General features: G+C 43.7%; 2 protein-coding genes across 3 annotated transcripts; one reads left to right on the forward strand and one right to left on the reverse strand.

Annotated features, from left to right (window-relative positions):
* Positions 1-22,030: 22,030 nt before the first annotated feature.
* Positions 22,031-60,051, forward strand: LOC122926196 (high affinity cGMP-specific 3',5'-cyclic phosphodiesterase 9A-like). The gene is made up of 15 exons (XM_044277577.1): positions 22,031-22,284; positions 28,543-28,613; positions 28,670-28,724; positions 35,000-35,149; positions 37,528-37,612; positions 39,198-39,272; positions 45,890-45,976; positions 46,602-46,706; positions 46,967-47,049; positions 47,198-47,354; positions 48,701-48,814; positions 50,065-50,169; positions 54,258-54,386; positions 54,583-54,678; positions 59,015-60,051. Exons 1-15 carry the CDS (start codon positions 22,031-22,033, stop codon positions 59,081-59,083), a joined length of 1,635 nt encoding a protein of 544 aa, XP_044133512.1. The 3' UTR covers positions 59,084-60,051.
* A 26,823-nt stretch (positions 60,052-86,874) lies between these two features.
* Positions 86,875-98,414, reverse strand: TMEM218 (transmembrane protein 218). Of its 2 annotated transcripts, none has more exons than XM_044278302.1 (4): positions 98,387-98,414; positions 94,921-95,031; positions 93,727-93,829; positions 86,875-87,112 (listed from the first exon to the last, which is right to left on the reverse strand). In XM_044278302.1, the coding sequence occupies exons 2-4, from the start codon at positions 95,028-95,030 to the stop codon at positions 86,978-86,980; spliced, it is 348 nt and encodes a 115-aa protein (XP_044134237.1). In that variant the 5' UTR covers position 95,031; positions 98,387-98,414; the 3' UTR covers positions 86,875-86,977. The 2 variants fall into 2 exon arrangements, with proteins under 2 accessions (XP_044134237.1, XP_044134238.1); XM_044278303.1 differs by lacking the exon at positions 98,387-98,414 and adding an exon at positions 98,269-98,366.
* Between the last annotated feature and the right edge of the window lie 45,765 nt (positions 98,415-144,179).

A 144,179-nucleotide genomic window follows, 5' to 3' on the forward strand; every position in this document is an offset into this window, starting at 1 on the left:
AAAAGTGAAAAAAATAAAATAAATTCGACATCTTAGGTATCGCTGTGTCCGTAACAACCAGGTCTATTAAAATATCACATGACCTAACACCTCAGATGAACACCATACAAAAAAATTAAATTAAATAAAAAGGGTGTCAAAAAGCAATTTTTTGTCACTTTACATCACAAAAAGTGTAATACCAAGCGATCAAAAAGTCATACGAACGCCAAAATAGTTCCAATCAAACCATCATCTCATAGCGAAAAAAATTTGCCTCTACATAAGTCACCCAAAAAATAAAAATAAATATGGCTTTCATAATATGGAGAAACTAAAAATCTTTAAAAAAAAAAATGTTTTATTATGTAAAACTGAAACAAACAACCAAAAAAAGTATTCATATTTGGTATTATAGCGTCTGTAACAACCTGCTCTATAAGAATCGCACATAATCTAACCTTTCAGATGAACATTGTAAAAAACAAAAAATAAAAACGGTGCCAAAAACAGCTATTTTCTGTTACCTTACCTCACAAAAAGTGTAATATAGAGCAACTAAAAATCACATGTACTCTAAAATAGTACCAACAAAACTGCCACCTTATCCCGTAGTTTCCAAAATGGGGTAACTTTTTGGAGTTTCTACTTTAGGGGTGCATGAGGGGGTCAAATGTGACATGGCAACAATTATCCCAGTGAAATCTGCTGTCCAAAAACCATATGGCGTTCCTTTCCTTCTGCGCCCTGCCATGTGCCCGTACAGCAGTTTACGACCACATATGGGGTGTTTCTGTAAACTACAGAATCAGGGTAATAATTATTGAGTTTTGTTTGGCTGTTAACTCTTGCTTTGTTACTGGAAAATAATTGATTAAAATGGAAAATCTACAAAAAAAGTGAAATTCTGAAATTTCATCTACATTTTCCTTTAAATCTTGTGGAACATCTAAAGGGTTAACAAAGTTTGCAAAATCAGTTTTGAATACCTTAAGGCATGTATTTTCTAAAATGGGGCCATTTATGGGTGGTTTCTGTTATGTAAGCCCCAACAAAGTGACTTCAGACCTGAACTGGTCCTTAAAAATTGGGTTTTGGAAATTTTCGTAAAAATTTTAAGATTTGCTTCTATACTTCTAAGCCTTCTAACGTCCCCAAAAAAGAAAATGTAAATTACAAAATGATCCAAAAATGAAGTAGACATATGGGAAATGTAAAGTAATAACTATTTTAGGAGGTATCACTATCTGTTATAAAAGCAGAGAAATAAAAATGTTGAAAATTGCAAATTTTTCAAGCTTTTGGTAAATTTGGTCTTTTTTTATAAATAAAAATGAAATATTTTGACTCAAATTTACCACTGTCATGAAGTACAATATGTGACGAGAAAACAATCTCAGAATGGCTTGAATAAGTAAAAGCGTTTTAAAGCTATCACCACATAAAGTGACACATGTCAGATTTGCATAAAATGGCCTGGGCAGAAAGGTGAAAAAATTGCAAGGTCCTGAATGGGTTAAAACTGATAATTTATTCATTTAAATTCCTGCTTTCTATGCTTAGGAGTCATGTGGGCGGTCCTATCAGTGACTGACAGGTAACTTGTCATGACTGAGCATACAAGGAGAGCTGTCAATAAGTGAGTAGTACCGCCCACATGACTCCCAAATGCAAGTATTTATATAATTACAGAGCAGAGACTTTAATGGGCACCTGTCAGCAGATTTTTACCTCTGAAAGTGGCTGACCTGTGTCATGTACGCTTGGCAGCTGAAGACACCTGTGTTGGTCCCATGTTTATATGTGCTTGTGTTGCTGAAAAAAATGAAGTTTTAATATATGCAAATGAGCCTCTAGGAGCAACAAGGGCGTTGCCATTAAATCTAGAGGCTCAGCTCTCTCTGCAACTGCCGAGCCCCCTGCACTTTGATTGACAGGGCCAGGTAGTGAAACGATTATCATGCCTGGTCCTTTCAATCAAAGTGCAGAGGGCGGGGCAGTTGCAGAGAGCAGAGACTCTAGGTGTAACGGCAACGCCCCCATTGCTCTTAGAGGCTCTTAATTTTTCTCAGCAATGCAGACACATATCAACAGAAGACCAACATAGATGCCTTTTAATGCATAAAATACAAATTATACTGAATAATTTACCACAAAAATATATATCAATCTGCTCAGCTCCTCCTGCTCTATAACACGCTGTCTGCAGATTGCATTGCACTACATGGTGACAGGTTCTCTTTAGACAGGTGGTTTCTCCTATGAATGTAGTATCATCCTCACTGTTACTGCATTTACTGTTATAATGGGAAGTTATTGCCTTTTCCAGATCGTTTTCAGTCAGCAGAGCAGCAGCAAGGACATCAAGCAGATTCTGTGCACATCGGCCGGACTCCCCTGGTAATGGACATTTACATAACTGCTAATAGATTTAGTGTACCAGTCACATGGATACAGGTCTGTATATATGCTCACATATAGCAATCATACATTGATATATATTTACCACCAGGCAGACGTCTATTATCCTTGTGGACGGAAGCGGCACCTTGATTGCCACTGACCCCACCATTCCAGCCAACTGCAAGAAGTAGGTCCTAATATATAATGTATATGCATAGATAATATAAGATACACATTGATATCAGCAGAACTGTATAAAGCTACAATGTTAAAGGGGTTTTCCCGGACTTCAATATTGATGAGCTATATGCAGTGATGGTTAACCTCCGGCACTCCAGCCAGGGGTGCACCTAGCCTTTCTGCTGCCTGAGGTGAAAACTGAAACGGCGCCCCCCCTCAATGCCAATTTCTTAACATAACCCTTTTGCCACAATGAAAGCGCTTATTGCCCATGGCGCTTTTGATGCCCCCCTTCTTGCCCCTTCCTGGTGCTGCCTGAGGCAATCGTCTCACCTGGCCTCATTGGTGGTGCACTCCTGACTCAAACTGTGCTGAAACTACAACTTCCAGCATGCTCCGTTCATTTCTATGGAGTTCTGAGAACAGCCAAGCAAGGGGGCATCTTGGAAGTCGTAGTTTTACCACAGCTGGAGTGCCGGAGGTTAGCCATCACAGAGCTATATTATAGGTCAGCTTCCATATACCATGTTAGTTCCAGTGGCTGCAGCTCCCAGGTGTCAGACCCCACAGATCTGATATTGATGACATATCCTATCAAAGTTCTGGAAAACCCCTCTTAAGGGCCTTTCAAACAGGGAGATAATCGTAAGTTAGAGCTGTCATTCTCTATCATTGGTCAGTGTAATATGGGTAGCGATAATTTGCTCATTTGATGTCACAGAAGTCATCAAGTGCTGCAGTACGTCCACCCATATAAACAGGCACTTGTTGTTTATAATGCAATGGGTATGAGAGGGGGAAAGATCATGGGGCGCCATTTGTTCACAGTACATTTTGTGACACAAAATGCATTTTATAGCTTCTAGATGGGACAAACCCAGCATATATCTTTATTGAAATCGATAAAACAAATAAATAGATGCATAAATTGGCAAAGACAAAGAACCACATGGAGAGTGCACAAAACACGTCGGGACATCCAGTTATAGCATTGCGAATAGTGGAAAAGGTGGGATGAGGAAACAAGTATAAATAAATACAAAATCAAACCATGTGGCTCCCCGACTGAGATAAAAAAAAACATGTTTCACAACATATACACAATACAGACCCAGCTAGTGGCACCCCCTAGAGACCCCGACATCAGCTTCCTGAGCAAGTATTGGCGCTGTAAGCCACACCTCCTGAATGACATGCTTCCGCTCTTCTCCAGCTAGAACAGCGCTGTGTGCACTGCAGGCAGGTTCTATGTTTGCCTCACAGTGAAAACGTTTTAGGCCTCATGCACACGGCCGTGCCGTTTTTTTGCAGTCCGCAAACCGTGGATCCGCAGAAAAACGGAAGCCGTCCGTGTTTCCTTCCACAATTTGCGGAACGGAACAGGCGCCGGCAATATAAATGAAAAGCAAGGACAAGAATAGGACATGTTATATTTTTTTAGCGGGGCCGCGGAACGGAGCCACGGATGCGGATAGCACACGGAGTGCTGTCTGCATCTTTTGCGGACCCATTGAAGTGAATGGGTTTGCATCCGAGCCGCCAAAACGGCGGCTCGGATGCGGACCCAAAGAACGGTCGTGTGCATGAGGCCTTGTTGGCATGAATTTCCCTCTGCAGTATTGTCCAGAGCCCACCCTTTACCCTCCTCTCAGAGCCATGTTATTGGGGTGTCTGCGCTTCGAGATCATACTGTTTTGGGGTTACATAACAGGCAGGACTATAGTTATAATTAGCTTGAGTTTAGACAGCTCACGATCCGTGTGTTGCTCTGCGCAGGAAGGGGCGATCCCCACACTCAATGTCAAAGTAATCCCAGCAGGCGTGTTGCATTTGAGAAAGGCTGGACGGGCCGACACTCATGCCGTAAACCGTCTGAATCCCCCTCGGAGCCCATTATAGTCAGTGGGCTCTGGCGGTGCACTGCCCTATCCAGATATAGTGAACTTCAGTAGGCTGTTCCTCTGCCAGAACAGCCTACCGGATATCTTTACCACATATGTGAAAGTATCTTAACATGTCAAAGTTAGAGATAGGTGGAGGGTCCTTAAAAATGATTTTAGGGATTTAGGACACAAGCTTAGGGCAAGGACCTCAAAGGTAGTGTTTTCCGAAATACTGCCTGTACCACGAGCCACACAAGAAAGGCAGCGGGAGATTACTGAGATTAACAAGTGGCTCAAGAACTGGTGTAGGAAGGAGGGGTTTGGGTTCCTGGAAAACTGGGCCGACTTCTCTATCGTCTACAGGCTCTATCGTAGGGATGGGCTGCACCTCAATGGGGAAGGGGCAGCTGTTTTGGGGGAGAAGATGGCTAGAAGGTTGGAGGAGTGTTTAAACTAGGGACTGGGGGAGAGGGTAATTATGTTATAGGATGGGAAGATAGTGCAGATAGAGACCAGGGGCGAGGTAATGGAACTGGGGGAGGAATGGAGGGAGGGTATAGAATAGTTCATAAGAAAATGTGTAGGGTAAAAAATGTACATAAACCTCTTAATTGTATGAATACTAATGCCAGAAGCCTGACTATATAAAACTGGTGAACTGGAATTAGTGATATGTGAGGAGGTCTATGACATAGTGGGATTAACTGAGACATGGCTGGATGATAGCTATGACTGGGCAGTTAATGTACAGGGTTACAGTCTGTTTAGAAAGTATCATCAAAACCGGAGAGGGGGAGAGGTCTGCCTTTATGTAAAGTCCTGTCTAAAGCCCACTGTCATGCCCTGCTCTGACTATGTGCGGAGATCGGCCAGAATAGCAGCACGTGTTTAGTGTTTGTTTTGGAGTCGTGCTGGATCCGCCTCCCATCAGGTGCACTGGGTGGGGTCATTAGTTTAAATGGCTCTCAATTCCAGTGCTCCGAGCGGGTTATAGAAATCAGTCTGGCCTTGGAAGCAAGCAAGCAAGGAAGGAAGGTTGTCTGTTCCAGCTCAGAAAAGATAAGTGTGGTTTCAGTTTTTGTTGTTTGCTGTCTAGGTTGTGTTTGTGTCATCTCTCCCATCCAGGTTCTGTGTGAGCAGGCTGCTCCTATTTCCCCTTTTCACCATCTCAGGGAATCTAGGGTGTTTTAGCCCAGGCACGGGGACTCATCATTCCTACCACCAAGGTCTGAATGTGTGGGCTGAGCAGTGCAGGGAGAGAGGTCAGGGATTAGTTAGGAGGTGACCCTTCCCCTGCTTCTCGCCTAGAGCCTGGTTGTTGGTTGATCTGTGTGTCTGAGTGCTCGTCTGCCGTGACATCCACACTCAGGGAAGATATAAATGCGGGAAAGGAAAATGTGGACTCTCTGTGGGTAGAAATGCATGGAGGAAAAAACAATAATTAAATACTAATATGAGTTTATTATAAGCCACCTAATATACCAGAGTCCACAGAAAATCTACGAAATAGATGATGCGGCAAATCATAATGAGGCCATTATTATGGGGGACTTCAAATACCCAGCTATAGACTGGGATACTGAAACCTGTACATCTCATAAAGGAAACAGGTTTTTGGCAATAATCAAAGACAATTACCTTTGCCAACTGGTTCAGGACCCAACTTGAGGGACGACCATACTGGACTTAGTACTAACCAATAGACCTGATAAAACAACAGATGCGCAGGTTGGGGGACACCTGGGAAATAGTGACCATAAAGTATTAACCTTCCAATTGTCATTCAAAAGAGTGTTTCTTCAGGGAGGAACAAAAATATAAACTTAAAAAAAGCTAAATTTAGCCAACTAAAAAAGGCCATAGGCCTAACTAACTGGGACAAAGTTATCAAAAATAAAAATATGTTTTAAAGCATCCTAAAATCTAATTGTGAGAGGTATATACCTTATAGGAATAAAATGTTAAGGAACAAGAAAAAAACAATGTGGATAAATAGAAATGTAAAGAAAGCAATAAATGACAAAAGAAAGCATTTAAATCACTAGAACAGGAGGTTAGTGAGGAAGCATTAAACAACTATAAGGAAAAAAATAGAATACGTAAAAGACAAATAAAAGCAAACAAACTAGACATCAAGAGATTAATTGCCAAAGAGAGTAAAACTAACCCTAACATGTTCTTCAATTTTATAAATGGTAAAAAGTATAAATCTCAAGGGGTCGGCCCTTTACAGAGTAATGAGGGAGGAGTTGCAGAGCGATGAGGAGAAAGCAAAGCTATTAAATATTTTTTTCTCCACTGTATTCACTAAAGAAAATAAACTGTCAGATGAGATGCAGAATGTAAAAGTAAATTCCCAATTAAAAGTGCCCTGTCTGACCCAGGAAGAAGTACATCGGCATCTTAAAAAGATTAAAATAGATAAATCGCCGGGACCAGATGGCAAACACCCTCATATCCTAAGAAAATTAAGTAATGTCATAGACAGACCCTTATTTCTGATATTTAAGGACTATATACTGACAAGGAGTGTTCCACAGGATTGGTGCATAGCAAATGTGGTGCCAATATTCAAAAAGGGTCCAAAAACATCGCCCGGAAATTATAAGCCTTGGGGAAAATGTATGTGGGTAAGTAGCTAGCTCAGTGATAGAAAACAGAGGGTGGTTATTAATGGTGCACACTTAGATTGGGTCACTGTCACTAGTGGTGTACCACAGGGGTCAGTATTGGGCTATTCTCTTCAATATATGTATTAATGATCTTGTAGAAGGCTTGCACAGTAAAATATAAATTTTTGCAGATGACACTAAACTGTGTAAAGTAATTAACACGGAAGAGGACAGTATACTGCTACAGATGGATCTGGAAAGATTGGAGGCTTGGCCAGAGAAGTGGCAGATGAGGTTTAACACTGACAAATGTAAGGTTATGCACATGGGAATTGGGAAGGAATAATGCAAGTCACCAGTCCATACAAAATAGTAAAACACTGGGTAACACTGACATGGAAAAGGACTTAGGAATTTTAGGGAACAGCAAACTAAGCTGTAGAAACCAGTGTCAGGCAGAAGCTGCCAAGACCAATAAGATAATGGGTTGCATCAAAAGGGGCATAGATGCCCGTAATGAGAACATAGTCCTGCCATTTTACAAATCACTAGTCAGACCACACATAGAGTACTGTGTAAAGTTCTGGGATCCTGTGAACAAGGCAGACATAGCAGGGCTGGAGAGGATTCAGAGGAGGGCAACTAAAGTAATAACTGGAATGGGTGGACTACAGTACCCTGGAAGATTATCAAAATTAGGGTTATTCATTTTAGAAAAAAGATGACTCAGGGGAGATCTAATAACCATGTATAAATATATCAGGGGTCAGTACAGAGATCCTTCCCATCATCTATTTATCCCCAGGACTGTGACTGTGACAAGGGGACATCCTCTGTGTCTGGAGGAAAGAAGGTTTGTACACAAACATAGAAGAGTATTCTTTACGGTAAGAGCAGTGAGACTATGGAACTCTCTGCCTGACAAGGTCGTGATGGTGAATTCACTAAAAGAGTTCAAGAGGGGCCTGGATGTATTTCTGGAGTGTAATAATATTATAGGTTATAGCTACTAGAGAGGGGTTGTTGATCCAGGGAGTTATCTGATTGCCTGATTGGAGTCGGGAAGGAATTTTCCCCCCCCTAAAATGGAGAAAATTGGCTTCTACAGTTTTTTTTTTTTTTTTTGCCTTCCTCTGGATCAACTTGCAGGATAACAGGCTGAACTGGATGGAGAGATGTCTTTTTTCAGCCTTATGTACTATGTTACTATGTTACAATGTAAGATGTAGCCAAGCAAGTCTAAATGACATGATAACATTGTAGATCCTAACCGTCTTGCCTTAATTTTAGATCTCCATACCGGATCATCTCTGAGAACACCTCTCTAAGATCAGGTAATGTTCATATGATTGGCTACAGGTCTAGACAGTAACAAATTCTTAGATTATAGATTTTCTCCATGTTTTTCCAGAAAAGGAAGACTGTTTCCAGACACTCTTAGCCCAAGTTGCAGAAGAATTTTCAAGGTGGGTGATCCAGACTGGTTGAGGTTGTTCATGTGTGACTTCTCTCAGTGTACAATACCAAATATAGACTTCATTCATGGCCAAAGAGAATATATAGAAGCTGTAACATAAATACACTATGTGGACAAAAGGTATTGGGACACCTACACATTACACCTACAGGAGCTTTTATAAACTCCCATTCTAAATCCAAGGGCATTAATATGGAGTTGGTCTCACCTGTGCAGATAAAACAGCTTCTGCTTTTCTAGAAAGGCTTTCTACATGATCTTAGAGTGTGTCTGTGGGAATTTTTACCCATTTACCCAAACAAACATTTATGAGGTCAGGCTGTGATGTTGGATGAGAGGACCTGGCTCACAATCTCCAGTCTAGTTTATACCAAAGGTGTTGAATGGGGTTGAGGTCTGGGCTTTGTGTGGCCAGTCAGCTTCTTCAATACCAAACTCACCTAACCCTACCTTTATGCACCTTGCTTTGTGAACAGGGGCACAGTCATGTTGGAACAGAAAAGGGCCTCCTCCAAACTGTTTCTACAAAGGTGGAAGCCTCAAATTGTCCAAAATGTCTTAGTATGTTGAAGCATTAAGATCCCCCCTCACTGGAACTAAGGAAACTAAGCCAACCCCTAAAAAAACAACCCCACAGCATTAGGATTCAGCCGCCTAGAGATCTTGGTCATTCAACAGGTGTTGTACTCAAGTGCTAGCGATTACGGTGCTAGCATGAAATGAATAGGATCGCAGTGCGACTAGCACGTGTGCCGAAGCTGTGACCCCAGAAACGCAAAAAATCCTGCAGTGTTGGATTTTTACAATTCTGGGGTTTGCGGTCGTGAAACACATGCGACTCCCGCAAAGACCCCATTCATTTCTAAGGTAGTACTGCTACACTGCATGCTTGGGCACAACAGCTGTCACATGACCAAAATTCCTGTGTAGCTGCACCCTTATCCCTCGTCCACCAAACTTTACAGTAAGCACAATGCAGTCCCACAGATAACGTTCTGCTTTAACCCGATCACGACCAAGCACCGTACATGTAGTCTAGCAGGAGTAGTTCGGGTCCCCAACTGTCAGATCCTGAGGAGAAGACAAAAGCAGTTTATTGCCACATCTGCCTTCTCCTTTCTTCTGTAACATAGTTACAAATCAGTTCTATGCAGTGAATTAGAGGGCTTTCTCCATTGGACCCTGCGATTGACAGATGTCTTAGTCAGGGCAGAGCTTCCTGTTCTTAGCTGACCCTGATCAGCTCTTCCTGTGTACAGGGCTGTAACTGGGGCTCATCTGTATTCCCTGGTTACAGAGCAAAAGTGCAAAAAATAAATAAATAAATCAATGCCCCCCAGAGATCTTTTGATGAACTCTTGGCTGACATGTTATATGGCAAAAATATATTAAAAAATTAAGCAAAAAATATATAATGAGATGCAAATAAAAAAATAAAAATAACAAAGATACCCACGCCCAGTGGTAGCAACACTGGCTCTTGGGGCAAATACAGAGCAAAGAATCAGGAGAGAGGCCAAGGAGCTCACAATGACACATCACAGTCTGATAAACGTGGTGGGGAGGTTGAGGACTATGATGATAATTGTATGTTTTACAGGATTTGGAAGCCAAATCTGGGGGGTTGTGAGGAGGAGTGTGTTGGCAGTGGCAGCAATAAAGAGCACAGGCAATTTACAGCCAGAACCTCACAAAGAACTGCCAGGGCCAGATCTGCTCTGGGAATTGGTGATGGTGCTGATACTGTGGGAGCAGGCCCAAAACATGCCAGACCTAAGCCAAGCTCTGCAGCTACTAGCTCTGTGCAGAGTGTGCAAGTATCTAAAGTCTGGCAGTTTTTCTCCTCGCTGCCAGAAGACAAAAAAACATTGCCGTGTGCAAGATTTAAAGGATTTAAATAAGCCATGGACATTCAAACACAAACATAGGCAGCACGGTTTTATTCCAGCACTTGCAGCACCATCACCTGATCCAGCGGGAAAATAGAAGTGACTGCCAGCTAGCGCAACAAGAGTGTCCTCCTTCTCTCTGTCATTTTTGCAGCAGCCAGGCCACATCCACATACAGTACAGTCGTGGCCAAAAGTTTTGAGAATTACACAAATATTAGTGTTCACAAAGTTTGCTGCTAAACTGCTTTTAGATCTTTGTTTCAGTTGTTTCTGTGATGTAGTGAAATATAATTACACGCACTTCATACGTTTCAAAGGCTTTTATCGACAATTACATGACATTTATGCAAAGAGTCAGTATTTGCAGTGTTGGCCCTTCTTTTTCAGGACCTCTGCAATTCGACTGGGCATGCTCTCAATCAACTTCTGGGCCAAATCCTGACTGATAGCAACCCATTCTTTCATAATCACTTCTTGGAGTTTGTCAGAATTAGTGGGCTTTTGTTTGTCCACCCGCCTCTTGAGGATTGACCACAAGTTCTCAATGGGATTAAGATCTGGGGAGTTTCCAAGCCATGGACCCAAAATGTCAAAGTTTTGGTCCCCGAGCCACTTAGTTATCACTTTTGCCTTATGGCCCGGTGCTCCATCGTGCTGGAAAATGCATTGTTCTTCACCAAACTGTTGTTGGATTGTTGGAAGAAGTTGCTGTTGGAGGGTGTTTTGGTACCATTCTTTATTCATGGCTGTGTTTTTGGGCAAAATTGTGAGTGATCGCACTCCCTTGGATGAGAAGCAACCCCACACATGAATGGTCTCAGGATGCTTTACTGTTGGCATGACACAGGACTGATGGTAGCACTCACCTTTTCTTCTCCGGACAAGCCTTTTTCCTGATGCCCCAAACAATCGGAAAGAGGATTCATCGGAGAATATGACTTTGCCCCAGTCCTCAGCAGTCCAATCACCATATTTTTTGCAGAAGATCAATCTGTCCCTGATGTTTTTTTTTGAGAGAGAAGTGGCTTCTTTGCTGCCCTTCTTGACACCAGGCCATCTTCCAAAAGTCTTCGTCTCACTGTGCGTGCAGATGCGCTCACACCTGCCTGCTGCCATTCCTGAGCAAGCTCTGCACTGGTGGCACTCCAATCCCGCAGCTGAATCCTCTTTAGGAGACGATCCTGGCACTTGCTGGACTTTCTTGGACGCCCTGAAGCCTTCTTAACAAGAATTGAACCTCTTTCCTTGAAGTTCTTGATGATCCTATAAATTGTTGATTGAGGTGCAATCTTAGTAGCCACAATATCCTTGCCTGAAAAGCCATTTTTATGCAACGCAATGATGGCTGCACGCGTTTCTTTGTAGGTCACCATGGTTAACAATGGAAGAACAATGATTTCAAGCATCACCCTCCTTTTAACAGGTCAAGTCTGCCATTTTAACCCAATCTGCCTGACATAATGATCTCCAGCCTTGTGCTCGTCAACATTCTCACCTGAGTTAACAAGACGATTACTGAAATGATCTCAGCAGGTCCTTTAATGACAGCACTGAAATGCAGTGGAAAGGTTTTTGGGGATTAAGTTAATTTTCATGGCAAAGAAGGACTATGCAATTCATCTGATCACTCTTCATAACATTCTGGAGTATATGCAAATTGCTTTTATAAAAACTTAAGCAGCAACTTTTCCAATTTCCAATATTTATGTAATTCTCAAAACTTTTGGCCATGACTGTACAATGTCTTTGTCATACTCATCATCATGTATTGCTTCTCCCATTCAGACACCTCGGATCTGTCATTAACCATTGATAAAGGAATGTGTGGAAACAACTCTACGTGCCCAGCAATCCGCTGGTGCGCAGGCTTAACTCCCACCAGGCAAAGTTGCTGGTGGAACAGTTGCTACCATACCAGCATACCTAGCCAGCATTATTTTTCCAAAAAATCCACCCCTGGGCACCTGGAGCAGCTGTTATGGGCAGGGACAGTGCATGTCTTTCATAGCCTACTGGTATTTTGGGGCTAGGCAGCACCGCAGTAACAAGACCAGGTCCTAATGACTTTGTGTTGGGATGGTTCCCATACCAGCCACTTATCCGCCTCCTCTGCCTTGTCCTGCATAGACATCCTCCTATCCCAACAGCAGCAGGGCAGAGCATTACTCCCACTTCATGTGTAAAGTGAAGTGTTGCCATGCGGGGTTAGAGCTGAGCAACCTGGGTGAAACTAGCCACACAACTGATTACTTGCTAAACGGCATCAAGCAGCAAACATCACAATGGCTGTTTCCCTGCCAATTCCAACTGGGCAAGGTGGTCAGCGACAGCAGGGCCGTCATTACCAAGGGGCAAAAGGGGCAGCTGCCCCAGGCCCAGTTGCTCCTGGGGGGCCCAAGGCAGCTGCCTCTTGAGCCCTGCTAGCCACTGCCCCGGGTGTCAGGCTGTCAGCTACACAGGGGGCTGTCAGCCTGCCGGCACTGAGTCCAGGCATCGTACTGTTAGAGCTGTAAATGTGATCTAGGACCTTAGATGACATCATCACCATGTGACCAGTAACCTAGCAATATTACTGGTCACATGGCTATGAGGTCATCACAGGTCCTACCAGGAGTGTTGCTGTAGAAGTTTGGAGCTTTTTTTGTGAAGATTACATCAGAAAAAGGTGACAGGGGCTGTTATGCTAATATACTGTAAACTACTGTATAGTGGTGGCCTGTATACTGTGTGGGGGCTGTATACTGTGTGGGGGGCTGTATACTGTGTGGGGGTCGTATACTGTGTGGGGGCCGTATACTGTGTGGGGGCCTGTATACTGTGTGGGGGCCTGTATATTGTGTGGGGGCCTGTATACTGTGGGGGGCCTGTATACTGTGGGGGGCTGTATAATGAGTGGGGCCTGTATACTGTGGGGGGCCTGTATACTGTGGGGGGCTGTATACTGTGGGTGGGGGCTGTATACTGTGGGTGGGGGCTGTATACTGTGGGGGGCCTGTATACTGTGGGGGGGCTGTATACTGTGGGGGGGGCTGTATACTGGGGGGGCTGTATACTGGGGGGGGCCTGTATACTGTGGGGGGATGTATATTTTGGGGGGCTGTATACAGTGTGGGGTGCCTGTATACAGTGTAGGGGGCCTGTATAGTGTGGGGGGCCCGTATAGTGTGGGGGCTGTATACTGTATACTGTGGTTGCTGTATATTGTGGAGTGCTATACTGCTGTACTGTATACTGTGGGGGGCTGTATACTGTGGGTGCTGTATAGTGTGGAGTGCTATACTGCTGTACTGTATAGTGTGGGGGGCTGCATCGTGTATAGTTTGGGGTGCTATATACGGTGAGGTGCTTTACTGCTCTACTGTATACTGTGAGGTGTTGTATACTGTGGGGTGCTGTATACTGTGGGCTGCTATACTGCTCTACTATATACTGTGGGGTACTGTATAGTGTGGGGTGCTGTACTGCATACTGTGTGGTGCTGTATACTATAGGGTGCTATACTGCATACTGTGGGGTGCTGGGGTGGACTGTAACATTAGGGTGAGCCGAGCCCTGGTCTCCTTCCTGCAGAGCGGTGCCCACTTCCAGCCTGAGCCCAGAGCACTGATCCTGAGCCGCTGGAGTCTTCAGAACTGGAAGTATTTACAGTCATTCACTGTACTCTACCAGATGAGTGTATTTTTTGTGTGTGTGTTGTGGTGGAGGGCGTGATTGCCTGCTAAGGTGTGGGAAGGCGGGATCCAGGGGGCCCAAGTAAATTTTTGCCCAGGGTCCAATCAATATTAAAGACGGCCCTGAGCGACAGTGGCTGTAACATTGTGGCCACGCTGCATTTGGAGGAAATAACACATGGTCCCTGCATGGCGCACGTGAAAAACCTAATTGTTCAATGCTGGCATGGTGCTGGCAATGACCAGGACACTGTCCTTGCATTTCAGCCATTCTTATGTGGCAAGCCACTGTTAAGGCCTAATTTTTGGACACTTGGTCCAACTAATATTGTGTGTATTTATAGTGCCTTGCAAAAGTATTTCACCCCCCTTGACTTTTTTTGTATTTTGTTACATTACAGCCTTAAGTTCAATGTTTTTGTTGATCTGAATTTTATGTGATGGATCAGAACGCAATAGTCTAAGTTGGTGAAGATATAAATAAAAATACTGTTTAGAACTAGAAAAAAGAAAATTGTTATGTGCGTATGTATTCACCCCCTTTGTTGGGAAGCCCATAAAAAGCTTTGGTGCAACCAATTACCATCAGAAGTCACATAATTAGTGAAATTATGTCCACCTGTGTGCAATCTAAGTGTCACATGATCTGTCATTACATATACACACCTTTTTTGAGAGGCCCCAAAGGCTGCCACACCTAAGCAAGAGGCATCCCTAACCAAACACTGCCATGAAGACCAAGGAACTCTCCAAACAAGTAAGAGACAATGTTGTTGAGAAATAGAAGTCAGGGTTCGGTTATAAAAAAATATCCAAAACTTTGATGATCCCCAGGAGCATCATCAAATCTATCATAACCAAATGGTAGGAACATGGCACAACAGCAAACCTGCCAAGTGATGGCCGCCCACCAAAACTCATGTACCGGCCAAGGAGGACATTAATCAGAGAGGCAGCATACAGGATAACTCTGGAGGAGCTGCAGAGTTCCACAGCAGAGACTGGAGTATCTGTACATAGGACAACCCTGGGTGTAGCTATAGGCAGGGGTGTATCTATCACAAGGCAAACAAGGCATTTGCCTAGGGCGGCACTTGAAAAGGGGGCGGCAAAATGCCTTGTTTGCTTAGTGATAGTTATGCTAAATATATTTTTTGCCCCTTGTCCGATCCTTCATTATGCGAGCAGCATCGCCGGCGCCGCATAGTGAAGGAGTTAAAAAACGTACTTCCTCCCCCTCCTGACTTCCTCCCGACCTCCCCTGCCTTTTGCGTCCTCACGTTGCCGTTGTGACGTCACACGGAGGTGGAGTCACGGGCCGGCAACGCTAGGGTAAGCCTTATCTCCTCCAAATGCAGAGCGGATCCTGCACACGGTTACACCGTGAACACTGAGGTCAGGCCCCGGCCACCAATGCACTGAACCCTGAGCCTGCTGTCTTCAAAAACTGTAAGTACTTAAATTACAGTAATTCACAAAAAATCAATTAATTAGTTGTTTTATGGGGTAAGGGGGTTGGGACCCGTTGGGTGGTTAGGGGGGGGGGAGAATTAGGGCGGGATTAATACTGTACTAACTCTAGCTGCACATTGTTTTTTAACAAGGAAGGGATGGGTAAAATTTATATTAGGGGGGTGCCCGAGTTTAGTCTCGCCTAGGGCAGCACAAAACCAAGATACACCACTGGCTATAGGGGGTGCAGAGGTAGCAGTCGCTACCGGGCCCAGGAGCCTGAGGGGGCCCAAAGACCCTTGTGGTGCATAACAAGACACCGGTATAATAGAAAGTGCATGCTGGTCCAGTTACACCTCTGGCTGGAAGGAAGGGGTTAGGTCAAGAATTTCGCATTGGGGGGGTGAAGTTGAAATTTTTGCTTCAGGCAGCATGAAGCCTATGTGCTCCCCTGTCCCTGGCCACAAGGCACTGAGGGAACGGGGCTCAAGATGAACTCTTGCACCAGGGCCCATGAGCCTTTAGCTACGCCCCTGAGGACAACAATAAGCTGTACTCTCCATATAGTTGGGCTTTATGGCAGAGTGGCAAGAAGAAAGCCATTACTTTTAGCTAAAAACAAAAAGGCACATTGTGAGTTTGCGAAAAGGCATGTGGGAGACTCCCAAAATGTATGAAGGAAGGTGCTCTGGTCTGATGAGACTAAAATTGAACTTTTCGGTCATCAAAGAAAACGCTATCTCTGGCGCAAATCCAACATATCACATCACCCAAAGAACCCCATCCCCACAGTGAAACATGGTGGTGGCAGCATCATGCTTTGGGGATGTTTTTCAGCAGCCGGGACTGGGAAACTGGTCAGAGTTAAGCTAAAGATGGATGGTGCTAAATACAGGGATATTCTTGAGCAAAACCTGTACCACTCTGTGCGTGATTTGAGACTAGGACGGAGGTCCACCTTCCAGCAGGACAATGACCCCAAACACACTGCTGAAGCAACACTTGAGTGGTTTAAGGGGAAACATGTAAATGTGTTGTAATGGCCTAGTCAAAGCCCAGATCTCAATCCAATAGAAAATCTGTGGTTAGACTTAAAGATTGCTGTTCACAAGCGCAACCCATCCAACTTGAAGGAGCTGGAGCAGTTTTGCAAAGAGGAATGGGCAAAAATCCCAGTGGTAAGATGTGGCAAGCTCATAAAGACTTATCCAAAGCGACTTGGAGCTGTGATTGCCGCAAAAGGTGGCTCTACAAAGTACTGACTTTAAGGGGGTGAATAGTTATGCACATTGACTTTTTCTGTTATTTTGTTCTATTTGTTGTTTGCTTCACAATAATAATAATTTAAAAAAATCTTCAAAGTTGTGGGCATGTTCTGTAAATTAAATGATGCAAATCCTCAAACAATCCATATTAATTGCATGATTTTCCTATTTTATGACGTAAAGTCATGATTTTATGAAAGACACGTAGGCGAGTATTGCTTTCCCTTTCTTTACTGTCCACCAATAGCAGCAAAGAACAAAACGTAAAGAAAAAAGGTAACCATAGTAACAGGCCCCACCCTAATCCAGTATAATAATCCCAACGTCCTTAGGCTCTTCCTCTTTCTTTGGCGCAATGCCAGCAACTCAATGCTAGGAACTCCAGACATTCTTCATTATTCACTGAACTTTCAACTTCATGGAACTGGAAAACACTGCCTCAAACTGGCGAACTCGGTAACTGTAGCCATCCAACTCAGCAACTGTACCCAACTATTAGGGTCCTGACTGCCATGACGAATCACCCTGAAAAATAATTTGATTCGGGCGAACGTCCCTGTGGATGAAGATGCTTAATTAAATGAATTAATCAACACAAGGGACAAACAATATCTCTAAAACAAAGAGTCTAACAGGTAAAAATCTCTGACACAAAGAGCATAACAGGAAATAACACTGAGACAAAAAATAAACGGGTGGGCAAGGGCGGGGCAATGCTCGCCTCCGTGTCTTTCATAAAATCATGACTTTACGTCATAAAATAGGAAAATCATGCAATTTTATTTCAAGACACGGAGGCTCCTATTGCGAGTTCAAAGCTGTTCCATCACAGACGAGAAGGCGTGTTGAGGCGGACGAAAATAGAATTCCCTGAAGGTAGATACCCTGGACCAATCTGCCAACCTTATGACATCCTCCAGTTTCGCTCCCGCTACCACCATGGCGGTAGCGCCGCCCCTCTAGTGGAGTGAGCCGTGAATACCGCAGGGTCCACTCCTGCCAAGGAGAGGACCCACTTAACCCAATGAGCCAGCGTGGTGCTGGTGACGGGCATGAATGGACGACGGAAAGATAGAAAAAGTTGGGGAGAAGCTAGGGAGCGATGAGTCAAAATACGAGCCTCGTACTCTTTGAGGCAAGCCACCGGACAGAGCGTCGGGGATGAAGGGAACGTGGGATAATGTACCATCCTGATATGCGTCTTGGTACAACGAGTGATGTTGAAAGTGACGCCTTCTGGCGCGAAAGAACGGGCATCGTAATCCAGAGCTCTGACATCAGATACTCTCTTATAAGAAATGAGGCATAGAAGAGTAACAAGGTTGGCAGATAACTGACGCAGGGAGAGGTTTGAATTAGACGACTAGGTGGTGAAAAGGGACAGAACACAAGACACGTCCCAAGTAGTGGAGAACCAAGGACTTGGAGGCCGAGCAAGGCGGGACCCCCGAACAAGACGGCATACCAGGGGGTGTCGGCCAGCTGGACAGCCATCAAAACCCTGGTGAGCTGAAGAAATAGCCGACCTAAACAGATTAATCGTGCGGTATGCCTTGCCCGCTTCGAATAAAGACGACAGGAACTGTAGAATTTCCACTACAGGATCTGTAAAGGGATCCAAGTCCCGTGCCAAGCACCAGCTAGACCAAGCTCTCCAGGCTGCTCTATAAGATCTTCTTCTGGTGCCGGGAGCCCATGAGTCCTCCAAAAGGCGTCGAGTCGTCTCCGAAATTCCCTGGATTGTCCAAGGATCCCCGAGATCTTGCAAGCTAGGAGCCGTAGAGAGCCGTCCAGAATGAGGGGGTGTTCCAGTCCTAACGGTCCCAGCAGGAGACCTCTGAAGTATGGGAGGAGAAAAGGTGTGTCCACTGCCAGCTGTAGCAATTGGGGAAACCACAATTGGGTTTTCCAGAAGGGGACCACCACAACCAGGTTGGCCAATTGTTGGCGCACTTGGTTCAGGACCCGCGGGATCATGCCAAACGGTGGAAAGGCATACATCAGTAAACCCGACCAATCCTGTAGAATGGCGTTGACCGCCGCGGCGTCCGGGTCCGGGCGCCAGCTGAAGTAGTGAGGCAGTTGGGCGTTGAGGCGGGAAGCAAAGAGGTCGGTAGAGAAAGGACCCCAGTGAGATGAAATAGAATCGAACACCTGTTCATCCAACTTCCAATCGCTGCCGTCCCTGAGGTAGCAAGAGTTACAATCCGCGTAAGTGTTGTGGAGTCCTGGAAGGTATTCCACCAATACCACGATGTCTCTGGACAGACAAAACAACCAGAAATCTTTCGCCAGCTGAGACAACATAGCGGAGTGGGTGCCGCCCATAGAGTTGACATACCGGACTGCTGAGACGTTGTCCATGAGCAACCTGATGCATGCCTTGGCTAGTCCGTTTGCAAAGCTGCGAATCGCGAAGATCCCGCAAGAAGTTCCAGAATGTTGATATGTAGTCTGGTCTCGTCCTCCGACCAACGACCTCCGGTGGTCACGCCATCGCAGTGAGATCCCCAATCTCTGAGGCTGGCGTTCGATTCCACTGTAAAGTCTGTTAGGGGGTTGAAGATTGCCTTGCCGTTCCAGGCCGAAAGATTGTGGATCCACCGCAACATCTCGTCCCTGGTCTCCACATCCAAAGAGATGAGGTCTGTGTACGAAGCTCCCGCGTGTAGGTGAGCAATCTTCATGCGCTATAGGGCTCGGTAATGCAGTGGAGCTGGAAAGACTGCTTGAATAGAGGAGGCCAGGAAATCTGTGGTACTGTTAAAGCGCGGCGTAACTCCCTGTGGATGGAGAGGATTTTCTCTTGAGGGAGACGAAGGGTAGCCATGGACGAATCCACGGTGAAACCCAGGAAGACCATGGTACGAGAGGGTACCAGCACCGATTTTTCCCGGTTGAGGAGAAACCCCAGACGTGACAAGAGATCCATAGCCCAGTTCAGATGTTTGAGGAGTATGGATCGATCCTGGGCCATGATGAGGATGTCGTCCAAGTAGATTATGAGATGCACCCCTCGACTGCGTAGACAAGCCATAGCTGGATGCATCAACTTGGTGAAGCACCAAGGAGCGGACAATAGGCCGAAGGGGAGACATGTGAACCGCCAAATGTTCCCGTTCCAAATGAAGCGCAGGAGGTCCCTGGAAGCTTCCGACACCGGGACCGTCAAATACAAGTTTTTGAGGTCGAGCTTCACCATCCAATTGTGTTGGAGAAGGAGGTCCCTGAGGAGATGAATCCCTTCCATCTTGAAATGGCGGTATTGCACAAACTCGTTTAAGGCTCGGAGGTTGATTACTGGGCGCATTTGACCTCCTTTCTTCTCTACCAGGAAGATGTTGCTGATAACCCCCGACAGAAGGTCTGGAGCAGGTTCCACCGCTCCTTTCCGGTAGAGGTCTGACAGTTCCTGGTCTATCAGGGTTTGTGACTGATGGGAGGTAACCATTGGATGAGGGGAAGGAAGAGAGACAGGGGGGTTTACCAATTCTATATGGAATCCCTGAACTGTAGAGAGTACCCACGGGTCCGAGGTGAAGCTGGACCAGACATGAGAAAAAAGACTGAGTCTCCCCCCTACACAAACCTCCGAAGAAAGAAGAGGAAGAAGGGGAGGACTTACCGTAAGGTCTTCTTGAAACCGAGGAACCTCTGTAGCCCCTGAAGCGGCCTGGACCTCCACAAGAAGGGAAAAATGTAGTGGGTTCTCTCGCCTCTTGGTAGTTGGACCGTTGTGCAAAGGACCTCTGTGTGAAGGAGCCTCGACCCGAGCCCCGGGTCTGGAAGGATGACCGGCCGGACAGGCGGCCACTGGAACTGCCAGCCCTGGTAGAAACCCTACCTTGAAACACCCTCTTTATGGAGGACTGGGCTTTATCTAAAGCCGTGATGGCGCCAACAAAACGGCCCATATCCTTAATGAAAGAGTCCCCAAAGAGTAAGCCTTAGGCATCCTTAACTGCCTCTGTAAGGGCGAGGTTGGCCAATTTAGGCTCTATCTTAAAAAGAATGGCCTTGTGCCTCTCTATAGAGAGCGAGGCGTTGAAATTACCTGCCATGCAAATGGCTCTTTGAACCCAGCCTCTGGGTCAACATGGCCATTTTCCACCCTAGCGGCTTCCGCCAGTTCAAAAGTTCTGGCCAAAGGGCCAAAAATGTCCAGGAGCTTGTCCTGACATGCTTTTAAGGCTGATTCTAGACCCCTGCATGGGTTCCAGCCAGATTTGGCCAGGAATTGCACCATTTTAGGGTCCACCATTGGGGTTTCACAGACCTTATTGGGTATAATAGGTCTTGGGCATTCCGACCGAAGTTTGTTGTGGGCCTCTTTACTAAGGGGGCACCGCACCCTGGCTTCCAAGTATCTGGCCACGTGATCTACAGGGAGCCATTCCGCAGATCTGAGGTGGTGGAGGGCGTCTGGGTCAAACAGGGGTTCCCCTATTGGCTCCATAAGAATGGCCGAGGAACCAGTGGCGACCTCCGCTAAGGAGTCAGTGGCCGACATGGTAGAAGGGTTTCGGTCCACTGGTATATCCCCCAGGTCTTTGTCCGTATTGCCTAAAGCATCAGTCAAAGCCTCCTCATCTGAGACGAATTCAGAATCGGACTCTGTATCTAGTTGTGCTCTGGCACATTTCCAGGGGCGCGCTTTTTCTGCCAGGCGCGTACAGGCTCTTTCGCGCGACATAGGCACGCCATCTTGGGTGGCAAAAGACACACCGCTCAAAGTTTTTCTGGAGGCAGGTGGATCAGGTGCTGGTGGCTGGGTCTCAGACCTAGCTTGGGGAATCTGAACCCCAGCTTAGACATGTGGGCCATAAGGGCTTCAGAGATTGACCTGGTGAGTGTGGAGGAAATAGAGCCCATAGCTGCAATAATAGCGTCATAGCTGAGCGCTGGAGAGCCAGGGCCTGGGGATCAATTCTGGGAACAGAAGATTCCCTGGGAGATAAAGGCCCAGGGTTGTCAGAGGCCTCCCCCAGGTCAGGATTAGTGGGGGACGGGGGGGTTAAAGGCACTCTCTACCTGCACATTGTGCCGGCTGACAGGCTGTTTTACTATAAAATCGCAGGGCTTATAAAATCGCAGGGCTTATAAAATCGCAGGGCTTATAAAATCGCAGGGCAAGCAGGAGGGTAAATCGTACCAGGGCTGGAGCTAGAAGCAAGCCAAAGGAGACTCCCATTCTACTGCCGGCTGGAATGCGGAGCTATGGCGTCCGAAGTATCGCGAGACTTTGGACGCGCCATTTTGGGGTCGTGGCTGCGGCACAGAGCGCGCAAAGGCCGGGAGGTGAAGAGAGCGGAGGGGCGGAGTCTCAGGCTCCAGAAGACGGCGAAAATGGCCGTTCAGAGCGGCTGGAGAGAGAGGGGAAAGAAACAGCAGGGACAGAGGGAAGAACCTCCCGCCCTATACCCCCTCCCCTCTAGCTGGGGAGGAAAAACACCTGGTCGGGCGCAATATAGGTAAGAGGAACGGGTAGGATGGGAAGGAATATACAATTTAGGTAAACACCTAAGACAAGGGATAAGGTAAAATAAATCTAAGGGGAGAGAGCAGGTAAATGGGCAAGATAACAAACCCCCAATAAATCACCAAGAGTATTAAGCTACAATAAAAATAACCTATAAAATATAGGGTTAACAATAGAATAAGAAGAATTTATCTTTGGTGGCAGCAGCAAAGAAAGAGGAAGAGCCTAAGGACGTTGGGATTATTATACTGGATTAGGGTGGGGAGGGGCCTGTTACTATGGTTACCTTTTTTCTTTATGTTTTGTTCTTTGCTGCTATTGGTGGACAGTAAAGAAAGAGAAAGCAATAGGAGCCTCTGTGTCTTGAAATAAAATTCCAGGTTGTGAGGCACCGAAATACGAAAAAAAACTGGTGTGGGAAGCACTGCAGCTTCCACCTCTGGATATCCCTTTGTGGCTCCTGATCCAACAAGATGGCGATCCGTCTTCTCCTCTCCCTACTCTGTGGTCCACCGTCGGGAAACAGAGATATAGGAAGTCCAACAAGATGCCCCGAATGGACTCCTATGACTGAAAGTCATTTCGGTGCTCTCTAATACCTATATTGTTTTTCATATGTATCCTCCTGCTGTTTTGTTGGCGGCTGGGGTAAGGGTTAATCCCACCATATGTACACCTCTACAGTCGTGGCCAAAAGTTTTGAGAATGACGCAAATATTAGTTTTCACAAAGTTTGCTGCTAAACTGCTTTTAGATCTTTGTTTCAGTTGTTTCTGTGATGTAGTGAAATATAATTACACATACTTCATATGTTTCAAAGGCTTTTATCGACAATTACATGACATTTATGCAAAGAGTCAGTATTTGCAGTGTTGGCCCTTCTTTTTCAGGACCTCTGCAATTCGACTGGGCATGCTCTCAATCAACTTCTGGGCCAATTCCTGACTGATAGCAAGCCATTCTTTCATAATCACTTCTTGGAGTTTGTCAGAATTAGTGAGTTTTTGTTTGTCCACCCGCTTCTTGATGATTGACCACAAGTTCTCAATGGGATTAAGATCTGGGGAGTTTCCAGGCCATAGACCCAAAATGTCAATGTTTTGGTCCCTAAGCCACTTAGTTATCACTTTTGCCTTATGGCACGGTGCTCCATCATGCTGGAAAATGCATTGTTCTTCACCAAACTGTTGTTGGATTGTTGGAAGAAGTTGCTGTTGGAGGGTGTTTTGGTACCATTCTTTATTCATGGCTGTGTTTTTGGGCAAAATTGTGAGTGAGCCCACTCCCTTGGATGAGAAGCAACCCCACACATGAATGGTCTCAGGATGCTTTACTGTTGGCATGACACAGGACTGATGGTAGCGCTCACCTTTTCTTCTCCGGACAAGACTTTTTCCTGATGCCCCAAACAATCGGAAAGAGGCTTCATCGGAGAATATGACTTTGCCCCAGTCCTCAGCAGTCTATTCACCATATTTTCTGCAGAAGATCAATCTGTCCCTGATGTTTTTTGAGGAAAGAAGTGGCTTCTTTGCTGCCCTTCTTGACACCAGGCCATCTTCCAAAAGTCTTCGCCTCACTGTGCGTGCAGATGCGCTCACACCTGCCTGCTGCCATTCTTGAGCAAGCTCTGCACTGGTGGCACTCCGATCCCGCAGCTGAATCCTCTTTAGGAGACGATCTTGGCACTTGCTGGACTTTCTTGGACGCCCTGAAGCCTTCTTAACAAGAATTGAACCTCTTTCCTTGAAGTTCTTGATGATCCTTTAAATTGTTGCTTGAGGTCCAATCTTAGTAGCCACAATATCCTTGCCTCTGAAGCCATTTTTATGCAACACAATGATGGCTGCACGCGATTCTTTGTAGGTCACCATGGTTAACAATGGAAGAACAATGATTTCAAGCATCACCCTCCTTTTAACAGGTCAAGTCTACCATTTTAACCCAATCAGCCTGACATAATGATCTCCAGCCTTGTGCTCGTCAACATTCTCACCTGAGTTAACAAGACGATTACTGAAATGATCTCAGCAGGTCCTTTAATGACAGCAATGAAATGCAGTGGAAAGTTTTTGGGGGGATTAAGTAAATTTTCATGGCTTAAGCAGCAACTTTTCCAGTTTCCAATATTTATGTAATTATCAAAACTTTTGGCCACGACTGTACATGTTGGTCGTTAACCAGGTTAGCTGTTGTCTACCAGTTACTACTCTCCTTAGCAATTGTCTCCCCCCCACCACCAATCCCCAATCCCTCTTTTACCTACATTATCCTCCCCCCTCCCCTTTTTTCCTTCTCCCCCTCTCCCATGTACACCTACCTGTCGGGGTTTCCCTTGTCTAAACTAAGCTACAGCTTATTATTAGGCGGCTTGGGCAGATTGGGCTACACTGTCGCTTGTGTATTCCTTTCCCCAGCCTGCTCCTCTTGGAGCCTTAATGTGTGAAATTTTTATTGTTTTTACCATTTTTGTATTGGTTTTATGGTTTGTATGTTACGTCATGAGGCAAATATACAGTATAATTCCCACTCTCCTTGTTATTTTCAAAGATGGCCACCTTGAATCTTAATATAGCTTCGTTCAACGTCAATGGGTGTAATAACCCCGTTAAACGAAGTTGCATTTTTCAAATACTAAGGAGGGGTAACGCTGATATTGTATTGTTTCAGGAAACCCATTTTCGCACAGGCCGTATACCCTCTATGTCTCGCTCCTGCTTTAATAGGTGGCATCATTCCTGCCACTCCAGCTCATCCAGAGGGGTAAGCATTGGGATAATAAAAATGTGCCCTTCTCTGCCTCCTCTGTAGTGGCAGACCCTGAGGGTAGATACCTGTTCCTCTCGGGTAAGCTGGGGGGCTCGGATGTCACTTTTTGTAACTTATATGCTCCCAATAAGAACACAATTAGATGGCTGTAGAAGGTTCTCTCTGACATCTCTGCTATCTCTTCAGGCTTGTTACTAATTGGAGGGGACCTTAATCTTGTCCTCAATCCACTACTGGACGCCTCCTCTGGGAAGTCTGCAATTTCGTATAAAGCTCTTAGTGGGCTGCAGAGTGGCCTGAGAGATCTTTGCCTCAGTGATGTCTGGAGGTCCAAGCATGTCAATTTTAAAAGATTATACTTTTTATTCTAACCCGCATAGGTCATACCAAAGATTAGATTATTTCCTCATCCAAGACAGGCATTTACCCCTAGTTCAGAGTGCCGACATACACAGCATAACTGTTTCGGACCACGCTCCTGTCTTAATTTCCTTAGATTTCCCTGGAGTCATTAAAAGCGAGTGGACGTGGCGACTCAACCCTACGCTTTTAAACACCCCCTCTCAAATTTCTTCCCTATCTAAAATCCTAGAGGAATACTTTGAAATAAATTCCCCCTCTGAAGCCTCCCTTGCCTCCTTATGGGAAGCCCACAAATCAGTCATACGGGGTCAGTTAATAGCATTAGGCTCTCACCTGAAGAAACAACGCCTAGCCAGCATTAACAACCTCCTTTCAAAAATAGTTATAATTGAAAGCACACATAAAAAATCTATAGCCCTGAAGGACCACTCCGAGCTCTTGAAACTAAGGTGCGAACTGAAATCACTCTTGAATTACAAAGCTGCAAATGCTTACATCAAACTAAGACATAAACAATACACCCACGGCGACAAGGGTAATAAAATTATGTCAGCCCTAATTAAGAAAAGGTCGGAGCAGTCACATATTAAGCAAATGAAAACAACCAGTGGCTTTACTATCACAGCCACCGCTAATATAGCAGCAGCCTTTACCTCCTACTACCATTGGCTTTATAATATAAGAGAACATGAAACTCCTGTGGGCCTTTTTGAGCGCTTGGGCAACATTTCTAGTTTCCTCTCCTCCCTTAACCTTCCTGTTTTAACTTCACAGGAACAAGAAATGCTAACTTCCCCAATTACTCTTGAGGAAATCTGTCAGGTTTTATCTATCATTCCTCAAGGCAAGAGTCCGGGTCCCGACGGGCTACCTATATCTTACTATAAGAAATTCCTACCAATCCTAGGCCTTCAACTAACAATATATTTTAATACACTGTTATCTGGCTCTCTACCGATGAAAAAAGTTTTAGAGACCCATATTGTGGTAATCTCTAAAGAGGGCAAGGATCCCCTCTATCTACAGACCCATTTCCTTGCTAAATGCTGACATAAAACTGTGGGTGAAAATCCTAGCTCATAGGATTGCCCCTCTCCTAAACAATTTAATTTCGGAACTGGAACAGGCTGGTTTTGTGGGGGGGAAAGAGTGCAGGGATGTCACTTTCAGAGTACAACAAGCCATTTCGTATGCACTTAAGGAAAACTCCCCATTGACCCTTTTCAGCACAGACGCTGAGAAAGCGTTTGATCGAGTCGACTGGAAGTTCATGAAGGCCACTCTTCATAGATTTGGCTTCCCCTCTTTATTTGTTCTGGCAGTGTTGTCCCTGTACTCCTCGCCCCATGCAAAAATCTGAATAAATTGAGTTTTTTCCCATTTCCAACGCTACCCGTCAAGGTTGCCCCCTTTCAACCTCCCTCTTTATTCTCTGCCTGGAGACGCTGCTACAGGCCATCAGACAAAACGATAATATATGTGGCTTAAAAGTAAGACCAGTCCCACATAAAGTTGCTGCTTTCGCTGACGACCTACTTCTATTCCTGTCTGACCCTGTCTCTGGCTTCCCGGCCTTCCTAGGTCAATTGTCCAATTTCAAGATTAATCTTTCCAAATGTTTGGCGCTCCACTTTGGCTACTCACACTTCCATCAGATATGTCAAAAATATCTGCTCATTGCTGATAGGAACTTTCTTCCTTCTTGGTACGAAGTTCTTATTGACTCCCCTAGTCCACTAAAGAAACCCATCTCACTTTTTTACAACAAACTACTCACACTTAAGTGTCCTGCTAGGCCTCCTTTCATTCAGCACTGGGAAAGGGAGTTATGTCTTACACTATGGGACTATGAGATCTCCTTGATCCTTAGGAACTCTCACGGCTTCTTGAGGTGTATAAGGGTACAGGAGAACTCCTTTAAATTAACCACCAGGTGGTTTCGCACTCCAGATTTACTTCACAAGATGGACCCATTACTTCCCCCAGTCTGTTGGAGATGCCATGAGGAGAGAGGTCCGGCTCTACATGTTTGGTGGCACTGCAGGAAAATTTCTTCTTTCTGGTCCTCCCTATCTGCCATTATAGAACAAATATGCCCCTCCTCGTCCCCTCTCTCCCCCCTATTGGTTCTCCTAAATGTACCGAACCAACACTTCCCACTTCACAAACGCTCTTTACGGGCTTACCTTATAGCAGCAGCAAAACTCCTGGTCCCTCTACATTGGCTGTCCAAAGATCCTCCTACCATGGAAGAATGGACATTGAAAGTCCATGAGTTATGTAGATTTGAGGAGCTCTCCAGTTGGGAAAACTTTTCTCATGATGCTTTTCTAACCTTATGGGAGCCTTGGTTCAAATGGTATGCAAATTCTCATGCTACTCCTTAGTTATTAGCACCCTGTGCTCGGTATGCAACCCAGTAGCATTTTTTCACTCCATTTGTTTCAGTATTGCAGTGTGATTCCCTCTTGTCCTTGAGGCCATCTCATTTATTCTGTTCATTCACTCAATTTACTATGTAACAGTCTTATCTACTGTCAATGCAGTACTATTCGCCCATTGTGCCTTCATGTTATTGGGCTTGTTGCCCTCATTACTGCTTGTTGTTGTTCTCATCATTACAACAAAGTACAAATAAAGATTTTAAAAAAAATATATATATCCTAGGAGACTAAAGGTTGTTTATGTATCAAATTTCAGAGCAACTTCGAATCGTGTATAATTGATTCAGACACAAAACATTTTTTTTTCTAAAATTCAACATCTGCCATGAAATTAATTTCAAGAAATGTGTTCATCTCTAGTCTGGTCTTTAAGGCCTGGCCATTAAAGGGTTACATTATACAACTTTGGCTCTCTGCAGCCACCACTAAGGGGAGCTAATTAAAGACAAATATATTATTGGGGTTAATAAGAACTGTATACATTTGTATGCAGTGAGCTTACTATTGGATGGTGTCCACAGGCAGAAGGAGTGTAACTCTATGGTTGTGTGATGAAGCCAGAGGATATTGGAACTCCAACTCATATAAAGATATACTATAAATATATTTTATAATATATACTATACTATATATATAATATATTACTTTATAATATACTTTTTCTTTTCTCCCAGAGCATTCAGAATTAATGAGCTGAAGAGAGAAGTCTTTGAACGTCTCACAACCTTAGAGCAGAGGGTGGAAGGTAAGAAAATATTGACATGTAGATGGCATCTACGTGTCTGGCCCCTCTTTATTCAGTTGCTGATGTAACGTTATCTTGTATGAAGCCACCTATAAGTGAAATTGGGTCTAGGTATATAGCAACAGAATAAAAATATCAAAACCCTTATATAGTAAATTAAAAAAGTATTAAAAATGAGCAGAGCATAGGATAAGGCAGCATCACTGGGGTGACAAACACATAGAGGGCTCAATGTTCATAATGATAAATATATGTAACCAAAAGAACCGTGCCACATATATTATGGTATAATATAGATCATTAAAGTGCCCCAGTGCAAATTGCACAAACCACAAATGGAAGGACCCGACTTTGCAAGGGTATATTTAATCTATTTCATTTAATGTTTGTGTGTGTTGTCAAAAGATATCGATGGTATCCACTATAACAGTGACATCCACAGCGTCCTGCCCCTTAACACTAACATCTACAGGACTCTCCCCTTTAACAGTGACCTCCACAGTGGCCGCCCTATTATTAGTGACCTCCACAGTACCCTGTCTCGTTAACAGTGATTTCCACAATAACCCGCCCCCTTAACAGTGACCTCCACAGAGCTCCGTTCCCTTAAAATGTGACCTCCACAGCACCCTGCCCCCTTAACAGTGACCTCTATTGCACCCCACCCCTTAACACTGACCTCCATAGCGGACCGTCCCCTTAACTGTGACCTCCAATGTTCCCTGCCCCCTTAACAGAGACCTCCACAGTGCCTATCCCTTTAACAGTGACTTCCACAGCATCCCATCCCCTTAACAGTGACCTCCACAGCATCCCGTCCCCTTAACAGTGACCTCCACAGAATCCCGTCCCCTTAACAGTGACCTCCACAGCATCCCGCATCCTTAACAGTGACCTCCACAGTCGCCGCCCCTTCATTAGTGACCTCCACAGTACCCCATCTTCTTAACAGTGGCCTCTATAGCAATCTGCCCCTTAACCCCTCCATAGCGGACCGTCCCCTTAACGGTGACATCCACAGCAGCCTGCCCCTAGGGTGGCCAGAGGTCCAGTTTTAGGCCAGACAGTCCATCTTTCAGACTCCCAGTCTGGACGGACACAGGGATGTCCCTTTGAACAGCTCACTCTCAGACAGCAGCACTCTGCTGTCTGAGCGTCAGCTGCAGGGAGAAAGTCACCCTCCCTCCCACCCCTGCAGCTGACAGAAGTTGATTGTTACCTCCTTTTTTTAAAATATCCGTTGGCTGCGGAGTGGCCTAACCATGTCGGGGCGTGGCTTAGCAGGACCTGGGGGCAAAGTTTTTAAGTCCGTCTTTTTCCCCCTTAACTGTGACCTCCACAGCACTCCGCTCCCTTAACAGTGTCATGCACAGCGCCCTGCCCCTTTGAAGCTGACCTACAGCAGTGAGGAAAAATGGCTAGGTTGTTATGGAAACCTGGTGTAAAACTGTGTGTGTGTGGAGACTAAGGGCCTGCAAGCTTCTATTGGCTGATAAGGGTCATGTGACCAGGCTTCTATTGGCTAATGCATTTTGGGGGAATATCTCAGGAACGGTACATGCTAGTCTAAAACCTTCCTGAACACCTGATGTACCTGTGTACCAAATTCTTTGATTGTAAATGCGACGGTGCGGATTCCTTTAGCGTACATACATATTCACATACACTCAGCTTTATATATTAGATATATATTACATACCCCACCTCTATCTGTTTAGTTGTAATTATTAAGAGGTTGATTTCCTTGTTTTCTGTTTTTGCAAAAAGCTGCAAAACTGGCAATTTTGTCGGACAGGCGTGCATTAGGTATCACATTTGCAGCCAAGGCGGCGAATTAGCAAGCTGGCTGGCTGGTGCATGAAAGGCGTCCTGCTCTTACAGCCGAGGCAGTAACTATCTATCTGGATAGTGTACCCACAACAAGGCGTTCTACATGTAACCAAGGCAGTGACTCGTAATCTGGCTGGGGGTGCGCAGAAGGCGTCCAGTCAAAACAGCCAAGGAAGGAATATAGCTTCTAAAACGTATAATTAGTGAAGATACATATTTACTCTGCAAGTGAAAGGAAGCCAATTGACCCAGTGCTAGGAGGAAGTGTAAAGGCTTGCATTATAAATGATTTCCTAGAACTCACATAAAGTAACATACTATCAATATGTAATAGTAGCAAGTGGAGCCGGCTGCAGATACTCAATAGCTACCTTTTGCAAAGACAGATAAGGCTTCGTTCACATCACCGTTCAGCCATAAAAAAGAAAGGACGGATTCGGCACATAACTGAGCTGAACGGAGCCCACGGGCCCCATAGACTATAATGGGGTATGTTAGGTTTCTGCTCAGAAGAAGATTTTTGAAGCGGAGACAAAAGTCCTGCATGCACAACTTTTGTCTCCACTCCAAAATCTTCATCTGAGCGGAAACCTAACGGACCCCATTATAGTCTATAGGGCCCATGGGCTCCGTTCGGCTCAGTTATGTGCCGAATCCGTCCTTTCCGTTTTCCTGCCCCGTAAAGGCTGAACGGTGATGTGAACGAAGTCGAACTTAGGATAAACACCTCTTAATAATTACAATTAAACAGATAGAGCTGGGGTATGTGCTATAGATATTTTAATAATCGCGGGTTTCAAATTATTTTTTCTTTTAACCCAAGAACACTGCCTGTGAGGCAAGCGTCTAAACCAGCTAAAGGTTCAGATATACATTTTTAATAGTTATAATAAAAGCTAAGTATTGTAGGTCTACCATGGGACATGAACCTAGGGTAAATGGCTAAAGGCCATATATATTTTTTGTAAATTTGCTTTATCCTTAAAGGGGTTTTGTCACTTCAGCAAATAGCATTTATTAAGTAGAAAAAGTTAATACAAGGCACTTACTAATTTATTTTTATTTTTCAAGTAAAAATCCCAACATGCATCACAGCAAGCATCTTCAGAGGAGTGATCACTCCAAACAAAACAAATGTTTTTTTTCCTGCGGCACCTAAGGGGTTAATTGTGCGGATCACAGCCCCCTGTAAGAGATGGGATGCTGCCAGGCAGCAGGGGGCAGTTATTACACAGTTCTTAGTATATTCTAACTTGAAGCGTCCCCATCACCATGGGAACGCCTCTGTGTTAGAATATACTGTCGGATCTGAGTTTTCACGATGTACAGTACAGACCAAAAGTTTGGACACACCTTCTCATTCAAAGGGTTTTCTTTATTTTCATTAATATGAAAATTGTAGATTCACACTGAAGGCATCAAAACTATGAATTAACACATTTGGAATTATATACATAACAAAAAAGTGTGAAACAACAGAAAATATGTCATATTCTAGGTTCTTCAAAGTAGCACCTTTTGCTTTGATTACTGCTTTGCACACTCTTGGCATTCTCTTGAGCTTCTCTTGAGCTTTAAGAGGCAGTCACCTGAAATGGTTTTCACTTTACAGGTGTGCCCTGTCAGGTTTAATAAGTGGGATTTCTTGCCTTATAAATGGGGTTGGGACCATCAGTTGCGTTGTGGAGAAGTCAGGTGGATACACAGCTGATAGTCCTACTGAATAGACTGTTAGAATTTGTTTTATGGCAAGAAAAAAGCAGCTAAGTAAAGAAAAACGAGTGGCCATCATTACTTTAAGAAATGAAGGTCAGTCAGTCTGAAAAATTGGGAAAACTTTGAAAGTGTCCCCAAGTGCAGTCACAAAAACCATCAAGCACTACAAAGAAACTGGCTCACATGCGGACCGCCCCAGGAAAGGAAGACCAAGAGTCACCTCTGCTGCGGAGGATAAGTTCATCCGAGTCACCAGTCTCAGAAATCGCAGGTTAACAGCAGCTCAGATTAGAGACCAGGTCAATGCCACACAGAGTTCTAGCAGCAGACACATCTCTAGAACAACTGTTAAGAGGAGACTGTGTGAATCAGGCCTTCATGGTAGAATATCTGCTAGGAAACAACTGCTAAGGACAGGCAACAAGCAGAAGAGACTTGTTTGGGCTAAAGAACACAAGGAATGGACATTAGACCAGTGGAAATCTGTGCTTTGGTCTGATGAGTCCAAATTTGAGATCTTTGGTTCCAACCACCGTGTCTTTGTGCGACGCAGAAAAGGTGAACGGATGGACTCTACATGCCTAGTTCCCACCGTGAAGCATGGAGGAGGAGGTGTGATGGTGTGGGGGTGCTTTGCTGGTGACACTGTTGGGGATTTATTCAAAATTGAGGGCATACTGAACCAGCATGGCTACCACAGCATCTTGCAGCGGCATGCTACTCCATCCGGTTTGCCTTTAGTTGGACCATCATTTATTTTTCAACAGGACAATGACCCCAAACACACCTCCATGCTGTGTAAGGGCTATTTGACCATGAAGGAGAGTGATGGGGTGCTGCGCCAGATGACCTGGCCTCCACAGTCACCGGACCTGAACCCAATCAAGATGGTTTGGGGTGAGCTGGACCGCTTAGTGAAGGCAAAAGGGCCAACAAGTGCTAAGCATCTCTGGGAACTCCTTCAAGACTGTTGGAATACCATTTCAGGTGACTACCTCTTGAAGCTCATCAAGAGAATGCCAAGAGTGTGCAAAGCAGTAATCAAAGCAAAAGGTGGCTACTTTGAAGAACCTAGAATATGACATATTTTCAGTTGTTTCACACTTTTTTGTTATGTATATAATTCCACATGTGTTAATTCATAGTTTTGATGCCTTCAGTGTTAATCTACAAGATGTGAAGGTGTGTCCAAACTTTTGGTCTGTACTGTAACTCAAATCCGATGGTATATTCTAACATAGAGGCGTTCCCATGGTGATGGGGACGCTTCAAGTTAAAATATACCATCGGATTGGAGAAAACTCCGATAGGGACTCCTGACTTTACATTGAAAGTCAATGGGGGACGGATCCGTTTGCAATTGCACCATATTGTGTCAACGTCAAACGGATCCGTCCCCATTGACTTGCATTGTAAGTCAGGACGGATCCGTTTGGCTCCGCACGGCCAGGCGGACACCAAAACGACTTTTTTTTTTAACTTTCCTTCATGTCTGGTGATCCTCCAAAAATCACGGAAGACACACGAAAGAAAAAACGGACACGGATCACGGAACAACGGAACCTCGTTTTGCGGACCGTGAAAAAATATTGTCGTGTGCATGAGGCCTTACAGTGTAAAAGAAACCGTTGCAATCAACCCTCTTCACGCACATTTCATTCACAACATAGTGGACATGTGACATGAAACGTCTCGCCATTATACATTAGTAGGTAATCCAATTTGTAATAATTGTGACATTTAGGTCCAGGAACTATCGGTAACCTTTTTCTGGTAGTGTAAGAAGCACAGGATTATGCAGTCTACGCTGCAGGGCACACTTCATCCCTGTGTGGTGCTCATTTTAAATAGTTACATGAATTTAGGCCTCATGCACACAACCTTATTCGTTTTGGGGTCCACACAACGCGAATCCGCAAAATATGGATATCCTCTGTGTGCCATCCACATTTTTTGTGGACCCCTTGACCTCAATGGGTCTGTGGACCACATTTTGCAGGTGAGGTTGGGACACGTTCTATAATTTGCAGAATGACATCCGTGTGCTATCCGCACCTGTTTGTCCATTACGCAAATTATTGATCATGTCCTATTTTGTATTTTGTGAATCCACAGACTGTGGACCGCAAAACTGAAACAGTCATGTGAATGAGCTTTGCTATTTCACTTTTAATTATTGGTACATAGTTGGGTTGTGTGGCAGTACTGACTTTACCACTGTAATCATGTACTGGCAATCTGCCAGGGGCATATTGGGCATTTCTGGGGCCCCTAACAAGCTTATGTGTGAGGGGCCCTGTCGCTCTGCAAAGCTCTGTCCCATCACACTGCTAAACCCTGCTCGGGTGTGCTAAAAGCCACTCTTTGCTTAGCAGTGCAGGCTGGCCACTGGACTGCCACCCTGGACTGGCTGCACAGGCAGTATGACCACCTCTAGTAGTTTCTCTCAGACAACCACTTGTGGCTAGCAGGGTGCATATGCTTGGTTTGTGTGGTGCTAGAGTCTGCCCATGCACTCCGCTAACCTAATATTCCCCATATACACCAGCAGATATGAATCTACATTCCTTAGAATAATTTACACACTATAAAACATTATTGGGAATATAGAAATGTTTGTCTTGGATTCCAAAAATAAATAAATCATTGGTTGCATTGTTGAGTATTGGCCATCATGCGTGTCCATGCCAGTACCTGGAAAAGGCAGAGCAGAGCCAACAAGAGACAAAGTGATACTGTGGCACTGCCAAATTGTTCTAGCCAATGGCAGGTGCCACAGCAGCGAAACCCCTGCCAGTTTAAGACCGGGCAATGTAAGACAATAAATTCTTTATAAAAAGAAAAAGTGTAAAAGAACATAAGAAGCATCACTCTGTGCCTGATGTTTCCTCTGCTCATCTTCTAGCTGAAGGTCGTAAAGCTATTGACATTGACAAGTATAAGAATGAAGTGAAGAAGCTGCGGGATGAACTGGAGGAAAGAAGTAACAGGTCAGTCACCTGGTGCCCAAGTCAGAAATACATAAAGTTAGAGCCCCCAGAAAAACATATACCGCTAATTGAGTTAATGGAACACATGATTGACAGGTCTCAGTGTATGGAGCCCAGCTGTGTTACATGGTCATTACATGATTGCAGGTGTCACTATGTGGGGTACTGCTGTGTTACATGGTCATTACATGATTGCAGGTGTCACTATGTGGGATACTGCTGCTGTGTTACATGGTCATTACATGATTGCAGGTGTCACTATGTGGGGTACTGCTTTGTTACATGGTCATTACATGATTGCAGGTGTCACTATGTGGGGTACTGCTGTGTTACATGGTCATTACATGATTGCAGGTGTCACTATGTGGGGTACTGCTGTGTTACATGGTCATTACATGATTGCAGGTGTTACTATGTGGGGTACTGCTGTGTTACATGGTCATTACATGATTGCAGGTGTCACTATGTAGGGTACTGCTTTGTTACATGGTCATTACATGATTGCAGGTGTCACTGTGGGGTACTGCTGTGTTACATGGTCATTACATGATTGCAGGTGTCACTATGTGGGGTACTGCTGTGTTACATGGTCATTACATGATTGCAGGTGTCACTATGTGGGGTACTGCTGTGTTACATGGTCATTACATGATTGCAGGTGCCACTATGTGGGGTACTGCTGTGTTACATGGTCATTACATGATTGCAGGTGTCACTATGTAGGGTACTGCTTTGTTACATGGTCATTACATGATTGCAGGTGTCACTGTGGGGTACTGCTGTGTTACATGGTCATTACATGATTGCAGGTGTCACTATGTGGGGTACTGCTGTGTTACATGGTCATTACATGATTGCAGGTGTCACTATGTGGGGTACTGCTGCGTTACATGGTCATCACATGATTGCAGGTGTCACTATGTGGGGTACTGCTGTGTTACATGGTCATCACATGATTGCAGGTGTCACTATGTGGGGTACTGCTGTGCTATGTGAATATTACATGTGACAGGAGTTATTATATCGGTACTGCTATGTTAAATGGATATTACAAATGTCACTGTGTGGAACATGGCTGCGTTTAATGGACATGGATACATTGATAAAAGAGGTTGTCTGAGATTTTGATATTGATGGCCTACCCTCTGGATCAGTGGAGTAACTAGAAATTATAGGGCCCTACATCAACTTTTTGAAAGGGCCCCCTCCCCCCAGCAACTTCTTTGCATCCCTCTCCTCCTGTGCAACCTCCACTCCTGCAGCTAGAGCGATCTCAGTCCAGACCTGGCAGGTACTCTGTCCGTTTCCTATACATACTGTATGTCATGTCACTGTATATATTGTCATCATATATAATGTTGTTGTGTTATACTGTTGAGGGGGCCCTGACAAGAAAATCTTTTAGTCCTCCTTCTGGTTGGGGCCCTTCTGAGTTCGGGTCCCAAGTAGCCGTTCCCCTGCTTCCCTTATAGCTACGCCGCTGCTCAGGGTAGGTCATCAATATCAGATTGATGGGGGTCCGACTCCCAGCACCCCTGACGATCATCTGAAGAGACTGCAGCGCTTCGGTGGCTTCTCACTAGGCCAGTGATGTCATGTTTATCGGTCACATGGCCTAGGCGCAGCTCAGCCCATTTCAAGTTAATGGGGCTGAGGTGCAATAGCATACACAGCCACTAGGCAGTGTATGAATAATAGAAGAAATTCTGCTCAAGGCAAACTTGAGTTTCAAACTTCTTTTTTTTTTTTTTTTTTTTTTTATCAGATCATTTTTTTATTAACATCGCCAATAATCGCAATGATATAATCTTACAGCATAGTATAGCAATGACATGTTTTCTTAATATCACATACAGACTTGATCTGAACTCAGACCTTAGCATATAGAATAAGGCCCTATGTACTTTATGTGTATACTCATTTTTTTAACCCGAGGAAGGGGATCTTAATTCCCCGAAACGCGTTGTTTTTATTGCAAATCTATCTTATTGGAATAAAAAGAAGTTTGAACTGTTGTGACATGTTATTGGTAACATGTCAAGGCAACTATTTCTTCATCTGATACGACTACAATAGAGTTGTCCCTATCTTAGCACAACTTGTAAAGGTGAGCCTCTAATCACTAAGTATTTAATTCTGTCCTATCTAAGAGTTAGGAAGTACTACCCTATTGCGCGCTATTTTCTTGAGCCTTAGGCACGTCCACCCTGCATTGACTAGGCAGTGTATGGCACTGTGGTTGGTAAGCTCACAGGAACACAGCTGATTGGTTGGACCCCTGCCAATCTGATACTGATGACCTATCCTGAGGATAGGTCATAAATATTAAACACATGGACAACCCCTTATAAACCTCTTACACGTTCTGTCTTTTCCAGCAGACTGAGCTGTCCCTGTAAATATTCCCGCTCTGAAGACATCATCCGGATAGACCGCCGCAGAGATGTTCCCAATTATCCCAAGGTAAACCAGTGACTGCAAAATACATATACAAGTCAAGGTGACGCGAGGCACAGGCATTGACATCATCCAGCTTGTTACTCATCTACATGTATGAACAGTTGCGTAACTAGAAACTTCTTTGCAACCCTCTACTTTTGTACAACCCCCACGCCTGTGACTAATCAAGATTGCGCTCTCTCAGACCAGGCTCGCCAGCCGCTCTGTCTGTTTCCTACTAAAATATACTGTATATACTGTCATTGTATAATACTGTTGAGTGGACCATGACAAACCAGCCGCTTCCCCTATCGCTACGCCTCTGTGTATGAAGTTACACTGCCACACATTTACTAATGTGAGTACACCTAGATTTAGCTTTAAATTGAAGCAAAATGTGATGTAATTTGGAGAATCTAGGTTAAAAGAAATGATCTGCACCTAGTCTGACAAAGGGGTGTGCCCTGACAGGGGGCGTGGCTTAATATCCAACCCTTTGCATCAAAATGGTATCACCATTCTGGTGTAAAATGTCTCATCACAGTAAGCCAACCACTAGTTGGAGAGTCAGAGAAAAATGTCTGTCTCTGCAACACATTCATCCCCCAGCCTAAGCCCCTGTGATGAATCTGCTGCAGGTCTAGAAGACATCTATAGGATTAGTAAATGTGCCCCAATGTAGTTATTGTAGAATTTCCAGAATAGGCAATCAACTTCTACCGCTCTAATCCATGAAAATGTCTTATTGCCTGTTGTGATGTATGGACAAGTGAGCGATTCTTCACTGGATTCCAACTGAAATATTCTAGAAGTATTAGGAAGAAGGAGCACATCTAGCCATCTGTATATATTCCCAGATGGCCCCTTTAAGAGTCAGACATATGTATACTTACCAACGTTTAGGTTGGTACAATCGAGGGCATCCAAAACCCTGCCCCAAGAATGTCCCAACCCCACCCAGAAACACCCACTTATAGGTAAGGTTATCGCTAGCCCCGCCTATTATTGGCCTGGGACAGCCTGAATTTGCCTGGACTGTCTCAGCAAATCAGGGAAAGTTCCTGCTAATTTGGGACAGTTGGCAACTATGCATATTTGACCGGGCTCACAGTACATGTAGATAACCAATGTCCTGTGGACTGTAAAATTATAAAAGTAAAGGGGTTGTCTGAGATTTAGATATTGATGACCTATCCGCAGAACAGGTCATCAACGTCAGATCAGTGAAGGTCCAACTCACAACATCCACACCGTTCTTCTGTTTGAAGAGGCTGCGGCAATCTGGTGAGTGATGTGGCCTCTTTCTAGGCCAGTGACGTCACATTGGTCACATGGCCTGGGCGCAGCTCAGTCCTATTCAAGTGAACGGGCCTGAGCTGTGATACCAAGCACAGTGCTATCCAATGGACGATGCTGTGCAAAGAGGCTGTGGCACTCGCCAGCTCCTCAAACAGCTGATCAGCAAGGTGTCGGGAGTCGGAAACCCGCCAATCCTGAGGATAGGGCATCAATATTTAAATCTCAGAAACCCCTCTAACCACAGTTTTTTATAGGAGTGAAATGCTGTATGTGATACACAGGTGATATTGAGGTATCTTTGGTTCCACAGTATACGTTGTCTTCTGAAACCATCGAGACCTTGAAGAAACCCACCTTTGACGTCTGGCACTGGGAATACAATGAGGTTTGTTTGGAAATAATAAGCGCTCTTTCACTCTTGTGTTCTTTTCTTCCGGCATAGAGTTCCGTCGTCGGGGCTCTATGCCGGAAGAATCCTGATCAGGATTATCCCCATGCATTCTGTTTGAAATCTCTTTTTATTAGATAAGCGAGTAAACAATCATCATGTCGCATGTAGCGCAGTACAGCGACCGTCACATCACAATGAAATCTAGGCATGAATCAGCGAAGGTAGAACCTGACAGTACAGGCTAGGGTGTGACAACCACTTTTCTGGGGCTAAGGGCCCCTGAAATGATTGATCTTACAATGCTTCTGGATACATTCAACACATAACACATCAATAGGGAGGGAGAAAGGGAGTAACAAACCCAACAGTGTGTCGACCCAAGGATGGAGTTTATAATCTGCTCAGACATATCCATAAAGGTACTATTGTTTACAGATATCCATAGAGGTAATATTGTTTACTATATCAAAGGCATGGTATAGCATATCCGAACTATATCGCCATCAATGGACAAATTAGAGAGGAAAGAGAGAAGAGGGAAGCGGAAATGGAAGGGGTGTTGACCATCTATTGTGAAAGGTGACCATCCACCAGCAATGCTAGTCAGATTCCCGCAGTCGGGAATTGAGAAGGTTTGATCTATAGTCAAGCCATGGTTGCCAAACCTGCAGAAATCAATTTCTATTGTGATAAGCCCAACCTATCAGCTCCTCCATCTGACATATTTGATGGACCCTGTCACGCCACATCCTCAGCGTTGGTAGATCAACTGTTCTCCATTTAACTGGAATCAAAAGCTTTGCAGCCATAAGTAAGTGAGTAGCTAAATTATTTTTTCCGGGTTGGAAATCGGAGGTGGGCATCCAAAGAAGTACTAGCGGAGCAGAGAGCTTCAAGGTCATTGTACAAATCAAGTTAATGGCAGATTCTACATCCGCCCAGAAAGATTTGATGGCAGGACAGGACCACCAGATATGAGACATGGAACCAGTGGCAGCATGACATCTCCAGCAGAGATCCGTGGATAGCAGACGGATTTTAAAGAGGTACTCAGGGGTTCTATACCATCGCATCGCTGTTTTGACAGAATTTTCTCGGATTTTAATGCATTTGGAAAAACCATGTGAGGATTTCAGCATCACTGAACACAAGTTGAAGCTCTCTTCCCCACTCAGCGACCCAAGGTGGTGTGTTAGAGTCTCTCGCTTTTAGAATCTGCCTATATATGAGTGTAGTGCATTTATGGGGTAGGTGAGGGAGCAACACAAAATTTTCTAACCATGACGGATCAGGCAATGGGATGTACTTAGATGACATAAATTGCTTACAAGCGTTCTCAAAGTCGTTAATTTGGATAAAGTCTGTACCAAGAGCAGGAGCACCCGAGAGGGCAGTATAGAAATCGCATGAGGTCTGTATCCTCTTCATGTCTCCTACTCTGTGATGTGACATTGATAACCAGATGTCTGATGGAGACTGAATACGTGGAAATATTAATGTGGGGATGACTGAGATAGGGGCTAGTGGGGAAATCTTGTCCTGAGTGGAAGTTAACCCCGAGAACCTATGGCAATATTGAAGCATCGCTTTGGTAAGTACGCTTACAATTTTGATTTCTTCTCCTGCTCTCTCGGGTGCCCATAGCCTATGAAACAGCTCCCTACCCAACAATGCTAATTCAAGGTCGATATGCATACAGTGTGTCTCTTGTCTGGCAAGCTTAAGCCATCTTTCCAGGCTAATGGCCTGTATGTAGGTCAATAGGTCAGGGAGGGAAATACCCCCATATTTCTTCCTTCGGGAAAGGAGACGGAAGGACATTCTGGGGCTCTTCTTGTCCCAAAGGTACCTGCTCATAATAGATTGTAGTTTATTGAGGAAGCTCATCGGTATTGAGATGGGCAAGGCTCTCAAGGTATAGAGAATCAACGGCAGGATATATGTGGTGAGTACATTTTTCCTGCCTAACCAGGTCAGGAAAGGAGAGCTGCTCCTAGAGAGAATTGAGGTAACTTTGGCTAGCAGCGGGGGGAAATTAAAACTGAAGAGCAACTTGGGGTTCGTCGGGATCATCACTCCCAAATATTTTATCGCATGTGCTGGCCACTTAAATGGTGCAAGGGCTTTGACTTTAGTACGCAGGGCAGTAGGAAGGGAAATGCCAAGGGCCTCCGACTTATCAAAGTTAATCTTAAAATTGGAGATGACCCCAAAGGACTCAAAAACCTGCATAACCTCCGGCAACGCCTGTTCCGGATTAGATAGAAAGAGCAGCAGGTCATCCGCAAAGGCGGCCATCTTGTGGACGAAGTTACCTAGTTTCACCCCTTTAATCGTGGAAGATTGGCGGAATTTAAGCAGAAGTGTCTCTAGAGTGAGGACAAATAAGGTGGGGGATAATGGACAACCTTGGCGGGTGCCATTTCTAATTTGGAAGGCGTTCGATAGGGTGCCGTTGACTAGTATTCTCGCTGATGGTGCAGAGTAAAGTGTAAAAATAGCACTGATAAAGTCCTCTGGGAAACCAAAAGCTTGTAATACTTTACCCATGTAGGTCCAGCTGACCCTATCGAACGCCTTTTCCGCATCAGTGCCTAAAAGCACAAGGGGAGAATTAGATTTGATGGAGTGGGTAATCGTATGTATAACTCTGCTGATGTTATGCCTGCCCTCTCTACCTGAAACAAATCCTACTTGTTCTTCGCCCACAAGCCCAGGAAGCAACACCGACATCCTGCTGTTAAGCAATTTAGCCCACCACTTCAGGTCAGTATTCAGGAGCGAGATTGGCCTGTAACTTCCACATGCCTCTTTATCCTTCCCGTCTTTATGTATAATCGTGATGTGTGCTTCCTGAGCCTGTGGGGTCAGAGAGCCACCCCTAAGGAGAAGATTACAAGCTGAAGCAAAGTGAGGCACCAATATGTCTTTATATTTTTTATAATAAGAAATTGGAAAGCCGTCAGGCCCAGGGCTCCTACCTGAGGGGATGGACATAAGTACTTTTTCCACCTCTTCTAATGTGAACGGCTGAAGTATCCTATGTATGTCCTCCACGGCTAACCTTGGGATGTTGATGGAGCTGAGAAACTCAGATGAACGAGCCTCAATTTGCTGGTCAGTGAGGGGTACCGGGAGGTTATATAAGTTCGAGTAAAAGGAGCAAAACTCCTGGGCTATCGCCGGGGTATTGATGAGTCGGAGGCCCGAAGCAGATTTGATGGCCTGAATAAAGGATTTGTTCCTTTGGTTTTTAATAAGGTTGGAGACTAATTTAGAACCTCTGTTTCCATGAAGATATTGTTTGAATCGTAACGTCTTCAAGGCCCTAGCCGCCCTAATGTTCAAAAGGTCAATAACCTTAAGCCTTAGACACTTAAGTGACACCAGGTCCTCTTCTCTTTTTGTTTTCTTGTGGAGGATTTCTAGTGTGGAGATCTGTTGAAGGAGGGAATCTAGTTGTTTCTGTCTCCGTTTCTTGGCACTAGAGCCTAGACTAATGAGCTCCCCTCTGATTACAACCTTATGAACCTCCCACAATGACGTCTCCCTAGTAAGTTCGCTAGTGTTCTCTAAGAAGTAATTAATGAGGCACTGTTCAATGGCCTTTTTATGGGATTCCTCCTCTAGGAGCGTCTCATTTAATCTCCAGACCCAGGTTCTCGGAGGCAGCTCATTGAATCTCACCCTCACACTCACCGGCGCATGGTCGGAAATGGTTATGTTACCAATCTTGGCCTCAGTAACCGAGGACAGTAGGTGATTTGCAAAGAAAATGTAATCTAAGCGCTGATATGAATTGTGCGTCAGTGAGTGTCCCCATGCATTCTGAATGGATAGAAATCCGTTCAGGATGCATCAGGATGTCTTCAGTTTCGGACCGGAACGTTTTTTGGCCGGAGAAAATACCGCAGCATGCTGCGCTTTTTGCTCCGGCCAAAAATTCTGAAGACTTGCCGCAAGGCCGGATCCGGAATTAATGCCCATTGAAAGGCATTGATCCGGATCCGGCCTTAAGCTAAACGTTGTTTCTGCGCATTGCCGGATCCGACGTTTAGCTTTTTCTCAATGGTTACCATGGCTGCCAGGACGCTAAAGTCCTGGCAGCCATGGTAAAGTGTAGTGGGGAGCGGGGGAGCAGCATACTTACCGTCCGTGCGGCTCCCGGGGCGCTCCAGAGTGACGTCAGGGCTCCCCGAGCGCATGGATCACGTGATCGCATGGCACGTCATCCATGCGCATGGGGCGCTCTGACGTCATTCTGGAGCGCCCCGGGAGCCGCACGGACTGTAAGTATACCGCTCCCCCGCTCCCCGCTCCTACTATGGCAACCAGGACTTTAATAGCGTCCTGGGTGCCATAGTAACACTGAAAGCATTTAGAAGACGGATCCGTCTTCAAATGCTTTCAGTACACTTGCGTTTTTCCGGATCCGGCGTGTAATTCCGGCAAGTGGAGTACACGCCGTCCCGGGACAATGCAAGTGTGAAAGAGGCCTAAGCCACAATCTGAGGAGGGGAATAAAGACGAAAGAGATGACTGAGTGTCACAGCAACATAGAATATTTTAGGAAAGGAGTGTTCTGATCTTGTGGGGGCAATGACCTGTCCTCTTGTGATGATGTTAGCGAGATGTACACTGGTGCCCACTGTGGTGCCTGTCCATTACTGGGACCAGTGGACACCAGGTTAAGACATGATGGGTGTTGTAGTTCTTAGAGGCTGCCTGTGTAAACTATATAAAACATTATCCCAGCCTCCAAGCCCTAAGGTTCACCATAGCAATGGGAGAGGGAATTCAGCAGGCAAAGGTTAATGGCTGACATATTGGGGGTCATTTATAATAGCGTTTAGAAATTTTCCTAATTTAGACACATTTTTGGGCCCATTTAATGAATGTGTCTATTTTGGAGGCATTTCCAGTCTTGGATTTGCAGTCTTGGATTAATTCTGGTGGCGTTTTTTATGGGGCCTATTTATGTAGTTGCGACTTTTTTACACATGAATTAGGCACAAAAACATTCTAAATTTTACTCCACTTCAGGGGCGAGTTTCTTTGTCTGCTTAGTGTTGGACTGTGAGAGAACTTTCTTTAAAAAAGTTGCACCTTCTGGTAGACATGCTCCTTTAAACAAACATAAAACATGTGTATATGGCTGCGACTTTTAAAAAATCTAATTTATGACCTAATTTATGAGCCGACCAATGAGTAGTCTAATTGCACACGATCCACCTGCGCCCTGATGAATACAGAGACGCATTGCATAAGGGTACTTTCACACTAGCGTTTTTCTTTTCCGGCACTGAGTTCCGTCAAAAGGGCTCAATACCGGAAAAGAACTGATCAGTTTTATCCCCATGCATTCTGAATGGAGAGTAATCCGTTCAGGATGCATCAGGATGTCTTCAGTTCAGTCGTTTTGACTGATCAGGCAAAAGATAAAACCGCAGCATGCTACGGTTTTATCTCCGGCCAAAAAAACTGAAGACTTGCCTGAATGCCGGATCCGGTGTTCTGTCAGAAAACCTTAAATCGTCAGATTCCCTTACCCCACGTGACTTCCGGGGGTGTTTTGGGGTGTGTGCGCCTCCACGCAAGCGCAGTATCATGGCACGGCACCTCCGCGAAAGAGCTGTACCAGAGCATGGGTAAGTTAAACTTACAGTGAGCGTTGACTCATGGACATGAGCACGCACACCGCGCGTGCACCCAACCGCACGTGCGCTCTCAGGGGTAAGGAGATCTGACTGTCTTTTGTCTTGTTAAATCTCCTTACCCTCACACTGCGCATGCGCGGATTGAAGCCAGCCATCAATGAATCTGAAGCACGCTGTGTAGTGAGGGTAAGGAGATTTTACAATCCACGCATGCGCAGTGTGAGGGTAAGGAGATTTAACAAGACAAAAGACCGTCAGATCTCCTTACCCCTGAGAGGACACGAGTGGTGTCCATGCGAGCCTCCATGAGTCAACACTCACTGTAATTTCAATTTACCCATGTCCTGGTACTGCGCTTGCGCGGAGGCGCCGGCCTGTGGTACTGCGCGGAGGCGCACACCCTCTGAAGTCACGTGGGGTAAGGGAATCTGACGATTTAAGGTTTTCTGACAGAACACTGGAATTTATTTCCATAGGAATGTATTAGAGCCGGAACCGGCATTCAAAATACCGGAATGCCGGATCCGTCCTAAAAATGTGAAAAAAAATTGAAACAGATCCGTTTGTTCGTATGACAAACGGACAGACGGATCCGTTCTTGCAATGCATTTTTAAGACGGATCAGGATCCTGTCAGTTGGCATACGTTTTGCCGGATCTGGCAGCAAGTTCCGGCGACGGAACTGCTTGCCGGATCACTCTGCTGCAAGTGGGAAAGTAGCCTTATTCATCACCTACTGTGCAACTCTTTATACTGTAAATACTATGCTTAATAGTGACAGGCTAATCTTCTACGCTGGTCTAATCGCACTCTAAAAAACAGACGAGCAAGGTAAATGACCTCCATAATGTCCAGGTAGCTGCACCCACCTCCCTGCACACAGTCTATAAGTGCAGTCATATATTGGGCAGGTGGTGACATACGGCTGCTCACATCTCCTTACTGTCTGCACAGATGCTGAGCTGTCTGGAGTTTATGTATCATGACCTTGGACTTGTTCTGGAATTCAACATGAACCCCATGACCCTGAAGCGCTGGCTGGTACGTACCCCGAAATAAGCCAAACCGGCTGCCAGGATCTGGAGTAGTGACATTGATGTATCAATACACCCACAGGGGACAGGTAGCGCTCTCGTGTTATTAATGGGGGCAGAGCTGATAAGACCGTGTTCACATTTGTGGTGGATGTTTCGTTAGAAGCCTCCATTGCATATTCATACAGAATAGTCCAGGATGCTGCACTGTAAAATGCAGGAACCCAAGAAGGAAACTTGATGGACCCTATTATAGTCAATGAGGTCCATTAGAAGTCATTGGTGTCGTCATTTGATAGACTCTTCCATCTTTTTAGTTGTTTCCTTATAACAGAGCAGAACAAAGTAAATGAGTAACAGCGAGCAGATGTGACCGAGCCCTAACCATGTCCTCATACCGGATAGGCCTCGTATGGATGATGCCGGATAGTGATATTTTTTAAAGCTTTTTCACCTCTGTCGGGTAAAATCTCAGCAACACATCCTGGGTGACGACAAATTTGGCCACCATTATAGCTCCTGATTGATAAGAGAGAGGTAGCCTCCTCATAGCATGGCGTAACTAGTTAGATTGCTGGGTGGCAGCATTGAATACAGATGTTATTCACTAATATTATGATTTGCCTTCACAGTTGTGCATCCAGGAAAATTACAGAACCAACCCGTTCCACAACTTCCGGCACTGCTTCTGTGTGACGCAGATGATGTATGGGATGATTCACCTCTGCAAGCTCCAGGTCTGGATAATATCTGATGCTGAAAGGCTGGGTGACTACCAATATGGCGGTCTTTAAAGCTCACTCATTTTTACTAGCGGAGCTGGGTGATGACCCTTGTGGCAGTTATACTGGTGGTCACCCAACTTTCCCAGAAACTGCAGGACTGGCATCTACAGGTTTAGCTTCTCCTACCTTTTATTATTTCACACCGATCCTGCAGCACAATGCTCTGTGTCCAACATGTACCATCCTCACATGTATTTTTCACCCCTATTCAGGGCCGGCTGTCGCTTGTGGAGTTGGGGGTTCTTATGACGGCCGCAGTGTGTCATGATCTTGACCACCCAGGATACAACAACACGTCAGTTTATCTCTACACAACCCATAAATCCCAGCCCAAGTCATTGCCATCTACTGCAATAAGCAAAAACATACTGTAGATGGCAATCTCTTGTGCCTAGCCTCTGGGAGTCTATGAACAGAAATTGATGACTACAATGTTGTTTCAGGTACCAGATCAACGCCCACACCGAGCTGGCGATTCGTTACAATGATATATCTCCTCTGGAGAACCATCACTGCGCAGTGGCATTCCAAATTCTGGCACAGCCAGAAAACAACATCTTCTCCAATATTTCCCCCGAGCATTTCAAGCAGATGCGTCAGGTCAGACACTGGGAACACTGGAATTTTATCTTATAGTCAGGGGAGGACTGGGAACTTAACGTGGAAAAAAAAACCTAAAAGAGGCCCCTTGCTGTAAGCAGGTTCAAATTGACAAAAGGCGGTGCGACACAAGTAGAAGGGACCAGCAATACAGTAGTGCAGCACAAAATACCGCCCCAGCAGAACCAAATACCACAGTGCAGAACAAAATACCGCCCCAGCAGAACAAAATACCACAGTGCAGAACAAAATACCACCCCAGCAGAACCAGATACCATAGTGCAGCACAAAATACTGCCCCAGCAGAACCAAATACCACAGTGCAGCACAAAATACCGCCCCAGCAGAACCAAATACCACAGTGCAGCACAAAATACCGCCCCAGCAGAACCAAATACCACAGTGCAGAACCAAATACCGCCCCAGCAGAACCAAATACCACAGTGCAGCACAAAATACCGCCCCAGCAGAACCAAATACCACAGTGCAGCACAAAATACCGCCCCAGCAGAACCAAATACCACAGTGCAGCACAAAACAGAACCGCCCGCAGTATTCAACTGTATCACAGTCCTGAGGACGGTGATACAGCTATATTCAGGAGGGCACCAGCCAAGTGCATTATTACCTGATGCTTCTAGTATTAATTACGGTAATACTAAGGGCATGGGATCATTATGTATCCAGCAACCAGCCTTGAGGAGAGCTTGAGCGCCCCCATTTACATCGGCCCACTGAAACATTTTTCTGTAGCATCTATGCCCAGTTCACCACTGCCAGGGGTGAACCTAGCTTTTCTGCTGGCTGAGGTGAAAACTGAAATGCTCGGCTCAGGCAGTGCGATAACGATGACACCGGCCTCTGATAGGCTACAAGAACTAGAACTAAAGACTATTAGAGGAAACGGTGGGCCAGGGAGACATTGCTCACATGCCCGTTGCAGCATTCAGCTGTATTGTATTGCTGTCCTGTGTACAGCAATGCAGTTGAATATGTAGAGATGAGCGTTTCCACAATGAAAGCGATCATTGCCCATGGCCCTTCTGCTGCCCCCCTCTTGCCCCTACCTGGTGCTGCCTGAAGCGATCGCCTCACCTGGCCTCATTGGTGGTGGACCCCCGACCCCTGCTTACAGTCCCAATATCATATTAAGTTGACTGGTACCAGCTTGTATTACGGACTCTATACACATGTAGAGAACAGCTCACACCACCATTCACTGATGTGTCTGTTGGGGTGGGGGTCTCACTTAATTTGGTGAGATGACTATGTCTGTAAATGTCACCTGTGATGTGTAAATGTGACAAGTTCTCATTTTGGGGTATTTTTGGGGACTTTTCCTACAGTCTATTATTCGCCTGATTTTAGCAACTGACATGGCTCGGCACGGCGACATCTTGGAATCCTTTAAACAGATTGTTTCCAATTTTGACTTCAGTAATGAGGAACATGTGAAAACCGTAAGTCCCTGAGTGGTCTCTGCGGAGCCTTGTAATATTCTGTATAGTCTGTGTGATTTGCTCCTCTTTTTTATAGCTTAGTAAATAAATCTACACAGTTATAGTCTCCTCTCACAACGCTTTTTTACTGTAAGGATTCATTCATATGTCGCAACTTTTGCAGCAATTTTTCCAAAACTGCGGCAAAGCACAATCTAAGTGTCACAAAGTGTAAAAACCTCCCTGCCCCCGTGATCACGCTGCATATCTTCAGAGAACCTTTAGACACATCCGTGCATATAAATCTAATCCCTTTTCTACACAGCCATCTACTCAAATTCTAGTAATGATACTGGAAGCTCTGGATGACCATAGCTTTAAAGGGAACCTGTCACCAGGATTTTGGCCATAGAGCTGGGGACATGGACTGCTAGATGGCCACTAGCACATCTGCAATACCCAGTCCCCATAGCTCTCTGTGCTTTTATTGTGTTAAAAAAACGTTTTGATCGATATGCAAATTAACCTGATATGTGTCCGGAGATGAGTCCAGCGGAAAGGAGCCCAGCACCGCCCGCGTCCTCCGAATCTCCTCCTTGCTGGCTGACGTCACAGAGCTGGAGCGCCGAAATCTAGCGATGCGCGAGCTAGCGCATGCGTAGTTCGTTCCCTGTGCTGATGCCAGCACAGGGAATGAACATGATGCCGACACTGCGCATGCGCTAGCTCGCGCATCGCGAGATTTCGGCGCTCCAGCTCTGTGACGTCAGCCAGCAAGGAGGAGATTCGGAGGACGGGGGGCGGTGCTGGGCTCCTTTCCGCTGGACTCATCTCCGGATACAGGACACATATGAGGTTCATTTGCATATGGATCAAAACTTTTTTTCACACAATAAAAGCACACAGAGCTATGGGGACTGGGTATTGCAGATGTGCTAGTGGCCATCTAGCAGCCCATGTCCTCAGCTCTATACACAAAATCCTGGTGACAGGCTCCCTTTAAGTCTAAATAGGACAGAGCAGTGCATGAAACAAAGATAGAGAATACAATATAAATGGTAAAGTGTGCCCATTGGATGCAACTTGTGGATTTTCATCATATACATAGAATGAGAAAAGTGTTCTCCATTGTCTCAGGTATTCGCTTTGTGACACTGCAGGAATATAGTGGATGTGTGGGTCATTTTTCCCTCCTAAAGCAATGCCCAGCAAGCCCCATGCTGGGGAGGTTCTCCTTGTACTGACCGGGGATGTTCCATTCTCTCTCTCAGCTGCAGATGTTGCTGATAAAATGCTGCGATATCTCCAATGAAGTGCGCCCCACAGAGGTGGCGGAGCCCTGGGTGGACTGTCTGCTTGAGGAGTATTTCATGCAGGTCTGTATGACCCATTATGTATGATGGTCTGGTAGTATGCACCAGACTCATCCTGTGCTGCAAGAGTGACACCTACAGGTGAAAACAGGTTACTGCTCATAGAAAAAAAATCACCATTCAACAAAAATACCTGCATGTTTATTATATAGAGATGGGTGGAAAAAGGAACATACAAATCACCTGAAACATGCCCAATAATTTTGAATATTAGAATATTTTCATGATCTCTGCCTCCTGCCAGTGAATGTTCTTGATGAAAGGGAACCATGCAGCAGACATTACCGAGTCTACCCAACGACAATGAATTATGTTTCTGCTGCAGTGTTAAGAGGAGCTGTCACCTCTCCTGACATGTCTGTTTAGTAACTACTTACATTCCCCATGTAATATTTTTTTTTTAGCAGCTTTTATATAACTCTACGTTGTTCCATTCCTCAGTTATTACTACTAGACGTTTATTAATAAATCTACAAATGGGTGTTACCAGTTGGGGGGGGGGGGGGGGTGTTCCTGCATCGTCTGACACTGGCAGCATTAATTGGATTAGGGTTGCATCGGGTATCAAATTATCAATACCCAATCAATACTTTTGTACCGGTATGAATTAGATATCGGGACTTGCCTTTTACCGATACTAGGCTGCGCAGTAGTGCAGCCTAGTATCAGAGAACACGGCACGTGCTGCTCTCAGTGCGCGCCATGTTCCCTCAGCAGCACAGGGGAGAAGGAGGCAGTCTCTATCTCCCCTGTGCTGCTGCTGCCACCAGTGGGAGGAGAGAGGGGCGGAGGAGGGGAGGGACTGTGACCACTGTGCCTCCAATGAAGATAACTGAGGAGTTGATCGCAGCTCCCTGTCATAGAGGTGGGGTGCCGGCTATGTGATTCTGCTGTCGGCACCCGCCTCCTCTATTTGTACTAAACATTAATTATCTTCATTGGTGGCGCAGTGCGCCCCCCCCCCCCCCCCGGTATTAATAACATTGGTGGCGCAGTGCACCCCCCCCAGTATTATAATCGTTGGTGGCAGTGGCCACAGGGTCCCTTCTCCCCCTCTTCATTGGTTGTGCAGTGGCAGTAGTGATCGGAGCCCCAGCAGTGTAATCCTGGGGCTCCGATCAGTTACCATGGCAGCCACTACTGAAGCCCTGGCTGCCATGGTAACCTCCCTGCTGCTGTGTGTACTATGCACAGGGCAGCAGGGAGAGTGTGAAGTCCTATTCACCCTGATAGAGCTCTATTACGGTGACTAGGACAAGGGATTAAAAGATCCCAGGTTGTAGCCCCTAAGGGGGAAAATAGTAAGTAAAAAAATATATCTACAGTACAGACCAAAAGTTTGGACACACCTTCTCATTTAAAGAGTTTTCTTTATTTTCATGACTATAAAAATTGTAGATTCACACTGAAGGCATCAAAACTATGAATTAACACATGTGGAATTATATACATAACACAAAAGTGTGAAACAACTGAAAATGTCATATTCTAGGCTCTTCAAAGTAGCCACCTTTTGCTTTGATTACTGCTTTGCACACTCTTGGCATTCTCTTGATGAGCTTCAAGAGGTAGTCACCTGAAATGGTCTTCCAACAGTCTTGAAGGAGTTCCCAGAGATGCTTAGCACTTGTTGGCCCTTTTGCCTTCACTCTGCGGTCCAGCTCACCCCAAACCATCTCGATTGGGTTCAGGTCCGGTGACTGTGGAGGCCAGGTCATCTGGCGCAGCACCCCATCACTCTCCTTCATGGTCAAATAGCCCTTACACAGCATGGAGGTGTGTTTAGGGGCATTGTCCTGTTGAAAAATAAATGATGATCCAACTAAACGCAAACCGGATGGAATAGCATGCCGCTGCAAGATGCTGTGGTAGCCATGCTGGTTCAGTATGCCTTCAATTTTGAATAAATCCCCAACAGTGTCACCAGCAAAGCACCCCCACACCATCACACCTCCTCCTCCATACTTCACGGTGGGAACCAGGCATGTAGAGTCCATCCGTTCACCTTTTCTGCGTCGCACAAAGACACGGTGGTTGGAACCAAAGATCTCAAATTTGGACTCATTAGACCAAAGCACAGATTTCCACTGGTCTAATGTCCATTCCTTGTGTTCTTTAGCCCAAACAAGTCTCTTCTGCTTGTTGCCTGTCCTTAGCAGTGGTTTCCTAGCAGATATTCTACCATGAAGGCCTGATTCACACCGTCTCCTCTTAACAGTTATTCTAGAGATGTGTCTGCTGCTAGAACTCTGTGTGACATTGACCTGGTCTCTAATCTGAGCTGCTGTTAACCTGCGATTTCTGAGGCTGGTGACTCGGATGAACTTATCCTCCGCAGCAGAGGTGACTCTTGGTCTTCCTTTCCTGGGGCGATCCGCATGTGAGCCAGTTTCTTTGTAGCGCTTGATGGTTTTTGTGACTGCACTTGGGGACACTTTCAAAGTTTTCCCAATTTTTCGGACTGACTGACCTTCATTTCTTAAAGTAATGATGGCCACTCATTTTTCTTTACTTAGCTGCTTTTTTCTTGCCATAATACAAATTCTAACAGTCTATTCAGTAGGACTATCAGCTGTGTATCCACCTGACTTCTCCACAACGCAACTGATGGTCCCAACCCCATTTATAAGGCAAGAAATCCCACTTATTAAACCTGACAGGGCACACCTGTGAAGTGAAAACCATTTCAGGTGACTACCTCTTGAAGCTCATCAAGAGAATGCCAGGAGTGTGCAAAGCAGTAATCAAAGCAAAAGGGGGCTACTTTGAAGAACCTAGAATATGACATATCTTTAGTTGTTTCACACTTTTTTGTTATGTATATAATTCCAAATGTGTTAATTCATAGTTTTGATGCCTTCAGTGTGAATCTACAATTTTCATAGTCATGAAAATAAAGAAAACTCTTTGAATGAGAAGATGTGTCCAAACTTTTGGTCTGTACTGTATATATATTTTTTTTAAAAACACCAAAATATTAAGTATAAATCCCCCCCTTTCCCAATTTTACATATAAAATATATAAGCAATAAATGTCCGAAAAGTACAAACTATTAAAATATTTTAAAAAAATCTCCTATGCAGTGAACGCCATAACAGAAAAAAATATATAAATGCGCGATTCACCATTTTTTTTTGTCACCTTTTCCCCCCAAAAAATAGGATAATTATATGCCGGATTATAGCCGGGCGTTCCATAAAATGCGGAATGCACACGGCTTTTTTGTTTTTTTTATTTTTTTTCGCTTGGTATCGAGTATCGCAATACTTTTTTATGGTACTGAAATTCAAAATTTTCGTGACAACCCTAGATTGGATAGTGTTAGGCCTCTTTCACATGACAGATTGGCTCCAGATGCGTTCAGGGTGCGCTCAGTGAAACTCGCACCATTTTGCAAGCAAGTTCAGTTGTTCATTTTTTTGCGTGCGGGTACAATGCGTTTTGATGAGTTTTTCATGCGCATGATAAAAAAAACTGAAGGTTTACAAACATTTCTTAGCAACCATCAGTGAAAAACGCATTGCATCCGCACTTGCTTCTGGATGCAATGCGTTTTTCACTGAAGCCCCATTCACTTCTATGGGGCCAAGGCTGCGTGACAAACGCAGAATATAGAACATGCTGCGTTTTTCACGCAACTCAGAACTGATGCGCAAAAAAAAATGTACACAGGATTCAGTGCGGGTGCTATGCGTTCAGGTCACACATTGCACCCGTGCAGAAAATTCGCTCGTGTTTAAGGGGCCTTAGAGTACGCAGGGCACACCCCAACTGGTAACACCCATTTGTAGATTTATTAATAAACTTCTAGTAGCAATAACTGAAGAATGGAACAACATAGAGTTATATAAACGCTCAAGAATTTTTACTGCATGAGGCAAAAATGATTCACTAAATCATGTGGAGAATTATGTGACACTGTGACCACACGACCAGTAGAAGATGTCACTGATCTTCCACTGCTGTGGGAATACTTGTAATATCCTCTAGAAGGACACGAGGCACATAGGGACCTCGAGTAGTCTACTCCGATTTCACATGGACGGATGACGCTATGTGAGCAGCTTAACGCTAATGTTTTCCTTTACAGAGCGATCGTGAAAAATCTGAGGGTCTCCCCGTGACCCCATTCATGGACCGTGATAAGGTCACAAAACCAAAGGCCCAGATTGGATTCATTAAATTCGTCTTGATTCCGATGTTTGAGACGGTCATGAAGGTATATGAGCTTATGATAATGTATGGGGGAAAAACAGGGGCAATAATCGACTGACAGGAGGGAAGACAACCGAATATAGGCTATGTCTCCAGACCAGAAGGAGCTGTCACGCTTTTATATTTGGGGATATTCCAGCATAATATATCATGTATTAATACTAGTGTTGTCCCACTGACCTATAATCACACTTTTCTAGCTTTTCCCACAAATAGAAGAGGTGATGGTGTGCCCCCTGCAGGAGGCGAGGGATCACTACGAGGAGCTCATGCAGCTGGAAGAGGCAATGGCAGAGGTGAGTGGATAACAGGATAACCATTCCAGCCACCTGCATCGTTCGGGTTAGAAAAGGCCCCATTCACACGACTCTTTTTCATCCCTGCCTGCGCTAAGCACACTTTTTAATGGGGTCATTTCTGTAGGGCTATTTCAAGATCCGTATGGTCGTTCCTCAAATTATAGAACATGTCCTATTCTAGTCCATACTGCAGATGAGAATAGCATTTTCTGTTGTTTGGAGGTATCCAGATGCGTTTTTTTACACACTGAAACATTGACACGGACGTGTGCATGAAGCTTTAGTCTACGAAATGAAGGTTTTGTAGCCTGCCGGTGCGCTTTTCTATCTGCCTGCAGATTCCGTACAGTATTATTCCGAAGTTTTGAACAAAGCAACTTCTGATGTAGCACCCAAAGCTCGCTCCGCTCATCACTAAGGCCCCTTTCACACGGGCGAGATTTCCGCGCGGGTGCAATGTGTGAGGTGAACGCATTGCACCCGCACTGAATCCGGACCCATTAATTTCTATGGGGCTGTGCACATGAGCGGTGATTTTCACGCATCACTTGTGCGTTGCGTGAAAATCGCAGCATGCTCCTCTTTGTGCGTTTTTCACGTAACGCAGGCCCCATAGAAATGAATGGGGTTGCGTGAAAATCGCAAGCAAGTGCGGATGCGGTGCGATTTTTCACGCACGGTTGCTAGGTGACGATCGGGATGGGGACCTGATCATTATTATTTCCCCTTATAACATAGTTAAAAGGGAAAATAATAGCATTCTGAATGCAGAATGCATAGTACAATAGGGCTGGAGGGGTTTAAAAAAAATAAAAAATATTTAACTTACCTTAATCCACTTGTTCGCGCAGCCGGCATCTCTTCTGTCTTCATCTGTGAGGAAAAGGACCTTTGATGACGTCACTACACTCATCACATGATCCATCACCATGGTGATGGATCATGTGAATGACCATGTGATGAGTGCAGTGACGTCATCAAAAGTCCTTTTCCTCACAGATGAAGACAGAAGAGAAGCCGGCTGCGCGAACAAGTGGATTAAGGTGAGTTAAAAAAAATATATATATTTTTTTTTAACCCCTCCAGCCCTATTGTACTATGCATTCTGTATTCAGAATGCTATTCTTTTCCCTTATAACAGGCATCCTCAAACTGCGGCCCTCCAGCTGTTGTAAAACTACAACTCCCACAATACCCTGCTGTGGGCTGATACCTGTAGGCTGTTCGGGCATGCTGGGAGTTGTAGTTTTGCAACAGCTGGAGGGCCGCAGTTTGAGGATGCCTGCCTTATAACCATGTTATAAGGGGAAATAATACAATCTACACAACCTTGAACCCAAACCTGAACTTCTGTGAAGAAGTTCGGGTCTGGGTACCACAGTCGGTTTTTTATCACACGCGTGCAAAACACATTGCACCCACGCGATAAAAACTGAACAACGGAACGCAATCGCAGTCAAAACTGACTGCAATTGGGTACCTACTCACACGGGTTTGCCGCAATGCACCGGGACGCATCCGGACCTATCCCGGACACGCTTCTCTGCAAGGGGCCTAATTGTGACCATAACTCTATGAAATAACAGGTATTGGTTCCAAAGCCCCAAAATATTATCCTGACCTAAGTGAAAATGAAGATTTCAGAAAAATAAACATTCAAGATAAATAAGCAGACAACCAAGCCACATAAAGTACGTCACATACATATAGCTGTAAATGACATTGCATGAGGAGGACAGCAGCTTCTTCAGGGTCTTTCCTGTACAGTACACAGTGTACCAGCCGCCCTCACCTAACATCAAAAGGGGCAGATCATCCTGGCACAGAGAAATGGCGGCACAGGGCATATAGTACTGCAGAGGTGCTGGTGTTTTACCAAAGAAATGGCCATGTTGAAACACTAGTTATAGCCAAGCTAGTGATTACCAGACAATGGAAGGACCATAGGGCTCCTACTATAGGGGAAGTAGTGTCTACCGTTTCTACTACATGTCTGTATGAGAAAGCCTTAAAGGGAACCTGTCATCAACTTTATGCTATCCATACTAACGGCAGCAATAAGGCAAGTTGATTTCAGCGGTCTGTCATTTATACGTTAAAAGTAAGTGGTTGCCGAGAACTAACATCACAATCATTGCAGACTGGGCCTGGAAAAGAGTCCCGGCCACCTGAGAAGAGTCATGGTTATTCATGAATCCCTGCTCTCCTGCCCACCTGCTGATGACTGACAGTCTTCTACCGAGTTTTCTCCCTTTCTGTCTAGGAGAGAACTGCCAATCATCAGCAGATGGGGAGAGCAGGAGATTATAATAACCAGGGCTCTTCTCAGGTAGATGTGACTCTTTTCAAGGCCTGGGCTGCAATGATTATGATGCTGGTTCTCTGCAACCACTTACATTTAGCTCATGAGTGACGACCGCTGACGTCAGCATTTCTGTCACTATTTTATGCTGCCCTCAGTGAGGTCACCATAAAGTTGATGACAGGTTCCCTTTAACGCCCTCTGTTAACCTTAACTCCTTCATATCTTTTAATAAGACCTGGTATTTGTGGAATGAAAGCAAATATGGCACTACTAGTTCACACCTCCAAATTGCTCCTATCTACATACTCCCATTGTTACACCTCTCACCATCTACCTCCAGATTTTCTTCATTTTTGAGCGTCATATGAACTCCTGGTGTCTGTTGTTGTATTTTGTTTCTGTTTATTTACTGTATATTTCTTAACTGTGACAAACCGCATGACACGCCTGAAATTATGGTGGGTCATATATTGTTATGCTTTAAAAAAAAAAACTAACTATAAATGGCCATGTTGATTGGTTGGATCTGAGTCTGAGGCATTGTTGATTCTGGTTTTAAGTTACAAAGGCCAAGGAAAGATGAATGTATGTTGAAAATATTGCATCTTGAGGCCATTCTGTCTTGAGGGATTACTTGTATAACAAGGTAAAAGATGCATGTGTACTTCCTCTGGACTACCACTAGATGGCACTATCTGCATTATTTTCACATCATCATACACAGACTGCTTCTACACCATCATACACAGACTGCTTCTACACTACATCTTTTGTTGTCTTTCGGTTTGCTTTTTTTCATAACAAAAAAAAAAGCATCAAAAACATCAACCTTGTGCTGTATATTTTTAGTAGCGCTTTTGCTTTTTTTTTTTGTACATTTTTTTCAGCCGGAAAGTATACATCCCCCTCTGATGTCAGTTCTTCTGTTTTTGAAAAAAGCTGTTGTAAAATAAAAAAAATTGCATAAAGCTTCATTTTCAATACTGTATGGAGCAAGCGCTCCGTACAATATTAGAATGTATTGGCTCTGATGAGCCAAAGTTATTACTTTGCAAAGTCTTGCAAGACTTTGCATAATAACTTCAGAAATTGATTTATACTGTAAAAAACTATTTCCCGAACTTGGGTTCGGTTCCAAGGTACCACAAGGTCTCACGAGAATTCGCAAAATAATTACTTCAGCTCATCAGAGCCAATACATTCTAATATTGTACTGAAAACTAAGCTTTATGCAAATCGACTTCGGATATTTCATCATAAGTCGATTCACTCATCCCTACTCCAGACCCATACATTGTTTTTTTTCCCTCTACAGAGCTGTGTGAGGGCTTGATTTTTTTCACTGGTATAATTTTTGGGGCACATAATTTGTATTTCTTATTTTTTTACCATTTTAGGGTCTATTCACACATCCGTATGTGTTTTGCGGATCTGCAAAACATGGACAACGGCAATGTGCATTCCGCATTTTGCAGACCGCACATCACCGGCACTCAATTGCGGACAAGAATAGGACATGTTCTATTTTTTGCGGAACGGAAGTGCGGATCTGTAAATGCGGATGCGGACAGCACATTCCGGACCCATTTTGCGGACGTGTGAATGGACCCTAAGGGCTGTTTCACATGAGCGAGTCCATTGCAGGAATCCGCTCCGTGTGCAAGTGTGATCCTCCGCTCTGGACTTGCAGGAGCGCACGGCATTATCATGATTTATAATGCTATGTGTCTCTGCTTGACCTTATTTCTACAGAATCATACTGACAGCTTTATGGGAAATCTGGGAAATCACCATAGATATCACACCAGTAGAGCATTTAGCGCTGCCATTAGTAACACCAGCAGGGGGCAGAATACTTGTTAAAGTACCTTCACGGCAAATAAGTTTTGAAATGGGCTCTGAAGGTTTGGCAGTGCATTATGGTGTTCTCCCTCTGTAATTTACCGTGAAAGCTTCTCAGCACAGAGTCCATTGGAAATTGTTTTCTGTGCACACAAAATAACGTACTTTTTCGTTCTTGCTCCACAGGTCCAGCAGAAGAAGGCAGAGATCCTGTCTGGCGGAGGCAAGGCGAAGCGGAACATAGAAACCTTGTAGCTGTGTATAATTTACTTTTCCATGTGCAATAAAATGTGTAAACCTGGCGGTGCGGCCCAGAGCCCCCGGTGTGATCAGTAGGAGCGAGGCGATGATTAATTTTACTCCGCTCTGACCTCTCCAGCAGTCCTGCATGTACTGGCGCGCGCGCTGTTTTCTTAAATACGTAATTGATGTGGCGTTCTAAGTCTCCTTTTCCTTGCCAGTTGTGCGCCTTTAAACAGCAGGGGTGCAGCTCTCTGCTTTTTGGACTCGGTATTTGGGGGAATATGTTGGGAGTCATTAAATAAGGATTAGCCCCATTCAATGCTCAGACGCCAGGTTAGAATAACAGATCTGGGCAGCCCCTCAGAGCTGATAGATCTCTGCATTTTCTGAATGGAAATGTGCCTTCTCCTGGAGACAGACTTTCGTCCGATGTTCACTCCACGTTCAGGAATTCTATACATTTCTAATATCTTTGTGGTTTTACAGGGTAGCAGGTTATGGGGTTATTCCAGGAGCTCCCATAGACTGCAGCCACGGGTTGAATTATAATAAAAAAATGTATTAATCTTCCATTCACAGTTCTGTACACAGCAGCATTATCCCATCTGTGAGGGCCTCATCCTGAGCTCTCTAGATCATGCATAGAATGTCCAAGTCACAGTACAGAATGGGTGAGAACAGGAAAAGCTGGGAAAATATATTTTCCCCCACTGTCGGCAGCCGCTAGGCTGGCAATTAAGAGAATTAGCAGCCAGCTGAGGAGCTCGGGTAAATGTGGGCTGAGCGCCTCAATCAGGGCTCCCAGTCTGGGGAAGGAGCAGTCTGCGGCCCTCTAACCCTGTGTGGGGTAAGCACGGTGCTGTGTTTTGGGGAGCTGGCTGGTAGACCCAGATCCCGATAGAGAGGGAGAACTACTGTATAGTCAGTGGCCAGACGGCCTAGGGATTTGTGTTTAGGATTTATGTTTGGTCTGCTGTTAAAGTGACAATAAAGCTGGTCGAGGCCAGTTTGCACCCAAATCTGCAGTGTTGGAGTGGCTTCTTGAGGTGTGCCAACCGTCTAAGCGGAGAAGACAGCAATCCTGGAGAGCTAAGTGACCCTGAGATGTCACTATATATATATATATATATATATATATATATATATATATATGGCATTCAGGTTAGAGGACAACCTTCTGTAATGCCGACCATTAGTAATAAGGGGGTGTTTTTTCAGTCATCCATTTGTTCTGCACCACAGATACTGTAGGTACATGTGGTTTGTGGCACAATCGGTGGTTGCGAGTTCAAAAGGTGCTATAGAAATCTGTGGACAATAATACCAACAGTAACAAACAGTGCCTTGGGAAAGTACTCACCCCTTGGTGCTTTTCCTATTTTGCTGCATTACAACCTGGAGTTACACTGTAGTTTTGGAGGGATTTGCACCATTTGATTTACACTACATGTCTACCACTAGTGATGAGCAAAGCAAGCTTTGGATGTTACATCTGTACAGTATTAGAATGTATGGGCTCCGATGAGCCGAAGTTAGTTATTCGCACATGATTTCATTGAATAACTTCGGTAACTGATCTTTAAAGTGGAAAACCACTTTAAAATTTGAAACCGAACTCGGCTTTGGTTCCAAGGTACCAGTCGCTTTGCTAATCTCTATCTACCACTTTGAAGGAGAAAAATATTTTAAACTGTGATAAACGCTAATAAAAAATAAATAAAATAAAAAAGCCTAAATGCACTGTACATCTGTATTCACCCCCTGCAAGTCAATCCTTTGGAGCCACCTTTTGCTGCAATTACAGATACAAATCTCTTGGGGTATGTCTCTATTACCTTTGCACATCTAGATTCTTTCAGGTAAAACTGCTTCAAGTCCTTGAAGAGTGATAGTTTACAATGGTGTACAGTAGGGATAAGCGAATTTCATATTTTGAAGTGCGGGTTTGTGTTGTGGTATTTACAGAATTGTGTTATGGATTCCGTTACCATGGACTATAACGCAATTCCATGACGGAATGCCTTTAGAGGCATTCCGTTGAAATAGAAGTCTGTGGCCTGCATAATGGAGTCCTCTCCATTATGCAGGCCACAGACCTATTATGACGGAATGAATAACGGAATACCTCTAAAGGCATTCCATCATGGAATTGCATTATGGTCCATGGTAACGGAATCCATAACGCAATTCTGTAAATACCACAACACAAACCTGCACACTAACTTCAAAATATGAAATTCGCTCATCCCTAGTGTACAGCAGTCTTCACGTCATGCCACAGATTATCATTTGGATTGAGGTCTGGGCTTTTACTATGCTATTCCAAGACATTTATATATTTCCCTTTAAATCATCACTCCATTGTAACTATAGGAGTATGTTTAGGGTCATTGTCCTTCTGGAATGTGATCCTCTGCCCCAGTCTCAAATCTCTGGCAGACTGAAACCAGTTTTTCTGCCATCTTTCCTTCAATCCTGACCAGTTTTCCAGTCCCTACATTATTATTAAAGGGGTTGTCCAAGATTTTGATATTGAACAGCTGTTTAAAGAGGCCACAACGGCCTGTTCCTAGGCCAGTGACATCATGTTCATCACTCACATGGCCTAGGCGCAGCTCAGTCTCATTCAAGTGAATGAGGCTGAGCTACAATACCAAGCACAGCTGCTATACAATAGACAGCACTGGAGTGCCATGGCTTCTTCAAACAGCTGATTGGCGGGGGTGATGGGATTTGGACCCCCACTGACCAGATATTGATAACCTATCCTGAGCATAGGCCATCAATATCAAAGTCTTGGACAACCCCTTTAAAGCGCCAATGATTCCAGGGCACCGTACATATAAAAATGGTGTAAATACATAAAGAAAAGCACAATAAGAACAATAAGCAAAGACAAAATGAGTAATAAACTGGTACAGGAGAGAGGACCCTGCCCAGGAGGGCTTACAATCTACAAGGTATCAGGAAAGAAGACAGTAGGTGAGGTTAGAAGCAGCTTGTACAGAGGTATAGTAGTAGCAGCGTTACTGTAGGTTGTAGACTTGTCTGAAGAGGTGGGTTTTCAGGTTTGTTTTGAAGGTTTCCATGGTAGGTAAGAGTCCGATGTGTTGAGGTAAAAAATTCTAGAGTATGGGGGATGCACAGGGGAAATCTTGGAGGCAATTGTGTGAGGAGCAGAGAAGGAGGTCTTGTGAGGATCGGAGATTGGAAGATATTGATAGATCAATTCACAGATGTAAGGAGGTGACAGGTTGTAGAGTTCTAGGACAGAGCCTTGAGGGACACCAACAGACAGAGGGTGAGATGAGGTGAAAATACTAAATGTTCGGTAAGGTATGAGGTGATCCGGGATATGGCCAAGTCTGTGATGCCAAGGGATAGGAGAGATTGTAACAGAAGGGAATAATCAACTGTGTCAAAGGCAGAGGGCACATTTAAAGGGGTTCTGCACCTTCATTTAACTGATGATCTATCCTCTGGAAAGATCATCAGCTTTTGATCGGCCGGGGTCCGACACCCGGGACCCCCGCCGATCAGCTGTTTGAGAAGGCAGCGGCGCTCCAGCAGCGCCGCTGCCTTCTCACTATTTACCGCCGGGCCGCCCGTCCACTGACGTCACGACTTGTATCAACTAGAGTGGGCGCGGCTAAGCTCTGTTCACTTGAATGGAGCTTAGCCGGGCCCACTCTAGTTGATACAAGTCGTGACGTCAGTGGGCGGGCGGCCCTGCGGTAAATAGTGAGAAGGCAGAGGCGCTGCTGGAGCGCCGCTGCCTTCTCAAACAGCTAATCGGCGGGGGTCCCGGGTGTCGGACCCCCGCCGATCAGAAGCTGATGATCTATCCAGAGGATAGATCATCAGTTAAATAAAGGTGCAGAACCCCTTTAAGGAGGGGTGTGAAGGCTGTGGGTTCAAAAGAGGAGGGGAAGAGATAGGTTATAGCTGGGTTGGGGATAACATGGGATGGAATCAGGTCAAGTGCACAGGTGGTGAGATGTCATCTGGAGAGTAGGGTGCAAGTTTTTCATGCCACCACCATGATTTACTGTGGGAATGGTGTTCTTGAGGGGACGGGACGTGTTGGGTTTGTGTGGCATGCCAAAACCGCAGGGGCGACACGTGAGGTGCACGGTGGGCCGATGAGGGGCCAGTAATAACACAGTTCATCGGTTTACTCACGGTTAGCAGAAAGCCTCCCAGCACAGTGATGAGGAAGACAGCACAAAATCCTCCGGGGCACACTCTGTGGTAGGGAAGCACCAGCCTAGATGGAGGTTGAGGTGCCCTTGATGACAGCGGTGTTTAGGGTGCTTGTGGCAGCTGGGTCCCTTGATGGTATTTGTCGTGACGCTAGTACCGTTTGTGGTGGTACAACCAGTTGTAGTAATATTGAAGAATAAGGTAGACAGTGGTAGCATACAACTCACAACTTTTACTGTAGCTGGTTTTAGTTGCAGCATATACATCCAGACAGAATACAGTCTCTTGATATTAAGAGGAATTCTGTTGATCCACTGTTAATAGGTTTGGCTAGGTTCTGACTCAGGCTGTGGTTCTGTAGTACTCTTTTCGGGTATGCTTAGTCCTATAATTTCTGTATCTTCCAAGCCCTTGAACAGGTAGCTAATCTGTCTTCTATAATTTATGGTGACGCTGCCTGTAGCTATATTGTCCTCCACCATGTGCAAAGGTGCCCATTAAGCCTGAGGTGGTGGCTGTTATCACTGATGTCTCTCTGCTTCGATTTCTTCCAGGGACGCAACTCTATCCTCTGGTCGTAGGATAAAAGGAACTAAGAGGATCACAGGAGGAAAACGCTCTCCTGCTTCTCATACCTTGGCACTACCTCATTGCTGCTTCTGACTTCACCCACTACTCTGTGATGTGTAGTCTTAGCTTAACAACTAACCCTACTCTCCTTATACTAGGCCTGGCTAAGGTATTTATATAAACTAAGTGCTATCCCCCTCTAGTGGTGGGATGTATAAAACACACCTAACCAGCCTATGAACAGGGATACAACAGGTGATGACATACAGAATGACAGTTATTTTGTAGTTCCCACGTGTCTTGAGTGGGACGTTGCATACCCCCATGGTAAAAGATAAGTCGCCCTCGAAGTTGGTAATATCTGAAGCTGTGGATCTCTAAGCTGATTCCTGTAATACACCAAATACACACCACCAAATATGGATATAGACATTGCAATGCATTATCATGACTCTTCGATAACCTCCTGTAAATAAAGAGTTATGCACAAAAAATACATTCTAGGCAAATATATAATATATCACATACACATTTTTTCTTTGGTTGATGCTTTACAGCCAAAAATGGTAATTAAGTAGCGATCTCACATAAGGGCAGTAAAGTCCTTGATATGGTTTTTTAAAGACAAAGTCCATACCTAAGTTAGGGTATAAAACATGTATAAAAACTTTTTAAAGTGCAACATTTTTGTAAAAAGGATGAACACAGAAAAGTCTTTCTGGGTAGTGTACTTTAAACGTTTCATCAACATAGTCCCTTAATAACTTGAAAATGGGGTAAAAAGGGGTTAAATAGCCCAAAACACACAAATAAAGTGCAACTGTGATTTTTTGGGGGGATTCAAGTGGAGTCCAATGATGGAGTCTTGGCTAATAAAACACAGAGAGGGGCTCAAAACAAAAACAAGAAGAGAAGTCCTCTCAAAACAACGGCAGCTCCTGCTCTATATAAATGCTTGGCATACGGCCTACTTAGATGTAGGATCTGGACTGGACGACACATCTGTAGGGATTGGACTTCCAGAATCCCATGAATCAGGGGAAGATCCTTCTGGTTTTCCCTCCATTATCCGCTGTTTAGGAGTGGATGGCAAATTCAACTTCTTTTTTAACTCTTCAAAAATAGGATATCCCTCCTTTTTAATGCTGTAATCCAGCCCAATTGCAGGGTCAATCCTGGCTACAGGTTTTGATTCCCCTGAAGGATTTCTCGTTAATAGTGGACTTTCTGATTCACCTCTGTAGGTTGGAATATTGAATTCCTGATGCTCTTGTACAGCCAGCTGTTGGAACAAAACTGCACAGTCCTCGGCAGATGCACTTAGGCCTTTTGGCTCTGGCCTCTTTCTCCTAACACGTTCCCTCTGGGGGTTTGGGATCACTTGCACGGTCTTTAGTAACGATGGCAGGTTGCCAGAGAATGTTAGTGCCTGCAAATCCAGTGGCATATTGATTTTGGGTGCTAGGCGGCACATATTTTGCAGCAGGCCGCACGTTATCCTCCTGCACAGACATGGTAACAGCAGGTGAATTATGGTTAGGCAAGTTAACTGTGGCTGTAGACACTTTTTTTTTTTCTTGCGCGGTGTTGCTATGGGCAACCGCTATCTTGCGGGTGTATGGCCCTTTAAGCAACTTGGTGCCGGCTGAATGCAGTGCTTGAGTAGCGCTAGTTTAAATCTTGAGCAGCGCTCCTGGCTATCGACGCTCCTTATAATTAGCAGGGGCAAATCGGAGCACTCACAGGTTGCGATTACTACTTGGTGGACGGCAAGCAATGCGATCCTTTCCTCTGCGTTAGTTCGCATGTGAAGTCTCGCGACTTTTGGGTATGCGCACGTCACACTCTCCTCCCGTGCGCGACGTTCCACTTTGATGTGGCTGCAAGCAGAGGAGGCGGCGCTGCGTTTGCATATAGGATCAGCCTCCCAGAATTGACACAGCAAAAGGTAGGAAGGGCTGGCCGGACAACTTTGCATAAATGGGCGGCACTAGATTTTCCCGCTCTTCAGGGGGTGTCACTATCTTATCCACAGTGATGGCGCAGTATTTTTTTTTCAAACAAGAAGGCCTCCGGTGGCCATTCTAAGTGCATAGAAACAGTCCATTCAATTACAGCAAGCCGTTTTAGTAACACACAAATATCAGATTTTCTTACTTTTGACACTGCGATTTTTATGCTGAAGACTGGTATAACACTTCCATGCAACTTCCAAACACTTTAAACAGTTCTGTGGCCCAACACAGCGTGCCATAAGTAAAAGTCTCTCAATGAAGCAAAGGGGATTATTCTCATGCTACAGTCTTTCAAATAAGGCGCAGGGGTTAATATCCTGTTCGTGACGCCAAAATTTAAAGATGTGGCATGCCAGAACCGCAGGGGCGACACGTGAGGTGCACGGTGGGCCGATGAGGGGCCAGTAATAATACAGTTTATCGGTTTATTCACGGTTAGCAGAAAGCCTCCCTGGGCCGGCAGCACAGTGATGAGGAAGACAGCACAAAATCCTCCGGGGCGCACTCTGTGGTAGGGAAGCACCAGCCTAGATGGAGGTTGAGGTGCCCTTGATGACGGTGGTGTTTAGGGTGCTTGTGGCGGCTGGGTCCCTTGATGGTATTTGTCGTGACGCCAGTACAGTTTTTGGTGGTACAACCAGTTGAAGTAGTAATGTTGAAGAATAAGGTAGACAGTGGTAGGATACAACTCACAACTTTTACTGTAGCTGGTTTTAGTTGCAGCATATACATCCAGAGAGAATACATTCTCTTGATATTTAGAGGAATTCTGTTGATCCACTGTTAATAGGTTTGGCTAGGTCCTGACTCAGGCTGTGGCTCAGACATGCAGAATGACATGCAACAGGGGTACATTTATTAAGACCGGCGATTTAGATGCCGGTCTTGGTCCCTCTGCGATGCTGGTGGATCCGCCAAAGTTATGTGAAGGCGCAGGCCTCTAGATAACTTTTGCGTGGCGCTTCCTCCAGCAGGCCGTGCAACATACTAAAATCTACACCAGCTCCCTTGTAGAAAATGATAAATGAGGTGGGCCTGCAAGTTTTCCTGCAAAAAACAATTGCAACAAAGTCTGACATTAATACGCCAAAAAGTGGGGTATAATCGATAATAAATGTCGACCATAGTATTTCCTATGATGGAGAGAAAGTAAAATTTTAGTCTTAAATGAGTTTACCACATGCTTTCTGGCAAACTCCAGTTTTACTATGTTGTTTAAGCATAGTAACATAGTACATAAGGCCGAAAAAGACATTTGTCCATCCAGTTCGGCCTGTTATCCTGCAAGTTGATCCAGAGGAAGGCAAAAAAAAAAACTGTGAGTAGAAGCCAATTTTCCCCACTTTAGGGGAATAAAAAATTCCTTCCCGACTCCAATCAGGCAATCAGAATAAATCCCTGGATTAACGACCCCTCTCTAGTAGCTATAGCCTGTAATATTATTACACTCCAGAAATACATCCAGGCCCCTCTTAAATTCCTTTATTGTACTCACCATCACCACCTCCTCCGGCAGAGAGTTCCATAGTCTCACTGCTTTTACCATAAAGAATCCTCTTCTATGTTTGTACACAAACCTTCTTTCCTCAAGACGCAGAGGATGTCCCCTCGTCACAGTCCTGGGGATAAATAGATGATGGGAGTGATCTCTGTACTGACCCCTGATATATTTATACATTGTAATTAGATCTACCCTCAGTCGTCTTTTTTCTAAAGTGAATAACCCTAATTTTGATAATCTTTCAGGGTACTGTAGTTTCCCCATTCCAGTTAATACTTTAGTTGCCCTCCTCTGGACCCTCTCCAGCTCTGCTCTGTCTGCCTTGTTCACAGGAGCCCAGAACTGTACACAGTACTCCATGTGTGGTCTGACTAGTGATTTGTAAAAGCAATGTTTTGTTTTTTTTCTGGCCTCTCTGCTGTAAAGTCCCACTCTGTGGACTATATGGCTTATAGCAGTCCTATGGACAGATACCGTACTTCCATCTCCACTCATTCAACGTTTGTCTTGGGTTTTTAGAGAAACTGAATTCCAAAAACAGCAAAATTTGCATCCATTTATTTAAACTGATCCAATTTTACCATTTTGACATGGAAACAAGGCAAATGACGTGGGATTGGTTATATTTTTGGACAAGGGGTTTGGGAGAACAGTCACGTTTCTTCAATTTATTTGATTTTTCCTTAGTCTCTATTATAGATTAGAAATGCCTATTTTTGTCAGCAAAATGGACAAGAACAGGACATGTTCTATAATTTGCAGGATGGCACACAGATGACATCCGTGTCCTGTCCACATTTTTTGCAACCCCATAGAAATGAATGGATCCACATCTGAACTGCAAAAAATCTGTATCAAATACAGATCAAATATATGGTCGTTCGCACAAGGTCTTAAACTGAAGAAAAACAGATGCTATTGCATGCCTTCAGTTTTATTTATTCATGCACACGGCCGTTCGCTGTCCGCATCCGTTGCTAACATGTCCTATTCTTGTCAGCGCTTTGTGGACAAAAACAGGCAGTTATATGAAAGGCTGTCCGTGCCGTTTAGCAAATTACGGAACGCACACGGACGCCATCCGTGTTTTGCGGATCCGCGATTTGCGGACCGCAAAACACACAACGGTCGTGTGCATGTAGCCTATTGCTTTCAATTTATTTATTTATTTATTTTTTGCCAAATTGCAACTGAAAGTGCCACATCAGGTTTTTTTTTTGCTGGATCGAAAGGCACAAGAATACAAAATGCTGCTTTTGGCATCAGTTCTTTTCCTATAGGTGCCTATGTATCATTTAAACTGATCAGTTTTTTTAGTAAAACCTGATTAGTTCAACTGAAAAAAAAAAAAAAAAACACAGTGTAAAAGAACCCTACTGTTGATTGTTGACTCTATGATTAATGCCCTACTTGACTCGGTCCATCAGTCTTGGTGAGCTGTCTTCTCTTGCCAAGCTTGTAGCTGTGCCATATTCCTTCCATTTTGGAATGATGGATTTAATGGTGCTCCTCTGAATGTTTAACGTTTGGGATATTTCTTATAACCTTATATGCGTATTTTATACTGAACGCATCCGCAGCGCATCCGGACTTAATACGCTCAGTGCACCATCCTTGTTTTTTCTTCCCCCTTCTTGATGACAACCCTGTGTTACATAGAAACATAGAATGTGTCGGCAGATAAGAACCATTTGGCCCATCTAGTCTGCCCAATATACTGAATACTATGGATAGCCCCTGGCCCTATCTTATATGAAGGACGGCCTTATGCCTATCCCATGCATGCTTAAACTCCTCCACTGTATTTGCAGCTGCCACTTTTGCAGGAAGGCTATTCCATGCATCCACTACTCTCTCAATAAAGTAATACTTCCTGATATCACTTTTAAACCTTTGCCCCTTTTTCTTCTTTTAAATATTCTCTCCTCTTTTACCTTGTTGATTCCCTTTATGTATTTAAAAGTTTCTATCATATCCCCTCTGTCTCGTCTTTCTTCCAAGCTATACATGTTAGGCCGAATGCACACGACCGTTGTGTGCATCCGCGTCTGTGGTTCCGTTTTCCGTTTTTTTTCACAGCTCCATTGACTTTCAATGGGTCCGTGGAAAAATCGGAAAATGCACCGTTTGGCAGCCGCATCCGTGATCCGTGTTTCCTGGCCGTGAAAAAAATATGACCTGTCCTATTTTTTTCACGGTCAACGGTTCGCGGACCCATTCAAGTCAATAGATCCGTGAAAAATCACTGATGCACACAAGATTGTCATCCGCGTCCGTGATCCGTGTCCGTTTTCCCTATCATTTTCAATGCAAACTTGACTTAGTTTTTTTTTTCACTTTTCATGTCCGTGGATCCTCCAAAAATCAAGGAAGACCCACGGATGAAAAAACGGTCACGGATCACGGACCAACGGAACCCCGTTTTGTGGACCGTGAAAAAATACTGTCGTGTGCATGAGGCCTTAAGGTCCCTTAATCTTTCCTGGTAAGTTTTATCCTGCAATCCATGTACCAGTTTAGTAGCTCTTCTCTGAACTCTCTCCAAAGTATCAATATCCTTCTGGAGATATGGTCTCCAGTACTGAGCACAATGCTCCAAATGAGGTCTCACTAGTGCTCTGTAGAGCGGCATGAGCACCTCCCTCCTTCTACTGGTAATTCCTCTCCCTATACACCCAAGCATTCTGCTAGCATTTCCTGCTGCTCTATGACATTGTCTGCCTACCTTTAAGTCTGCTGAAATAATGATCTCTAAATCCCTTTCCTCAGATACTGAGGTTAGGACTGTATCACTGATTTTATATTCTGCTCTTGGGTTTTTACGTCTCAGGTGCATTATCTTGCACTTATCAACATTAAATTTTAGTTGCCAGATTTTTGACCATTCCTCTAGTTTTCCTAAATCCTTTTCCATTTGGTGTATTCCTTCAGGAACATCAACCCTGTTACAAATCTTTGTGTCATCAGCAAAAAAGACACACCTTACCATCGAGGCCTTCTGCAATTTCACTGATAAAGATATTAAACAATATGGGTCCCAGAACAGATCCCTGAGGTACCCCACTGGTAACAAGACCTTGGTCTGAATATACTCCATTGACTACAACCCTCTGTTGTCTGTCCCTCAGCCACTGCCTAGTCCATTCAACAATATGAGAGTCCAAGCCCAATGACTGCACTTTATTGATAAGCCTTCTATGTGGGACAGTATCAAAAGCCTTACTAAAGTCTAGATAAGCGATGTCTACTGCACCTCCTCCATCTATTATTTTAGTCACCCAATCAAAAAAATCAATAAGATTAGTTTGACATGATCTCCCTGAAGTAAACCCATGCTGTTTTTCATCTTTCAATCCATGGGATTTTAGATGGTCCACAATCCTCTCCTTGAGTATGGTTTCCATTAATTTCCCTACTATTGATGTCAGGCTTACTGGCCTATAGTTGCCCGATTCCTCCCTACTACCTTTCTTGTGAATGGGCACAACATTTGCTAATTTTCAATCTTCTGGGACGACTCCTGTTACCAGTGATTGGTTAAATAAATCTGTTAATGGTTTTGCTAGTTCACAGCTGAGCTCTTTTAATAGTTTTGGGTGTATCCCATAAGGCCCCTGTGACTTATTTGTATTAATTTTAGACAGCTGACTTAAAATCTGTAAAGACACATGCATCAACAGATTCATTAGTCTTCCTTACTAACTGAGGTCCTTTTCCATCATTTTCCTTTGTAAAAACTGAACAGAAGTATTCATTGAGGCAGTCAGCTAGTTCTTTATCTTCTTCCATATACCTTCCTTCTATCGTTTTTAATTTGGTAATTCCTTGTTTTAGTTTCCTTTTTTCATTTATGTATCTGAAGAATGTCTTATTGCCTTTTTCCACTGACTGAGCTAATTTCTCTTCTGCCTGTGCTTTAGAAGCTCTTATAACTTGTTTGACCTCTCTCTGCCTAATCTTATAAATTTGCCTGTCATCCTCGTTTTTTTATTTTTTTATTACTAAATGATATCTTTTTGTTTTTAATGATTCTGGCCACTTTTGCTGAGTGCCACAGTGGTCTCTTCATTTTTTTTGCTTTTAATGACAAGCCTAATGCAATTTTCTGTTGCCTTCAATAGTGCAACTTTTAAGTAGTCCTGAACTCCATTGAAACTGTTCCAATCTGATAGGGACTCGTATACCACTAATCTAATTTTAGAAAAGTCAGTTTTTCGCAAATCTAAAACTTTTGTTTTTGTGTGGTGTGAATCAGTGACTGTGCTTATAGTAATCCCCTCAAATAATGCAAACCCTCAGCTCCCAGTACGAGAGACAGCAATCTGGTAACAGCCTCATGGGCTGCATGGCGCATTCCTCAGACCCTGCAGGTTATTATAAGAGCCCTCCTACCACTAATGGAAGCTGTCATGCTAATAGCCCTAAATTAGAGGGTTAATATCTATGCAGCGCTCTTACGTTTGAGGCTATATGGCAAAGATGGCCAACCTGTGGCTCTCCAGCTGTTTAAAACTACAACTCCCACTATGCCCTGCTGTAGGCTGATAGCTGTAGGCAGTCTGGTCATGCTGGGAGTTGTAGTTTTACAACAGCTGGAGAGCCTCAGGTTGGCCATCCCTGCTCTTTGGTTTGGTGTCACTGATCACTGATATACAATGGAGAAGAGTGAACATTATAATGCAATTAGAGGGATGACTGCGGTGCCCTGCAGAGCATTAATTGTGCAGATGAGGCGAGTCGGAGGCGCACACTTTACACACCAACGTGTTTGTACAAGAGGCATTCGGATGACTGACAGATGATGAGAGGTTGTATAAAAGGCAGGAAGTTAAAGGGAATGTGTTATCAGAAAATTAGCTATTCTTTAAATCAAGTTTTTAAGGTAAACATATTTGAAAGAACTTTTGATGATATTTTGAATTTTCCATGTCACTATCTATATAAATAATAAAAATAAAAAAAATGTGGATCCGCAAAACACGTTACGGACTTATTAGAACTCCCTGTGTTATTTGTGTCTGCAGCCTTTTCAATCACTGTGCCCTGTGGGCACCTGTCACTGGTGCCAGCTAAGAAAGGAGAAAAATAGCTGAAACACTGGTAACTTTTCAGGAAAGACTATAGCCCTCATTAAATGCTGCAAACAATAGAGACCCGGAAATGAAACGAGTCAGGAAATCTAGATCTATGTAATGTCCTGGCCGGAGTTCGACAAGTCTGGACACTAAGAAAACACAGTGATAAAACGGCGTTACCCCCATAGAATGCCAGGATAAACTTCACACGGCAATGGCCACTGTTTCTTCTCGGTATTATTCTTAGTGGTTTCCAAGGTTAAATCAATACTGCAATTTCCTCCTTAGACGGAGCTCAGCTAATTAACCAGAAGAATCCTGAGTATTTGAGAATGTGCCAAAAGTGATAGAGCAATAAAATGATAAAAAGCAAAGAGTCTGCACCTTGGAGAACACTCCGGAGTCATTAGAGGCAGCGATGCATTTATCATTCCAACCCAATGTGCATTATGGAGGAGCTGCAAAACATACGGCGTAGAATCCTGATCATCCAGCGGGGTTTGGCTGGATTATTAGACATCCTAAACTAAAGATAGTCCAGGTATGCAGAAGGGAAACAGACTGGACCACATAGATTATTCTGGAGGCGATCTTAGATTCTGACTTGCCATTTTAGGTAAATTCACATGTTTCATACAGTTTTTGCAGCCAATAACAGAAATAGATCATAGGGAAAGCATACAAGAAAGAAAAAAAATCACGGAAAAAGATACAAAACATCCTACAAGATATGATAGTAAATATGCGGATGTGCATGGCTACATTTATAAAATAACAGAAAATAATGCACTAAAACAATAGATGAAAACATAATATATGGACTAAGCACAGATGTGTTTTGATCAAAATATATTGGCTGAGAGTCAATTATTATTACAGCGAGAGCTTAGTCCATATATTATGCATCTATTGTTAAAGGGAACCTGTCACCTGGAATTTGGCAATAGAGCTGAGGACATGGGCTGCTAGATGGCCGCTAGCACATCCGCAATACCCAGTCCCCATAGTTCTCTCTGTTTTTATTGTGTAAAAAAAACGATTTGATCCATATGCAAATTAACCTGAGATGAGTCCTGTCCCTGACATGAGTCCAGCGTGAAGGAGCCCAGCACCGCCCCGCATCTTCCCAATCTCCACCTTGCTCCCCGACGTCACAAAGCTAGAGTGCCGTAATCTCGCGATCCGCGAGCTAGCGCATGCGCAGTTCCGTCCCTGAGGCTGATGCCAGCACAGGGAAGGAACACTATGCCGACACAGCGCATGCGCTAGCTCGCGCATAGCAATATTACGGCGCTCTAGCTTTGTGATGTCAGGGAGCAAGGAGGAGATTCGGAGGGTGCGGGGCGGTGCGGGGCAGTGCTGGGCTCCTTCACGCTGGACTCATCTCAGGGCAGGACTTATCTGAGGTTAATTTGCATATCTATCGTTTTTTAGACACAATAAAAACACACAGAGCTATGGGGACTGGGTATTGCGGATGTGCTAGCAGCCATCTAGCAGCCCATGTCCTCAGCTCTATTGACAAATTCCAGGGGACAGGTTTCCTTTAAGGCATACAAGAAAGATTTGATGTCTCTTTTTTTAATCCACTCCTAGTTTTAGCTTTAAAAAAAAAAAAAAAAACATGGACACTTTTTTTGTGCATTTTTTTTTTAAACGATTTTTTTTTTGTTCCAATTAGTTTTTTGGGTCACATGTTCTTGACGAAAGTGGAAGATACTGTCTATAATAAAGAAAAGAATAAAGCACAAGTAAAAATATTATATGTCTACAGGTCTACCAGATCAGGTCAATTCAGAACTGCGGTTTGCGGCTTTTAGGGGTGGTTGCGGCCGGCGGTCTGACTTGCCATCGGGTCTCCGTGCGGCTGTAGGGGGAACCCGATGGCATGGAAGGCAGCGCGATGCCTTCCTTAGGCATCGGCGCTGCCTTCTGGTGACGAGCCTGTGAGATCCAGCCCCCTGGATCTCACAGGCAGGAACCTGTAAGAGTAATACACAATACAGAAGTATTGGAATGCATTGTAAAGGGGATTAGACCCCCAAAAGTTGAAGTCCCAAAGTGGGACAAAAAAATTAAGTAAAAAAAAAAGCTTAAAAAATAACGTTTTCCCCCCAAAAAATTAAGTTTCAAGCAAAAATAAACAAGAAACGTAATTTTCCCCAAATAAAAGTAAAAAAAATTGGAAAAAAATAAACATATTAGGTATCGACGCGTCTGTATCGACCGGCTCTATAAACATATAACATGACCTTACTTACTATTACACAAAAAGTGTATTATATCGGCACGTTGATCTTCCGTTTTCGAAATGTGATATCCTTATACAGTATATTAGTATTCCCCCCTCCATAAGATGCACTGACATTTTCTCCTCACTTTGTGGCGAAAAATATGGTAGTTATTTGCGGTTAGATAGACCCATTGCAAAAACTGAAAAATTGGCCTGGTAAGGCCTAGTTCACACGAACGTTTTTTTTGCGAGTGTACGGGCCGTTTTTTTGTGTTCCGTATACGGTAACATTCATTTCAATGGTTCCTAAAAAAAACCTGAATGTTTCCGTTTCCGTATTTCCGTTCCGTTGAAAGATAGAACATGTCCCATATTTAGCCGCAAATCACGTTCCGTGGCTCCATTAAAGTCAATGGGTCCGCAAAAAAAAAGGAACACATACGGATATGCATCCGTATGTCTTCCTTATCTGTTCCGTTTTTGCTGAACCATCTATTGAAAATGTTATGCCCAGCCCAATTTTTTCTATGCAATTACTGTATATGCCATACGGAAAAACGGAACAGAAACAGAAACACAACGGAACTCGGAACAACGGATCCGTGAAAAACGGAACGGAACAACGGATCCGTGAAAAACGGACCGCAAAAAACTATAAAAGCCATACATTCATGTGAACTAGGCCTAAGAAGGGGGGGTAAACACTCTGGTAATTAAGTGGTTAAACATGGATTCTATGCCTACAACCTGACCATCTGCTGACAAGCCACTGGAAGAAAATCCATGCAGAATAATGAGAACAAATCCACAGCATGTCCTTTTTTGCCTCATATTCTGCACAGAAAAGCTGCAGCTTAGCCCCACTGATTGGCTTGGTGTGGAGCTGCTGGCAATCCCACAGCAGATATCTAGAGTTTCTAGCTTTGGATTTCTGCTGCAGACTTTCGGAAACATCCAGGGCATGTGAACCTGATCTTAAAAATCAGAGAAGCTGCAAGTCTGCCACAGTGATTTACAATAAACTACGCCACGTGTGGATCCATTGGCACGTTCACAGCAGAAAGCAGAGCGTTTTCTGAGAATTCCATGGGATGTGACCCTGGCCACAATCATTAATGTAGAAAAAGCAGCCGACGGTGATGTTGGGGACCAATATACAACAATTAAGACTATGGGGCACGTTTACTATAGCGTCTGCGCCTGTAGGAGTAAAAAAAGCTGTTTCAGACTTATTTTTTAAGTCTCATTAACCAACTGATTTTTCGCCTGTTTAGGAGGAAATTTGCTCCTTGTTCGTCTAATTCAGGCATCCTCAAACTGCGGCCCTCCAGCTGTTGCAAAACTCCCAGCATTCCCTGACAGCCTACAGGTATCAGCCTACAGCAGGGCATTGTGGGAGTTGTAATTTTACAACAGCTGGAGGGCCGCAGTTTGAGAATGCCTGGTCTAATTCTTATTTTGAGACTAATTATGGAGTTGCCTTTGTTTTGCACCTTATTTCCGATGTATTTATGTTGGTGCACCTTTTTTGTGCCTGAATTAGGCGCATGAACAGTCTTATTTCTTTTTTTTTTTTAAATAGTTTTTATTAAATTTTTAGTTTACATCGATTTACAAGTACAAAAAAATTAAATTTTGTATCCTTTTATAAAAATGTCGCCTATCTATATCTACCTTTAACAAAAAAATGTATCATCATTCTCTCTCTCTGTCCCCCCCCCCCCCTCCTTTGTAACCTATATCCTCAATCTTTCCCAGATCTTATCAAACTTCAGCAGTCCTTCCTCTGACTTTATATGGTATCTTTTACAGGCTTAGGCTACATGCACACGACCGTATGTGTTTTGCGGTCCGCAAAAATAAAATAAAACGGATGGCGTTCCGTATGACGTTCCGTATGTGTTCAGTTTTTTGGGGGGATCCATTGACTTGAATGGAGCCACAGAATTAGCAGGCAATAATAGAACATGTTCTATCTTTTAACGGAACGGAAAAACTGAAACAGAATGCATACGGAACACATTCCTTTTTTTTTGCGGAACCATTGAAATGAATGGTTCCGTATACGCAACAGAAAAAACAGCCCGTAAACGAAAAATGTGTGAAAGAGGCCTTAGTCTGCGAGAGGGTTTTTTGGTAACTTTTTTTTTTTTTTAATACCCTCAAAATCATCCCCCAACTTTCATTGTCCATCGAGTCAACCACTCAAAACCTAATTTGGTGGCCTGGGGGGGGATACTCGTATGTATAAATAAATAATGAGTACAATTGACAAAGTACCAGGATGTAATATCTGTCAGATACTAGAGGCCGGTTTTCATAAACAAGATTTTTTTACGGAGTCTTTGTTAATACATTTATGGCATAAAGTATGGACAGAAGTTGAATCCCTTTGGAATAATACAGAGCTCCATGAGGACACTTATTTCTACTGCACTCCTGACCAAGCTTATTTTTCCCGCCTGTTTTAAAGGGGGAACTTGCACAATTTGTTTTCCATTGAAAGAGTTGAAACTTTTTCCAGTCATTTGCACAATTTTTTCATGCGTAAACCAATTAGACAAGTCTTAGGGAATATGAACCTGTCTTACAAGAAAACAACCACTAGAGTTCAGTCTTAGACTAAATATGATTAACCCGTTCATAACATCAGCCATACATGTACAGTGGATGTCGGGTCTTCAAAGATGTAGCCTGTTCCGGAGTAATGCTGGCTGCGGACATTTAACCTGTCAGATGCCATGGTCAAATGTGACCACAGCATTTGAGAGGGCTAAAACATCTCCCCTGGTGGAAATTGGGGAAGACGTTCCTTTAGGGTCCATTCACACTTCCGTGGTGTGTTGCAGACCCGCAAATTGCGGATCCGCAACACACCCTGCCGGCATCCACTATAGAAATGCCTATTCTTGTCCGCAGCTGCGGACAAGAATAGGACATGTTCTATCTTTTGCGGAGCTGCGGACCAGAAGTTCGGGCCGAAACCCAGAAGTTCGGGGCCGCGCTCCGCAAATGCGGAAGCGGAGAACACACAGTGTGCTCTCCGCTTCACATCCGGGCCCATAGAGAATGAATGGGTCCGCACCAGTTCCGCAAAATTGCAGAACGGGTGCAGACCCTTTTGCGGAAGTGTGAATGGACCCTAACAGTAATGAGCCTGTACTAGGCTTCCAAGCTAATCTACAGTCAGGTCCATAAATATTGGGACATCGACACAATTCTAAATTTTTTGGCTCTATAGACCACCACAATGGATTTGAAATGAAACTAACAAGATGTGCTTTACCTGCAGACTGTCAGCTTTAATTTGAGGGTATTTACATCCAAATCAGGTGGATGTTTTTTCAGCCTAATGATGGCTTGCTTCACTGATAGTGAGAGCTCTTTGGATCTCATCTTGAGAGTTGACAGCAACAGATTCCAAATGCAAATAGCACACTTGACATTAACTCTGGACCTTTTATCTGCTCATTGTAATTGGGATAATGAGGGCATAACACACACCTGGCCATGGAACAGCTGAGAAGCCAATTGTCCCATTACTTTTGGTCCAGTAACAAGTGGGAGGCACATATGCAAACTGTTGTAATTCCTACACCGTTCACCTGATTTGGATGTAAATACCCTCAAATTAAAGCTGACAGTCTGCAGGTAAAGCACATCTTGTTCGTTTCATTTCAACTCCATTGTGGTGGTGTATAGAGCCAAAAATGTTCGAATTGTGTCGATGTTCCAATATTTATGGACCAGACTGTATATATAAAGCCGAGTGTATGTGTCCGCTAAAAGAATCCACACCGTTGTATTTACAATCACGAAATTTGGCACACAGGAACATCAGGTGTCCGGGAAGGTTTTAGAACAGGTCTCAGCTCTCTAGGATGTACCGTTCCCGAGATGATCCCAAAAAATGCATTAGCCTCTAGAAGCTTGGTCACATGACCCTTATCAGCCAATACATGCTCTCAGGTCCTTCGTCCTTCAGCCTCCACACACACAGTTTTACTTCAGGTTTCCATAACAACCCAGCCATTTATTTTCACTGCTGTAGGTCAGTTTTAAAGGAAATCTGTCACCAGGATAATCGCTATTGAAGTAAAGCCATGGCCTAATAGCACTTAGTACCTTATTTCAAGATGTGCTTTTGTTCCAGCAATAGATGTTTTATCCACTGAAAATCCAGTTTATTTGATATGCAAATGAGCCAGTAAGGTGCCCAGCGGGGCGTCACTCTTGCAGGAGAGAGCCCAGACACGCCCCCTGCCACAATGTGTCCACCCTCAAAAGACTTAAAACTCCACCCCCATGTCCCGCGAAGCCACGCCCCTGATCCGGTAAGGCCACGTCCCTACCACTCCTGAGCTGACAGTGAGTGAAAAAATGAAGGTAAAAATCAACTTCTGTCAGCTGCAGAGGTGGGAGGGAGGGTGACTTTCTCCCTGCAGATCACACTCACTTAGACTCCATTCAGATGTCCATAGTGCATTGCGGATCCGCAGTACACCCGGCCGCCACCCCCATAGAAATGCCTATTCTTGTTCCGCAATTGCGAACAAGAATAGGACATGCTCTATTTTTTTCCGGAGCTGCAGAGCGGAAGATAGGGGCCACGCTCCGAAAATGCGGATGCGGACAGCACACTGCGTGCTGTCCGCATCTCTTCCGGCCCCATAGAGAATGAATGGGTCCACACCTGTTCCGCATAATTGCAGAATGGATGCGGACCCATTCTACGGACGTATGAATGGACCCTTAGAGTGAGCTGTTCAAAAGGACACGCCCCCCGATCTGGTTAGGCCACGCCCCTCCAACTCCTCAGTCAACTGAGATTAAAAAAATGCCAGAGAAAGTACCCGGAATAACTGAAATAAATGCCAAACGTTTGGTTAATTTCTGTGACCTAATAAACAAAGAACTGTTCATTTTGCATATTTTTTTATTGTGAGATTTTTCACACACTTAAAATTTTATGATATAAACAACTCGCAGTTTACTGAATAAGAATACACCCGGTGAGCAAAAATGCTGTCCCCCACAGATTTTTGGGGGTTCCTACACCCATGGCTGCAGAGGTGGGAGGGAGGGTGACTTTCTCCCTGCAGATCACAATCAGACATTACAGTGCTGCTGTCTTAGGCCCCTTTCACACGCGTGAAGTGAATGCATTGCACCCGCACTGAATCCGGACCCATTCATTTCTATGGGGCTGTGCACATGAGCGGTGATTTTCATGAATCACTTGTGCGTTGCATGAAAATCGCAGCATGCTCCTCTTTGTGCGTTGTCCACGCAACGCAGGCCCCATAGAAGTGAATAGGGCTGCGTGAAAATCGCAAGCATCCACAAGCAAGTGCGGATGCGGTGCGATTTTCACGCATGGTTGCTAGGAGACGATCGGGATGGGGACCCGATCTTTATTATTTCCCCTTATAACATGGTTATAAGGGAAAATAATATCATTCTGAATACAGAATGCATAGTACAATAGGCCTGGAGGGGTTAAAAATAATAATAATTTAACTCGCCTTAATCCACTTGTTCGGCAGCCGGCATCTCTTCTGTCTTCTTCTTTGAGGAATAGCACCTTTAATGACGTCACTACGCTTATCACATGGTCCGTCACATGATCCATCACCATGGTAAAAAAAGATCATGTGATGGACCATGTGATGAGCGCAGTGACGTCATCAAAAGTCCTATTCCTCAAAGAAGACAGAAGAGATGCCGGCTATGCGAATAAGTGGATTAAGGCGAGTTAAATTATTATTATTATTTTTTTAACCCCTCCAGCGCTATTGTACTATGCATTCTGTATTCAGAATGCTATTATTTTCCCTTATAACCATGTTATAAGGGGAAATAATACAATCTACACTACCTTGAACCCAAACCTGAACTTCAATGAAGAAGTTTGGGTCTGGGTACCACATTCAGTTTTTCATCACGTGCGTGCAAAACGCATTGCACCTGCGCGATAAAAACTGACTGCAATTGCGTACCTACTCACGTGGGTTTGCCGCAACGCATCCGGATCTTATCTGGACACGCTCATGTGAAAGAGGCCTTAGAGTGAGCTGTTCAAAAGGACACGCCCCCGATCCAGTAAAGGCCACTGTTAAGGGGGCGGGCCCCTGTGGAGGTCACTGTAAAGGGGGTGGTATGCTGTGAAAGTCACAGTTAAAGGGGAAGGCTGCTGTAAAGGTCAAAGTTAAGAGGGTGGGCTGCTGTGGAGGTCCAATTTTAAGGGACGGGGCACTGTGGGGGGGGGGGGGTCAGTGTTAAGGGGTGGAGGGCTGTGGAGGTCACTGTTTTGGGGGAGGGGTGCTGTAGATGTCACTGTTATAGTGGATAGTGTTGATATATTTTAACGACACACACAAACATTAAATGAAATAGATTAAATATACCCGTGCGAAGCCGGATCCTTCAGCTAGTTACTTATATATTACAGTTCAGGCCAGCACTTTACTGTAATATAGTGATTTCTGTAAAGAATTGTGGAACAAATTAAAATTCAATTATTCTATACAAATAGCAATCTGATGATTGCAAGTTGGGGTCCAATTGGGGAACAAAAACTTTACATTTTTAACAAAATGTTAAAAAACAACTTTTAAATTAAAAAAAAAAAAAATCTAATCACCCCCCTTTTCCCAAAATCAAAATAAACAGTTTAAAAAAAATAACATCATGGGCATTGCGGTGTGCGAAAACGCCCGTACTATTAAAATATAAAAAAAAAGTATCCCATATGATGAGTGGTGTAATAGGGCAGTCAGTGGAGGTTCGACAAGGCCGCTGCCAGTAGTCCCGACGGGCGCATCAGGTTATACCTAGTGAGCACGTGCGGGATCTGGCTGAATCGAGCGGACGTACGAGAGGCGGCGTTGAACTGTGGTAGGCGGATCGAAAGAAAGGGAGGGCGGCGATTTCAGCATTGAAGGCGGCGCTGGGCACCTAAACGAGATGGATGCAGCCGGGCACCTTTCACTATGAAACGTCCCCTTGGACACATTTCGAAGTGATTGGCAGGTGATATAAACCTCTTTTTTATGAATATAGAGCCACAGGGGCATTTAATAAACTCACTTTAGGATTCAGTGTTTTACAAGGGACATCGCCATATGTTTAGCTTATAGGACCAATTTCTCATGACAGAATCCCTTTAATATACAGTGGAATAAAGTGGCATGAAAGAGGTTGCTCTGGTTGTCGTATGTGCCCTTCCAATACACACTCAGCTATTAGCAGGTCCCTCCTGAATCCACCATCTGAGGTTGGCTCTCACTACTCTAGTAGTCAATGAAAAGTGTAGAACGTGCTGCAGAGAAAGCAACCATAGACTCTCGGGCCCTAAGGGTGGCTGCATACGATGCGGATTACGCAGTTTTTCTGCCCGGATTTTGTGCGGTAAAACCTCAGCGTGATACAGTACCAGCAAAGGGCATGAAATTAGACAAATCTCATGTACACACTGCTTTTTTCCTTAGGTGCAGAAATTGACCTGTTGTTCAGATTTTAAAATCCGCAGCACGTCACTTTGTGCGATTCTGCACGTTCTGTAGAGAGGTTTTCTCCATAGACTTTAATGTGGTTGTTTACATTAAACAGAAAATCTGCATGAAAACCTGCACCAAAAAAAAGCTATATATAGTGTGTATTTATATGCTTTTTTTGGTGGACATTTCATGCGGATATTCTGCACTGTGTGCAGACACCCTAAGGCCCCTTTCACACGGGCGAGAATTCCGTGTGGGTGCAATGCGTGAGGTGAACGCATTGCACCCGCACTGAATCCGAACCCATTCACTTCAATGGGGCTATTCAGATGAGTGGCGATTTTCACGCATCACTTGTGCGTTATGTGAAAATCGCAGCATGTTCTATATTCTGCGTTTTTCACGCAACGCAGGCCCCATAGAAATGAATGGGTCTGCATGAAAATCGCAAGCATCTGCAAGCAAGTGCAGATTCGGTGCGATTTTCACGCATGGTTGCTAGGAGATGATTTTAGCAAATTGATAAAAGTAAATTTACTGTATTATTTTCTCTTATAACATGGTTATAAGGGAAAATAATAGCATTCTGAATACAGAATGCTTACTAAAATGTGGATTGAGGGGTTAAAAAAATAAATAAAAAAATAACTCTCCTCATCCTGTTGTTCGCGCAGCCGACATCTTCTTTATTCTTTTTTCAGGACCTGCCAAAGGACCTTTGATGTAAAGATTTCTATCTTCATTCAGAAGGACCTGCGCTGACGTCACCGTGCTCACCACGTCATCAAAAGGTCCTTTGGCAGGTCCTGAAAGAAGAAGAAGAAAGATGATGATGCCGGCTGCTCGAACAACACGATGAGGTGAGTTAATAAAAACATTATTTATTTATTTTTATTAACCCCCTAAAGCCACATTTTAGTAAGCATTCTGTGTGAAGAATGCTATTATTTTACCTTATAACCATGTTATCATGGAAAATAATTAAATATACAGAACACCGATCCCAAACCCGAACTTCAGTGAAAAAGCCTAGGTTCGGGTCTGGGTACCACAGTCGGTTTTTTATCACATGCGTGCTAAACGCATTGCACCCGCACGATAAAAACTGAACATCGGAACGCAATCGCAGTCAAAACGGACTGCAATTGCGTACCTACTCGCACAATTTTCCCTGATCGAAAGACGCAACACATCCAGACCTAATCCGGACACACTCGTCTGCAAGGGGCCTAAGGGCCCGGTCACACAGTGTTTTTCACGCATTTTCTATGTGGAATCCGCACCAGAAAAAGCCTCTAAAAACCCTCCTATTAATTTCAATGGAAGGCAGAACTGGCTTTTTTTTTTTTCCCATGCCGGTTTTTTTCTCCTCCATCTTTGAGTCGAATCTGCGCTGATTCTCCCATTGAAATGAATAGGAAGCTGAAAAAAAAAAAGAAAAAAAAAAAAAGAAAAAGCATAGAAAATCTGCACAAATTCCGCACTTATTTTTTCAATGTGTTTCCAATATCCATCTTGTGAGCGTACCCTAAAAGTACCTAGACATGATGCGAACTACACACACTTTTCTTTTTCATTCCGTGTGGAAATGAATACGCTGTGCAGACTTTGTAATCCGCAGCATGTCAATTCCTTGTGCGGATTTCACCCTTTTCAATAAAGGGGTGTGATCTGTGGCAAAACTGCATCAAATTCACACTAAAAACTGCAAGTAACCAATGCAGGTTTCGGTGTGGATTTGGTGTCAAAACACACAGAAATTCGTGTGCAGGTAGCCTTAGGGTGCCGTCACATGTGGCGGAAAAGTGTGTATTTTTACGGAATTTGTTAGATTACAACCCTCATTGATATGAATGGGGAGGCTCTGCTTTGGAAAAACCCATCATTATTTATGCAGCAGAAAGTTATTCTGCGGGGGAACACACAGGGCAGGGACTGACACTTTTCAACCCCAGAGGATATCATGGGGAGGTCTACGCTGCTCTTTTTTTCCTGGCAGATTTTTCCGCCATGTGTGAAGACATCAGTAGGATCACACGGGGGAGGCTTCACCATGTCTAATGGACTTCCATGTATACTTGCCAATGGATAGCGCCCCATCAGTATCAGCTGTTCTCCGCAAAGGTGCTGGTCTCAAGAAAGGATTTTTTTGTAACGAAAACTCCAGTTTTCCAAGAATCATTTGTAGACATTGTTGATGTAGCTGCAAACTAGTGATAATGAGCGTTAGATTTGTGTGAATTTGCCCCTCGGGTGCATGAAACGTTAAGCAGTTGTTATGATAGAGGCGGTGCGGCCAGCTGGCTGAATCCACGCTCTCACTTTCAGCATTTCACTGTGCAAATAAATCATGTGTGTTCACCCTTCATTCCTGTTTCGTGAGCCAGAATAAATGAGTTTGCATTATCTTGGAATGCTGTGAACTGAGTCATTCGGCCACTTTCCATAACTGAGGTATAGGAAGAGCGGGGGGTCATAAGGTGGGCAAAAAAATAATAATCCATAGATCTTGAGGTGTACACCATTTAGGTTACAGAAATCCTCAATATAAGGCCTCATGCTCACGACCGTTCCGTTTTTTTATGGTTCGCAAAACACGGAAGCCGCCCGTGTGCCTTCCGCAATTTGTGGAACGGAACAGGCTGCCTATTGTAGAAATGCCTATTCTTGTCTGCAAAACCGACAAGAATAGGACATGTTACAATTTTTTGAGCGGCTACGTAATGGAGCAACGGATGCGGTCAGCACACGGAGTGCTGTCCGCATCTTTTGCGGCCCCATTGAAGTGAATGGGTCCGCACCCGAGCTGCAAAGACTGCGGCTCGGATTCGGACCAGGACAACAGTCGTGTGCATGAAGCCTAAGGCTTCATGCCCACAACCGTATTTTTCTTCCCGCATCCGCATTTGTTGCTGATCGGATGCAGACCAATTGATTTCAATGGGGCAGCAAAAAACGCAGACAGCACACCGTGTGCTTTTCGCATCTGTATGTCCGTACGGCTGTTACACAAAAAAGATAGAACATGTCCTATTCTTGTCCATTTTATGGACAATAGGCAGTTCTACAGTTTTAGCCTGCGGAAAGTGAGGGATGCACATTGCCAGTATCCACGGTATTTGCGGATCGCACAACGGATACAGTTGTGAGCATGAGGCCTAACCAACCCACAGACCAGTTCTGTGATGCGATTCTTATTCTCAGCAACAGAGCTGTCACTCAGCAGTAGGGCTCATGCACACAAACTTATCTTTTTGCCGTTTCCCTGCCGTTTTTTTTGCAGCCTATATGCCGATCCATTCACTTCTACGGGTCCGCATAAAAAATGGAATATACTGTGTGCATTCCGTTTTTGTATGTTTACATGTCTGTTCTGCAAAAAATAGAACATGTCCTATTATTGTCCGTATTATGGATGAGGATAGGGCAGTTCTATTATAGGCCAGACGTTCCGCAAAATGCGAAACGCACACGGCCGGTATCCGTATTTTGTGGACCACAAGACAGGCAATGGTTGTGTGCATGAGCCTATAGTATTACAATACAAATGCAATAGAATCCGTACATGATATTTTCCTTTCTGGTAGCGCCCCCTGCTGTTCACCTTCTCCTGCATGCAGAGGCGGGCTAATATACTCAATAGCTTCCCTTCCCCTCTCCTCAGTGCCTTGTAGTGATCTCACAGCGAAGCGGCCAAGACTCCTTTCATTTCTCCCTACTTCTAAATTCATAGAAGCATATCTATATCCCTCTCTAGACAGTGGGGGAGGAAATTATGGGGGCGTTACAAACCATAAGTTCTCTGGGGCTATTTTCTATGCAGGAAGGGGATCACAAGAGCCAATTGAGGTGCTTCCTGGGAGATGCAGGTGCTTTGGGAGCTACTGCCCACCCACAGAATAGCAAGCAAGTTCTCCAGATAAACAGGCAAGTGAGAGACGAAAAAAAAAAAAAAAAAAAGTATGCAGGATAACCCCTTTAGGACACTAGCTCAGAATTTTTTACTTGAAACAACCTGATGATTGAAGGTGGAGCGTCACCTTAAAGGACCCATCCGGTTTCAAGAGGATCGATCTTTAATAAAGAATAGATGATCAGTCACCTGACAGATCCTGTGTCGCTGCTCTAGTTCCGTTTTCCCAGCTGTGGCAGCGATGTTACATTGACAATACGTGACTGCTGCAGCCAATCACTGGCCTCTGTGGTGTACTGAAGAAGCCAGTGATTGGTCAAAGCAGTCGTGTGTATTTGATGTAACATGACTGCTGCAGCTGGTTTAACAGAGCAGAGGCGCTGGATCTATTCTTTATTACAGGTCGATCCTCAGAGTTGTCCGGTTTCCTCCCCTAACCCCATTAAGGCCTTGTCTGAACACCGGACAATTGCACCAAAAAGTACAGCAAAATATCTGGCTTCAGTCCTGTCTTCTGATGCCACTTATCACAGCAACCACGCCAAGAGGAAAAAAAAAAAAAAAAAGACATTGGGGGAGATTTAGGAAAAATGGTGAAAAAACCTCTCTGTTGTCCATGGCAACCAATCACAGCATAGCTGTCATATACAAGTACTAAGAGAGTCATGCTGTAATTGGATGCAACAGCGATGACCATAAAGGAAGCGGCAGAAGGACCAAGGATCCGGGAATCACACCGCCCTCATAGCTACCGTACATCGGGTCTCTGCAAGAAAACACATCTCCTGTTAATAAAAAATTATTTATTTCCTCCACAAATGATTTACAGATAAATAACTGAAGCAGACTCCCATATAAAAATACCGCCATCATGCAAGATGCCGAATTTCCAAGATGTTACCGGACCCGCAGAGGTTTGGCATAGACCGGTTCCAGGAGGCAATAGACGAGAGCCATGAAGAAGCTTCCAAGGAAGATGACGCTGATGGCCGATAGGAGGACATAGCGGCCGATGAAGAAGGTGTCTACAATCTACAAGACAGAGAACATCTGAATGTTAGCACTGTGCATGACACAAATGGAGGAGGACCTCCTAATGACCGTACATCTGCCCGCAACCTCCATCCTTACAGGGAATACAGCCATCTCCACCCCTAGCAGGATGATGAAAGAAAGTCACCGGCAGCCTAATAAAAGTTATTTTTGAGCTGCCGGGCATGAAATGAGTGAGGACACATGAGAGGTGATCTCCTGAGCTATCCTTAGCTGTGAACTGGCTCCAGGGACGGGGCCAACATGCTGCTGCAACACGAAAGGTCATCCTGAGGAGTCCATATTAAGGCCGACCTTGGCTCCCGCATAGAACAAGTCTCTTGTGGATGACATGTTTGTCTGGGCAACGCGTTTCGCTTTTTAATTAGCCAATTAGTGGACTTTCAGTGCATAAAGCCCTAGTCATGTATTATTGATAGAGCCCTCGTGCTGTCAGGTGGAAAGGGGGGGACGGGGGGGCAGGAACACAAATCTTATAATTAGTTCTCAGACGAGTGTGGCCATCGAGAGTTAGAGCAGCCGCAGATACCTGCGTTCATTGTGTTTATTTCTGATCCGGTGACCTGTAATCTCAGGCCGCGTGCTCTGTGCCCCATATCTGCCGTGTGTGAAAACAAGGCAATTAGAAGCCGGTAGGTATCGCCACATCACTAGCGGATACTGGGCGCTGGAGCGGATTTTGACCATATGTATGGCATGAGACAAATCACATATACCGTAATTAGCTCTATTTTATCATTTCCTTTCCCCCCCCCCTCAAATAATTGGGAAAAGCAGAGTAACGTTTTCGGGTTCCACTGCCTCACGTGAGCTCCCTACAGCAATTGGGAACGAAGACGAGCATCAAGTACATTGCGAAATTCTGTCTCATCTGTTGGTGAATCCCCACGTTAGACATTGCACATCTTGACTGGGCCGATCCCAGCACTAAAAGGGCTGTCCCAGAATGAATAAAAAAAGAAAATCTCAGGCATCCTACAGCACATGTCAATATCTGCATCAGCCCTGTACCTCAATGGTTTGGTTTGCTCCAATTGTTCTGATAGATATAATTTAAGCTGGCAGCTCAGGGGATGTGTCCTTTCTGCTGCAGCTAAGGGCGTGTGCCTTTTTCTGGGGGGGGGGTGTCCTTTCTGCTGCAGCTAAGGACGTCTGCCTTTTTTCTAGGCTGTGTCCTTTCTGCTGCAGCTAAGGACGTGAGCCTTTTTTCTAGGCTGTGTCCCTTCTGCTGCAGCTAAGGACGTGTGTCTTTTTCTGGGCTGTGTCCTTTCTGCTGCAGCTAAGGACATGTGCCCTTTTCTGGGGTGTGTCCTTTCTGCTGCAGCTAAGGACATGTGTCTTTTTCTGGGGGGTGTCCTTTCTGCTGCAGCCAAGGACGTGTGCCCTTTTCTGGGGTGTGTCCTTTCTGCTGCAGCTAAGGACAGGTGCCCTTTTCTGGGGTGTGTCCTTTCTGCTGCAGCTAAGGACATGTGCCTTTTTCTGGGGGGGGGTCCTTTCTGCTGCAGCCAAGGACGTGTGCCTTTTTCTGGGGTGTGTCCTTTCTGCTGCAGCCAAGGACATGTGCCTTTTTCTGGGTGTGTGTCCATTCTGCTGCAGCCACGGACGTGTGCCTTTTTCTGGGGTGTGTCCTTTCTGCTGCAGCTAATAACATGTGCCTTTTTCTGGGGTGTGTCCTTTTTGCTGCAGCCCTCTCCCTGTAACTGTCACAACTGGTGGCAGTTGAAGAATGGAACGGATCATGTGTGTCTACCTCAGCGAGTTGGACACATAAATAAGAAAAACAACAAAAAACAGGTGGAGCTATACAGATTTTATTGAACAAAATTCGCTATTCTAAATGTTTAATTACATGCAATTACAAAGTATTAAGATCCAGGGGCTGCTTTTAAAAATGTAGAATATTTTTTTTGTGGGACAGCCCCTTTGCAACAGCTGGATCCTCATCTGCCGTTCTGCGGCCATTTTTCTGTACACTAGGTTCACTTCTGCATTGGAGGCTCTGTTAGGCTAAGTTGCAAATTCCATTTAACCCCTTCAAGAAGAAGCCCATTTTCATTTGTGTTCCTCATATTCCAAGAGCCATGACTTTTATGAGGGATTATTTTTTGTGGGATGCACCATTTAATTTACTGTCTTGTATTGGAAAACAGGGGAAAAAATTCTTTGTGCGGTGAAATTGAAAAAAAAATAAAAATAAATCCACAATCCCGCCAAGGTTTTTGGGGCTTTAATATTACGGTGTTCACTGTGCTCTAAAAATGACATGACTTCCTTATTCTGAGGCTTGTGTCGTTTTTTATTTTGTTTTACTACCTTTGCAAAAAATGTTCTTTCCGTCCACAGAGCTGTATGAGGGCTTGTTTTTTTGCGGAACAAACTGAAGTTTTTATTGGCACAACTTTTTGATCACGGTTATTTAATTTTATGTGGGGGGGGGGGGGGGAGCAAGGTCTCTACAAAATGGTAAAGTTAGGCCCCTTTCACACGGGCGAGTATTCCGCGCGGGTGCGATGCGTGAGTTGAACGCATTGCACCCGCACTGAATCCTGACCCATTCATTTCTATGGGGCTGTTCACATGAGCGGTGATTTTCACGCATCACTTATGCGTTGCGTGAAAATCGCAGCATGCTCCTCTTTGTGCGTTGCGGTGCGATAATCCACGCAACGCAGGCCCCATAGAAGTGAGTGGGCTTGCGTGAAAATCGCAAGCATCCGCAAAGAAAGTGCGGATGCGGTGCGATTTTCACGCATGGGTTCTAGGTGACAGTCTATTCACTGTATTATTTTCCCTTATAACATGGTTATAAGGGAAAATAATAGCATTCTGACTACAGAATGCATAGTATAATAGTGTTGGAAGGGTTAAAAAAAAAAAAAAAAAGTTAACTCACCTTATCCTCTTGTTCGCGTAGTTCGTTCCCGGTCTGTTCTTTGCTAGCTGTGGGCTAAAGGACCTGTGGTGATGTCAGATCACATGCTCCATCACCATGGTGATAGACCATGTGATTGGAGCATGTGATCTGACGTCACCACAGGTCATTCAGCCCAAGCCCACAGCTAGCAAAGAACAGACCGGGAACGAACTACGCGAACAAGAGGATAAGGTGAGTAACTTTTTTATTTTTTTAACCCTTCCAGCACTATTATACTGTGCATTCTGTAGTCAGAATGCTATTATTTTCCCTTATAACCATGTTATAAGGGAAAATAATACAATCTTCAGAACATCAATCCCAAGCCCGAACTTCTGTGAAGAAGTTCGGATCTGGGTACCAAACATGAGCGATTTTTCTCACGCGAGTGCAAAACGCATGACAATGTTTTGCACTCGCGCGGAAAAATCGCGCATTTTCCCGCAACGCAACCGCCTCTTATCCGGGCAAAAAACATGACGCCCGTGTGAAAGAGGCCTTAAGCCTAACTCCACAGATGTCAAGATTGCTATTGACCGTGGCATCAAAGGGGTTAATTGATCAGATTCGGCATCATCGCCGTCTGGTAGGAAGGCTATGCTGTATTTTGTTAAAGCTGAATTGCACATGTTTTCCACACATGGGTCTCTCTTTTTTTATTTGGGTTTCTTAGAATCTGCAAACAGCTGTTTCAGGGCGATTGCCCTTCATCAGTGCAGAGAGTATTGGCTTAACTGAGTGAGAGGACCAGATCAAGATTTGGGGGATACTATATCTCCTTAGGCCTCCTGCACACGACCGTTTTTTTGTTGTTTTGTTTGTTTTTCCCCGTTTACACCATTTCAATGGTTCAGCAAAGCAAAAAAAAAAAAAGGGAATGTACTCCGTATGCATTCCGTTTCCGTATTTACGTTCCGTTGAAAGATAGAACATGGCCTATTATTGCCCGCAAATCACGTTCCGTGGCTCCATTCAAGTCAATGGGTCCGCCAAAAAAACAGAATACATACGGAAATGCATCCGTATGTCTTCCGTATCCGTTCCGTTTTTGCGGGACCATCTATTGAAAATGTTATGCCCAGCCCAATTTTTTCTATGTAATTACTGTATATGCCATACACAACGGAAACAAAAAAACGGAACAATGGATCGGTGAAAAACGGACCGCAAAACACAGAAAAAACAATACGGTCGTGTGCATTATAGGCCATACATGCTCCTGTGGAATTCTGAGAAGAAGGGATGCAAATGCGCTCTTAGCAAGCTCTACCGCTAATGCCACCAGATGTAAGGCACTCTAAAGATGAGGTAATGGATTAACCCCTTCTACCCCCGGGCCAGTTTTTGCTCTTCTGCCCAGGCCATTTTTTGAAAATCTGACATGTGGAATTTGGAACACTTTTACTTATCCAAGCCATTGTCAGACTGTTTTCTCGTGGCACATTGTACTTCGTGACAGTCATAAATTTGAGTTAATATAGTTCACCTTTTTTGTGAAGAAATCCCAAATTTACCAAAAATTTTGCAAAAATCCAAACATTTTCTATTTCTCTACTTTTATAATAGATAGTGATATCTCATATAATAGTTATTACTTTACATTTCCTATATGTCTATTTCATGTTTGGATTATTTAGAAAATGACATTTTTTAGGGACGTTACAAGGCTTAGTAGTTTAGAAGCAAATCTTGAAATTTTTCCGAAAATTTCCAAAACCCACTTTAAGGACGAAGTTCAGGTCTGAAGTCACTTTGTGAGACTTACATAATAGAAACCACCCCAAAATGACCCCATTTTAGAAACTACACCCGTCAAGGTATTCAAAACTGATTTTACAAACTTTGTTAACCCTTTAGGTGTTCCACAAGAATAATGGAAAATGGAGATTACATTTTTGTATCTCCATTTTCTGAACACCCCTATTTTTTTTATTTTTCTGCCGATCGTCTTGTGCAGGAGCTTGTTTTTTGCAGGAAGAGTTGACATTTTTATTGGTAACATGTTGGGTACATTTTTTGATCATTCATTATTACACTTTATGGGGCAAGGTGACCAAAACATTGGTTGTTTTGGCGCATTTTTTTTTCATATTTAATTTTACAGCGTTTACCTGAGAGATTGGGTCATGTGACTTTTTTTTTATAGAGCAGATCGTTGCGGACGTGGCAATACCCAATATGTCTACTTTTTCTTATTTATGTAAAGTTTTACACAATAATAGTATTTTTTAAACAGAAATAATGATGTTTTAGTGTATCCATAGTCTGAGAGCCATAGCTTTTTTAACCGATTCTCTTAGGTAGGGTCTCATTTTTTGTGGGATAAGGTGAGGGTTTGATTGGTACTATTTTGGGCGGTATATGTCTTTTTGACCGCTTGGTGTTGCATTTTTTGTGATTTAAGGCAACAAGAATGGGTAGATCATGTGAAATTTTTATAGAGCCGGTCACTACGGACGCTGCAATGCCTAATATGTGTTTTTTCTTTTCTGTTTTTTTATTATAAAATAAGGGGAAAGGGGCGTTTTTTTTTTTTTACTTAAAAACGTAATTAATTTTATTAAAAACACTTTTTTTAAAATATTTTTTTCTTTATTGCTGACGTTCACTTTTGGGGGTCTGATCTCCTCTACAATGCATTACAATACATCTGTATTGTAATGCATTGCCTGTTTGTGTACTTCAGTGAGTAATACACTAACAGGTTGCCTAGGAGACCCAGCCTGAGGCACCCGTAGAAGGCAGGTCCCGATGCCGTGCAAGGCATTGGCCAGCCTCTGCACGGCATCGGGCTGCCTTCTGACACATCGAGTCCCCGCCACAGCAGCGCGGGGACTCGATGCGCTCCCTCACCCTAAACAAACCCCTTCTATATCGCGGTCAGCGCGGACCGCGGTATAGAAGGGGTTAATCCGCCGACATTGGCTTTTACAGCGATGCCGGCGGATACAGCAGGGGCCCCGCTACTAGGGACTGCCGGGCCCCTGCGGTGATCGGGCGCGCACTGCTCCAGTGCCCGCCCGATCACCATAACGTACTATTATGTCAAATTGCGGGAACGCAGTGGCTTCCATGACATAATAGTACATCATGTGTCGGGAAGGGGTTAATCATTATCCAAGTCATGTCTCAAGGCCCATTTAAAAGGTTGAACACTGACTTATAGGATAGCTACAGTGGTATTAGAGACAGAGCTTGCTTAGAGCTAATTGGCAGCCCTTTCTTCCCAGAGGAGCATTGCCAGGCCTTTAAGACTCCTCACGCTGATGAAGAGCACTCCATAAGGAGATATAGTATCCCCTGTATACATATTTCCTTGTGCTTCATAGATCAATTTTCCCCTATTTTTCGATATCTGTTTTTGGTGGTAGCCTCAAACTGTTCAATCAGTGCTTTTTCATAATACGATTTTTATCTATTCTATTCTGTTCTGTCTCTCTGTATGGATCGGAGCTACTACCTTTTAGGGACAAGCACCTTGTCTCTATGTGTGTACTGGTATGACCGTGGACTGTATCAGTAACCTGCTTCTTCATTTTTCCAGCCTCCCCAGCATCCATATTACACAAGACTGGAATAAATGCAGCAATAACACTTGTATCTCTCAGTGTCTCTCTGTATGAATTGGGGCTACTATAGCTGTATTGTCCGTGCAATATAGATAGGACAGATGGAATACCTGAACTTCCTTTTCTGGGGAGGGAGTTTCGCTTGCTCGTGGAAAAAATACCAGAATGAGAGTGATGATCACTGCCAGGAAGAACAACGCGATGCTTGATAACCTGAACAAGAACAACCATTATCAGCAAAAGAGACACTCGGAGAGAGCAACTAAAGGCACACAAAATATAGAAAATGCAAAAAATAAATAATAAAAATAAATAAAAATCCCAGCTCTTCTTCCTTCGTCTCCTCCTTTTCTTTGCTCCTGTTTGACTGAGAAATATGTGAAGACATCTTCTCTTGTATGTCCCAGGAGATGAGACAATCTCTGGATGTACGACAACCGACTACAACAGAAGCCTCCCCCTCTGCAGTACTGCACACAAAGGATAGGCCCCAGCCCTAGAACACTCTCCAGAGAAAATGGAACAGCAGAAGATTAAAGGGGTTATCCGAGCCTGGAAAAGCCCCCCCCCCCATATGCCCGGGCCCCTCACACCGATTCTACGTACCTGGCTCCCCACGGCCGCCGCTGCTTCTCCCCGTGCGCGGATGAAAACATCCGATGTAGGGGGAGCAGCCAATGGCAGGCGGTGACTGGGATGAGCCTCTCTAGCATCACCCGCGTGGAGAAGTGTAACGCAATAAGAAGTCCGGTTTGCAGTTTGCCACAAGCCTTATGGGGGACACAGCAAATATGTGGAATGATGTGCTCTGGTCAGATGAGACCAAAGCTTAACTTATTGGCCTAACTGCAAAACGCTATGTGTGGCGGAAAACTAACACTTTATGTCATCCTGAACACATCATCCCCACTGTGAAAAACAGTGGTGGTAGCATCAGGCTGTGGGGAGGCTTTTCTTCAGCAGGGACAGGGAAGCTGGTCAGAGTTGATGGGAAGATGGATGAAGCTAAATACAGGGCAATCCTGGAGGAAAACCTGTTAGAGGCAGCAAAAGACTTGAGACTGGGGGGAGGTTCACCTTCCAGCAGGACAACGACCCTAAACATACAGCTGCAAGGGAATGGTTTAGATCAGGGGTGCCCAACCTGCAGCCCTCCAGCTGTTGCAACCTGCAACAGGGCATGATGGGAGTTATAGTTTTACAACAGCTGGAGGGCCGCAGGTTGGGCGTCTCTGCAGCAATGGATAGATCACGATGGAGCTTTAATAACACAGAGCAGTATTATCCAGGACAGTGAACCTTACCGTGCTGCTCCAGAGGCTCGAGTCAGAAGGACGCAAACCAGCAGAGTCACCACCCAAATAACAGCGATCACAATCACTCCGATGCCCACACCGAGGACAGTGGTGGCCATACTAGGGGAGAAAACACATAGACATCAGATTAATCAGCAGAAAGTTCTGCTACTTTTTCTTAGAACTTGTGTTCACCTCATTTTCAAGATCTCTACTTTCTGCCTGTGAACGGAAACCAGTCCTGACCTAACACCTCTCATAGCTAATGATTTTGTTGCAATGTATCACTACATGTGATTTTTAACCCCTTAACCTCTTCTGGACACAGGGCGTACAGGTATGCCCTGATGCCCTGATGTCCTGGTACTTGGGGATTTGTGTATTTCTGATCACCGCCGTGCGGCGGGCGGTGATCGGAACAAGGTGCCTGCTCAAATCATTGAGCAGGCACCTTGGCTAAATGCGCGGGGGAGGTCCTGTGACCTCCCTGTGTCGGCGATCGCCGCAAACCGCAGGTCAATTCAGACCTGCGGTTTGCGGCTTTTACCTGGTGCGGCAGCGGAGGTGCCATCGGGTCCCTATGCGGCTGTAGGGGGGACCCGATGGCATGGAAGGCAGCACGATGCCTTCCTAAGGCAGCGGCGCTGCCTTCTGGTGACGAGCCTGTGAGATCCAGCCCCCTGGATCTCACAGGCTGAAAGCTGTATGAGTAAGGCCTCTTTCACACTACAGTATGTCCATTTCAGTGTTTTGCGGTCCGTTTTTCACGGATCCGTTGTTCCGTTTTTTTGCTTCCGTTGTGGTTCCGTTTCCGTTCCGTTGTTCCATTTTTTTCGTATGGCATATACGGTATACAGTAATTACATAGAAAAAATTGGGCTGGGCATAACATTTTCAATAGATGGTTCAGAAAAAAACTGAACGGAAACGGAAGACATACGGATGCATTTCCGTATGTTACCCTTTTTTTTTGCGGACCCATTGACTTGAATGGAGCCACGGACCGTGATTTGCGGGCAATAATAGGACATGTTCTATCTTTCAACGGAACGGAAAAACGGAAATACGGAAACGGAATGCATATGGAACACATTCCTTTTTTTTGCGTAACCATTGAAATTAATGGTTCCGTATACGGACCGTATACGGAACGCAAAAAACGGACCGCAAAACGGAAAAAAAAAACGGTAGTGTGAAAGAGGCCTAATACTCAATGTATTACTCATACAGCCAATGCATTCCAATACAGAAGTATTGGAATACATTGTAAAGGATTAGACCCCCAAAAGTTGAAGTCCCAAAGTGGGACAAAAAATAAAGTGAAAAAAAAGTTGAAAAAAAAAAGTTTTCCCCCTAAAATTTTAGTTTCAAGTAAAAATAAACAAAAACATCATTTTCCCCAAATAAAGTAAAAAAAAAAAAAAAATAGACATATTAGGTATCGCCGTGTCCGTATCGACCGGCTCTATAAACATATCACATGACCTAACCCCTCAGATAAACACCGTAAAAAATATAAACTGTGCTAAATAAACCATTTGTTTTGTCACCTTACATCACAAAAAGTACAACAGCAAGCGATCAAAAAGGCGTTTGCCCACCAAAATAGTACCAATCTAACCATCACCTCATCCCGCAAAAAAAAGAAACCCTACCTGAAACTATGGCTCAGAATATGGAGACACTAAAACATGATTTTTTTTTTGTTTTAAAAAAGCTGTTATTGTGTAAAACTTACATTAAAAAAAAAAAGTATACATATTAAAAATCACCGCGTCGATACGACTGGCTCTATAAAAATATCACATGACCTAACCCCTCAGATAAACACCGTAAAAAATAAAAACTGTGCTAAATAAACCATTTTTTGTCACCTTACATCACAAAAAGTGTAATAGCAAGCAATAAAAAAGTCATATGCACCCCAAAATAGTGCCAATCAAACCGTCATCTCATCCCGCAAAAATCATACCCTAGCCAAGATAATCGCCCAAAAACTGAAAAAACTATGGCTCTCAGAATATGAAAACACTAAGGCCTTGTTCACACGTCAGTGTTTGGTCAGTGATTTCCATCAGTGATTTGTGAGCCAAAACCAGAAGTGGAGCCTCCACAGACATGAGGTAGAAGGGAAAGATCTGCACCTGTTCTGTGTTTAGAGCAGCACCTGGTTTTGGCTAACAAATTACTGATGGAAATCACTGACCAAACACTGAAGTGTGAACGAGGCCTTAAACATGATTTTTTTTGTTTCAAAAATGAAATCATTGTGTAAAACTTAAATAAAAAAATAAAAAAGTATACATATTAGGTATCGCCGCGTCCGTGACAACCTGGTCTATAAAAATACCACATGATCTAACCTGTCAGATAAATGTAAAACTGTGCCAAAACAGCTATTTTTTATTACCTTGCCTCACAAAAAGTGTAATATAGAGCATCCAAAAATCATCTGTACCCTAAAATAGTACCAACAAAACTGCCACCTTATCCCGTAGTTTCAAGATTTGCTTCTAAACTTCTAACATCCCAAAAAAAGAAAATGTAATTTACAAAATGATCCAAACATAAAAGTAGACATATGGGAAATGTAAAGTAATAACTATTTTAGGAGGTATCACTATCTGTTTTAATAGCAGAGAAATTTAAATTTTTGTTAAATTTGGTATTTTTTTTTTTTTTATAAATAAAAATGAAATATTTTGACTCAAATTTACCAGTGTCATGAAGTACAATATGTGACAAGAAAACAATCTCAGAATGGCCTGGATAAGTAAAAGTGTTTTAAAGTTATTACCACATACAGTGATATAGGTCACCATGGGTTAGTGAAAAAAAATAGAAAATCACGGAGACATGCACTAATTTGCTCCGTGATGTGGATGAAACAATCCCATTAAGAAAAAACACAAACACAATGATGGCATCTGTGTTGCGTCCATGTTATTCACTGATGGGAGATGTTTCAGAAATTAATTTTCAGCTAAGGCAACTTTCACACTCGCGTTTTGTGCGGATCAGTCATGGATCTGCACAGACGGATCCGTTCAGATAATACAACCGTCTGCATCCATACAGAATTTGGTCTTTTTATACGTGGCGCCCTGTACAACGCCATTCCTTTGAATGCAGCTGTAAACTGTTAGAATATATCCTAGATGACACACTCCACAAATGTTCCTGACACATATGGGAGATTTATAAAAGAAAAAAAAAAAAAAAGCACAGTTTAGGTGTTACCCATAGCAACCAACATGGCTGCTACTTTCATATTCTAAACCCTGCATTACAAAAATGGCGTCTGTGGTTGCTATGGGTAACGGCGCTGCTTACGTTCCATGCTATGTGTTATATTACCGATATTTGGCTATATCTCCCCCCAGGCTCCTCCGTTACCAGAGACTCCAGGCTACCCGCACTGACGGCTACATATCACCAGGCCCACTGCGCCTCCTCCCGGCCCGGTTATACTTACCCGCTTCCCGTGCTCAGTAGCCGCTCTCTCTGCAGTTTGTATCAGTTTGAACAAGGAGCGCTTCTCGTCCAATCAAAGCTGACTTAACATCACTGAGTCCACCGTCTCTTCAATCACAAGCGACGTCTCATTGCCTTCTCGCTTACTGAGTGGCTGACGCGCGTTACCTAGCAACACTGCTTAGCTTTGGTTACTTAGGCCTGAAATAATAGCAAATTCCATAAAGGATTGATTCACAAGGATCTACATTCCCTAGTAATTGATCAGTGGTCAATAACAGTGAGAGACTATATTATATAGGATAGCATGGGGGGGGGGGGGGGGGGGATGAACTAGCGGTTGGTTACTGTAACCCCTTCAAGACCCTGTGATTTTTTTAATTTATTTTTTACAAAAACAAGACATAACTTTTTTTTTTTTTTTTTTTCAGTTCACATAGGCATATGAGGACTTGTTATTTGCAAGATAGTTGTACTTCCTAATGCCACCATTTAATATTGCATAAAGTGTGGTGGGATGCTGGAAAAAAAATTCCAGACAGGATTATTAGGGGAAAAAACCGCAATTCTGCCACAGTTTTATGGGTTTTGTTTTTACGGCCTGCCCTATGCCGTAAAACTGACCTGTTACCTTAATTCCCTGGGCCTGTATGATTACAATGATACCACATTTTTATAGTTGTTCTTGTGTTTTAATACTGAAAAAAAAAATAATTTGAAAAATCTATACATTTTTTTAATCACCATATTCTGATCCCCATAGAATGGCGATACTCTCTGTAGCGCTGTGCAACATGTTGGTGCTGTATAGCAAAAGGAAATAAGACAGGTAAAAATGAAAAGTTCATTATGTTTTGTGATTTCAGTGTAAGGCCTCATGCACACAACCATATGTATTTTGCGGTCCGCAAAAAACTGATCGACAAAAAATACGGATGACGTCCGTGTGCATTCCGTAATTTGCTGAACGGAACAGCTGTCCCCTAATAGTCCTATCCTTGTCCATAATGCGGACAATAGTAGGACATGTTCTATTTTTTTTTTTGCGGAACGGAAATACCAACATATGGAAACAGAATTCACACGGAGTAACTTCCGTTTTTTTGCTGACTCATTGAAAAAAACGGAACGGACATGGAAAGAATATACGTTTGTGTGCTTGAGGCCTAACTGGGAGTTGCTGTGAACATTAGGCATTACTCACAGAACTATAAAGGAACTCACAGCATTATAAAGCCTCATTCACACGTCCGTGTCCGTGCTCAAATCCGTGAGCAGGTGGTCAGTGATGCATCCGTGAAGGATCCGTGTTGGGTCCGTGGATTTGTTTTTTGCTGTCCGTGTTGCATCCGTGTTTTAATGACACTGAACAGCTGAAAAATTATTTTCAAAGAATCTTTTCTTAATGATCCGTGCAACACAGATGGCATCCGTGTTGCATCCGTGGTTGTCACAAACTCAGAGACTATAATGGATGTAATGGATCCGTGAACAAAATAGAGCATGCATCCGTGCTGAAAACACTGACCCACGGACTGTGCTAAAACACTGATGTCTGAATACATCCGCAATTCTGTTTTTTTGCGGAACAGAATTGCAGACCCATTCATTTCTATGGGGCCACACGATGTGCTGCCCGGATCCGGAAATGCGGATGCGCACTTCCGGGTCTGCAATTCCGTTCCCGAAAAAAATAGAACATGTCCTATGTTCGCAATTGCGGACAAGATTAGGCATTTTCTATTATAGTGCCGGCGATGTGCGGTCCGCAAAATGAGGAATGCACGTTGCCGCTGTCCGTGTTTTGTGGATCCGCAAAACACATACGGATGTATGAATGGACCCTAAAATGAATGGGGACGTGTGCTGTCCTTGGAGAATATGTACAGCACACGTCCGTGAAACACTGACGTGTGAATGAGGCTTAAATCACTATGATGCAGTGAGTTCGGGTCAGATTAGCAGCGGTAATCTAGGAAATGCAGCCATCACATGGAGTGTATTTCGCAGACCAGACATGCTCGTCCTTAGGCCTCATGCACATGGCTGCATTTTTCTTCTATTTCTATCATGCCTCCCAAGTGTCCCTCTTTTGGAAGGACAGTCCCTCTTTTTTCTTTTTTTACAATCTTTATTTGGTTTTCCAATCATTTCAGGGATCAGAAGCAATGATAAAATGCAATGAAAAGAAATGGCAACAATGCCAACAGAGTCACACTTGAATTACAATGACATCACATCAAATGATAGCAGTTACAGATCATTACAGGAATGACAAATTGCAGGTACAAGTCAGCAATACAAGACATATCACACAAAGCGATGAACTGCTGTAGCAAAAGTGCAAGAGAGTATAGCAAATAACATGAACAATGACCAGCAGAATGATACATGAGTTCCGATATTCCTATTGTTTGCCCGTGTGTACCGTGGTGAAGTAGTTAAAGAGGAAGCCAAGCAAGCTGGCTAAGGTAAGTGTGCATTAGAGGAATCCTTTTTCCTGTCAATCCATAAAGACCAAGGGGACCACATTTTTAGAAACTTATCATGTATAAGTGCCTCCCAGCTAGAGAGCTCCCCTAGCCTGTAAATCTCCTGGACCTTCCTCATCCATTCTCCCAGAGTGGGTACATTAGTGCTTAGCCAGTGTAACGGAGTACTTTAGCTGCCACAATGAGTAGAGAGGCTAGATCGTGTTTAGTGACCGGGCAAGTGTCATCAGGGAGGTTAAGGAGGACCAATGTAGGGGAAAGTATGATATCAGAGTTACATATCTGGTTAATGGCCTCGCCTATCTCCACCCAGTAGGAAGTTATTAGTGGACATTGCCACCATATATACAGTATCGAACCCAATTCAGAGTGGCATCTCCAGCAATCTGCAGGGCTGGTGGGATTTAATCTGTGCAATACATCAGGTGTTCTGTACCACCTAGTTATTAGTTTATAAGAGTTTTCTTGTATGCGAATACACCTGGAAGGGCCATGAGAGCGGTTTAAAGGGACTCTGTCACCAGTTTCTGACCCCCACTTTTAAAAATATGGTTCTGTGCATGGAGCCCTTGTGATTACTATTGTGGTGTTATAAGCTAAATCTGCAGGCTCATTTAGTTAAAAAAACGTTTTATCTAACCTGTCAGTCATCTTGTTAAGGTGCCCAGGGCGTTGCTCATGGCTTGAAGATGCCGCCCGCCGCCGCCGTTGGTGCCCAGCTCCTCCTCTGCTCTCATCAGCGCCGAATGAAAATACTTAGATACGCCTCCGGCTCTCCCTCACTCCCCCCTCCTTCTTTTCTTTCCCGCGCGTGCGGCAGTGTTCGCGTTATCGGGAGGTTGAGCGAAGTGCCCGCGCATGCGCACTTCGCTCAATGAGGCTGAACGGAAAAGTCCGCACGGGCGCATCAGGCACAGGCCTGTGCGCACGCGCGGGATCTTACAAAAGAAGGAGGGGGGAGTGAGGGAGAGCCGGAGGCGTATCTAAGTATTTTCAGGCGGCGCTGATGAGAGCAGAGGAGGAGCTGGGCACCAACGGCGGCGGCGGCGGGCGGCATCTTCAAGCCATGAGCAACGTCCTGGGCACCTTAACAAGATGACTGACAGGTTAGATAAAACGTTTTTTTTAACTAAATGAGCCTACAGATTTAGCTTATAACACCACAATAGTAATCACAAGGGCTCCATGCACAGAACCATATTTTTAAAAGTGGGGGTCAGAAACTGGTGACAGAGTCCCTTTAATATCTGGGATATCTCAGATTCTGAAAAGGACCTATCAAGGTCTTTTTCCCATTTCAAGATGTATACAGGCTTTAGTGGGTCTTTTTTCTCCAACACTTTCTTATATATGTGAGCTATTTTACCTTTCCGTGGGAGGTCTGTCATGGCCATGTCTGTAGGACCTTCTCACAGCCGCTGGCCGGGTACATAACCATCTGATGCTGTCAGCATTCATTAATCCTAGGAGCATCAGGTACTTATGTACGTGGAATTCAGCTGTATCACTGCCCTCAGTGTGGTCATAGGGCAGTATATTATCTTGCACTGTGGTATTTGATTTTGCTGGGGCGGTATTTTGTGCTGCACTATGGTATTGCTGGCTCCACCAACTTCTCTTGTGCCTGCCTACTTCTGGTTGGTGTTGGCCCCACCTACTTGTGTTGCTCCACCTTCTGTCAATTTGTACTCATCTACAACATTGGGAAACTTTTTTTCCCCCCCCGGGGCACTTTAAGTTCCCAGTCCACCCCTGCAGATCTTACGTACAACGTAAATTTAGATTAGACAACCTTAAACTATGGCAGATTTATCACAATGACTGATGCTGGAAAATAAGGCTACTTTCACACTTGCCTTGTTGTTTTTCGGTATTGAGATCCAGAAAAAAACGTTTCCGTTTGGTCCACATGCACATGCAAAGATATCCATTCAAGATGCATCAGGATGTCTTTCGTTCTGGCAGTATTCCGTTTTGTGACCCAACACAAAACCTCTGCAAGCAGAGGTTTTGTGTTAGGTCATAAAAAATGTGAAAAAACAGATCCGGTACTGAAAATGTAAGTCAATGGATCCGTTTTTTATGGAGCCTAAAAAAACGGATCCGTCACCCATTGACTTTCAATTTATTTAGTGACAGATCCGTTTTTTTCCATTTTGATTTCACACAACCGCATCATAACAGAACGGATACATCCTGATGTGCAAAAATCAAAACAGATCCGTTTAATTCTGGTAATGAGATCCTCTGCCGGATCGCAATGCCGGAATTAACAACGCAAGTGTGAAAGTAGCCTTAATCTGTGCACCTTTAGACACTCTACCTACATGGCTTATTATGGGGCTTATTTTTATCTGGATCCAGTGATTTGTAAGGGTCAGACAGGCCACTTTTAATGGGGAATTTACTTTGACACTCTGCATTTCATCTGACATTTCATTTTCTTCAGTGAATAAAGTGGAGAAAAATATTTAGTAGCTTCGCTTTCTTCTCATCGTTCTCTGCAACTCCCCCCTCATTACTCTGTAAAGGGCCGACACCTTCATATTTATACTTTTTACCATTTATGTAATCTATTTTTGCAGATGACACTAAAATGTGTAGAACTGTAGGGTCTATGGAAGATGTCCACAAACTACAAGCTGACTTGAACACTCTGAGTGATTGGGCATCAACTTATGCATCTTGGTAGTAGTGATGAGCGGCAGGGGTCATATTCGAATTCGCAATATTTCGTGAATATTTTGTAGAATATTCAGCGAATATTCGCAAATTCCAATATTCGTTATATTCTAAGTTTTTTTACTCGATAAATCGGCAATGTAATGATTGCGTAATATGCGAATATTACGCAATCAATACAGGCGTGGGTCAAAAAGGAATATATAGCACTATAGAATATAGTGCTATATACAGTTGCAAGAAAAAGTATGTGAACCCTTTGGAATTATATGGATTTCTGCACAAATTGGTCATAAAATGTGATCTGATCTTCATCGAACTCACAGCAATAGACAATCACAGTCTGTTTAAACTAATAACACACAAAGAATTAAATGTTACCATGTTTTTATTGAACACACCATGTAAACATTCACAGTGAAGGTGGAAAAAGTATGTGAACCCCTAGACTAATGACATCTCCAAGAGCTAATTGGAGTGAGATGTCAACCAACTGGAGTTCAATCAATAAGATGAGATTGGAGGTGTTGGTTACAGCTGCCCTATAAAAAAAACAACACACACCAGTTCTGGGTTTGCTTTTCACAAGAAGCATTGCCTGATGCCTCGCACAAAAGAGCTCTTAGAAGACCTACGATTTAGAATTGTTGACTTGCATAAAGCTGGAAAGGGTTATAAAAGTATCTCCAAAAGCCTTGCTGTTCATCAGTCCACGGTAAGACAAATTGTCTATAAATGGAGAAAGTTCAGCACTGCTGCTATTCTCCATAAGAGTGGCCATCCTGTAAAGATGACTGCAAGAGCAGAGCGCAGACTGCTTAATGAGGTGAAGAAGAATCCTACAGTGTCAGCTAAAGACTTACAAAAGTCTCTGGCATATGCTAACATCCCTGTAAGCGAATCTACGATACGTAAAACACTAAACAAGAATGGATTTCATGGGAGGATACCACAAAGGAGGCCACTGCTGTCCAAAAAAACATTGCTGCACGTTTACAGTTTGCACAAGAGCACCTAGATGTTCCACAGCAGTACTGGCAAAATATTCTGTGGACAGATGAAACCAAAGTTGAGTTGTTTGGAAGAAACACACAACACTATGTGTGGAGAAAAAGAGGCACAGCACACCAACATCAAAACCTCATCACAACTGTGAAGTATGGTGGTGGGGGCATCATAGTTTGGGGCTGCTTTGCTGCATCAGGGCCTGGACGGATTGATATCATCGAAGGAAAAATCAATTCCCAAGTTTCTCAAGACATTTTGCATGAGAACTTAAGGCCATCTGTCCACCAGCTGAAGCTCAACAGAAGATGGATGTTGCAACAGGACAACGACCCAAAGCATAGAAGTAAATCAATAACAGAATGGCTTAAACAGAAGAAAATACGCCTTCTGGAGTGGCTCAGTCAGAGTCCTGACCTCAACCCGATTGAGATGCTGTGGCATGAGCTCAAGAAAGCGATTCACACCAGACATCCCAAGAATATTTGTTAACTGAAACAGTTCTATAAAGAGGAATGGTCAAGAATTACTCCTGACCGTTGTGCACGTCTGATCTGCAACTACAGGAAACGTTTGGTTGAAGTTATTGCTGCCAAAGGAGGTTCAACCAGTTATTAAATCCAAGGGTTCACATACTTTTTCCACCTGCACTGTGAATGTTTACATGGTGTGTTCAATAAAAACATAGTAACATTTAATTCTTTGTGTGTTATTAGTTTAAGCAGACTGTGATTGTCTATTGTTGTGACTTAGCTGAAGATCAGATCACATTTTATGACCAATTTGTGCAGAAATCCATATTATTCCAAAGGCTTCACGTTTTCTTGCAACTGTATTTGTTTTTTAGAATATTCGTCATTTTTTTCCATCTGAAGTTATGATTCCTCCCTACTTAAGTTGCTTGTCAAGCCACTTAAGCAGTAAGGAATCATGACTTCAGATGGAAAAAAATTACGAATATTCTAAAAAACAAATATATAGCACTATATTCTATAGTGCTATATATTCCTTTTTGACCCACACCTGTATTGATCGCGTAATATTCGCATATTACGCAATCATTACATTGCCGATTTTTTTTGCAAAAAAAGACGAATATTCTAAAAACAAATATATAGCACTATATTAGAAATATTTGCGAATTCTCGAAGTTGCGATATTCGCAATAAATATTCGTAATTCGAATATTCTTTGCACTCAACACTACTTGGTAGTAATAATCTCTGTGCTTCATATGTCCTAGGTGATGTAGCACTAGGAGAGTCACTTATAGAGAAGGATTTGGGTGTCCTTGTGGATGGTAGATTAAATTACAGCATACAATGTCAATCAGCTGCTTCTAAGGCCACCAGGATATTGTCATGCATTAAACGAGGCATGGACTTGCGGGGCACGGTTGTAATACTACCACTTTACAAAGCGTTGGTGCGGCCTCATCTGGGAAAGGCAGTTCAGTTCTGGTCACCAGTCCATAGAAAGGATGCACTGCAGCTGGAAAAAGTACAGAGGAGAGCGACTAAAATGACAAGGGACATGGAGGGTCTTAGTTAAGAACAAAGATTAAAATAATTGAAGAAGAGAAGAGACGTCTAAGGGGGGACATGATTAACCTATACAAGTATATAAATGGGCCATACAAATAATACGGCGAAAAAGCTGTTCCATGTAAAATGTGCTCAAAAGACAAGGGGGCACTGCCTCCGACTGAAGAGGAAAAAGTTCAGTCTTCAGAAGCGTCAAAGCTTCTTTACTGTAAGAACTGTGAAGCTGTGGAAGAGAATTCCTCAGGACGTGGTCACAGCAGGAACAGTGCAGAGTTTTAAAAAGGGTTTAGACGAATTCTTAAAAGTAAAAAACATAAATGCTTATGAAAACGTGTAGAAATCTGAGTCTCACTTCCTTCTGGGATTCGCATCCCCACCTATCCCTTGGTGGAACTTGATGGACGTTTGTCTTTTTTCAACCGTATTAACTATGTAACTATGTAATTGAAGATCATTTTAGAGATAGTTTTACTCTTTGGCAATGAAGTCTCTAGTTTGGCTGCTTTTATTTGTCTTTTACATATATATTTTTTTTCCTTATAGTTTTTCAATGCTTCCTTGCTACCTTCCTGTTTTAGTGATTTTTATGCTTTCTTTTTGTCACTCATTGCTCCCATTACATTTCTATTTATCCACATTGTTTTTTTCTTGTTCCTTACCCTTTTATTCCAATAAGCATGGCTGGCTCCAGGTTCATGTGGGCCCTTGGGCGATAAATCTCAGTGGGCCTCCCACACAGTATAATGACCCCACAGTGGCCCTCTATTCAGAATAATGACCCCCAGTTGCCCCCTATTCAGACTAATGACCCCCCAGTGGCCCCCCACACTGGGGGTTATACTGTATGGAGGGGGCACTGGGGGTCATTATTCTGTATGGGGGTCATTATACTGTGTAAGGGGCCCTCACTAGCTAGAACTGACTGGGCCCCAACATCACGTTTTTCCTATCGGTTTGATGTATACAAATGTGCAGCACACCACATTTTTGTATACTGCAGAGTCCAGTAAAAAAAATACATATGTTAACATATGTTTTTCTTTTACTATGGAACTGTATGGTCAACGGCCGCCACTGTATAGCATCAGTCTGAGGCATCTGTTAATGTACAGTCATGTGAAAAAATTAGGACACCCTTTGAAAGCATGTGGTTTTTTGTAACATTTTTAATAAAAGGTTATTTCATCTCCGTTTCAACAATACAGAGAGATTAAAGTAATCCGACTAAACAAAGAAAACTGAAGAAAAGTCTTTTCAAGATCTTCTGTAAATGTCATTCTACAAAAATGCCTATTCTAACTGAGGAAAAAGATAGGACACCCTCACATGTATTCCCTCTTAAATTGGCTCAGATCTCACACAGGTATATCACACCAGGTGCACATAATTAGTAGATCGTTACTCTGCATGTTGAATGAGGCTTGCCCTATTTAAACCTCAGACATTTAGTTTGGTGTGCTCCTGACTGTTGAAGTGAGAGTGAGCACCATGGTGAGAGCAAAAGAGCTGTCAGAGGACTTCAGAAAAAAGATTGTAGCAGCCTATGAGTCTGGGAAGGGATTTAAAAAGATCTCAAAAGATTTTGAAATCAGCCATTCCACTGTCCGGAAGATAGTCTACAAGTGGATGGCTTTCAAAACAACTGCCAACATGCCCAGGACTGGTCGCCCCAGCAAGTTCACCCCAAGAGCAGACCGCAAGATGCTAAAAGAGGTCTCCAAAAACCCTAAAGTGTCATCTCGAGAACTACAGCAGGCTCTGGCTACTGTTGATGTAGAAGTACATGCCTCTACAATCAGAAAGAGACTGTACAAGTTTAACTTGCATGGGAGGTGTGCAAGGAGGAAACCTTTGCTTTCCAAGAGAAACATCGAGGCCAGACTGACATTTGCCAGAGATAAAGTTGACAAAGACCAGGACTTCTGGAATAATGTTCTTTGGACAGATGAGTCCAAAATTGAATTATTTGGACACAACAGCAGAGGACATGTTTGGCGTAAACCAAACACAGCATTCCAAGAAAAGAACCTCATACCAACTGTGAAGCATGGAGGTGGAAGTGTCATGGTTTGGGGCTGCTTTGCTGCAGCAGGACCTGGTCAGCTCACCATCATAGAATCCACGATGAATTCTACTGTGTATCAGAAGGTGCTTGAAAAACATGTGAGACCATCAGTTAGAAAATTAAAGCTGAAGCGGAACTGGACCATGCAACATGACAATGACCCAAAACATACTAGTAAATCAACCAAAGATTGGCTGAAAAAGAAGAAATGGAGAGTCCTGGAATGGCCAAGTCAAAGTCCAGATTTGAATCCCATTGAGATGCTGTGGGGTGACTTGAAAAGGGCTGTACGTGCAAGAAACCCCTCAAACATCTCACAGCTGAAAAAGTTCTGCATTGAGGAGTGGGGTAAAATTTCCTCAGACCGATGTCGAAGACTGGTAGATGGCTACAAGAACCGTCTCACTGCAGTTATTTCAGCCAAAGGAGGTAACACTCGCTATTAGGGGCAAGGGTGTCCTATCTTTTTCCTCAGTTAGAATAGGCATTTTTGTAGAATGACATTTACAGAAGATCTTGAAAAGACTTTTCTTCAGTTTTCTTTGTTTAGTTGGATTACTTTAATCTCTCTGTATTGTTGAAACGGAGATGAAATAACCTTTTATTAAAAATGTTACAAAAAACCACATGCTTTCAAAGGGTGTCCTAATTTTTTCACATGACTGTATATGTTTTTGGTATACATTAAACTAGTGGTGCCCAACTTTTTCTCATCTGAGCGCCGCGCTAGACATGGTATAAATTTTGCGGGCCAAAACCAGGTAGCTTTGCCAGAAACAAATGCAAACACTGTGAGGGGGCACGTTTGAGCATTACTACTGTAAATGGGCAAATATCTGGGCATTTTTTTCTGTGAAGGGGGACATCTGGGCATTACCCCTGTGAAGGGGGCACCTCTGGGCATCACCCCTGTGAAGGGGACACATATGGGCATTACCACTATAAAGGGGCACATCTGGGTATTACCAGTGTGAAGGGGGCACATCTGGGCATTACCCCTGTGAAGGGGACACATCTAGGCATTACCACTGTGAAGGTGGAACATCTGGGCATTACCACTGTGAAGGGGGTACATCTGGGCATTACCCCTGTGAAGGGGGCACATCTGGGCATTACCACTGAAGGGGCACATCTGGGCATTACCCCTGTGAAGGGGGCACATCTGGGTATTACCACTGTGAAGGGGCACATCTGGGAATTTTGTAGGAGTAATGCCCTCTGTGCCCCCTTTATAATAGTAATGCCCTCTGTGCCCCCTTCACAGCAATAATGCCCATTGTGCCCCCTTCATAGTATTAATGCCAATTGTGCCCCCTTAATAGTAATAATGTCCTCTGTGTCCCTTTGTAGTAGTAATGCCCTCTGTGCTCCCTTCACAGTAATAATGCCCTGACACACACACACCACATAGAAACATAGAATGTGTCGGCAGATGAGAACCATTTGGCCCATCTAGTCTGCCCAATATACTGAATACTATGGATAGCCCCTGGCCCTATCTTATATGAAGGATAGCCTTATGCCTATCCCATGCATGCTTAAACTCCTCCACTGTATTTGCAGCTACCACTTCTGCAGGAAGGCTATTCCATGCATCCACTACTCTCTCAGTAAAGTAATACTTCCTGATATTACTTTTAAACCTTTGCCCCTCTAATTTAAAACTGTCCTCTTGTAGCAGTTTTTCTTCTTTTAAATATTCTCTCCTCTTTTACCTTGTTGATTCCCTTTATGTATTTAAAAGTTTCTATCATATCCCCTCTGTCTCGTCTTTCTTCCAAGCTATACATGTTAAGGTCCTTTAACCTTTCCTGGTAAGTTTTATCCTGCAATCCATGTACCAGTTTAGTAGCTCTTCTCTGAACTCTCTCTAGAGTATCAATATCCTTCTGGAGATATGGTCTCCAGTACTGAGCACAATACTCCAAATGAGGTCTCACTAGTGCTCTGTAGAGCGGCATGAGCACCTCCCTCTTTCTACTGGTAATTCCTCTCCCTATACACCCAAGCATTCTGCTAGCATTTCCTGCTGCTCTATGACATTGTCTGCCTACCTTTAAAGGGTCTTTCACGCCGATTCACCCTATTAACCTAATAACAGTGTTATGTCCACGGCATCCCCCCTATTAAAACTGTGCTTACCGTTTGATCCTTGCTATCATGGTTCTGCAGAAAAGCACTTTTAATCCACATGCAAATTAGGCTGTGAAGGTGCCCAGGGGCTGCGTTACAATGGCCGGTGCCCAGGCCCCTGGGTCACATGCGCACGGTAAACTGTGATGCCCCGGCCCGACTGTGGTCATTCAATGCGCACGCGCCGGTTGATAGTTTCTGCTTGGAGTTGCTAGTGCTGGTTTGTCTTGGATCTCGTGCTTCTCCATACATCTTTAAGCTAAGTACTTGTTGCCTTCGCTGTTTCTTATTATCTAGAATGTGTTGTTTCTAGGCCTCAGGGAGACCCAGGTTCCTTCATTCTGAAGGAACCAGCTGTATCATCCCCTGCCACCTATCCTAGGGTTCGTCAATTTTAGCAGGGCTTTAGGTATCTGGTGTATAAGTATTTCCACCATCAGGATCTGCTCATACTGGCAGGAGTTAGGGAAAGACCTAGGGATTACTAGGAGGTCGCCATCCCTCTTCCTTAGCTTTTGAGGCCTAGATTGTTGTCTATTCGTTGTGGTGTTTATTTGGTGTTTTCCCTTCCCCTTAACCTGTGACAGCCCTGCTTTTCTAGTCCCCTACTTATTGGAGCTGACATTCCCCAGGCTGGCAGAAGAAGTGTCTGGCTGCAGCAGTGCTCTCCCTGAACTGACATCCCCCTCGTTTGCCAACCTTGCAAACTTGTTGGGGTGTGTCAGAACAGGGCTAGCCTCCTTGGCAGTCTTCCCTCTACCCCGCTTTCTAAATGTTATCCAGCTAGCTACCTCACTTTCCTGAGCCTCCTCACTACCACCCTTCCTTGCAGCATGTCAATTGGTCACATGACACAAGGGGAGCAGGTCACTGCAGTAGCATGTTAGGGTCAAATTTTACTCCTGCACCACTCGGGCCCCAAATTCTATTCAGCTATTTCTTACTTATCAGTTTTTAGGTGACAACTAATAAACCAAACATTATAAACACTCATAGATAATGTGCTATAATCTAACACTTTTATTTCAAGAGTAAGTACAACGAAACTGAGATTCTTGGCCTAAGGTCAATTCCTTAGAGCAGGGTCTGTGCACCATAATATCTGGGGAGTATATAGTGCCAGAGCAACTGCACTGCCCACAGCTCAGTAGTGTCTCTCCATGCCCGGTTGAGATTGCAACTGGAGGTACACTTTAAAGTCTTCTCATATGTTATAGAGATTTAGGGCTTCCTAACCTGCAATAACTAAGAGGCCATTAGAACACAAGGATGTCACAGAATGGTATCCTACCATCTATAAGCCAACTATCACAGGGTAGGTCATCAAGTTCAGAAAACCAGAACACATCTTTAATAAGTGCAAATAAATGAAGCACAACTACAATGGTGGTGTATTCATGCCCATGGACTTTGCAATGGCAACTGGAACGAGAACCTCCATAATTTACATTGTTGGCTGCAGTGGCTAAAATGCAGCAAACTTCCCAAATATGATCATATTCTCATTGTATTCAGCAAGAAGTTTGTGCTCGGGCAGATGCATTCCTTCAGATGTCCACTAGAGGGCACTCAATATACACAACAGGCACCATGGTCCCTGAACAGGAGTCCAGATTACATTTTTTTGCTTTTCTCACAAGTTTTTCCTCAAGTTTCTAAGAATCTGGCACTGTCCAACTCATTCCATTAACACAAATAAAAGTATATGTTGTGTGGAGTCTCAGGGGCCATGTAGGTAAACTGACGGGCAAGGCTGTAGGATGCATAGTTTTGCCTTTCCTGGTTAAGAATAGAGAACAAAATGTCACTGAACTGATTCTAATGCCACGTGTCACTAGCAGACCTATTAATATAAAACTTTTATTAAAACTACTCCAGAATTGGATAACTCCAGTGCCACAAAATACAAAGAAATAAAAAAAAAAATTTGCGAGGTATCATAGCCTTGCACTGATAGATCATATAACTAAGTGTAAGGTAACTATATACAGTCACAATATAACCTTCTCTCTGGACTGCCTGTTGCAAAGTAGACATTTAGATAATAATAATATTCCAATTATACACCAGTATAATATATGGAAATGGTTGTGCCTCCCACCTCAGATTATAAAACCACTTACCTGTCAACCACTAATTTATCTAGAAATACATCAATATATAATCAAATTTATCATGTCATAAAAGTGTGATTATAAACACATCTAGATGACAATGTGCTACCATACACGATTACTGTCCATATCAGTATAATGTCCAAGTGCCCCCCTGCCTAAAAAGCCCGTAATTCCTAACACATTGCACACTGAATGTGCAGTAACTCTCAAGTTTAAAGGGGTTGTTGACACTTGGGGACCTTTCTGGCAGACCCCCCTAGTATGGCCGGACTTACAGACTGTATCATTACCTGATCTCCTCTGCTGGGTTCTGGCTCCTTCGATCCACCTCTGCAAATTACCGGTCTCCCCATGTCAACATCCGGTTTGTTGCAGCTCACGTGGCTGATGCAGCCAATCACTGGCTGCAGTGGTGACTTCTTCCCTATGTGTCATGTCACTGGGTCACGTGATGCATGGGGGATACATCTTTGCTGCAGCCAGTTATTGGCTGCAGCGGCCACATAATCTTTGTCAAAGCGGATGTTGACTGGCAATCTGCAGAGAAAGAACGAAGGAGCCGGAAACCAGGGGCGGGGATCAGGTAAGTTTGATTCCCTCCGTAGGTCCAGCCACACTATGAGGTCTGCCAGAAATATCCATGGGTGTGAATAACAGATAGACATGCTAACATAGTTGTGTAGTGCCTTACCTGATGTACATCTTCCACATGCTTTTTTCAGATTGGACTCTTCTGTCCTGTTTTCACCATGCAAACAAATCCCCCTAGTTTGTTTCCATCCTGTATGTAGCACTTCCTGTTGCTGTATCCAACCAAACCCATGATGCACTCCTCCTTTCTCTACTACAGTTCCAGCACCGCCCCTAACAACACACAGCTAGTTTATAGCTCCTCCCACCAGCTAGTTACATAGACACTCCCCTATCACTGCCCCTAACTCCCAGCTAGTTTATAGCTCCTCCCACCAGCTAGTTACATAGACACTCCCCTATCACTGCCCCTAACACCCAGCTAGTTTATAGCTCCTCCCACCAGCTAGTTACATAGACACTCCCCTATCACTGCCCCGCCCATGGACATAACATCACAAGAAATAAGAAAGAGCTGCGTGGACAGCCCACAATGGAAGATGAAGTTCATCAGGCGAGTGTCACGGAAGGTGTACAGAAAACTAGAAGACACAAAATGAAGATCCGACTGACTGGATCCAAAACTAAGGAACCAAAGGGATAGCCCTGCAACAGACCTGGCTCTCTCCCTAACTGCTCAGCCTATGCAAAAATCTCAATGGTAGATGATCGCATATCCTCGTTCCTCGACTGTATAACACCTGAACACCCTATAATAGTGAGGGGACATGACGACCGGCTCCCTACACTTGATACGGAGGGAGTCAGGGTCACCTGGGATCCAGCAAACAGGAAAATACAAATGAATGAACAAAACTTATCTGTAGAAGACTCAGTAGTAGCATCCAGCATGCACACACTCCAGGAAGTTGTATAAACCGCAAAGTGATGCAGTATGGGAAGGGATTTAAAGGGATGCAATCAGTGCACCTACATGACAGCTGGGAGAGGCTAACGAGATGAGAAAACGAAAGCAAAACAAAAGGAACCTCAAGGAGGAGGTTCTGGAGAACGTCTGTCAGAGCTTCTCAGATGTCTGGTGGTGACAGCGAGCTTCATCCCTTGCACTGTGTGTGCGCCGAACACAGTGGCAATCAAAACTTCCGGGCCAGGAATGACTAAGTTCTCACTTCTGGTCCTGTCAATCAAATAGGTGGGGGCATGGCATGTAGAGAGTGAGGGGTGCAACAGCGACATCCTTGTTGCACCCAGGGACTAACATAAGACAAATTACATATGATTAAAAAGCTCTTTTCTCTACAATAAGGCCACAGAGCAACACTGGAGCAAGAAGATTAGATTCAACCGGCAAGGGCCGATCTTAATAGGATGGATTGGATGGCAGATTCCTTTAACAAGCGCCAATCTACAATACAGCATACTGACCTTTATTTTTACAGCATGTCTGGCCCCCTGGCAATTTTTTGCCAGTCTCAGACAACCACTTTAATACTGATGAAATATTGGGAATAATTTGTTCTGTCCAATTACGAATATTTTGTGGGCTCATGACACAGAATTATGTGATGTGCTTTATCTTTTATAATAGGATAACGCATTATATATTGATGTGGTTCTAGATAAATTACTGGTTGACAGATAGGCGGTACCATAATCTAAAGAAAAGTGACACAACTGTTTCTATACATTACACTTGTTAAAATTGAAAGGAATATTAATATAGAATTAATAGAGAGCAGGTGATATTGTGATTTGGGTTGAATGTGTTTGACTATACAGTCCAACCTGTGCACTCGCCTCCCTGTACATATTCTGTTCCTCAGGTAGATGAGTCACCGTTATCTTTCTGTTGGATCATATACAGACAGTACTGTTGGTCCTGATGTCACCCTATATCTGAAAGCCTAAAATAATCGCCAAATCTCCTGAACACTCTACTCAACTGACATCCCTTAAAAAGATGCAGCATTTAGGCAATAATCATGTGATCTGCGGGTACAGCAAACAAACACAAAAAATCATGATATCCACATCTTCAGGTGTTTCCCCAAATGCTGGTTCATTAGGAGACTATGGCTACTTTCACATTTGTGTCAGAGGATTCCGGCAGGCAGTACCGCAGCATGCTGCATTTTTCTCTCCGGCCAAAAATCCTGAACACTTGCCGGAATGCCGGATGCGGCATTCATTTCCATTGAAGTGTATTAGTGCCGGATCCGGCATTAAAATTGCTTGATTGACGGATCCGTTCTCCCGATCCGCGCACGCGCAGACCTTTAAATCTGTGAAAAAAATTAATATCATATCCGTTTTTCTGGATGACACCGGAGAGATGGATCTGGTATTTTAATGCATTTGTCAGACGGATCCGCATCCAGATCCGTCTGACAAATGCATCCGTTTGCGTCTGGATTGACGGATCTGGATGCGGATCCGTCTGACAAATGCATTGAAATACCGGATCCATCTCTCCGGTGTCATCCAGAAAAACGGATCCGGTATTTATTTTTTTCACAGATTTAAAGGCCTGCGCGGATCGGGAGAACGGATCCGTCAATGCAGCAATTTTAATGCCGGATCCGGCACTAATACACTTCAATGGAAATTAATGCCGGATCCGGCATTTCGGCAAGTGTTCAGGATTTTTGGCCGGAGAGAAAAATGCAGCATGAGGAACTGAACTGATGCATCCTAACCGGATTGCTCTCCATTCAGAGTGCATTGGGATAAAACTAATCAGTTATTTTCCGGTATTGAGCCCCTAGGACGGAACTCCATACACTTGTATAGGAGTGATCTGTACCATTGAAATGAATGGGACAGCTTGGGTGTAATTACACCTGCTCACCACTGCAGATGCAACGGCGAGCAGGTAAACAGTGAAGAGGAGGCAACGATGGCACGGCACGCACCTTCTCTTCAAACAGCTGATCGGCGGGGTGCCGGGTGTCGGACCCCTGCTGATCTGATATTGATGACCTATCCTGAGGATAGGTCATCAAGAAATATAACTTGGACAACCCCTTTAATACTTCCTGTTGTTTGAGAGAAGCCACATGGACACAATGGACAGAAGGCGACCCCATTGACTTCTATGCAAGAGTTTCCTAGCATTGCTCGATGTTCTGTGCAGAGGTCAGGAGGGAGAAGATAAGCTGTGATATCACCTACTGTGAATAGCGGATCCTGTCTTAGGTTTACAAAGGTGATATCTGGCATTGTAAAACGTAAGGCCGGGTTCACATCTGCGTTGTGAACTCCGGCACTCTAATACCGTCACTGTATCTGGTATATATGCCGGCTTTAGGCCGCACATTTTTTTGTCCGTCTGAAAGCTGGTATATATGCTAGAATGCGTCCGGATCCCATTCCAGTGAAAGGGTATCCGGCGGTGCACAGACTGCCGGAGTTCACATCGCACATGTGAACCTGGCCTTACCTGTACAGAGCAGAAAGTCTTGACATATTATTAGATAAGACTTTATTGCCAATGCAATTCACATCTTAATCACAATGAAATTCGTTTTGCATCTCACAAGTTTTCTAGTAGCAATATACAGGATCACACATGTAATAGTGCATTCAAAAACATTACAAAATACATACCAGCCAATAATATGCTAAATAATCACCCCTACCCCCCAACTCATGATCATATAATTAAACACATAATCCAGTACCAATGCCAAGCTAAAATTGTTATGCCTAGTAGTGGGAAAACGGCATGACCATTTTTTTAGGAATGTGATTTATACAATATTACTTCCTGATTCCACATTCATCTTTATAATATTCTCTTTTATATTATGTTCTGTAGAGAAATATATATATATAATAGACTTCAAGTGATGCTATATTCTGTCAGCGACCTCCTTCTACATCCGCAGATCTCTTCATCATTCAAGATCAGCTGAACCATCTAAACGGCCTGTGCGAGTCTAACGTCTTACAACTCATTTGTCTTATCATATCCTTCCTCATACAACACAAAAGAAAATAGGACTTTGTGACAAAGCAGGCAATGTGCTGAGCCTCCTGACCTTCATTGCATGCGCTTTGACATAGGGCCACGCTGGGAGAGGAGCTGAAGTGCTGACTATTCTTATTCTGGAGCCATTAGACTTTTGTCTATTTAGCTTTCAGCCTCTAAATTTGGCTGTAATGTTATTTTTTTGCGCCCCCTTGGTGACACTTGCGTTCCACACCTGTGGCCATTGATTGTCTTCATGATGCTTACATCTGGACAAAAAGCAGCTGACACCGAGCCAAGGAGAGCTGACAATCAGCAGAGTGCAGCTCACACACAGAGAAAATGTTTCCTTGCTCAATCCTCTTGTCTGCCATTAGCCGCGTACAATGTTTATTGCAAGACAAGGAACTGAGCTTGTGAAGGAAGTCAGCATTTAAGTCAAGAAAATGTTTAAGTAACAGCGACATTTGAGTCAAGACGTCAGTCCCCAAGTTGTCCTTCGGAGCTCCTTCACATGTAAACTTTAATTACAATTGAAGAAGGTTAATAGAATGGAAATAGAAGCTGTGCAAGCCGAGCATTCCTCATTCTGTAGATAGTTTGGTGCAACAGGGTTAAAAGTATCTGACAGCAAACCCAAGGCAACTCAGTAATAAATATTTGGGGGGTACTGGGTCTCCAGAGCCTGTAGCCCCTGAAGCTGCCTCCGAGGCATCTAACTCAGCCAGACAGAATCCTGCTCTGTGTCGATGAGAGGCAAACACCCCGAAACAGCTGTCTGAAGATGGATATTTGGCTTGGCTATTTTTCCTTGTCATGTTCCAAGGCTTGTTAAAAAGTCAGATATTGACTCCTAGGGGCCATGTCCATGCTAACGAGATGGTTCTATTTCTCTGAGGTACCACTTTGCACTGTAATAAAGATGGAACACATCAAGGGAGATTTATCAAGACTGGCAGTTAGTGTTGAGTGCATCCAAGCCAACTGAATTGACTTCGATACGAATTTCAGGAAAAATTTGATACACTGCAAAGCTGAATTTCCTCACGCTTTGTGTTAACAAATCTATTTTTCCTGAAATGGCGGTAAAAAAAAAAAAACGTACCTCCATCGCACATCCATCTGCTCATGAGAGGCCGTGATGACGTCATGATGTCACTGAGCAAGATTTCTCGCGGTGTCTTCAATCAAGATAGCCGAGATGGCCTCTCCGCTAGCAAAAGGATAAGGTGAGTATGTAGCATCAGATGCCGTGATCGGCGATAAAAGCGGTATCTGGGGGGTTCAATGGCGGGGTGCGGCGCAGTCGCCGTTCCCCATCATTGCGCCCGCTACATACAAAGGAATGCCCTTCGTGATCAATTAATTCGTCATGAATCAAATTTCTTTGTGAAATTCGGCGAAGCAGCCAAATCAAATTTTTCATAACTTCGCTCATCACTACTGGCAGTCTCTAGTGTAAATGATAGTAAATCCAGCGTGTCTCTGCCTCTCCCATTAAGCTTTGCCCCTTTTGTCAACACTTTTCTAATGACAGAAATATTGAGTGCGATATAATTTGGGGCTTTTTAATACGGAAATGTTTTGTTAAATCTCCCTCATAATGCCCTTTTTTACATTACACGACAGTGCAGCTAAAAGATGTCCAACTGTTCAGTGGAGTTTATGACAGGGGCTGGTCTTCGACAACCTTTCACACAGAACAGAGTGTAATATAGGGACTGGGGGGGTCATTTACTATACTGAAATACGCCTGAATTAGTTGCGCCGCTATCTGCAACTTCGCCCCGCTCTCGTCAGGTCTAAGATTCTGGGAGTGAAGAGGACGGGCCGTTAAACATAATACTAGACCCATTTTACCTTACGAACTACTGTATTGTAGCTGGGCCCTCTTGTTATGTTAGAGGCAGGACCCATCACAACCTTCTGGCCACGCAGCCAATACAGCAACAAGGAAATAAGTATCCACCATCAACTGAATTGAACTACTTGTGATTCAGTCTGTGTGAAGAAGTTCAGTGCAAGTTTGTTCTTTTCAGAAAGTTGGAAATTGTTTTGGAAATGTCCCAAGTTGGATGCCATTCCAAGCGGAGCCCGATAGACTCTGCTAGAGCAGCTTAATGTCTCGAGCAGAACAGCTGTGGTAGGCAAGGGGACTAGATGTTTCCACCGCCATCTCTGCCACTCCAACTGTGTGACCATACACAAGTTGCTTACTCCTGAGGCCCCCCCCACACTTTCTCTCTATGTTCCCTCACTCTGCTCCCTTAATGTTCCTCTTCCCTCTCTGTGTGACAGAGAATTAGTAATTGTTACTGCATGTTCATTGATTATATTGGACCCTTTTCAGTGGCAGCAGATGGCTGGGTCATCTGGGAAAAATAAAGCCATCTATGGATTTCCACTGTGCAAAAAAGGCATATTATTTCCATTTACTAGGAATTACAAAGAACCCCCTTTTCCTCCACTTCTTGGTAAGGAAAAGTCTCTGCTTGAACCCTGGAAAAAGTGTGTCTACCTGAGTACAGAAGCCTGTTAAAAATAGTGTGCGACACACTCAGTGATAGCAAGGATTTTTTTCACTGATCTATACTGCAACTGCCTTAAAGAGGACCCATAACTCCTCCTAAAATGTCTGTTTTAGCAACTACTTGAATCACCATGTAATAATTCTGGAGCATCTATTATTACGACTCTATGCTGTGCCATATTATTCCTGCTAGAAGTTATGAATGAATTGCCAGCAGTCTGCAATAAAGGTCCAGAAGGGTGTTAAATTAGTATCAGACTGTGCAGGGACACTCCTACCCCCCAAACAGGTAACACCTATTTGGACATTGCAAACTGCTGGCAATTTACTCTGTCCAGTAACTTCTGTCCATATGGGTCAGTGATGGCTGCTCCTAATATAATGGCCCCCCACACAATTATATATAACTTGCATATTTTAAATAAATTCTTCCCCAATGGTAGTGGAAAGACAACAGCAATAATGAGGGTTGAAGTACTCCTTTTCCGTCTTGCTCTAAAGTCTCTCTGCAGAACCTTAGGCATGCAATGAGACTCTTAGTAAGCTACTGTATGTGTGCTGTCCGTTTTCGTTTGACTGTTTCGCAAAGGATAGAACATTTGCAGCAAAATGCATACCAAGGGTCTTGATAGTCGATGGGTCTACAGCAAAATGCAAATACCACACGGACCGCATGCGTATTTTGCGGAGTTGTGGACCGCAAAACAGATATGGTGTCACGGAAGGTGTACAGGAAACTAGAAGACACAAAATGAATATCCGACTGACTGGATCCAAAACTAAGGAACAAAAGGGAGAGCCCTGCATCAGACCTGGCACTCTCCCTGACTGCTCAGCCTATGCGAAAATCCCAATGGTAGATGATCGCATATCCTCGTACCTCGACTGTATAACACCTGAACACCCTATAATAGTAAGGGGACACGGCCACCGGCTCGCTACACTTGATATGGAGGGAGTCAGGGTCACCTGGGATCCAGCAAACAGAAAAACACAAATGAATGAACAAAACTTATCTGTAGAAGACTCAGAAGTAGGATCAGCATGCACAAACTCCAGGAAGGAATATAAACTGCAAAGTGAAGCAGTCTGGGAAGGGATTTAAAGGGATGCAATCAGTGCAACTACATGACAGCTGAGAGAGGCAAACGAGATGAGAAAATGAAAGCAAAACAAAAGAAAGCTCAAGGAGGAGGTTCTGAAAGACATATGTCAGAGCTTCTCAGATGTCTGGTGGTGACAGTACCCCTCCTTCTACTAGTGGACTCCGGACACTCAGAGCCCACCTTCTCAGGATGGGACCTATGGAAAGCCCTGATAAGACGAGTGGCCTTAATGTCCGTCACTGGGACCCACATCCTCCATCCTCTCCTCAGGACCATAACCCTCCCAATGAACGAGGTACTGGAGAGAACCGCGGACAACATGAGAATCCACAATCCTAGAGACCTGAAATTCAAGATTACCATCAACCACAATCGGAGGAGGAGGCAAAGACGAGGGTACAATGGGTTGGACATAAGGTTTTAATAAGGACTTATGAAAAACATTATGGATCTTCCAAGTCTGAGGAAGATCAAGACGGTAGGCAACAGGATTGATGACGGACAAGATTTTGTAAGGCCCAATAAACTTAGGACCCAACTTCCAGGAGGGAACCTTCAATTTGATATTCTTAGTAGACAACCACACCAGATCACCAACATTCAGGTCCGTACCAGGCACACGTCTCTTATCAGCCACACACTTATATCTCTCACTCATGCTCTTTAGATTATCCTGAATCTTTTGCCAAATAGATGACAAAGACGAGGAGAATCTGTCCTCATCAGGTAAACCAGAAGACCCCTCTCCAGAGAATGTCCCAAACTGCGGATGAAACCCATATGCACCAAAAAATGATGACTTATCAGAGGACTCCTGACGACGGTTATTTAAAGCAAACTCAGCAAGGGACAAAAAAGAACACCAATCCTCCTGATTCTCCGCCACAAAACAGTGCAGATATGTCTCCAGATTCTGATTGACGCGCTCTGTCTGGCCATTCGACTGCGGGTGGAAAGCAGTAGAGAATGACAACCGAACCCTCAAGCGAGAACAGAAAGCCTTCCAGAATCTGGAAACAAACTGCGTGTCCCTATCAGAGACTATGTCTGAAGGAATACCATGCAATTTGACAATGTGATCAATAAATGCCTGCGCCAGCGTCTTAGCATTGGGCAAGCCAGGAAAAGGGATGAAATGCACCATTTTGCTAAAACGGTCCACCACCACCAGAATCACAGTCTTCCCCGAGGCAGGTCCGTAATGAAGTCCATGGACAGATGTGTCCAAGGATGGGAGGGAATGGGTAAGGGAAGGAGAGGACCTGATGGCCGTGAATGAGGAACTTTGGCACGAGCGCAGGTCTCGCAGGCTGCCACAAAACCCTCAACCGACTTACGAAGTGCCGGCCACCAGAATCTCCGAGTGATGAGATCCACTGTGGCTCTTGCCCCCGGGTGCCCAGCAAGGACAGTATCGTGGTGTTCCTTAAAAATCTTGTGTCTTAAAGCGAGAGGCACAAACAACCTCCCAGGAGGACAAAGATCAGGAGCCTCTGACTGGGCTACCTGAACCTCTGTCTCCAATTCAGGATAAAGAGCAGAGACCACCACACCTTCAGCCAAAATAGGACCCGGGTCTTCAAAATTCCCACCTCCCGGAAAACAACGTGACAGGGCATCCGCCTTCACATTCTTAACCCCAGGGCGGAACGTGACAACAAAATTAAACCTGGAAAAGAACAAAGACCATCTGGCCTGTCTCGGGTTCAGACCGTGTGCCTTTTTCTTGACTCCAAGTAGGCCAGATTCTTATGGTCAGTAAACACGGTAATAGGGTGTCTGGCTCCCTCTAGCCAATGGCTCCATTCCTCAAAAGCCAACTTGATGGCCAACAACTCCCTATCTCCCACATAGTAATTTCTCTCTGCGGAGGAGAGTTTCTTCGAGAAAAAGGCACACGGTCGCCATTTGGCAGGAGAGGGACCCTGAGACAAGACCGCACCCACACCCACCTCAGAAGCATCAACCTCAACTATGAAGGGTAGAGAAATATCAGGTTGTACCAAGATAGGAGCGGAAGCAAAACTCTCCTTGATATTAGAAAAGGCCTTACGCGCCTCTACCGACCAGGAGGAAAAATCTACCCCCTTTCTAGTCATATCAGTGAGTGGTTTAACAACAGAGGAATAATTTAAAATAAACTTCCTGTAATAATTGGCAAAGCCCAAAAAACGCATCAGCGCCTTCTGATTCTCAGGAAGCTCCCACTCAAGCACAGCGCGGACCTTCTCGGGGTCCATGCGAAAACCAGAAGCGAAGAGAAGAAACCCCAGAAATTTTATTTCTGGAACCGCAAACACACATTTTTCCAGTTTAGCGTACAATTTATTCTCCCGCAGGATGAGCAAGACCTGACGTAAGTGTTCCTTATGAGTTTTGAAATCAGGAGAAAAAAATCAAAATGTCATCTAGATACACTAATACAAATTTCCCCATTAAATGATAAAAAATGCTGTTCACAAAATGATGAAAGACGGCTGGAGCATTCATCAAGCCAAAAGGCATAAGCAAATTCTCAAAATGGCCCTCAGGGGTATTGAAGGCCGTCTTCCATTCGTCTCCTTCTCTGACCCTGACCAGGTTGTATGCCCCTCTTAGATCCAACTTGGTAAAAACTTTAGCCCCAACAATCTGGTTAAACAGGTCCGGGATCAGAGGAAGCGGATAAGGGTCACGAATTGTGATACTGTTCAGCTCCCTGAAATCCAGACATGGTCTTAAAGAACCATCTTTTTTCTTAACAAAGAAAAAACCAGCGGCAACAGGTGACTTCGAGGGTCGTATGTGTCCTTTTCTCAGACTCTCAGAGATATAAGCACGCATAGCGACCCTTTCAGGTTGGGAGAGATTGTATTAACGAGATTTAGGCAGCTTGGCGCCTGGGGTGAGATTAATAGGGCAATCCGAAAATTCTGAGAGAAAAGATGGTACAGTCTTAGTAGAAGCCTCAGAAACAGATGTTGTGAGGCAGTTCTCTCTGAAAAAGTCACTCCAACCATTTATTTACCTCGCTTGCCAGTCAATGGTGGGGTTATGTTTGGTGAGCCAGGGTAACGCCAACACTAGAGGAGTAGGCAACCCGCTAAGGACGAAACATGACACATCCTCAACATGAGCATTACTCACAATCTAACGGTTATTGTGAACTATGCCCTTTAATGATTTCTGAGAAAGTGGAACGGAATCAATAGCAAAAACAGGTATAACCTTTCCCAAAGTGCATACCTGGAAACCATGAGTTATAGCAAATTGACTATCAATGAGATTGACAGCTGTTCCACTATCTACAAAAATCTCACAAAAAATATTCTTGCTCTCTAGCGCCACTCTGGCAGGTAGGACAAAACAGGAACTACAAGCAAATGGAAAACCTTCAATTTCCGCATCAACCTTGCCAATAGTAACAGATGGAACGTTTTTAGAGGATTTTTTTCTTTTTGTTACTTTATTACTCTCAAAAAAACTGCCTGAATCTCCTAGAGGGACAAACATTTGCCAAATGATTTATACCCCCACAACAGAAACAAACCTTCCCATGAGGGCTGAATCTTCTATTGTCAGAGGTAATCAAACCCAGCTGCATGGGCTCTTGCTCAGAAGGGATTGAGAGCGACTGAGACCCCTGTGCACTGAATGAGACCGCCGCACTGTCCTGGGACTGAGTATGACAGGGAGGAGTGATCTCTCCTCTCTCTCTAAGACGCCTGTCAATACAAACGGCCCGAGACATGGCAGAGTCCAAGGAGGTAGGTCTCTCATGAAAGGCAAATGCATCTTTCAATCCCTCTGAAAGACCATGGCAAAATTGACTTCGGAGTGCAGCATCATTCCAACCAGTATCAGCTGCCCATCTCCGCAATTCTGAACAGTATATCTCTGCGGACTGTTTACTCTGGCATAAAAGACGTAGTCTAGACTCAGCCAAAGCAATACGATCCGGATCATCATATATCTGATCATCATATCTAAAAATAATTCATCCACTGAACGGAGGGGCCGTGCCACCACCGGCAGCGAAAAGGCCCAGGACTGAGCGTTATCCCTGAGCAGCGATATGATGATCCCCACCCTCCGCTCCTCATCACCAGAGGAATGGGGAAGTAGGCGAAAATGGAGTTTGCAAGCCTCTCTAAAACGAACAAAATTCTCACTACCCCCGGAGAATGTATCCGGAAGCGAGATTTTAGGTCAGAACAAACTCCATGAACGTAAGCAGAAACGGTCTCCTCAAACTGAGAGACAGTTTTCTGGAGATCTTCTACCTCCAGTGAAAGACCCTGCATGCGGTCAATCAAGGTTGAAACCGGATTCATGCTTAAGACGGTTTTGGCGGTTTATAATGTCACAGAAGGTGTACAGGAAACTAGAAGACACAAAATGAATATCCGACTGACTGGATCCAAAACTAAGGAACAAAAGGGAGAGCCCTGCATCAGACCTGGCACTCTCCCTGACTGCTCAGCCTATGCGAAAATCCCAATGGTAGATGATCGCATATCCTCGTACCTCGACTGTATAACACCTGAACACCCTATAATAGTGAGGGGACACGGTCCCTACACTTGATACGGATCCAGCAAACAGAAAAACACAAATGAATGAACAAAACTTATCTGTAGAAGACTCAGAAGTAGGATCAGCATGCACACACTCCAGGAAGGACTATAAACCGCAAAGTGAAGCAGTCTGGGAAGGGATTTAAAGGGATGCAATCAGTGCAACTACATGACAGCTGAGAGAGGCAAACGAGATCATAAAATGAAAGCAAAACAAAAGGAAGCTCAAGGAGGAGGTTCTGAAAGACATCTGTCAGAGCTTCTCAGATGTCTGGTGGTGACATATGGTTGTGTCAATGCACCCTAAGACAGACTGCAGTAAGAAGAACTAGCAGGATAGAAAGAGCAGATCTGGAAATATCAGGGAACAGCCAGCAAAAAGGCGAGTGGAAAGAGGTCCAGGTGCCATTCTTTGAAAAATTGCTTTATTCTGAATGGTTCAAGGATAACTGTCAGATTTTCATAAGAAAATCAATTTTAGCATATGTTACTGCTGCTGCAGCATTATGCATAAAGCAATCTTTAGTTTCTTCACTTACCACTGTTTTCCTTGAGTTTTCCCCTTAGTCACGGCCAGGGGCGTAACTATAAGGGAAGCAGGGGAAGTGGCTACTTTGGGGCCCTGACCCAGAAGGGGGCCCATCCAGGAAAAGGAGGACTAAAAGATTTTGTCAGAGCCCCCTCAACAGTATTAGACAATGAAATTATATACAGGACGGATGGAACAGCTGCCGGGACTGGTCTGAGAGAGCGATCTTTACTAGCCACAGGAATGGGGGCGGCATGAATGGAAGGGGTTGCGAAAACATTACTGTCTCTCAGACTATGGAGACACTAAAACATGATATTTTTTTGTTTCAAAAATAAAATTTTTGTGTAAAACTTACATAAATAAAGAAAAGTATACATAATAGGTATCGACGCGTCCGTATCGACCGGCTCTATAAAAATATTACGTGACCGAACCCCTTAGGTGAACACCGTAAAAATATAAAAATAAAAACTGTGTAAAAAAAGCAATGTTTTGTCATCTTACATTACAAAAAGTGTAATAGCAAGCGATCAAAAAGTCATACGCACCCTAAAATAGTGCCAATCAAACCGTCATCTCATCTGCAAAAAATGAGACCCTACCCAAGATAATCTCCCAAAAACTGAAAAAACTATGGCTCTCAGACTATGGAGACACAAATTTTTTTTTTTTCTTTCAAAAATGAAATCATTGTGTAAAACTTACATAAATACAAAAATTTTATACATATTAGATATCGCCACGTCCATGATAACCTGGTCTATAAAAATACCACATGATCTAACCTGTCAGATGAATGTTGTAAATAACAACAAAAAAAAGGTGCCAAAACAGATATTTCTTGTTACCTTGCCTCACAAAAAGTGTAATATAGAGCAACCAAAAATCATATGTACCCTAAACTAGTAGAAACAAAACTTCCACCCTATCCCGTAGTTTCTAAAATGGGGTAAATTTTTGGGAGTTTCTACTCTAGGGGTGCATCAGGGGGGCTTCAAATGGGACATGGTGTCAAAAAACCAGTCCAGCAAAATCTGCCTTCCAAAAAACGTATAGCATTCCTTTCCTTCGGTGCCTTGCCGTGTGCACGTACAGCAGTTTACGACCACATATGGGGTGTTTCTGTAAACTACAGAATCAGGGCCATAAATATTGAGTTTTGTTTGGCTGTTAACCCTTGCTTTGTAACTGGAAAAAAAATATTAAAATGGAAAATCTGCCAAAAAATCTCTATTTTCGATTAATTCTTGAGGGTTAACAATGTTTGTAAAACCTTGAGGTTTTGAATACCTTGAGGGGTGTAGTTTCTAGAATGGGGTCATTTTTGGGTGGTTTCTATTATGTAAGCCTCACAAAGTGACTTCAGACCTGAACTGGACCTTAAAAAGTTGGTTTTTGAAAATTTCTGAGAAATTTCAAGATTTACTTCTAAGCCTTGTAACATCCCCAAAAAATAAAATGTAATTCCCAAAATGATCCAAACATGAAGTAGACATATGGGGAATGTAAAGTAATAACAATTTTTGTAGGTATTACTATGTATTATAGAAGTAGAGAAATTGAAACTTACAATATGTGTAAGTACAATATGTGACGAAAAAACAATTTTAAAATTTCCTGGATAAGTCAAAGCGTTTTAAAGTTATCACCACTTAAAGTGACACTAGTCAGATTTGCAAAAAAAGGCCCCGGTCCTTAAGGTGAAATAAGGCTGTGTCCTTAAAGAGGACCTTTCACTTGTATAAACTATGTGAACTGAGTATGCTGCCATATAGAGCGGGGCCCGGGGATCTCACTGCACTTACTATTATCCCCGGGCGCCGCTCCGTTCTCCCGTTATAGGCTCCGGTACCTTTGCTCCTTAAGTTATATTAGGCGGGTCTTCCCTTGTCCTGTGGGCGTCTCCTTCTCCTAGGCTGCAGCGCTGGCCAATCGCAGCGCACAGTTCACAGCCTGGGAGAAAGAAACCTCCCAGGCTGTGAGCTGTGCGCTGCGATTGGCCAGCGCCCACAGGACAAGGGAAGACCCGCCTACTATAACTTAAGGAGCAAAGGTACCGGAGCCTATAACGGGAGAACGGAGCGGCGCCCGGGGATAATAGTAAGTGCAGTGAGATCCCTGGGCGCCGCTCTATATGGCAGCATACTCAGTTCACATAGTTTATACAAGTGAAAGGTCCTCTTTAAGGAGTTAAGCAGCCATATAGAGAGCCATATACTGTAGAAGGTGCAAGTCCGTGGAGGAAACGCAGTTATTCTGTCTTTGGACTTCACATTGTTGGCTGGGCTAGAGGCTACAAAGTCATACCTGAGAGACAGATTAAAGCTCTGTTTTGAGACATTGTGGCCACATAATGAGAACGAGAGAATTTTCATTCTTGGCTGTATTTGAAAGATAGCTCTGGTATTTTGCAAAGTGACTCAGAGAGCTCATGAATTGTCCTACCCCCCTCATCCCCCAATATATGCAGGAACTATTAAGTAACTGTCAAGAACTGTGCACACTTCTGCAAGTACGTATTGCAAACTGCGTTTTCAGTAAAGAACTGGTTATTTTTCCCTATGCCTTGCTGTCTTGTATCCCACAGTTCACCAACACCATTAGGTAGGGTGTTGCCCGAGAGGAAGTAAGGATAGTCCCCCATCTTCACTGTGCTCTGCCCAGGGAGTGCCAAAGTAGACCATAACCACCATGAGTAGTACTATCACCATCCTCACATCGCCATTACTCCTGTCCTTTCACCTCCCGTCCAGGCCGCTGCACTTACACACTCTGATTGGGTGTCAATAGGGAGTGAGCCGCTGCCAGACACTGCCCATCAGAACAAAAGGATCAGGCGCTGAAATTCATCACTCACCATCCTTTACTCCCTCATTATTATCTTTCTTGGGAGAGTTGGAGAATTGTCAGGTGGTCCAACTTCAGCAGCCCGGGAGGAGCGGGAGCAGAAGATGAGAGTGGTAGTGGCTCTGGCAGTTGCAGTCAGTTACAGTGGCTTTCCTCACAGCGTTGCGCCCTAGGGTTGTGCAGTGAAAGGAGGGGCACACCCTGATGTTAGGGTTCCTGACTGATGGTAGTCGGGGTGCCTAAATGTTGAGTGTATAGGTGTAAGGCAGGGCATGTAGAATGCAATGGCCAGTGTATGGTGCTGGAGTCAGAAACCAGGCCAGATGTAGCAGAACAAACATCTCTTTTTACTAAAGTGCAAAATAGTAGTAGTACATCCAATGATAGAACACAGTTCTAACTATACACAGAGTAGTTCTTCCCAGATAACAATGTATGGATTTAGGCAAGGATGGTAGATAGGATACTATTCCCTCTCTTGTTGTCTCAAGTAATCGATGATGGCGGACAATTGTACTCTTGTAAAAGTGGATGTAATGTTCACTGAGGGATACAGATAGAGAGATATGACTGGCCAGGTAATCGCCAGCTGTGTAGGGTGTCTTAACAGTGTCCCTCACTGCAGTAAAGTCTTAACAGCTTTTGGTTGCGGGTTACCTTACTGACTTCAATGCTCGACCATGCAGACTCTATGTTCTCTAGTCCTCTCCATTGTCATACTCCTTCTCTTCTTCTGTACATTATATAGCATAAGAAAATGAACAATTTGCTCATACCTCCTTGCTCTGGAGTACTGCACAACCAACACTAGTCTAATGTTTATGGGGGTCTTAACATCACTGGGGCTTGATGTTCACTGCACTCTCTGATCTCAGGAGTCAATTAAAGCTAAATATTGGCTCTGTCAGTCAAGTGCCTTCCATTATGGCTCGAGTCTGTTTCCGGCTGATAATTCTTTACAGGGTTGTCAGGTATTATTGCAATTTTAGGCAGAAAAAAAATGTTTTCATTTAGAAATGGAGAATGACTAATTGTACTGGTTTTGTCCGCCCCGGTTCTGTAATTAATCCAGTAACTGCTCTGCACTCCATTACATTCACATAAGTAGGATTGCAATTGGTCTTGACAAATATAATGACACTGGTTAATTCTCTGCCTGTGCGAGAACATTTTACTTACAAAACCTATTAAAAGGGGATTCATTAGAGGACTGCATGTCCTGCGCAGCCACAGTCTTCATGTATTACATCCATAAACATGTTTTATTCAGCTGCAGACAGGAGACGTCATAGACACTGATTTAAGAAATAAACTCATAAGTGACTGAGATCGGAGATGGCGGAAACTTTCGACTGCGTATGACTAAACTTGAGAATTAAAATCTACATCGGAGCTGGTGCGAGGCGTAAATATTCTGCCACTAATTTAAGGGAAGTATAGGTAAATAGTTTTATTAGCAGCACATTTGAGGCAAGAAGTAATTTCATGGGCTGCAGAGATGGAAGTTTGTGGGGGGAATGGCGTTAAATTATTATCTCGCGTACAGCCCTGCGCAGTCTAGGAGACCACTTGGTGGCAGCAGAAAGGAGACGATAGGTGAGATTAGAGCTGTGGTTGGCAGAGTTACAGAATATTAATGAGGATTGTAGAATAGAAGGCAGAATTGTCTTGTCATTTAATAACATGGAGAGAATTCTGTCTTCGAGAAGGCAACATATATTATTTTCTTCATGTACTGGAGACATGTCTAGAAGATAAAACTCTAGGACCCACCTTGGTGCTTTAGTAACCCCAGTAAAGGTGTAAATACCCCCCTACACATTAGTGTATTTCTGGTCAAAACCATTTTTGGCAGGGCCAGCCAATAACCTAATGTGTATGGAGGGCTCCTGACTTTCCTCTGACAGATGATGTTGGGGGAGAGAAGGATAGGGCAAATAGAATTTTTTTGCCTGCTCTTTTTGTTCTTCTTGGAGATAAGCCACCACCAGAAGTGTCTGACAGTGCTTTCTCCTCTCTCCGCATTGAAAACACATACATGCTCAGTTGAACCCAGCGTGTACAGATTGTGTATGGCAGAGATAGCTATCATCTTTAGCTGACAGCTATTGAAGGTGCATGGGTACCTTAAAGGAGTTGTCCCATCTCAACAATTATGGCATATCACTAGGATATACCATGAACACTAGATAGGTGCAGGACTCTTCTCTGGGTCCTGCTCCATTCACTGCTATGGGACTGCTAAAAACAATGTTTGACATGCTTGTCCTTACTTTGAAGGTCCCCTTCTGGAGATAGAAGTGGGTCCCAGAGGTGTGACCCACACCTATTTGACATTTATGTCATATTCGAGTGCAGTGACCTCACTGCAAGTGAATGAAGTATTCATTTCACAGTGTTTCATGTATTAAATATCCCAAAGTTGTGTGTGGAATGGGAGTTGCCTAGTACCTGGACAGGGTTAGCCCTTCCCCTTCCTCTTTAGGAGGAAGTCTGTTTTGGGAGTCTAGTCTGAGCAGCAGATGAGTATACAGTAAAGGAACAATGCTGCATGGGGAAGCTGCTTTTCACCTGTTGATTACAAAGGACAATTCATGTGCCAGTCCTTGGAGAGGAAGAGATCTTACAAAAGCTTTAAAGGCCACACCATACAAAAGGTAGTCATCCATCATGCAGCCATCATGAAAACTACAAATCCTATATGCACTACCACTCCTATCCTCTCTGTTTCCCCACTTGGTCACTGCACTAGCAGCCATAAACCTTGAGATGGGACAACCCCTTTAAGTACTGTTAAGCTGCTGCTAATGGACCCAGTCCCCGTTGGCTTTGTCTACTTTACTAATGGCTGGGGAGAAGCTATGCTGAACTCTCTACACAGGTGAACCAACCCAAGGACCATGGAAACGAGGTAGGAGGCAAACAAGTACAAGGTGGCGTTAACCAGTACCAAGAAAGGTTTATTGGTATTTTGTATTATGGTGAATTTTCTATTTGCTTTGCTTCAATGATTTTTGTAAAAGTAACAACTGGATAAATTAAAAGATTAATTATCCCTTCTGATGACAAATTTGTCATAAACTTTCTTCAAATCTTATTTTTGGGACCTTTCTGGCTTTTCTTATGGCACACATGCAGAAATAGTTTTTGTTGCCAATATATATATATGGACCGAAATTTGGGAAATCATTTTCCACTGTAGTTGGTATAGCTTTACCAATTTATGTGACATTGGCCATTACCCAATTGCCAGCTCCTTTTGTTTATTATATATGTGCGGTAAAGCTCATGTTATACTGGTTTTCATGTGCCCTGAGAATATAGCGTGCAGCAGGCACCAGCCATAGTGTTCATCGGCTCAATGACTCTTTAAATATTTCAGCATTTGACCTGGTCCTCTGTAGAGCCCCCTGCACTTTATCTCGGTGATATGATGTGTTGTTACTTTAGCCTCACAGAACCTTATTGATTGCTCTTATTCTTCCCGGTGTGTACTTAGACATGATCATTATGAAGGTAATTGGGCTCATTAGGCGATGATGTCAGAGGAATTCACCGCATTATTGGCATATGACGTAATAAAATATTACATTTTACCACCACACAATCACTTCCGCGGTCATAGCCATAGCGACATTACACTTAGGTATGTTAAGGGTTGTGTTCATTGCTGGGATACGACATGTGGAGATGAGGAAGAGACTGGTAAGCCCCCCAGAAAAATTATATTTAGGATATGTATTTCGTTGTAAAATGAAATTACTGATCATGGACTTGTGACTGCATATCACATTGTACTCTGCATATGGTAATATATTGTACATTGGCACAAGGTTATGGTATGTTCAGATGCGGTGTAGTGGCAGCACTATGGCAGGAGAGAACCACACGTGGGGCCCTAAATCAGTCTTTGCCCACTGGTCTTCTGATGTACTTTATGGTAGCAACAAGCAATTTTGTTGTCAAGTTATATCACAAGGTTGTACGATGACGCAAGCATGGAAGATCTGATATGTGGATCCAAGAGCAGAAATCTAAGATTTTCCCATTGTGTTACCCACAGAAACATCAACTAAACTGTATTACAGTATCAGGAAGGCAAGGTCAGACTGGTCCACCTGAGTTACCAATGGATGGGCCCAAGATCTTACATAGTAATGGACGCCAAAAGTCCAGTAGAAGGCATGGGTTTATGGTTATAGTTGATTCACATATCACATTTTATTGGTCAGATGTCCAGTAATGTTATGTCCTGATATGTGTGTAATGATGACAAAAATGGCAATGCTATTTTGCTCTATGCCCAGTGCAAATCATTTGTTTGAGGATTTGCATTATTTAATTTACAGAACATGCCCACAGCTTTAAAGATTTTTTTTATTTATTTTTTGTGAAGCAAACAACAAAATAACAGAAAAAGTCAATGTGCATAACTATTCACCCCCTAAAGTCAATACTAGTTTGTAGAGCCACCTTTTGAGACAATCACAGCTCCAAGTCGCTTTGGATAAGTCTTTATGAGCTTGCCACATCTTACCACTGGGATTTTTGCCCATTTCTCCTTTCAAAACTGCTCCAGCTCCTTCAAGTTGGATGGTTTGAGCTTGTGAACAGCAATCTTTAAGTCTGACCGCAGATTTTCTATTGGATTGAGATCTGGGCTTTGACTAGGCCATTCCAACATATTTACATGTTTCCCCTTAAACCACTCAAGTGTTGCTTTAGCAGTGTGTTTGGGGTCATTGTCCTGCTGGAAGGTGAACGTCCATCCCAGCCTCAAATCACTCACAGAGTGGTACAGGTTTTGCTCAAGAATATCCCTATATTTAGCACCATCCATCTTTCCCTCAACTCTGACCAGTTTCCCAGTCCCGGCTGCTGAAAAACATCCCACGCATGATGCTGCAACCACCATGTTTCACTGTGGGGATGGTGTTCTTTGGGTGATGTGTTGGGTTTGCACAAAACATAGAGCTTTCTTTAATGGCCAAAAAGTTCAATTTTAGTCTCATCAGACCAGAGCACCTTCCTCCATACATTTTGTGAGTTTCCCACATGCCTTTTCGCAAACTCTCAATGTGCCTTTTTGTTTTTTGCTGAAAGTAATGGCTTTCTTCTGGCCACTCTGCCATAAAGCTCAACTCTATGGAGCGTACGGCTTATTGTCGTCCTATGTACAGATACTCCACTCTCTGCAGCTCCTCCAGGGTTACCTTAGGTCTCTGTGCTGCCTCTCTGATTAATGCCCTCCTTGCCCGGTCCGTGAGTTTTGGTGGGCGGCCGTCTCTTGGCAGGTTTTCTGTTGTGCCATGTTCTTTCCATTTGGTTAGGATAGATTTGATGATGCTCCTGGGGATCATCAAAGATTTTGATATTTTTTTTATAACCTAACCCTGACTTGGACTTCTCAACAACATTATTCCTTAGTTGTTTGGAGAGTTCCTTGGTCTTCATGGCAGTGTTTGGTTAGTGATGCCTCTTGCTTAGGTGTTGCAGCCTCTGGGGCTTTTCAAAAAAAAGGTGTGTATATGTAATGACAGATCATGTGACACTTAGATTGCACACAGGTGGACATCATTTCACTAATTATGTGACTTCTGAAGGTAATTGTTTGCACCAGAGCTTTTTATGGGCTTCCTAACAAATGGGGTGAATACATATGCACATGGCAATTTTCTATTTCTAAACAATAGTTTTATTTGTATATTTTTCTAATTTCATTTCACCAACTTAGACTATTGTGTTCTGATCCATCACATACAATTCAGATTAACAAAATATTGAACTTAAGGCTGTAATGTAACAAAACACGAAAAAAGTCAAGGGGGTGAATACTTTTGCAAGACACTGTATATATATATATATATATATATATATATGTGTGTGTGAAGGCTGTATTAAGCCATAATTGCATCTGTCACCATCAGCAGTTAGCCTACTTGCTGATAGTTTCCAGTCAGCCATATATTTTTTTTCACATTGCACAGAATAAAATAAACTGAAAGAGGACCTCTCACCTCTGTATTCTACATGTAATAACAATTTTAGAGCATCTATGCTCTATGCTGTGTCATTCCTCTTTTAAAATGAATTGTCAGCAGCTTGCTGTAAAGGTTCAGCTGGATGTTACCAGTTGGGGGTGTGTCCCTGCATGTTCTGCCACTGATTGGACAGAGTCAGACACACCTGATACTGGTAACACCCAGCAGTACCTTTACTGCAGACTGCTGGCAACTTATTTCTAAACTTCTAGCAGGAATAATAAAGGAATGGCACATCATTGCCATTCCAGAATTCTTATTACATGGGGAATACAAGTAGTTACTAAAACAGACATGTCAGGAGAGGTGACCGGTCCTGAAAACAGCACCAAGATAATGAACATATCTTACAAAGTGTAAGAAATACGGGTTTTGTAAATAATATATGCATTATATTTTATAAATTATGAGGGATTTATTTGTGTGAATCAGAGACGGGTAGGTGACTGTACGTGTGTATACTTCATTAGTATGTATCTAGCTCGTTACTCTGATTCTCACAGATAAAGGTATTGTAGCATCCTGTATCTCTTACATATGCTGATTGGAAGAGAACAAAAGGCACCCAAAATGTGTCATTAGGGAAAAAGTGTCATAAAATGCTAAAATAACTTGTTGACCAAGATTCAGAGTCTGGGCAGGCCCGCAGACTCTCAGATAACCAATATGGGGCATTGACAAGGAGGGGAGCGTTGAAAGCTTTCAAGGGATAAAATATCCATGTTTGGGGTATTGGGGGAAGCTGGAAGAGGCTGGGAGAAACTTGGAAGGGAGAGAAGGAAGTTGGAAGGGAAGAGGAGACTGGTGGACAGACCTAAATAGGCCCAGTGTGGTAAATATGTACTGTAAGGTTTAAGGAGTTGTCTGTTGTATAAGTTTTGTCATCTTGGATTGGTAAAGTAATTGCAATTATTGCTATGTGTGTATAAGTCTCTCTCTATGTAATATTTATTTATTTTTGTTCCACTGTAACTCCATATATACTCATCAATAATAACTATGGTATCAATTTCCCACATTATACAATATATCTTTTTTTATACGTTCACTCTTGTCTCATTCATTGCATCCAACCTCGAATCAGACCCAGTAAGAGGGTGTGTTATATATAGTATATATGTATATATAATAATTTCTTACAAAAGCTGCTGGATAATATATTTGCTGACCATACAATGGGATGTAGAGAATGTAAATATAACTGCAGAAGAGAGTAACCAATGCTTATAAGGTGTCTAATATCCCTGACCTCTTAAATGGCGTCACACAATCCGCCCACAACCATTAACTGAGAACAGATGACTTTTCTGCCTGTGACGGTGAGGACCAGGAGCCAAGTCCCTGTTGTATCTCTCTGGCTCCTCTCAGGTGCGATATGACTAGGTGGGTTCATTATAAGCGAGCTCCCTCGTCTTATTATCCATGGAATGACGATCTGAAGTGCAGTAATCCCTCACGGTAGAAATGGATGATAATAGCTCTTGAATGCTTTCCAACAGATGCATTGAGGCACAGAAAATGTATTGATGAGCCTTTAAAAATATGTCCGACCATGAATAATTCCATCTGACATTTATTGTAATCTGATTAAAACCCTTGTCCTTCTCCGAGTTTTAATGTGCATATAATGTTTAATCCATATCAATTTAGAAGTGCCTCAGCATGAGATAATATAGTCTTACCCTGGTGACGGAGACAAGGCAATCTTTTTCCTCTCACCCGATGTGGTGACTACGGGAAGTCTTGTACCATCGCTGATCAGTTTCACAGGGTGTTCTCACACTTGCTGTAGACATGGATGCAGCTTACACTTGATAATGGAATTGTTTTTCCGCTTGACTTTACTGCACATGGCAGAAGAAAAAAATAAATGTTGAAAGAATATTTTTTTGAAAACTTTTCTGCAAACTAGATGAAGGTGCGATGTGGGACCACCTCATTTATGGCACTGTTGTACAGGCAACTTGCAGGTTAGACATAAAATAAGGGACTTTTAGGAATGGTGCATCTGTATGCAGGTTATGATGCCTAAACTGGAATCATATCATAGTTAGGGAAAAAAACATTTCTTAAAGGGGTACAGTGGTCGGGAAAATTGATAAAGAAGCAGTTTGAGAGCATCCTGTTGTACTGTAGACCCTAGGGTCTTTGAGAGACCCATCTCACAGATCCCCCCAAATGCTTTACTTTCTGTGCCAAAGCATAAGAAATACATATTCCTCCTGAAAGGGTTATCCCATGATTAATGTAAAACATGAACACACATCATATAGTACATACCAACTCTTTTTGACAAGGCTAGAACCAGTCGAATACCTCAAATGGATCCAGACATCTACCAATTTATTGCTCAAATTGCTTTGCTACTTTTATGTCAACCTGGAAGCTCAGGGGGCATGTCTCTTCTCATAAGGCATGTTCTTTCTCAAGGGGTATACCCTTTATCAGGGAAAAAGTCATCTCTCCTTATCACAACTTCTAACAGTAGATAGTTGAAGGATGGAACTGAGCATGTGCGTCCACCTCAACAATATAACTGAGGTGGACAGAGAAATGAGGAAAAGAACAAACACCCGAGGAACGCTATATAGATACATTTTGAATGTTGAAAGAATATTTAGTTTAGTAAGATGCCGAGATGAAGGTGCGATGTTGGGGCCACCTCATTTATGACACTGCTGTATGGGCAACGTGCAGGTTAGACATAAAATAAGGGATTTTAGGAATGGTGCATCTGTATGCAGGTTATGATGCCTAAACTGGAATTGTAGCATAGTTAAGGAATAAAATTATTTCTTAAAGGGGTACGGTAGTCCAGAAAATTGTCATAAACACATAACAAAGTGAAAGAGCCCTAAGTGTCTCAGATTTTATCATATCAGAGTGAGGACTTTGTCCATATATAATGCTTGCATCTACTTTATAAAGTGCATTATTATCTTATTTTCTGTGATTTTATATATTATATCATAAAAGGGGTTTATTGATCCCATAATTCATTTTTTGTATCTGCCCAGTGTATCCCAAAACCCTACATCTTTTTGTCCCATATACCTGTGTTCAAGTCAGTATATTCCATCCCCAGTTCTCAGCATCACTGCCTCTTGGCAGCATGTTTACATGCAGAACTTCCTGTTTTCTTTGACTTCCAGCTAGATTTGCTAACCAATCCCAGCATGATTTTCTCTGTAATATTTCCCAGGGCTTGCTCAGCCTGCCACACTGTTTGCTCTGCAGTAATGATGCCCTGTACACCTCTCCTCTTCATGTTAGGTGGAGCAAGCATCCTGAGATTGGTTAGAAAACCCAGCAGGAAGCTGATGAAAGCAGGAAGTTCTGCATGTAAACATCCTACCTGGACGCAACGATGCTCAGAACGGGGAAGGAAAGTGCTGACATGAAAAGCAGGTATATGATATGGGGTAAAAATATGCAGTGTTTCGTGGTACACTGAGCAGATAATTGAATCATTATGGGACAGGAGAACCCCTTTAATGTTATAGTCTGTATGTATACTGATAGCAGTAGAGGCTACAAAGTGATACACTGCTCAGATGACCTTTCTTTTGCCCCTGCTGAGAATTGCCTTGGGCATAATTACCATTGTCTAATATATTTTGATGTTAGCTTGTTCTGTGGTCCAGGTTGTAACCCAAATTATCAATGGCTCAGAGCCACACGCTATGTACATAACTATACATATCTAGCACATTAGTGTCGTATATGTCTGTTTAGCTGACAATGGAGACGGATACAATTCTCCATATGAAACAGGAAACAATAGTGGGACCCTCACACCGACTCTGAGTTAAAATAGACACATTCTGAATATGTTTCCTGGGTATTGACACATGTAACATGTATAGAAATATATATTATTATCATCACTCAGCCTTGAGAATTGTATTTAAGATTCCAAAGACTTTGAGGTTGGGCCAAAAAATAATTCCACTTTCCTGTTTCAGAAAAATTAACTTTTGAACTTCCGCAGTAAATACAACTCCTGACACAATGGACATAAGTCTGGATTCCTTCCCTTATTCGCTGGCCTTGCTCTATTTAACAGACTTGCTCTATCGTTTCTATTCACTGTGGTTCTTTACAGACAGGTTGTATATTGTCTGACACGTATCATAGGGGGATAGGAACCTGTCTGAGCTGCCAAAGCTACAACCTCTCTGCATCAGTTGTGGGTCTTGTTGAGAGAATCGTGATAGAGATGCACAAGGGCACAGGGATTGTATTGAATTGCTCCTGGTGCTATGCTGGTACTATGGGTACTTCTAGAAGTATTGTCTTGATAGTATGATCAGGAGTGGTTTAGTAGATAAGGGCAGGGCACACTGTGCTCATTGTTGGTCCCCATCCATGTTTCTCATCCCCAATTTGCAGTGGGTACCATTTTACTATCTGTCCCAGGTAGAAGAGGGCCCACAATTACTGATGTGCATTCACTATGTCGAGGTCTTTTATTTGTATGTTGCTTTCTATATAAAAAAAAAACTCAAAATTTGGGATTTCTGCTAAAAAGCTCTTTACACGTGCAATGTGTCAGCAGCCTTAAAGGGGTTGTCTCACTTCAGCAAACAGCATTTATGATATAGATAAAATTAATACAAGGCACTTACTAATGTATTGTGATTCCTCCTTTGTTGATTCATTTTTCCATAACATTATACACTGTTTGTATCTTAGGATTACGACCACCCTGCAATCCAGCAGCGGTGGCCGTGCTTGCACGCTATAGGGAAAAGTGCCGGCCTATGCGCACTCCCATGGTCCCAGCCACTAGAGAGGCTTTTTTTTTTTATAGTGTGCAAGCATGGCGACCGCTTCTGGATTGAAGGGTGGTCGTAACCATGGAAACGACAAGTGTGATGGAAAAATTAATCAAGCCAGCAAAGGAGGCAATATGGACAATATGGATACAATATATTAAAGCCTTGTATTAACTTTGTCTACATGATAAATGCCATTTGCTGAAGCGAGACAACCCCTTTAATTCTAGTAGTCAGAGTCCTGCTCAGTGATATATTTGAAATTGACTGAGACCAACCACAAAGACAAGTAATAATACAATGAATATTGACTGAAATCCATTGGGGAACGCTGAGTAATGTGTTTGTAGGATGTCGTCAGGTAATGCTATAGGCCTGCGTGCAGATTTATCTTCTAACCACACTTCCATGTCCCTGTTATAATGGAAGTGGTTTGACCAAATGGCTGGAAATGATCCAATCTAGACACTCATACATACGGTGAAACTAGACGCAGTCCTAATGAACCAAGCAAAAGGCGTAATCTGACTTTGAGCAACATTACAATTTTTAACTCTTTATATGATATTAAATTTACTTTATTTCTTGTATAATATGCTGTCTTATACTTTAGGGTCAGTTCACACCGCTGTTTTGGCTGTTTATAGGCAAAAAACGCCTTTGAAAAGCCTCTCATTAATTTGAATGGGAGTCAGCACTTGCCTCTATTTTACATGTGTAAAAAAAAAAAACGTATAAAAAAGAAGCAGCATGCCCTATCTTCGGGCAGAATCAGCACTGATTTTCCCATTCAAATTAATGGGAAGCAGAAAATCACGTGCTAAGAGCGCTTGTGGGGAAAGTACTATAGTATTCAATAAAGCTTTGAATATTTTTTTTTTTTAAAGGGCAGTGTACTTTTATTTGTTTTGGTACATAAAAGTGTCATTCTGGATATGTTTACTAACATTTTCATTGAAAGGCGCATTTCATTTCTGTGTACTTTAATGTGATTATTGGAGCTCAAAGTGAACATACAGATGTGCTGTCATATATTATTTAAACTGGCTCCTGGGAAGAAGAAGGAGAAAAAGGGTGTAGTTTCTATGTTTGGCACAGAAACCAAGCCGTGGAGTCTAAAAAAAAACTCCAAAAATGTGCCTTAAAAGCGCTTTACAAAAAACGCATTAAAACGCGCATAATTTTGAGGCGTAAAATTTTTCTTCAAATCAGCGCAAATTTTTTACATGTGGATTTTTTAAATCAGCCGTGTGAACTGACCCTTAGTGTTTAACGTCATACTTTTCAAAAGCCCTAGGAGTGACGACAGCAGCAACATGCATAGTGCGTCATGGCAAATATATTTACTCTAAGCCACGCCTTTAACTTGCTCAAAGCCTATCTATAGACGACCAACCCTGCCCAACACCACTGTGCTCCCAGTAGTTATTCCCCATTAATGCCCCCTTCACATTAGAGTGCTCTCTTAGTGCCCATACACAGTAGAATGTCCCATTAATGCTCCTTCACAGTAAGAATGCCCCCTTAGTGGCCCCACACAGTAGTTATTCTCCCTTGGTGACTCCAAACAGTAGAATGCCCCCTAAGTGCTCTCACACAGTAGTTATGCTCTCTTAAAGGCCCCACACAGTAGTTATGCCCCTTATTACACCCCCTACATAGTAGTTATGCCTTGTTAGTGCCCCCAAACAGTAGTTATGCCCCCTTATTGTCCCAACACACTAGAATGCACCCTTTGTGTCCCCAAATAGTAAAGTTGCCCCCCCCCCCCCCAAGTGCCCCCACACAGTAGTGCTTCCCTCTTGGTGCCCCCACACAGCAGTGCTTCCCTCTTAGTGGCCCCACACAGTTGTGTTGCCCCTTATCTCCCCCTACAGTAGTAGCTGTGTAGTTATGGCACTGGAGATACTCCCGAACAGCTGTTGGGCAGAAGTGCAGGGTGTTGAACACCTGCTGATCTGACATTGATGGATAGGACATCAATATAAAAAAAAAAAAAAAAAAAAAAAAAAAAAAACTTTAATGACTTAAAGAGAGGCTTTTAAAATTGGGCTGGTTGCCTATAGAAACTGACAACAGTCTTGCTCCACCTCGTTGTCAGTCATGTGACCTAACAGCTTAACTGCTAGCTGCCTTCCCATCTCCTACAATGCACTGCTCTTTAGAACTCCACATGAAGAAACTGAACACCTTCAGAGTCCAATCCAAAATACATCAGCAAATCTGAGGACACAAGTATATGTGGCTAATGGCTGACATTATGTGGAATAGACCTTAGGATTTGATATCAGTGTTTTACAGCTAATTTGTATTCATTGTTATATCTGCCTTTCCATTTATCACTAGAAGGAATGAATCAGCTGAGAGGAGAGAACCAGATATGGCAGAGAGGGAGAATATCAATTTGCATCTTTAAAGAGTTGTGACCAAAACCCGGACCCCTGGCTGCACTGCCACCCTCTGCAAGTTGTGTTAATAAGCATTCATCGGAGCGTGCCCAGGATAAGCGGCAGATTACGTGACACAATATGTTGTGGAGACAGGTATCAGTCACATACTCCATGTTTTTTCAGTCATGCTGTGTGTCATATACATAGAGGTTTGTATAGTGGAGGTCATCGGTTTGAAGTGGCCATACATTGTAGCGATGGAGGATTTGGACATAGGGGGAGATTTATCAAACTGGTGTAAAGTAGAACTGGCTTAGTTGCCCATAACATCCAATCAGATTCCACCTTTAATTTTTGAAAGTTCATTTAGAAAATGAAAGGTGGAATCTGATTGGATGTTATGGGCAACTAATACAGTTCTACTTTACACCAGTTTGATAACTGTCCCCCAGAGTAACTACAACCAGGGCCCCAACAAATAGGGAGGCTGAGGTTATAAAAAGGAAGAGCAATGGTACAATATGGCAATCGTGAGGTAACGATGCTACTTGTTAACCTCCTTCCCTGATAGTATGAATGTAATCTGTAACAAACAAGCAAAAGTGAGATCATGAGAAATAGAGAGCAAGTTCTAAGAAGAAATGGTGACAATATGACAAAATAATATCTCCATAGCTGCCAGAAATGGCTGCCGCCACTCTGTGTGATGTGCCTGGGCCATATGTTGTTTAAATTGTGCACTGTTTGTATTCAATGTGTCATTTTTGTGTGTAATGCAATGTATGTATGCAGCGACTGGGTCCGCAGGGGAAACGCGTGAGGTTACGGTGGGCCGATGGGGGTAGTAGTTCATTTACTCACGGTTAGCAGAGTCTCCCTTGGTCGGCGTGCAGTGATGGGGAAGACAGCACTAAATCCTCCAGGGCACTCTCTATTGCAGGGAACACCAGCCAGATGGAAGTTGAGGTGCCCTTGATGGTAATGGGCGTTTAAGGTGCTTTGGTGGCTGAGCCCCTGTGTTCATGACCCCAGCACCGTTAGGTGCAAAGGTTGAGAGGAGTAGTAGAAAGGATGAGGAGTCCATTGTAAAACAGTTGAACATTTACTGACTCAATAGACTCAGGACAGTTGTTACAGTTCATCAATATACCAAATTTTATAATCCAGATGTTACTTTAGCTGTAATTCCTTAATACAGGTCTGGCAATTGTCATTTGAGGAGTTCTTTTAATACTTTGGCTTTAACAGGCAGAATTACAATTCTTGCTTAAGTAGTTTTGCACTAAGTCCACTTTCTAGAACTCAGGTACTGAATATAATGATTTCCTATTTATCTTGAGCAACCCAATAAGAGCGTTCTCCCTCGTGACAGGCAAACTCTCTGTTACATTATTTGATGCAGGATGCTCTCCTGAAGTATTCAGGTTCACTATGTTCCCAGAAGGCGTTTAGTGAAAAAGGACAATTCTGCGCACTAATTATCCAGTTGTGTCCAGGTACCTTTAAGTACCTGCTGGTCACTGGGCTTGTGAAGTCCCTTGGCTAGACTCAGCTCTAATCTTCACTAGACTTGCTTTATATTCATACTTAGTCTTACTGTCTTGTGCTAGGCTGCTGTGACTACTTGGTCTGTCATCTCCAGGCTTGATCAGGGCCCAGAGGAAAGAAAGGCAGCTACATTGTGGAACTTGCCTGTTCTCCTCCTCCATACACTTCTTCTTCCTCTCCTGCTGCACTCTGAACTACCTGAATTCACTTCCTGTTCTAAACACACCCCAAGCTATATATAATATGTGGTGCCAGCACCACCTAGGGGCGAATAGATGTAATGACAATGCCAGCCTTATATTAGGAAATACAATACATTAAATACATTGAATATTACATTTAGCAGCAATTTAAAGTACCCCCATATGGCACATAAGTGGGACACTGCATGTATTCACACTGTATGCCTTATTTTTGCTGCATTAATGTATACTGTATATGATGTGTGAATGTTGTAGTGCTCACTGTTAACACTAGGTGTCACTGTCATATAATGACTTTCAACAGGAAACAAGAGAGTGTTTGCTCCCATGGCAGGCAGAAGTCCCCTGTGTTAAATGGGTGGTATCACTTCAGTAAATAGCATTTATTATAATACAAGGCACTTACTAATGAATTATTATCCATATTGCTTCATTTGCTGGCTGTAATTTTTTTCCCATCCCATTATACTCTGCTCATTTCCAAGGTTGCGACCACCCTGCTATCCATCATTGGTGGTCACGCCTGCACATCATAGGAAAAATCGCCGGTCTCTCTGGTGCCGGAACTGTTGGAGTGCACACAGGCTAGTGCTATTTTCTATAGTGTGCAAGTGCGACCACCCGCTGCTGGATTGCAGAGTGATCATAACTATGGAAACGAGAA

This window comes from Bufo gargarizans, chromosome 2 (genome assembly GCF_014858855.1).
Source record: "Bufo gargarizans isolate SCDJY-AF-19 chromosome 2, ASM1485885v1, whole genome shotgun sequence".
Classification (NCBI taxonomy): Eukaryota; Metazoa; Chordata; class Amphibia; order Anura; family Bufonidae; genus Bufo; species Bufo gargarizans.

Coding starts and splice junctions, on each gene's coding strand:
- LOC122926196 (XM_044277577.1), top strand. CDS start 22,031: ATGGCGTCCGAAGTATCGCGAGACTTTGGACGCGCCATTTTGGGGTCG. Junction 22,285..28,542: donor CCTGGTCGGGCGCAATATAG/GTAAGAGGAACG, acceptor CTTTTCTCCCAG/AGCATTCAGAATTAATGAGC. Junction 28,725..34,999: donor ATAAGTGAAATTGGGTCTAG/GTATATAGCAAC, acceptor CTTTATAAAAAG/AAAAAGTGTAAAAGAACATA.
- TMEM218 (XM_044278302.1), bottom strand. CDS start 95,030: ATGGCCACCACTGTCCTCGGTGTGGGCATCGGAGTGATTGTGATCGCT. Junction 93,830..94,920: donor CGAGCCTCTGGAGCAGCACG/GTAAGGTTCACT, acceptor GTTCTTGTTCAG/GTTATCAAGCATCGCGTTGT. Junction 87,113..93,726: donor CCCCAGAAAAGGAAGTTCAG/GTATTCCATCTG, acceptor TCTGTCTTGTAG/ATTGTAGACACCTTCTTCAT.